At 34.7% G+C, this 142,142-nt stretch overlaps 11 protein-coding genes and 2 non-coding genes across 19 annotated transcripts; 6 read left to right on the top strand and 7 right to left on the bottom strand.

The window, feature by feature from the left end:
- Positions 1-1,231: 1,231 nt before the first annotated feature.
- Positions 1,232-11,100, bottom strand: LOC113730908 (B3 domain-containing protein Os07g0563300). Of its 3 annotated transcripts, none has more exons than XM_027255893.2 (13): positions 10,523-11,100; positions 8,779-8,860; positions 8,493-8,591; positions 7,403-7,742; positions 6,982-7,306; positions 6,647-6,743; positions 6,094-6,268; positions 5,119-5,195; positions 4,296-4,718; positions 3,628-3,680; positions 3,408-3,521; positions 2,485-2,555; positions 1,232-2,339 (listed from the first exon to the last, which is right to left on the bottom strand). In XM_027255893.2, exons 1-13 carry the CDS (start codon positions 10,660-10,662, stop codon positions 1,723-1,725), a joined length of 2,613 nt encoding a protein of 870 aa, XP_027111694.1. In that variant the 5' UTR covers positions 10,663-11,100; the 3' UTR covers positions 1,232-1,722. The 3 variants fall into 3 exon arrangements, with proteins under 3 accessions (XP_027111694.1, XP_027111695.1, XP_071934996.1); XM_027255894.2 differs by having other exon boundaries at positions 3,628-3,677; XM_072078895.1 differs by lacking the exon at positions 8,493-8,591.
- Positions 11,101-14,324: 3,224 nt separating this feature from the next.
- Positions 14,325-19,475, bottom strand: LOC113730907 (sphingosine kinase 1). 2 transcript variants are annotated; one of them, XM_027255891.2, is made up of 10 exons: positions 19,025-19,475; positions 18,174-18,296; positions 17,958-18,058; positions 17,429-17,501; positions 17,139-17,225; positions 16,941-17,018; positions 16,762-16,832; positions 15,566-15,865; positions 15,075-15,197; positions 14,325-14,690 (listed from the first exon to the last, which is right to left on the bottom strand). In XM_027255891.2, exons 1-10 carry the CDS (start codon positions 19,338-19,340, stop codon positions 14,499-14,501), a joined length of 1,464 nt encoding a protein of 487 aa, XP_027111692.1. In that variant the 5' UTR covers positions 19,341-19,475; the 3' UTR covers positions 14,325-14,498. The 2 variants fall into 2 exon arrangements, with proteins under 2 accessions (XP_027111692.1, XP_027111693.1); XM_027255892.2 differs by lacking the exon at positions 19,025-19,475 and having other exon boundaries at positions 17,429-17,504; positions 18,174-18,204.
- Positions 19,476-32,776: 13,301 nt separating this feature from the next.
- On the top strand, positions 32,777-36,617 carry LOC113730906 (uncharacterized). Its single transcript, XM_027255890.2, has 4 exons — positions 32,777-33,036; positions 33,153-33,258; positions 35,303-35,426; positions 36,186-36,617. Exons 1-4 carry the CDS (start codon positions 32,918-32,920, stop codon positions 36,440-36,442), a joined length of 606 nt encoding a protein of 201 aa, XP_027111691.1. The 5' UTR covers positions 32,777-32,917; the 3' UTR covers positions 36,443-36,617.
- Positions 36,618-43,385: 6,768 nt separating this feature from the next.
- On the top strand, positions 43,386-49,550 carry LOC140036648 (calmodulin-binding protein 60 C-like). 2 transcript variants are annotated; one of them, XM_072078893.1, is made up of 8 exons: positions 43,386-43,959; positions 44,955-45,030; positions 46,041-46,099; positions 46,541-47,034; positions 47,199-47,359; positions 47,463-47,666; positions 47,990-48,227; positions 48,618-49,550. In XM_072078893.1, exons 1-8 carry the CDS (start codon positions 43,844-43,846, stop codon positions 49,172-49,174), a joined length of 1,905 nt encoding a protein of 634 aa, XP_071934994.1. In that variant the 5' UTR covers positions 43,386-43,843; the 3' UTR covers positions 49,175-49,550. The 2 variants fall into 2 exon arrangements, with proteins under 2 accessions (XP_071934994.1, XP_071934995.1); XM_072078894.1 differs by having other exon boundaries at positions 43,389-43,959; positions 47,990-48,224.
- Positions 49,551-50,198: 648 nt separating this feature from the next.
- LOC140036647 (anaphase-promoting complex subunit 4-like) lies at positions 50,199-67,070 on the bottom strand. 2 transcript variants are annotated; one of them, XM_072078892.1, is made up of 19 exons: positions 66,837-67,070; positions 66,607-66,718; positions 65,893-65,984; positions 63,824-63,907; positions 61,884-62,123; positions 61,638-61,718; positions 60,350-60,477; positions 57,981-58,141; positions 57,804-57,904; positions 57,654-57,728; positions 57,011-57,190; positions 56,775-56,857; positions 56,583-56,681; positions 54,947-55,051; positions 53,634-53,772; positions 52,338-52,565; positions 52,091-52,243; positions 51,652-51,733; positions 50,199-50,603 (listed from the first exon to the last, which is right to left on the bottom strand). In XM_072078892.1, the coding sequence occupies exons 1-19, from the start codon at positions 67,053-67,055 to the stop codon at positions 50,509-50,511; spliced, it is 2,457 nt and encodes an 818-aa protein (XP_071934993.1). In that variant the 5' UTR covers positions 67,056-67,070; the 3' UTR covers positions 50,199-50,508. The 2 variants fall into 2 exon arrangements, with proteins under 2 accessions (XP_071934993.1, XP_071934992.1); XM_072078891.1 differs by having other exon boundaries at positions 56,583-56,694; positions 56,779-56,857.
- A 3,444-nt stretch (positions 67,071-70,514) lies between these two features.
- On the bottom strand, positions 70,515-75,782 carry LOC113730905 (uncharacterized). The gene is made up of 7 exons (XM_027255888.2): positions 75,548-75,782; positions 75,054-75,107; positions 74,290-74,414; positions 72,806-72,951; positions 71,154-71,301; positions 70,899-71,061; positions 70,515-70,810 (listed from the first exon to the last, which is right to left on the bottom strand). Exons 2-7 carry the CDS (start codon positions 75,061-75,063, stop codon positions 70,719-70,721), a joined length of 684 nt encoding a protein of 227 aa, XP_027111689.1. The 5' UTR covers positions 75,064-75,107; positions 75,548-75,782; the 3' UTR covers positions 70,515-70,718.
- A 4,842-nt stretch (positions 75,783-80,624) lies between these two features.
- On the top strand, positions 80,625-84,700 carry LOC113725921 (myosin-2). Its single transcript, XM_072078890.1, has 6 exons — positions 80,625-81,539; positions 82,406-82,488; positions 82,758-82,895; positions 82,974-83,074; positions 83,266-83,466; positions 84,057-84,700. The coding sequence occupies exons 2-6, from the start codon at positions 82,467-82,469 to the stop codon at positions 84,441-84,443; spliced, it is 849 nt and encodes a 282-aa protein (XP_071934991.1). The 5' UTR covers positions 80,625-81,539; positions 82,406-82,466; the 3' UTR covers positions 84,444-84,700.
- A 644-nt stretch (positions 84,701-85,344) lies between these two features.
- On the bottom strand, positions 85,345-85,416 carry TRNAD-GUC (transfer RNA aspartic acid (anticodon GUC)). The gene has a single exon. It is a non-coding gene; the product is annotated as a tRNA-Asp (tRNA).
- Positions 85,417-86,018: 602 nt separating this feature from the next.
- Positions 86,019-86,090, bottom strand: TRNAD-GUC (transfer RNA aspartic acid (anticodon GUC)). The gene has a single exon. It is a non-coding gene; the product is annotated as a tRNA-Asp (tRNA).
- A 2,420-nt stretch (positions 86,091-88,510) lies between these two features.
- On the bottom strand, positions 88,511-91,476 carry LOC140037186 (putative F-box protein At1g49610). The gene is made up of 3 exons (XM_072081375.1): positions 90,075-91,476; positions 89,221-89,400; positions 88,511-88,958 (listed from the first exon to the last, which is right to left on the bottom strand). Exons 1-3 carry the CDS (start codon positions 91,341-91,343, stop codon positions 88,677-88,679), a joined length of 1,731 nt encoding a protein of 576 aa, XP_071937476.1. The 5' UTR covers positions 91,344-91,476; the 3' UTR covers positions 88,511-88,676.
- Positions 91,477-95,263: 3,787 nt separating this feature from the next.
- Positions 95,264-103,151, top strand: LOC113730903 (bifunctional riboflavin kinase/FMN phosphatase-like). 2 transcript variants are annotated; one of them, XM_027255886.2, is made up of 11 exons: positions 95,264-95,762; positions 97,773-97,910; positions 98,326-98,512; positions 99,289-99,419; positions 99,581-99,650; positions 99,762-99,827; positions 101,539-101,693; positions 101,770-101,865; positions 102,210-102,361; positions 102,450-102,533; positions 102,642-103,151. In XM_027255886.2, exons 2-11 carry the CDS (start codon positions 97,835-97,837, stop codon positions 102,780-102,782), a joined length of 1,158 nt encoding a protein of 385 aa, XP_027111687.2. In that variant the 5' UTR covers positions 95,264-95,762; positions 97,773-97,834; the 3' UTR covers positions 102,783-103,151. The 2 variants fall into 2 exon arrangements, with proteins under 2 accessions (XP_027111687.2, XP_071934989.1); XM_072078888.1 differs by having other exon boundaries at positions 95,273-95,762; positions 102,450-102,489.
- A 1,444-nt stretch (positions 103,152-104,595) lies between these two features.
- Positions 104,596-113,925, top strand: LOC140036646 (uncharacterized). The gene is made up of 14 exons (XM_072078887.1): positions 104,596-104,974; positions 105,096-105,158; positions 106,109-106,164; positions 106,381-106,461; positions 106,568-106,641; positions 106,801-106,883; positions 107,848-107,954; positions 109,666-109,808; positions 109,895-109,942; positions 111,163-111,215; positions 112,602-112,686; positions 112,775-112,841; positions 112,983-113,093; positions 113,433-113,925. Exons 1-14 carry the CDS (start codon positions 104,733-104,735, stop codon positions 113,549-113,551), a joined length of 1,332 nt encoding a protein of 443 aa, XP_071934988.1. The 5' UTR covers positions 104,596-104,732; the 3' UTR covers positions 113,552-113,925.
- Positions 113,926-114,585: 660 nt separating this feature from the next.
- LOC140036102 (putative FBD-associated F-box protein At1g61330) lies at positions 114,586-116,811 on the top strand. Its single transcript, XM_072077372.1, has 3 exons — positions 114,586-115,482; positions 115,583-115,765; positions 116,482-116,811. The coding sequence occupies exons 1-3, from the start codon at positions 114,586-114,588 to the stop codon at positions 116,809-116,811; spliced, it is 1,410 nt and encodes a 469-aa protein (XP_071933473.1).
- Positions 116,812-142,142: the final 25,331 nt, after the last annotated feature.

Here is a 142,142-nt window from a genome sequence, read left to right as displayed (position 1 = left end):
TTCCTGTCCATCCTTGGCCCTAACTACAGAGGCATGGTTGTCCCACGCTGTCCATCCTTGGCATGGTTGTAAAATTTGATGTCATTTCTATGACCCTCTCTGAGGTTTCCTTGGTGGCAGTTGCTCCCTCCAGATTTGCTACCCTTTGGGCCTCCCAACCATGTACTGTTAGGTTAGGTGTGTCAACTGCTTTGCCTTCCAGCACACATGTTTTGCCAGTTACCATTGAGGTATCGGAGAATCTTAAAACTAGAGGAGCACGAAGATTAATGTCTACGTTGAAATAGCTGTTGCAGTGTGACTTGCATGCTTTGATTCTTATATATCTTTCTTTTTCATGTTAACGGAATTCTTGACCTGCAAAGACCTCCCAATTGGAAATTCTTGAGATGTGATAAAAATATAACCGGGGAATCTTGAGTTTTCGGCTGGCACAACTTGCCGAAGAATGTGGCATTGACCTCAGTAGAATAGTTGCACTTGAGTGTTCGATATATCACCGGAATGGTGGACTAGCACTGTAGCACCTTGCCGTCCAAAACACTTGATAAATTAGCACCATGATCAAGCATTTGATCTTGAGATAGTATAAGAATTTCATGGTGTTGTCCTGCAAGTGCGAGAGTAGCATCTTTGCTACATTAAGCGATGGGCATAAATACTAGTCACACAGATATTTTATCTGTCAAATTATGGTCAACAGAACTAGAAAGTATAGTTCCAAATTCCGTTTGCTGACAAGTCAAACAACCAAAAATTCCAGCCAAACGGAGCAATCTCATTCAGATAACTGATGCGAACACGAGTTATTTGTAAAAACACTCCCCCAAAAAAAACACAAAAATAAGCAACTTATAGTCTCAAAAGTTTGTCAGCGATAACCACCAGAGCTAAATTCATCCGAACTTTTTTCTACCTAAAAAAAATAAAAAGTCAGATAATTGATCCGCTATCTACTACCTTGTGAAATAATTTATCCGTTTTTGGGATAATGCCTGCGTCTGCGATTTAAGAGACGCAAGATTGCCCACGAATCCTGCAAGACAACCTCTCTGCTCTTGTTGCAACTTGCAAGAGATACCATGCGTGCTTCAGAAAAGCACCTTAAGAAGCCGGTCCAGTATAATGGACATGGCCTACCCCATGTATCAAGCAATCTATCTGGCAGACCGTCTGTATCCTCCTTGTAAGAAATTCTAGAATATAACTTACTTACAAGTGCAAATAGGACTAAACAACGCAATTGCTCTGTACTCAATTAAAAAAAAAAAAATCATGCTTTAATTACACTGGCAGTATGTTCTCACATTAAGGGCGGTAAAGCAAGCTCCTAACCACATAAGGAGCAGCTTCAACCACAGCCTCTCCAAGTGCATCTAAACACTACCGAGCAAAGACGAGCAAAGGAAGGCCACGATATCCAGATAGTTACCTGAAAAATGTACTACTTGTTTTTGCAGCGAAAGAACTACATCCTACCAGTTTATATACAAATATGTAATTCCAAAAGCAGATGAATGTACACTAAGTTAGACCTGCCTCTTCCACCAAAAAAGTAGTTCAGGTACTCCCCTATATGACAGCAGGAAAGACACTTCATCAGGCTGGTGACAACGATGCCACTGTCTCTTTCAATGAAGACCAACGCAGGTCACACTCAGTTCTCTTGTAACTGCTATGAAGAGCAATATTACTGAAATTTGTCCGTCCAGCTGCATCCTGCTATGTCTGATTGCCAACTAAACTTCCTCTACCACTAGAAGCTGATAACCTCTGCTGCCTGTTATGCCGCTCCCGAGTCTCCAGCATCGATCTTGGGATGTTACCAGAACAAAAACTAGGCGACAACTCTTCCTCCTTTTCTGGCTGTATATTGAGGTCTATTTGACCTTTAAATGGCAATGCAGAACACATCTCATCAGGGTTGTCAATACAACCCTCATCACTTACCACTTCCTCCTTTGGACTTTTGTTCACAAGGCCATTAGGCACTTGTTCAGGCAACTCTTGCATGTTAAGCATTTGGTCACTCGTTTCTGGAATTTTCTCTGTTAAATTTTTCTCCTTTTTCAACATCATGGTTTTATGACGACGCTTCAAGGATTTGCAGACAATGCAGTCACATGGTTGCTTATGTTTGGGTCCTTTTCCACTTGGCGGTTGAATGCAAACAATGCACGAACAACCAGCCTTATGGCGCGGGTGCTTTGTTGTTGCCTGGGATGCCTGAAAGGACCCTGATTTTTCCTGTATGGCTAGATTGGCAAGTGCATCAAGCCCTTCCAAAGCCTCAACTGAGTCAGGATCCTGCTTAGGAGCCCTTATCTTCTTAGAAGCAGCTGCAAAGGAGTAATATTATTTATTTGGAAATTAACAAATCATGACAACACTAGCACTCGTCTAGCAGACTAAGGCTCCTCAAGGGTGAAACAGACCTGGGGTTTTTGATGCAATGAGAAGAAGGAAACAAGAAAAAGTTCATACTTTTGCTAATAGCAGGTAATAGGTCCTGAAGCTTCTCCATGGATAATTCTTGAACCGTTGAACAGAGAGATCTGCAACAAAGTTGAAAGAATCAGTAAGATTCCAGGATAAGCACACACACTGTACCATGGAGCTCTAGGCTAGTGTGCCAAATAAAGTGAGATACATTGCAACCTTTTCACATCAAACAGAGCAATGTCCTGCACCAGTTATAAGACAAAATATTCTAGCCTGAACTTAATAATCTATCAGGTCCAAAATCACAAATGGGTCATATACTTTTTAAAAAGCAAAAGATCTGATTTAAGAGGCAAGAATATTGAACTTGAAAGATGCAAGGACTGGGAAGGAGAATATTCTACAAGCCAGAGAAACCAATATTAGCAACAACTATCACCAGCTCACATCAAACTTGTCAAGAAACTAGCCTGTATAAATTCTGAGATTCTCTTGGTGATATAGACATGGTATTAATCCATATCCAAAGGACTAAATAAACACAATAAAGTTCTATTAGGTCTATCACTCAATTAAGACAGGTTAATCTCAGCTGCCACATGCCTCCTTACTGAACTTGAGACCAATATTTTACCATGGATAAAGAGCATACTCAACTCCATTTCAGTTTTACAAGAGAGCTTCTGCAGTCACCGCAATAGTAAAAACACTTGGTTTTAAAACATAACTAGGTGTTATCAGAGTTATCCCAGAATCACTATTCTCTAAGAACCGCAAAAGAACAAGCAAATAGACACGTAACTACATATGATGGTGGGAGATCACAATGACAATCATTAATTAAGCAAAGCATCATATCATAGGCTGGAATGCATGTAATACAACAGGAGAAACAGCCACAAGCTGCTGCATCCAAACAGCCAATCCCTCAAAGCAGAAAGCATAGTTTTGGTTGTCCACCATACCTCTCAGGGTCCCACAAGTTCTGAGAACATGTCCACTTTGATGGAAGAAGAGCATCAGCTGGTATTTTGCGCCACTTAGAACATTCTTCACACTGAGCCCACTGAATCTTTTTGCTGCAAAATGAAATTTAAAAAAATGGGCATGTTACCCTGTATAAAATCATAGCAACAGAAGTCAAAAAAAAATTCCAGTTTTCCAAGAAGCACATAGAGAACCTACCCTTGATGATCAGTACCAGGAATAGTAGGTCTTCCAATAACTGGTGCGTCCTGCTGTAGAGAATGAAGTCAGAATGCAGAATTTCAAAATCCTTAAAAAGCTTGAGCCATTGTTAAGTTAACTTAGCAACTATCAGGAAGCATTGACAGATGACCAAAGAAGCAGAATCAATTTAGAGAACTTCTAGAAATTTGAGTATAATTTTCTTTAAAAATTTCATGCAGGACAATGATATCAGCAATTACAAAATATTCTGTTAAGAAATGTCAGCAACAACAATCAGTTCAATGAACTCATTCACGAATAAAGCAGCATTAACTAAAGCTACTAAATGCTCAAAAACCATGACATTAGACTCAAAAGTGCATCCTCAATGTACTACCCATTAATCTCTTTTTCCAGCCTACCATCTTCTTGGTATGCTTCTAGCACGTATGAGCTATATGGCGCAAAAAAGGGTGTGCTTTTTCATGAACTTACAGCATGACAAAATTCTACAATGTGCTTCCTCAAAAGAAACAGCTATATCAACATACACACACAAAATAAGGCAGGTAACAGATGAAAATGGTTGCCTATCTAAAACTTTCAAAATAGAAAAGCAAATCAAGTAAAGCCAGCTTCAATGCTTAAGTACAAGAAAAATCTAAACAGACCAACTTGAATACCTCATACTCTTCAATTTCACAACCTTCTATAACAAAGACGCTAGGAGCCTTATTAGGAGGTGGGCGGAGCAATCCTTGAACTTGTTCCCAGGTGACTTTCAGCTCTAACATGTCCTCATTTTCAATCCTAAGGCGTTTACTTTTTAAACCCAAAGTGCTATTTTTTCGCTTACTACGGACTGCAGGCTTGGCTTCAACTACTTTGGCTACATGCACTCGTTTATCAAGTTCTGGCCAAGTACTTCCCGACTTTGCTGCAGCACGATTTAGTGATGGACAACTGGATGATGCTGAGTAGCCTTTCATACGAGAATTAGTTGATACTAGTTCACCAGGTTTTGTTATTTCACCAGCTTTGTTACTCTTAGGCGCAACATCCCCGTTTGAAGAATATCCTTGCCCAGCATTAGAAGCTTCATTTCCCTGTATATTGTAAAAAGGTCATAATATGTGACACTGTATTCTTAATGAAAGATCAATCTAGCGAAAAACAGAACCATAATAGTTAACAACTAAGACAAGTTCTGGTGTGAAATATTGCAGTCATGTGGAAAGTTCTACAATTTTAATATATTGCAAATCACAGTCTCTATCCTCCCTGTCCACAACAATTATGTGATAAAAGGAATCCAATGCACCAGTTGTATGCTAATAGAATAATTAAGAAAGCTTTAATCTTATAGGCCAGGTTACTTATATGTGCCAACAAGAAACAGAAAACAAGCCAAGCCAGCACTGTGCATCTATCCTCAAAATAATGAATTAAGGATATCATAAACATGGAAAAGAGCACTATTTTGCATTTTGTAGTAAATTGACCAACCTGATCTGATGGAGCACATGAAGCCTTTCTGCAACCCATGACCAACTTTCCTTCTGGCTCTATTCTGCTGAATGTTACTGAATCATTTGATCACATATCATTAGCGTCTGGATATTTTAGCATACAAATACAAAAAAATGCAAATATCCTAATTCTGCACTCATGTTTTCTTTTTCTCCTCTTTCATTCCTCTCTTGGGTGGGTGGTGAGAGGTTTTGCGTTCTTTTTTCTTGTGAGTACAAGGGAGAAGGGTGGATTTGGTGGCAAAATGCAACAGTGGAAGAAAGAATCGCATTAAGTACATGCTTCGCTATACACAAAGATATAGTTCTCCAAATACTACATCCTATGAATTAATGCAAGAAAATGACAAAATATGCTCTCAGCACTTGATTCAACACTAATGAGAGAGGCACACCCTACATCTGTGCAATTAATAAAATAATCATGGGGAAAAAGTAAAGGTAGGAAAAAAGTTGAAAGAAAAAAGGATGGGAGAAGCTATTAGCATCAAATAGTTAATTATTATGAAAATACTATTGAAGTACAAAAATTTGTCGTCCATGTTCATGCTTTATGATAGTTGAAATAGAGGTAGTACGATACATTACTAGAAGCAGAATTATTAACCTTTCTCAGTCCCCCACCGTTCAAAAGCACCCATGCAACACCACTTAATATCCTTTCCAAATTGATACCAGTTGTAAGAGAATTGATACTTAATTAGAAGAAACTAAAATGACGGTTCTGACCAAACAATGCACGGCTACCGGAATATGATTCTAGAATCAGACAACAATAGATGTTTACCATGTGGTTGACCATTCCCATTCCCATTCCAGCCCACATGGAAAAAAAATGAAAAACCTTATTTAGCTCTCAGGTTCCATGATTAATCATAAGCAAAGAACTAAAAATCCACGTGGTATTAGGGAAATATTCAAGGATTTCAAAGTGCTGAACAATAATAATTACCTACATCACCAGCTTGCAATTGCATAGACTGTATACAAGGAGTTATCCCTTCTAGAACATACATTCTGCTATTGTTATTTGGCCAAAACCGAAACTGGAAAACCCATTCCTTCCCTTTCAAATCTTGTACTTTCAGTGGCAATCCCTCTGGCTGAGAAATTGGTGGAAAATAGGCCTACATCATAGTACATATGTTTCTCAGAAATGAATACAAGAAGGTAATATTTATACAGAAAATTCTAAGTAAGCCCCCATCTAACAAGTAATAAAGAACAGTAAGTAACACTTCCAGGCAGTAAAAAGTTTAAGTCATATACTTTCAAAACTTGGTGACATTGTTAGCTGACAGCAGTCAATGTTCAGTGTAGCACATCAGAAAATGAAGATTCAGCTAACAGCATTTACATACAACCCAAACATAGGCTACAGTGTACAGATGCCAATCTAGAAAACAATTAATTTACAATCAAAATGCCAAGAACATCCAATCTAGAAAACCAAAAGATCAGAAACACTTAAAAATTCGAAAGCTGAGCACCTAATAAGTACTTACCTCTGCACATTTTTTGGGAAGCACTAAGCGCCCTATCCGGCCAGCATCACTTGCACTTAGCATCTTCTCAAACAAAGGTGTAATTACCGAGTTTGAACTAGATGTAGTTAAGTCAAAACAAGATGCTTAACTGCCGTAGTCAGCTTGTCAACTCAAGCATCTAAAAATTATATGTGCATTAACAATTTCTGATAACTAAATGCTTCTTTGAGAAAGCTTATGCCATGTCTGCATAAAAGTAAAAGTTTCGACCCAACCATAAACCAAAAGCCAAAACTAAAGCAATGTCAAAGGTGTCACAAAAACTTATCAAGATTTTTCTATCATAAGGATACTCTCCAGATATCTGCTGCAACTCCTGGTCAGTTATTCGGGGCCAATAACGAGGAAGCAATTGACTCCGTGCTCGTACCTCTGGTCTGGCCCGTCCATTGCGTGGTTGACCCTCAGACGAATCTGCTGGGTTGTGACCACAAGGTCGTTTCTCAGATGGTGTTGGCTGGGTTGTCTGTTGAATAAGAGTGCCAGATGCCTTAGTATGATTGTTGCTTCCATTTTCCAATGCAGGAGCTGTAGCTACACTGAAATCTGAAGTTGATGGGTACCCAGTTTGAGGGGAAGCATTCGAAAAGGGAAAAGATTGCTCCTTACCCATGGCTCCTGCAACAAAGAATTACATTGGTGGACATAATGTTAATTCCTTATATCTATGTACTATGTAATTCAAGTACATCTCTGAGCAGTGAAATCAATTACCAGAAGTGCCACTCCCAAATTCTGAAGAACAAATCCTCAGGCTCCCATTCATGAACCTTTCAAAAGATTCCTCCTTTTTTTTCTTCTCCAAAGAGGAAGATAATCTTTCATTAAGCTGGAGCCTATCAACCCCACCTGATACATCAAATTCAATTGGTGTGGGAACCCTTGGCTGCAACTCAGATTGGATAGCAGAACCATTGAACAAACTAGGAGCTTGACGCCAAGGCACTGGACCTGAACCGGCTATCGGACTCCAATTTTTGACAGATATATCTTTAATTCTTTCAGGCTGTAAAGGAAGGAACAATGAAGGCGGAGGCCAAGCTGGATTTGGCGTCTACAAGACAGATGACAAGAAAAAAAATGAGAACCGCAAAACAATATCTTAGAGAAAGGATACGAAAGAAATACTGATTATGGTTTAAACATTCAAGTCATGGATAGTACAGCATTACTGAATTTTCAAAATTATTAATTTAAACAAGTTTCTGAACTACATAATTAGAGGAAAATCAGACAAAACACAATCAGATGAAGAGGCTACTCTTTCCTATGCTTAAACTTATGCAAGCTTAGAGATTCTAAGGTGTCAAAAGATATAGCAGAAACAGATACTAAAAAATAAATTATTGGCCAAAATATCATGCCAATTCAACTATTTTACTAGTTAACAATCACAAGTGCTTATTTCCGTGGATGAATTTTTATACAGGGGAGCTGTTTATGCTACTAACCTCATTACACCTGTCTAAAGATAGCAATGTTCAAGTTTTGACTTGGTAAACTGGTAGTACATAGACACTCAATAAGCATAATACAAGTGTCTAAATCATAGTTATGTTCAAGTCATAAATTGGTAAAAGGATGGTGAAATAATTAGCTCATTAAATCTCTCTAAAACATAGACAATAAATCCTAGTTTTAGGATTTCCATCATTAAATCTAAGCTGTCTATGCCCTTATCAAACGGTTGCCACCAAGACTTCCTAATGCTTAAAAGAGTGCAAAGGAAGCTATGGGAAGCAATAGATGATAGACAAGCAAATGTGAAATTCAGAAACCATCAAATGGAACAAATGACTCTTACCAAGATGAAACTTTTCCGCGCACAGGTTATACACTCAATTCCACCAGCATCCAGTAGGACAAACATATGGAAAGAGACAATACATCCACAATGTATTTGCTGCATTTGATAATTTAAAGGTTTAGAACCCCATTGAAGAAAAAGGATGGAGCTTTCAAATTTGAAAACCAACAAAGTCATCATTAGTGCAGCACAGATCAACAAAAGTTACTTAGCCACAGGGTCCTGTGGTTGTTTCCCTGAACCTAAATTCAAATCCTGGAAAACCAATGAATATCTGGCTTACCTTCCCACAAGATTCACAACATCTCCAACCAGAAGCATCAAGATGAAAAGATTCACAGAATTTTCCATCCTCATAAGCAGAACTACAATCAAATATAACTCTTGTCAGGTTCAGGGTATCTATAGAGACAACTTTAAAGAAATATGAAGGGATTATTGAGAGAAATAACTGAAGCACAGAAAGTATTCAAGAATAGTTTCTGAGATGCACGATTGAAGAATATAAAGTCCCTTATACATTCAGAGTGACATTGGTTTTAAATTTTCGCTTATACATTCAGAGTGACATTGGTTTTAAATTTTCTTCATAGGTGGGAAGTCCATGAATTCAGATATGTGCCGCCATGTATACGTCTTAAGAGCATCTGCACTCGTGCATGCAACCACCATAACGCAGACCAAGCCGACATATAGCGCCATTACCCATACAAATGTTATTTGTGCACCCAAAGAAGCTTCTTGCACACCTTACTATGTATTTGGCCTACTGTACATGTTTGTCAAAGAATCAGCAAAATACCCTTCAAAAAGCTGTACCCATTAATTAAGAAATGTGTCCAACAAAAGCTCCAGAATCAGTAGACCTGAGGTATGATTCTTTACGCCCACATATAGAAAAATGTAATGTATCATGCAACCATTTTAGCACCTCATATTTTAGAAAGGAAATGTTAATTTCCTTCCCTTCCAGAGCCCAACCCTTATTTTTCCTCAACGTTTACTCTATAAAAAAAAAAAGACAGGCATACTCCGATATCTGTTTGCCCCCCTTTTCCAGACATATACATTTAAATTAACCAACAACTAAACAAGAGGACAGCAAGTCTCATAATGACAAGAACACATGACCATGGAATAATAATAAGTAGCTTGTACTGTCAACACAGTTTTCACCCCCAAAGAAACAAGTAAAAAACCATAAAACCATGTCTACTAGAATTGAATGAAGGTAGAGATAGTTTTCACCCACACATACAAGTCCCATAGTAGCAAGAATACACGAAACCTGACCTAGTCCCTTGGGGTTAAATGACGGAAGGCATCCTAACTGCCTTATTCCCTCATTTTGGAATTTTTCTTCACTAGATTTTTAAGTAATTTATCTTCAGGACTCCTAAAGAATCAGATACCAACAGAGGCGAGAAAAGGAAAAGAGCAAGATAGAAACTTTATACTAACAAGAAATTTCAGAAAAACAATTCAAAACCAAAAAGGGGCAACCAACATAGTTAAATTCGTTTACTTAGAAGCACACTAACTTTTAATTTTTTTCCCCATTTCTGGAATTCAGGTAATAACAGCGTTTTAACAATGACCTCTTGCCTCGATAGTAACATAAACTGTACAACGGTTTTTTACCGAACAAATATATCACAACCTGAACTCTCATAGAACATGCTACTAAGAGGCATATTCTATAAAAAATCTGATCTTTCCAAACACAACAGTCATGCCCAATAAGTCAAAGCTCAAGTAAGCACCAGAAACACCACTCACTATTTTCCAGGAAAAAATTAAAAATAAGGAAATGTAACAGAGAAATGAAATTCAACAGCAGCATTTGTCAGACTCTAGTTCTGCTTAGCATTCCCAAAGATACGATTTTGACAGCAAAAAAACTACTAAAATAAACCCAAAACACAAGACATGAAATCAAAACTTAGTACACAAGTAAAATGGGGGTCATAAAATAACGCAAAACTTCTAAATCCACAACGGTAATTAAAAGAAATAAATTGGCTTACGCGCAACGATCACAAAGGTCAGCAAACTCGCCGGTCCGGCGACGCCAACCTTTCCTCGGCCTCTCTAGAGTTTCCTTGCAGTTGGAATTGAAGCAAACTTTCGCCAGCGACGCCGTCGAAGCCGCCGCCGACGCGGCCATAGTTTCCTAATAAACCTTTAACAAACCCCGCCTCCGCCGCCGCATAAAAACCCTAACAATAAATTACCAAAACCTAAACGACAAAGAAAAAGAGGAAAAAAAAAAGATTTATCGAGGAAAACGTGTTCCGTCGATTGAGTCGTGCAAGTCGAAACATGAAACTTTCGTGGTAGATAAGGTGAAGCGTGAAAAACGTAAAAAAGCGTAAAAATCCTATGTGAACTTAAAAACTCTATAGAAAGAGAGAGAAAGTGAAGGAGGTGAAGGGCGACGATTTGATTTGATTACGGGTTGGGTTTTCCTCAGCAGAGGGTTTTAGGATTGAGAGAGAGAGAGAGAGAGAGAAGAGTGTTGTTTTGTTACGCAGTGGGGAAAGGAGTGTGTGTGTGTGTGTGTGGGAGTGGGTGTGGGCGCGTGAGCATGAGATCAGATACGTGTTACATGTAGTAGTATGGCTTAAAGAGCACGTTGATGAATAGGGAAGAAGGGGTTAATTTTAGTCTTGGAGCTGACGGCGTCGTTTTTTGGCGATGACTTGAGTTTGAGTTTTGGTCGACCTCGGCGTCGCTGTCATTGGGCGAATTCTCCAACCTTATCTGAATGCGATTTCTTTTCTGTGTACACTGAATCTCGCGCACTCTTGTGTGTGTCGAGATTATTTGATACAATTATTTAAAATAATTATTATCATTTTTTTATAATGTATATGAGATAAAAAATAATAAAAATTTTATTTAGGATGCAAAAAAATATTTTATAAATAACTAGACTATGCAATTTATTACTAGACCCATTGGAGTGAAATGTGAAATTTTGTCTTAGGTGCTGGTACAACTCTTTTTTTTCAAACCCCTTTTGGAATCAACCACCGCACACCTACGTAACGTACCTATTAATACAAGAAGGTATGGAAGTTAACGGTAGCATTCCTATCTTTTGAAACGTGACATAACTCTCATTTGAGAAAGTTATAATTTTCTTCCATTTTCTATTTCTCCATTTATGGTTTAACACAAAAGATCTACTATAGGGGTTAAGACGAGATTTTCATTGGAAGTCATTTTGTTTAATCACATAAACTTTTATTGTTTTTATATGTTATGTATGACCAAGTTTTACAAATTAATGAAAAACTTTTAATCTTTGGATATTGATTAATTATGTTTGATTAGTAGCGAACCAGCTCTTAGATTTAAATGCTCTTTTATGTAATCGATAAACTCTCTCAGAGTTGCACAGGAAAATTAGAGGGGGGGAGGCTGAGGTGGCAGGAGAGAGAGGGAGGGAGGAAGAAGGAAGGAAAGGGGGAGAGAAGAGAAGGGACAGGGAAGAAGGAGAGAAAGAGAGAGAAAAGCAAAAAAAAAAAAAGAGTTTTGCTGATGCCAGTTGCCGCGGAGGTGCTGATGTCATCGGTCGGCTGTAGGAGGGAGTAAAGAGGAAAATCAATGGTAGGGTGGGAGAGGAGGGGAGAAAAGGAAACTAAAAAAGAAAAAAAAAAGAATTTTTCTATAAATTCTACTTTAAAATTCAGACAAACACTCAAGAAACCTAATAGCAAAATAGGGTTCAAATTTTACATTAGTGTTATTGTAAATTTGTATTTGAAATACTAGTTTTTCTAAAAATGAAATACATAGGTTAGATTCCAAACAAGATTAGACATAACCGACAACAATAATCAGCTGCAGAAGAAACTTATAGCCACCTGCAAACGACAATAGCTTGGAGAAATAAACGACCATGATCTATTCTTTAATTATACTCAGGTGAGAATCACTTTTGCCCGGCTGGATTGTAAAAGACAATGGAGGACAAGAATCAATTAATTAATAAGTTCTTCTCATTAGTAATTTACTTTTCCAAAGGATTGACAAACATAAGATTGGAGAATTTATGTACACAAATATCCGTACACTGTGTACCATAAGAAAAATCAAATAATCCAATATATCGAAGCATAATAAGTCTTACTAATTTACTCTAACAATATACAGTGATCCATCAATGAGGGGATGTTTAGGTCAACAACGCTGAAGCTTAATTCTAACACTAATTAAGGAGTCAATCATGTGAACATAAAAGCTTAACTAGCGCTCGTAAAGCTTTAGCAACAAAAATGAAGAAAGAACTTTTCTATGCAGACTAGGGGTGTGCATCGAATTCGATTTCGGCAAATTGAAACTTTGAATTCAGAATTTTCAGAAATTTGGATAATTGAAGTTTCGACTGATTTTAATTTCGAATTCACAAATTTTGATTTCAATTTCGTTTCGATTTCATTTCAGAATTCGGTAAACTACCGTATTCACCAAATTCGACTGGCTAAATTAGATGCTAATTTTTGTTTCCGTACAAAAAACTTAATTAGACTCACTATTATAGTACTATAATTCACAAATTATGTATTAATATCAATATATATATGCATATTTATTTATATATACAAATTTGAATTCAAAATAGGAATCAAATTTACCGTTTTTGAATTATGAATTCGAAATCGAAATCGAAATTTGGTAAAACATGATCCCAATTTTGAATCTAATTCGTACCATTCGAAAACGAAAATTCCAATTTCCATTTTTATCTACTTCGAAGTTCTGAATTAATATTGAAATGGATCAGTAAATCGATTTTTTCCGAAATTGCACATTCCTAATGTAGACAAAAATGGAGAAGGCGGCCAAGCAAGAAAGAGTCACTTGTAGTGTACCATTAAATCATGCTTTTGATTGCCGCTTGGTCCGGCTTAGCCGTCGTCCAAGCAAGACTAGTGACAAAAATGGCTTCAATCATCAAGTTGATTATTTTGTTTCGTACATTTCGAACTGGTTTGGAGTCTCTTGCACTCTCTAGATCATAGGCGACATTCGTAGAGTTCTTTCTTTCAAAATTTCCTATCTTTTTTTGGTATAAATTACAAGTATTCGTATCCATTTTACGGTTTGCGACTAATTCTATTTGAGTCGGGTTAGAATCTTTGTGAGGGAAACTCTTCCAACGTTATCCTTTTCATTCTCATAAATTTCAAATCAGGAATCTCGTAATTAAGGGATGCAGATCCCTTTCACTTACACCAATATCCATTGGTGAATTTTCCTATCTGTGATACATCCATATTTTGCCTATCTTCTCTTTCTAACTTTCATAGTTTTCTGTCCTAGTTATTTACAATGGGACACAGACAAAATGTTTTCTTTATTGTTATCTAGTTCCTTTACTTCATGGTTATTCCCTTACGTGACGTAGGACCTTAAATTAGGGGGTGCAATTTGCTGCTATTATGATGTTTCTTATATGTATCATTAAACTTAATTATGTGAATTTAATTTAGCAATATGATCATTCTACATATTTGAGTTAGGACATTAAAAAATTTAAGAAAAAATTTAATATATATATATATATTTCTTATCAGTCTTAAACACACATTCTCCTAATTTTTTTTTCAATTCACATACTTCACATTAAAAAAATTGCTACATTAAAGAAAATTTTTAAAATAATTTTCAATCTAAATGGATCGATCTTTTTATAACTTGAAATAGAACAGAAAATAATCGCTATTTCACGATGATATCTTAATAGTTAAGGGAGCAATGAAACTATCAAAGGTAATTTCACAAAATTTAAGGGGGGACAAATATAATGTGATTGAAAACTTCTCAAAACTTCTAAGGCTATTTTGTGATTTTACCAAAGTTGAGGGGGCACAACTGCCCACCCACAACTATACGTGGCTCCGCCACCGGTTGTATACATGGGGTCGAGTGAGAAACACAGCTATCTTGTGCAATATATGTAATGTAAAGCCTGCATGAAAGAAAAATTGACTTCTAAATAGGACAAAACAATGTAGCCAATCCTTGCTCCACATTGATGTGGAGTTTTTCATAAGCCAACAGGGTCTTCTGGTCACATCTGTACGTTCCTTTTCCGCTGGCCAGAAGCTCTCCATCTACGTCTATGATCCCTTCCTTGGATGGATCATCATTTCGCGGACCAGGCTCCAAAATGAAAGCCTTCACCTGCAGATATGGAATAAGTAAAGCAATCTGGATAGCCACAGGAGTCCAAACTTAAAGCCTACTCTAAAGTACAAACTACATTTTTTCTTCCTCCTCAGCTCCCCCTTCATTCTTAGGGTGGGTCATTGTATGGTTGAAATGGTCTTCAAAAAATTTCTCTGAGATCCTCATAAATATCACTAAAAAATTTGAAAGAGAAACAACTCCACCCATCAAAAGCACCACATGCTTTTCTATGTAAGATAAACAATAATGAAATAGAAACAGAGAAAAATTTCCCCCTTCAATGATGGTATTGCATTGAATACTTCAGAAACAGTCAAGACTTGATTAAATTAAAGGACCAGAATACAGAAGGATTTAGGTTTAAAACGGGGAACTCACCTTAAGGTACTGGACGTGTGGCGATTTAACATGACCACCATTATTCAGTTCAGTCATCAATCTTAGCAACCCCAACCGGGTGCAGTCTTTTACCATAATCAAGTCCAGATAACCATCTGAAAACTGTAATCAAGCAGAGGAAGAAAGAACCAAGAAGTTAAACATTTGCAAATCACTCAGCAAAAATACTTGAAACAGAAGTCTGACTGCAGCCCCAAATCTTTCATGGAAGAGAGAGAGAAAGAGGTGGATTTGGAAAAGATAAGGTTTCCAATAATTGGAAAACAAAGCAAAGACTGCACTTGAAAAGAAAAGAAGGAAAAAGCAAAAAAATTACGAAGAAGAAAAAGAGTACAAAAACAATTTCAGCAATAAGGAAAATATTCTGACACAGGATGCCCACAACAATCACATATTTTATACTTCTTAGCGTTGGAAAACACATGATTCAGTGAAATCACCAGTAGATTAAGAACTAAGTTGAACCTGACCTTAGCATCAGGAGCGGCCATGGTGTCTTCCCCTCCCCAAGGTACATTATGAAGCCAGATTGAAACAAAAGGTCCGTCAACCTTCCGCCAGTTTAGGTTCTTCATGTCAATATCAGCACCTTGATAGCCATTTTGCTGACCATTGATGAGCAACTTATCAGTTCCATCTTCACTGGGAATGACTTCACCAGTAGATTCACATTCTATGCTGGTAACTTCTCCACAAGCCTCATATCCTGGTGCAGGGACAAACTTTATGCAACCGTTGTACTTCCTCAGACAAAATATTCGCTGAATGGCCTGAAAATGAGACACAAAGATCAGGGAAACAGCCTCTTTTTCTTGCTTCTTCCTATCCTATCAGGGTAAAGCAAAGGAGTGCAACTGATACTATATTTACAGAAAAGATATTTATTAACTCCCAATATCATCCATGACCCCAGAGCAAAAGAAAAATGAAACCCCTTACTGGCGATAGTTGGATAAAGTGAGCATTGCGAAAAAGGGACATGCTATATGTAACAACGCCTACATTTCTAAAGGATTGATGGTCATGATAATGATTCTCTTGTGTTTCAACTTTCATAAGTCATTTTTCTAATTAATACAATCTTCTTCAGCAAAATAATCAGATTGAAACCAAACTGATAGGCGCATTCAAGTGTAGAACACTATCGATGATTTTGTTAATTATTTTTCAACTGAAGAGTATAATCTGAACTTAAACAAATTAGCCAAATTTTTTAAAGGCAAAATCCTGCAAAACCATAAGCTGCGGGGATAACAGGCAAAAAAGGAGTTATATTAGCAATGAAAAGTACAAAGACTGCTTAGACTTGCAACAATATTTTAGATATTCAATCAGTTTCATCTTGTGCACCATCACATTCAGAAAACATCTGATAAAGATCTGAGACTAGTTAATACAGGGAACATATCCACACGGAATAAAGAACTTGGGCAGCTGTAAAGGCGAATTGACAAGCAATAAGGGAGAAACTCGTTGTAGTATTGTATCATTTATGTAATTTATTATGATGAAAATATAGACTCATGCAATACATCTATTACCAGATGTGGTTTCAAGATCCAAATGTATCAGGAGCTCAAGAGGGTAGGCACATACTTCACATATTTCAATAGAACTTTAAAAATGAAACACATAAAAAATAGAAAAAAGAGGTTCAAAGACTCACATAAAAGTCAATGCGGGCACTACCCATCCATCTGTATTTCTCAGATTCAATGTCAATATCACCCACCAGACCTTAGAAAAGTGATTGTGAAACATGAACAAGTACGTACAATTTAGTCATTAATCTATCTAAGAAATTATTTCAAAATAATGAAAGTGTAACAGAAATTATTGCTGCACCCCAAGCGAGCATCAGCACACTGAAAAATTTGGTCTGCCCCTGGGAAATGGTAGCCACATCGAGTGAACGCCTATGCCCTGACAGATATTGAGCATAGAGAAGACTTCTTAAGTGAAAATTTTGAGACTTGAGAGGAGTTACAGGACAAAAATGTTAATATTATCTTTAACATGTATAACTGAAGATTTTGGAGCAACCTTGAATTATAGAAAGAACAGCATTAGCTGGTGTGCAAGGTTCACTGGCTGAATCCAGTAACGACTTTGCCATTCCATTTCCAGTTCCTGCATCCAAAAACCATGTAAGTTCCCAACATATAACCTGTAGATGAAATTTCTGGCATCATTTTCTGTGCAATCAATTGCTACTTTCATTGACATTTTCTTTTCAGCGGTAGGAGATAGAAACGGTTTGTAAAAGTAGAAATATATTCTGTTTCTTTTATCAAATTGTTATTGAAATGAAAAGAAACAAATAAACGACAAACCTGCAGGCACTACCCCAAGAGGCATGGTTATTGCAGTTTTCCAATCCCCCCTTTCAAGCAGTCCATTTATTACCTACTAAGGTAGCAATATAAGAATTAAAAGCTCAAAAATTCCCCCATTATGTGAACAGTTTGCAAAAACTTAAAACAACTTAAGCTACATTATAAACTTGAGCATCTGAACGGTAAGCACCAGAGAAAATATATCAGCATGTTCAAGATACTTCCTTTCTTCAGGATATGGCAATTTAGTGAATGCATGAGTTATGTAAGGGATATCTCAGGAGCTGGTTGTGTTTCTGAAAGGAACCAAATGTTGATATTGTGCAATGGTTCATTATGCAGCATTGGTACTGTTATAGAACAGAATGCTCAAATTATAACAGGAGAAAAGCCTTTACCAAAATTACAATAAACCACCCTTTATCCATCTGAACTCTTTAAGCACAGACCAAACTGACCCTCAAAATCCTTCTGCTGAGGGAAATTCTGTAACAAATCATTATGCAGTCCAAGGTGACAAACTTACCTCAACTAAAATTCCATCCCCACTCACACAGACAATTCCGTCATACTTTGGTAGCTCCAACGAGAGAGCAATTTCCTTGGCATGTAGCCGGTACTGAGTTTCTGTCATATCAGGAGATAATTAGCAGGCAATCACCAATCCTATAACAGTATTCTGCACACAAAAGATTAATTACTAACAGATTAGACACATGGAGAAACATATAAAATCATTCACCTTGCACTGTGATTTCGATATTGGCATCCTCCAGAAGTGGCTTTACAAAATCAAGAAAAATTTTTGAAGCAGATCTCTTCCCTCCATATGGATTTACAAGCACAAATAGCCTCTTAGGCCGACCTAATCATCCAGACGAAAATAACATTTGCTTAGTTATTCGGGGAACAAAGACAAAAGTCAACTAAGGTAGGGCTCAAATGAAAAACATGCTACTTGATACACAAATAGCTCGTCTTCATAAAATCTAATTGTGAGATTATTTTGTCAAGTAATAAAACCAAGGCCGATCAGTAATTAGTGCTCATTAACTTTCAAAGCTAGCATATAACTCACATATAGGCAACTAAAGCTGTACTTGAATCGACCTCTGACCCATAAGAACTTCTCAAGTTCAGCTCCAAAAAAATAAACAAGCCAATCTCAAACAGAATTTTAAGATTGTTAAATATGTAATCTCAACCTCCACAAAATAAGGTGGCGGCAATAAGGCCTTCTTTACACGGCAACACTAAACACTAAGGCACTCACACGTCCATACAACTAGCAAAAGCATCTATATCCTTGCAGATTAACATAGTTTAATATCTTCATTTGATCACAAAGCTACTACAATTCAAAATTGGGTGCTAAGATTAAGACAAAGAAATGATCAAATTGCACTAGAATCAATTTCATACTACAGATCACAATCGAAATGACAAAACCTATATTTCAAACTTCAACTCGTAAATTAAAGTAATCACACATCAAAGCTTTCCAAAAGAATAAAAGAAAAACGAAAGGGTGCTGTTCCATAACTCAAGCAACGTATAAATACCCGTTAAGAAAATAACTAAAGGTCCTTTTACCGAGAGAATCAATGTAGTTTTGGAGATTGTCACACCAAAGCCGAAGGAGATCATCGGATAACGGCTCAAAAGTGAAATTTTTCCTCACAAGAGCGCCTTTGTTGCCTCCACAGCAGATTCCAGCTCCCGTTTCAACAATTGTCCTAATTTTAATTTTTGAGCCATTCACTACAAATCCGAGAATCTCTTTCTCCACAACCAGGCAACGATCTGACCACCGGAGTTGACCGTTGACGGTGAGAGTCATCAGCGTCACAACGCCGTTGATTTTTACCCGGTCAGAGAACAGAGCCTCAGGGGCTCTACTCTGCTCCATCTCTCCTGAGTGGTCTTCACTCCGTCTTCCATCTCCACTCGTTTATTTTTATGGAAGCTGTATCAAATCGGTTCGGCCGGTTCAGATTAGACCGGATTTCAGAACGAAAGTTCAACGATATTTTGAGTTTCGGAGTTTACAAGGTTAGTTGGTCGAGCAAAGATACTATGCTCCTGGTAGCTTTAATCTATAGCCTTAGAGCCGTTAAATAATCAGATATCTTGATAATTGGGACCAAAATCTGAATCCAACGGTGAGCGATTTAAGTCGTATGAGATGCTTGCTAGTACCGGTACAAAGAAGCACATGAATTTGGATTCAAATTTAAAAACATGCTCGGATAAGGTTATCTAATTGTCAGCACTAATTTTTTGAGTTTCAAAGATTAATCTATCCTGCACAAATCAAAACAAGTTTTTCATTCCCGATCGAAAAAGGAAATTTATGGATAATTTTTTTTTAATACATCGTATCCTCCTTCTTATCTTTTTTTTTTTTAGAAAATTATGATAAGGGTTTGATTCTATTTCACCACTGTATAAAAACACATTCTTCAATTTTTTTTTTGAAAAAAGGTTCATAATGGCAATGTCATTTATGCAGTTTGGTGTAACTACTGGATAATAAATTTTTAAGTTTACAAATTTGAAAAATAACAAATACAACAGCAAATTTAGCTTTCATGGCGTCCCCTCTTCAAGCACCCCATTACTCTTCGTTCATGTGTGTCTTTGTAAGTCTCAAACCAATTTTCTAGAAGCCTATATAAGTTTTAAATACATCTATATGACGTCGATAAAAATGATAATGTTCAATAGATCATATTTGAGAAATAGGATTTTCTACAAGTCAAGTTCTTATAAAAATTAAAACTTAATTTACTATCCCTAAACAAAAAAATCCAAAAATTTAAGGGTTCAGAAACTAAATGAAAATAACACTTTAAAAACTAATTAGCAAAGAATGCACCATTTCATCCTTGTAAGCAAATGTACTATAGAAAAGTTTGTGCATAACATAAAAAATCATTAGAGTAAGTTAGAATAGGTATTGCCTTTTGTTTTAAAAAATATTATTTATAAAATATATCATAAATGCCTTTTTAAAAAAATAATGTTTGGATTAGCTAGTTTTTCAAATGTAATGCTATATTAACACATTTCAAAAATACCTTAAAAAATATCTAATTTATACAATCTTCGACTCTGTTTGGATTAACCTATTTTTTAAAAACTAATTTTTAAATACAATATTATAATAATACACAAATAAAAATAATTCAAAAAATCTATCATCTATACAATGTATCAAAACAACTCACAAATATATACAAAAAAATTTTAAAAATTAATTTTATAACATTTTCCACCTATTATCACCACCTGCCGCCACAGCCACCACCGCCACAGATTAGACCAGATTACAGAACGAAAGTTCAACGATATTTTGAGTTTCGGAGTTTACGAAGGTTAGTTGGTTGGTTGAACAATAATCCTATGCTTCTGGGTAGCTTTGATCTATAGCCTTAGAGCCGTTAAATAATCAGATCTCTTGATAATCGGGACCAAAATCTGAATCCAGCGGTGAGAGATTTAAATCATTTGAGATGTTTGCTAGTACCGGTACAAAGAAGCACATGGATTTGGATTCAAATTTAAAGGCGTGCTCGGATAAGGTTATCTAATTGTTAGTACGAGAGTTTAAAAGTCAGAATTGGTTTTTTGAATTTTAAAGATTAATCTATCATACACAAATCAAAACAACCTTTTCATCTCTGATCGAAAAAAGAGATTTATGGATAATTTTTTTAATACACCATATCATCTTTCTTATCTTTTATTTTTTTTGGAAAATTATGATAAGGGTTTGATTATATTTCACCACAGTATAAAAGCACATCCTTCAAATTTTTTTTTGAAAAAAGGTTCATAATGGCAATGTCATATATGTAGTTTGGTGTAACTACTAGATGATAAATTTTTGAGTTTAAAAAATTGAAAATTAACTAATACAACAGAAAATTTAGCCTTCATGCCGTCCTCTCTTCAAGCACCCCATTACTCTTCGTTCATGTGTATCTTTGTAAGTGTCAAACCAATTTTCTAGAAGCATATATAAGTTTTAGATACATCTATATGATGTCGATAAAAATTATAATGTTCAATAGATCATATTTGAGAAATAGGATTTTCTACGAGTCATGTTCTTATGAAAATTAAAACTTAATTTACTATCCCTAAACAAAAAATCCAAAAATTTAAGGGTTCAGAAACAAAATGAAAAGAATACACTTTAAAAACTAATTAGCAAAGAGTGCACCATTTCATCCTTGTAAGCAAATGTACCATAGAAAAGTTTGTGCATAACATAAAAAATCATTAGAGTAAGTTATAATAGGTATTGTCTTTTGTATCAGAAAATATTATTTGTAAAATATATCATAAATGCCTTTTTAAAAAAATAATGTTTGGATTAGCAAGTTTTTCAAATGTAATACTATAGTAACACTAGGGTTGGCAATGAGGGCACCCGCCCCGGGGGGTAGAAATGGGGTGAGGGATGGGGCGGGGGCAAAATATTTCCCCCCGCCTTAAAATGGGGCGGGGGATGGGGCAACATACACCCGCCCCACGCAAAAAAAAAATTAATATATATATATATATATATATATATAGACACACATACACATAAAACAACCCTAAATTTCCTAAAGCTGCTCCTTTACATCATCTGCCGACTGTCGCACGGTCTGGACCTTCCACCCTCTTTGTTCTGCATTCTTCTTCACGCTTTGCTTTCATCCGCTCTTGAATCCTTTATAGGTTTGCTCCCTTATCATTCTTATCTTGATAGATTAATGAAGAACGCATGGTGAATAAATGATTGCATCTGTGTCAATCCCTTTGCCGTGGTGCTTAAAGCTTAAGATTCCATTTTTGTCAATTTTTGTCAATTTCTTTAGATGTCTCTTTCCTTTGCCGTAGGCTGTGGCACTTAAAACTTACTTTTGTTTTTCTAATACTTCACGTTTAGGTTGTTGGAGATTAAGAACTACCAATTGTAGTTTTGCTATTTGATTTTTCAACTGATTTCCATCGTCTCACAAAATCATCCCGTTGTTTCTGGTCTTTTCCTTTGACTTGGGTTGGTTCATTTTGGGCATTTTTTTTATGGGTAGATTGAGAACTCTAGTTGATGGAGTTTGATTTATTGTGCCATTTGCTTTTTTTGTGATCAGTCCATTTATTGTGCTATTTGCTTTTTTGTATTTGTAGATTTCTTATCACAATGAACCAGTCCGAAAATGTAATTGCATCTGAATAGGGGGATAATTCATCAACTCCACAATCAATGAATGTTGAATCAATTTACTTGACAGATGCAGTAGAAAAAAATGAATATGAAATTGAAGGAGGAAAAAGAAAATTAAAATCGAAAGTTTGGGCACATTTTGATAGAGAGAAAGGTGAAGATGGCATTTTTTATGGTGTGTGCAAGTATGAGACAGGTAGCACTCATGGATATAATTTAACTTCTACTTTTAAATTTATATAATTTTTTTTTGCATTTCTTTATTTAGTAAATCAGTGGTTTTTTTTTTGTTTTTGTGCAGCTACTTGCTCTACCTCGGAAGGGATGTCATACATTGTTGGATGAAGAAGATGATGTTGATTGTGTTACTGAATAGGTATTAAAGAAATTTGATTCATCTAAATTATTTTTCTCCAATTTTTTGTTATACACTATAGTATGGTGACAAGATTCTTCTTTTATTTTAACATCAAATGTCAAAGTTACTTTATCAAGTGAGTTATCACATCTCGAGATTGATGAAGAGCAAATGTTCTGAAGTTGTTGAGTTGTATTAATGAAGAGAAAAGTTGGATTTATTGTTAAGTGTTTTTAGTTTGTTGAATTCTGAGTTGTTAAATCCTTTTAGATAGCCATGGATATAACTTATTATGGACGGGTCATCTTTAACTAATTAGTTCAGGAGACCTGTGAATGCTATTACTTAATGGGAAAAGCTCTACGTTGCTGTAAAGCTATGCTGAGGTTTTGGATATGAATCTCTGGCATCTTATGTACTAATACTCATTTTACGACAATTAAATGGTTTAAGATTTTAGTATTATATAAAAAAAAGAGTTAATTTGACATGGAAACGGAGGACCGTCGGGGAAACGGGGCGGGGGACGGGGGGAGTTATTTGACAACGGGGCGGGGGATGGGGGAAGGATCCTCCACCTCACCCCCGCCCCATTGCCATCCCTAGTAACATATTTTGAAAATACCTTAAAAAATATCTAATTTATACAATTTTCGACACTGTTTGAATTGACGTATTTTTTAAAAACTAGTTTTTAAATACAATATTACAATAATACACAAATAAAAATAATCTAAAAAATATCTCATCTATACAATGCATCAAAAACAACTCACAAATATAGACAAAAAATTTTTAAAAAAAATTATAACATTTTCCACCTATTATCACCACCTGTCGCCACAGTCGCCACCGCCGTAGATTAGACCGGATTTCGGAATGAAAGTTCAACGATATTTTGAGTTTTGGAGTTTACGAAGGTTAGTTGGTTGGTCGAGCAATGATCCTACGCTTCTGGATAGCTTTGATCTTTAGACTTTGAGCCGTTAAATAATCAGATCTCTTGATAATTGGGACTAAAATCTAAGTCCAATGGTGAGGGATTTAAGTCGTATGAGATATTTGCTAGTACCGCTACAAAGAAGCACATGGATTTGGATTCAAATTTTAAGACGTGCTTGGATAATGTTATCTAATTGTTAGTATAAGAGTTTAAAAGTTAGTACTGATTTTTTGAGTTTCAAAGAGTAATCTATGATGCACAAATCAAAACAAGCTTTTCATCTCCGACCAAAAAAGGAGATTTATGGATAATTTTTTTTAATACACCATATCATCTTTCTTATCTTTTTTTTTTTTTGAAAAATTATGATAAGGGTTTGATTCTATCTCACCACTGTATAAAAATGCATACTTCAATTTTTTTTTTGAAAAAAGGTTCATAAAGGCAATGTCATATATGTAGTTTCGTGTAACTACTGGCTGATAAATTTTTAAGTTAAAAAAATTGAAAATTAAAAAATATAACAGGAAATTTAGCCATCATGACGTCTCCTCTTCAAGCACCCCATTACTCTTCGTTCATGTGTATCTTTGTAAATTTCAAACCAATTTTCCAGAAGCATATATAAGTTTTAGATACATCTATATAACGTCAATAAAAGTGATAAAGTTTAGATCATATTTGAGAAATAGGATTTTCTACGAGTCACGTTCTTATTAAAATTAAAACTTAATTTACTATTCCTACACAAAAAACCCAAAAATTTAAGGGTTCAAAAACTGAATGAAAAGAATACACTTTAAAAACTAATTAGCAAAGAGTGCACCATTTCATCCTTGTAAGCAAATGTACCATAGAAAAGTTTGTACATAACATAAAAAATCATGAGACTAAGTTAGAATGGGTATTGTTTTTTGTTTAAAAAAATATTATTTATACAATATATCATAAATGCCTTTTTAAAAAAAAGAATGTTTGGATTAGCTAGTTTTTCAAATGTAATGCTATAGTAACACATTTCGAAAATACCTTTAAAATATCTAATTTATACAATCTTCGACTCTGTTTGGATTGACCTATTTTTTAAAAATCATTTTTTAAATACAATGTTACAATAATACATAAATAAAAATAATTTAAAAAATATCTCATCTATACAATGTATCAAAAACAACTCACAAATATAGACAAAAAATTTTAAAAAATAAATTTCATAACATTTTTCACCAATTATCACCACCTGTCGCCACAGCCACCACTGCCGCAGATTAGACCGGATTTCGGAACGAAAGTTCAACGATATTTTGAGTTTCGGAGTTTACGAAAGTTAGTTGGTTGGTCGAGCAATTATCCTATGCTTCTAGATAGCTTTGATCTATAGCCTTAGAGCCGTTAAATAATTAGATCTCTTGATAAGTAGGACCAAAATCTGAATCCAACGGTGAGGGATTTAAGTCGTATGAGATGTTTGCTAGTGCTGCGACAAAGAAGCACATGGATTTTTATTAAAATTTAAAGACGTGCTCGGATAAGGTTATCTAATTGTTGGTACGAAAGTTTAAAAGTCAGTACAGCTTTTTTGAGTTTTAAAGATTAATCTATCATGCACAAATCAAAACAAGCTTTTCATCTCCGACCGAAAAGGGAGATTTATGGATAATTTTTTTTAATACACCATATCATCTTTCTTATCTTTTTTTTTTTGGAAAATTATGATAAGGGTTTGATTCTATCTCACCACCGTATAAAAATGCATCCTTCAATTTTTTTTTGAAAAAAGGTTCATAATGGCAATGTCATATATGCAGTTTGGTGTAACTACTGGATGATAAATTTTTAAGTTTAAAAATTTGAAAAATAACAAATACAACAGCAAATTTAGCTTTCATGGTGTCCCCTCTTCAAGCACCCCATTACTCTTCGTTCATGTGTGTCTTTGTAAGTCTCAAACCAATTTTCTAGAAGCATATATAAGTTTTAGATACATCTATACGACGTCAATAAAAATGATAATGTTCAATAGATCATATTTGAGAGATAAGATTTTCTACGAGTCACGTTCTTATGAAAATTAAAACTTAATTTACTATCCCTAAACAAAAAATCCAAAAATTGAAGGGTTTAGAAACTAAATTGAAAAGAACACATTTTAAAAACTAATTAGCAAAGAGTGCACCATTTCATCCTTGTAAGCAAATGTACCATAGAAAAGATTGTGCATAACATAAAAAATTATTAGACTAACTTAGAATAGGTATTGTCTTTTGTTTAAAAAAATATTATTTATAAAATATATCATAAATGCCTTTTTAAAAAAATAAAGTTTGGATTAGCAAGTTTTTCAAATGTAATGCTATAGTAACACATTTCAAAAATATCTAATTTATACAATCTTCGACTTTGTTTGGATTGATCTATTTTTAAAAAAACTAATTTTTTAAATATATATTACAACAATACACAAATAAAAATAATTCAAAAAATATCTCATCTATAAAATGTATCAAAAACAACTCACAAGTATAGACAAAAAAATAAATTTGATAACACTTTCTACCTTTATCACCACCTGCCGCAGATTAGACTGGATTTCAGAACGAAAGTTCAATGATATTTTGAGTTTCGGAGTTTACGAAAGTTAGTTGCTTGGTCGAGCAATGATCCTATGCTTCTGGGTAGCTTTGATCTATAGCCTTAGAGCCGTTAAATAATCAGATCTCTTGATAAGTGGGACCAAAATCTGAATCCAACGGTGAGGGATTTAAGTCGTATGAGATGTTTGCTAGTGCTGCGACAAAGAAGCACATGGATTTTTATTAAAATTTAAAGACGTGCTCGGATAAGGTTATCTAATTGTTGGTACGAAAGTTTAAAAGTCAGTACAGCTTTTTTGAGTTTTAAAGATTAATCTATCATGCACAAATCAAAACAAGCTTTTCATCTCCGACCGAAAAGGGAGATTTATGGATAATTTTTTTTAATACACCATATCATCTTTCTTATCTTTTTTTTTTTGGAAAATTATGATAAGGGTTTGATTCTATCTCACCACCGTATAAAAATGCATCCTTCAATTTTTTTTTGAAAAAAGGTTCATAATGGCAATGTCATATATGCAGTTTGGTGTAACTACTGGATGATAAATTTTTAAGTTTAAAAAATTGATAATTAACAAATACAATAGAAAATTTAGCCTTCATGACGCCCCCTCTTCAAGCACCCCATTACTCTTCGTTCAGGTGTATCTTTGTAAGTCTCAAACCAATTTTCTAGAAGCATATATAAGTTTTAGATGCATCCATATGACGTCGATAAAAATGATAATGTTCAATAGATCGTATTTGAGAAATAGGATTTTCTACGAGTCACGTTCTTATGAAAATTAAAACTTAATTTACTATCCCTAAACAAAAAATCCAAAAATGTAAGGGTTCAGAAACTAAATGAAAAGAACACATTTTAAAAACTAATTGGCAAAGAGTGCACCATTTCATCCTTGTAAGCAAATGTACCATAGAAAAGATTGTGCATAACATAAAAAATTATTAGGCTAACTTAGAATAGGTATTGTCTTTTGTTTAAAAAATATTATTTATAAAATATATCATAAATGCCTTTTTAAAAAAATAAAGTTTGGATTAGCAAGTTTTTCAAATGTAATGCTATAGTAACACATTTCAAAAATATCTAATTTATACAATCTTCGACTTTGTTTGGATTGATCTATTTTTTAAAAAACTAATTTTTAAAATATAATGTTACAACAATACACAAATAAAAATAATTCAAAAAATATCTCATCTATAAAATGTATCAAAAACAACTCACAAGTATAGACAAAAAAATAAATTTGATAACACTTTCTACCTTTATCACCACCTGCCGCAGATTAGACTGGATTTCAGAACGAAAGTTCAACGATATTTTGAGTTTCGGAGTTTACGAAAGTTAGTTGCTTGGTCGAGCAATGATCCTATGCTTCTGGGTAGCTTTGATCTATAGCCTTAGAGCCGTTAAATAATCAGATCTCTTGATAAGTGGGACCAAAATCTGAATCCAACGGTGAGGGATTTAAGTCGTATGAGATGTTTGCTAGTGCTGCGACAAAGAAGCACATGGATTTTTATTAAAATTTAAAGACGTGCTCGGATAAGGTTATCTAATTGTTGGTACGAAAGTTTAAAAGTCAGTACAGCTTTTTTGAGTTTTAAAGATTAATCTATCATGCACAAATCAAAACAAGCTTTTCATCTCCGACCGAAAAGGGAGATTTATGGATAATTTTTTTTAATACACCATATCATCTTTCTTATCTTTTTTTTTTTGGAAAATTATGATAAGGGTTTGATTCTATCTCACCACCGTATAAAAATGCATCCTTCAATTTTTTTTTGAAAAAAGGTTCATAATGGCAATGTCATATATGCAGTTTGGTGTAACTACTGGATGATAAATTTTTAAGTTTAAAAAATTGATAATTAACAAATACAATAGAAAATTTAGCCTTCATGACGCCCCCTCTTCAAGCACCCCATTACTCTTCGTTCAGGTGTATCTTTGTAAGTCTCAAACCAATTTTCTAGAAGCATATATAAGTTTTAGATGCATCCATATGACGTCGATAAAAATGATAATGTTCAATAGATCGTATTTGAGAAATAGGATTTTCTACGAGTCACGTTCTTATGAAAATTAAAACTTAATTTACTATCCCTAAACAAAAAATCCAAAAATGTAAGGGTTCAGAAACTAAATGAAAAGAACACATTTTAAAAACTAATTGGCAAAGAGTGCACCATTTCATCCTTGTAAGCAAATGTACCATAGAAAAGTTTGTGCATAACATAAAAATCATTAGACTAACTTAGAATAGGTATAGTCTTTTGTTTAAAAAAATATTATTTATAAAATATATCATAAATGCCTTTTTAAAAAAATAAAGTTTAGATTAGCAAGTTTTTCAAATGTAATTTTGTAGTAACACATTTCAAAAATATCTTAAAAAAATCTAATTTATACAATTTTTAACTCTGTTTGGATTGACCTATTTTTTAAAAAACTAATTTTTAAAATATAATGTTACAATAATACACAAATAAAAATAATCCAAAAAATATCTCATCTATACAATGCATCAAAAACAACTCTCAAATAGAGACAAAAAATTTTAAAAAAAATTTATAACATTTTCCACCTATTATCACCACCTGTCGCCACCACCATAGATTAGACCAGATTTCAGAATGAAAGTTCAACAATATTTTGAGTTTTGGAGTTTACGAAGGTTAGTTGGTTGGTCGAGCAATGATCCTACGCTTCTGGATAGCTTTGATCTATAGACTTTGAGCCGTTAAATAATCAGATCTCTTGATAATTGGGACCAAAATCTAAGTCCAATGGTGAGGGATTTAAGTCGTATGAGATGTTTGCTAGTACCGTTACAAAGAAGCACATGGATTTGGATTCAAATTTTAAGACGTTGGATAAGGTTATCTAATTGTTATACAAGAGTTTAAAAGTTAGTACTGGTTTTTTGAGTTTCAAAGATTAATCTATCATGCACAAATCAAAACAAGCTTTTCATCTCCGACCGAAAAAGGAGATTTATGGATAATTTTTTTTAATACACCATATCATCTTTCTTATCTTTTTTTTTTTTGGAAAATTATGATAAGGGTTTGATTCTATCTCACCACTGTATAAAAATGCATACTTCAATTTTTTTTTGAAAAAAAGGTTCATAATGGCAATGTCATATATGCAGTTTGGTGTAACTACTGGATGATAAATTTTTCAGTTTAAAAAATTGAAAATTAACAAATACAACAGGAAATTTAGCCTTCATGACGTCCCCTCTTGACGCACCCCATTACTCTTCGTTCATGTGTATCTTTGTAAGTTTCAAACCAATTTTCTAGAAGCATATATAAGTTTTAGATGCATTTATATGACGTCGATAAAAATGATAATGTTCAATAGATCATATTTGAGAAATAGGATTTTCTACGAGTCACGTTCTTATGAAAATTAAAACTTAATTTACTATCCCTAAACAAAAAATCCAAAAATTTAAGGGTTTAGAAACTAAATGAAAAGAACATATTTTAAAAACTAATTAGCAAAGAATGCACCATTTCATCCTTGTAAGCAAATGTACCATAGAAAAGTTTGTGCATAACATAAAAAATCATTAGAGTAAGTTAGAATAGGTGTTGTCTTTTGTTTAAAAAAATTATTATTTATAAAATATATCATAAATGCCTTTTTAAAAAAAATAATGTTTGGATTAGCAAGTTTTTCAAATGTAATGCTATAGTAACACATTTCAAAAATATCTTAAAAAATATCTAATTTATACAATCTTCAATCCTATTTAGATTGACCTATTTTTTAAAAACTAGTTTTTTAAATACAATGTTACAATAATACACAAATAAAAACAATTCAAAAAATATCTCATCTATACAATGTATCAAAAACAACTCATAAATATGTACAAAAAAATTTTAAAAAAAAATTGATAACATTTTCCACCTATTATCACCACCTGCTGTTGCAGCCACCACCCTTTCCCTCTTTCTTCTCCTCTTTTCCCCTTCTCTTGTCCTTCTCCCTTTCCCTTCCTTCCCATCCCCTAGACCTCCCCTTTCCCCTCGATCCAATCGAGACGAAATCAAGGCCTCTAGTTATGGCCAGAAGATCGCAATTTTTTTTGTCGCGATCTGGCTGCGACCAGTTTGAGGAGTAGAGGGGAGGACCGGATGAAGAGGGAAGGAGAAGAGGGGATGAGGAAGAAGGAGGAGAGAGGGAGTAGCGGTGGCGGTGGTTGTGAGTGGTACTATAAATTTTTAAAAAGTACTCTAAAAATATTTTAATTTTAAAAGGTACCTCAAAATATATTTCAAAAAAATCACAAAAAACATTTACAATAAAAGTTTTTCATATATACTAATATAGTAAAATATTTCAAAAATATTCCCAAAAATAGTTAATTCAAATGGAGTTCTGACAAAAATTAAAAAAAAGATGAACAAAAATATACCAAATCCTATTGCCCAATTTTTTTTCTACCCCCACCCAAACCCTCACCTCCTTCTTCCTCTATTTTTCTCCCCATCATTTCTTCTTCTCCCTCTCGCTTTTCCTCCTTTTCTCTTCTTCTTCCTCTTTCCTCTTGCCCTCCTTCCCCTCCCTTCTAACAATAAAGAAGTGTTACAAATGTTTTCAACTGATGTGAACAGCCATGCAACTGTGCCAAACTGATCACATGGAAGAAATGAGGATGTAGGGGAGGGAGAAGGAGAAAAGAAAGGGAAAAGAGAAAGAGGGAGAGAGAGGAGAAGGAGGGAAAGGGTTGGTGGCAGTGGAAGAGAGAGGACGGAAGGGACGGTGATAGTGATAGGTGGTACTGTGTGGTGGGAAATTTTTAAAAATTTTTAATTATTCTAATAAAATTTTAAGTTTTAAAAACACCCTAAACATATAATTATTGTAAAAGTTTTTGATATGCAATTTTACAGTGTAATATTTAAAAAAACACTAATAAAAATAGAAACACCTAATCCATACTACCAGAGTTATTCCTATAAAATAAGTTGCTCATTACCTAACCTTGCTCCAAAAAGTAGGCAAACGATACTGCTAGAGCTAATACCTTCTTGATAGAGCAAGATTTATGCAAATACCAGCATTACCCTCACTAGTTAACTCCATATATTCTCACTGATTTTGTTAGACCTATTATCCACCAATTACTCATTTTTTTCCTCTTTCTCATTAACATTACAATGTTTTGTCTGCTTTCTCACTTCCTCTCCAATCCTGCATTCTAATCTCTCATCATCTTTCCTATTTTATAATTTCTTTTCATTTTCTTGAAACTTTTGCAACATATGGTTCAAGATCTTTGCATAATACTCTTCTCTGCTCCACTCTTGCTATTTTTCTATCACCATCAGTATATTTTTATTGGCCTTTTGGAGTGACCATAAATTTTGATTAAATTTGCAATGCAATTTTGTTGCAATTTTTTGGAGGGTATATTATGTTTTTTATTCTTTTTTTTTTTTTAATTAAAGATGATGGGAAAATTGTCTGACTGTTATTATGATGTCATTCGAACTAATCTTGTGAAATATGCAACATATTTTATTTCTTTGAATTTTGTTTGTTTATTGTACTAGTGTGCAGTTGATATTATTATAAACTTCACTATCCTTTCCACTTTTCTAATTATATACATCTTGACTTCAACATGTGTCCATATTTTCTAATAACTAGATTAAAGTTAGTTTAAATTGCATTACATTTTATATCCCATGAATATTGAAGGAAAAGTATGTCTATGTTTTTTTGGATTATTTTCATTTTAGATTGTTAGTTGTTCAAGTTAAATCATATTGTATTTGCAAAAAAAAAAAAATTTAAATACAACTTCGAAAATAAAAAAATAAACTAAAAGAATTACAATATAAGAAAAAATATGATAAAAACTCAAAATCAAATCAATGAGCTATGAAAATAATAGATAAATAAATTAAAGAGGGTAAAGAAGTAGGCAAGCTATTCAATTAATTAGAAAGAAAAGAAAATGAGTAATTAGTGGTTAATGAATCTTTTTTTTTTTTTTTTTGAAAAAAGTGGATCTGACAATGGGTTAACTAGTAAGAATAATGTTGATATTTGAATAAATATTCCTCTGACAAAAAAATTTGAGCTCAGGCAGCATCGCCAGCCCAAAACGGAAGACAAAAAAAAAGAAGGAAAAAAGTCACCCAGCCACTAGCTCTTTCTACAAAATTTTCCCAGTTTATTGAACCAAAGTACCAAACTATAAAATGGGAGACCAAGGTACAACATCATAAGAAGAAAGTACGACTCGTCAAAAGCGTATACCCTAGTCAACAATAAGTTCGTTACTGATTACTCCAAGAAAGCCCGAGTACCAACCAGTTGTGCTCCGCCATGGAAGAAGCCGAAGCGGTGCCTTCACAAGCTGACGCGCGAAGAGGAGCCCGCCATATCAAGAAAAGAGCCCTCAAGAACAAAGCCCTTTCAGTCTCCTTCAATGAAAAGGACCTCAAGTACTCTTTCTTCTTCTGTTTTCAAAATTTTCACTGCTTCGAGTTTAAAGTTCTACGCCATTTTTTTTTTTTTTTTCAAATTTTGAGCTTTTCGATTTTTTTTAAATCAATTGTAGGGATTTTGTAACTGGGTTTCACAAGAGGAAGAAGAAGAGAAGAAGAGAAGCACAGCAAAAATTACAGGAAGCTGAGCGCCGAAAGCGGATTGAAGCCCGCAAAAAGGTTCAATTTTTATCCTGTTCGAGTTATTCTTTTTATTTTGTTTGTTTTTCTTTCTGGAATAGGTATAGGTGATTAGTTTTTAAAATGCTTTATTTGTATGGTGGTACTTGAATTCTAAACTTGCGTACTTTCATGGGCCTATTTAAGTGGCTTAAAAGTAATGCAATTATTTGCTTCAATTCAGTGAATGGTGCTTTAGGAATTAGGACTTCATTTTTGAGGTTGCGTATTGATTGTATTTGGTTGTGAATACCTTAGATATACTGAAAAATGGAGTGTTTTTATAGTTGTCATTTGCTAATGGAGGGCAGTTTAGATGATTTAATTATAGTTTTCTAAAGTCGGGTTAAGTATGTAAATATCAAAACTGAAGGCCTTAAGTCTGTGTCTTGGCATGTGAATTACTTGAGATTCTTTGAAGGGTAAAAAATTTGAGGGAGCTTATATGTTATAAACCAAGTTTCTAGGTAGAGAAATTACTCGGTTTTACAAGGCTAGCACACCATGTCTCCTTGTATATGTTTCTTGAGGAGCTATCTAATTTGGATATGAGATCATGGTGTACCAAATTCTTTGTCTCTTTTATCTTCATTTTGCAATTATAAACCCCCGCCCCCTCTTTCCCTGTTTTTCATTTTGCAATTATAAAATTTGAGGGAGCTTATATGTTATAAACCAAGTTTCTAGGTAGAGAAATTACTCGGTTTTACAAGGCTAGCACACCATGTCTCCTTGTATATGTTTCTTGAGGAGCTATCTAATTTGGATATGAGATCATGGTGTACCAAATTCTTTGTCTCTTTTATCTTCATTTTGCAATTATAAACCCCCGCCCCCCTCTTTCCCTGTTTTTCATTTTTTTTTAAGAAATTTGGAGTAAATTCATATTATTATGCCAAGAGGAAAGGGGAACAACAGTGATGTAATAGCAGCTGTCAGAGTTGAAACTACTAGGTTGCCTAGGGGAATGGTCAATTTACCACTTCTTCTGACCCTTGAAAAGCTCCATTTAGCCCCCATTTTACAGCAGTTTCAGTACATGTCTATCTCTTCTTCATGATATACACCTGAAGCATGCTCCATGAAATGGTAATCATCCAAAATTTTTGAAAGCTGTTCCTGGAAATTGAGATGCCACTCCACTTCTTTGTAATATAAGCTCTTAATGGTTCCTTTCCATGGTTCCAATTCTGCCTTGAGTCCACCATCTCTGAGATACTACCTTCTTTCCAATATTATTGGAATAGTTGACTTCTCTTAGTCAAGTGGATCTTTTCTTGTTTTTTCCAGATGCAACTTTCTTTCCTTGACTGTTGAAAATTATATTTCAGATTGTATAGGAGTAACTTTGGTTTGCATTTTTGTAGATTGAATAAGTATTTTAATAATGTAAAGTGGTGTCTGATTCTGCTTGGTAATAATGAAGACATTTGGATCTGAGGAGAGTGGAATTCTTTTATCACTCTCTTTGAGATGTAAACAATACCTTTTGTAAAGAAAATCCTATCAGTATATTTTGGCCATGAAATGAGTTTTTTAGCTGAGATCTGTAAACTAGGTTCAGTTGTTGCTTAGTTGACAGTTTGGGATATTATCTGGTCCATTGTACTTGGTTCTCATTTTTCAATATCATGTTTCTGGTCACTTTCTTGAAACCTTCAATCACACAAATAATGGGATTGGGTGGGAAGGCTTCTCGGAGAAAATATTTAATAAAACAAGTGAAAAAAGAAAAAGCCATTGGATTGGAGGCATCCATCTCTCTTGCAGTTTTATTAAAGATTTAGACTTTCATGGAACTAAAATCTGCTCCTTGCATCGAAACAAATTAGAACTTCCGATTTTATTGTTTACTGTTGAAAATAGCATAAAAAAACTACTCAAAACAATTTGTCACTTAATGTTTGAAAACTTGAGTGGTCTTAATTAAGCTTGAAACAGTGTGTTGGTGCCTGTAATTCACCAAAGATGCTCTAGCGAGCAGGCTTGTTGAGTGAAATCTTAACATGAGGTTCTTTGACTTTCCTTCTGATTTATTTGACAGAGAAAACTGGAAAGAGAATTTGTCATATATGGTGGAGCTCAACCTGATTCAAGTTCTGAACCTAAGGAATTAGATGACGACGGAGAGGACAATGGAGAAGAGGAGCCAACCACATCAGTCTCTGGTATCTCTATACATCATTCTTTTTTTTTTTTTTGATAACCTCCATACATCATTCTTGTATCTTAGAACATGCTTATTATTAATATTAGAGGCCATAGGATATGCAAATTAGCTAATAGCTCGTCTTCCAATACAAATCCCCTGCGTCCTGCTGCCCTTGTACTTCTTTGGTACCAGTCAATATGCTGATGCTCTCTCTCTCTCTCCCCACCAACCAACCAACCAACCCCACCCCCCCCCCCACCAAACAAAAAAAAGTGTCTGATGACAAGCTCCAATCGGATCATAAATTACAAAAAAAGGGGTTCTTTCTCATAATCATAGTGTTATTATTGTCACTTTTTTAATTTTGATAATTTCTGCGGTTCCATGGATGTGTATCCACGACAGCAAAATAATGGGGAACTGAGGCAGCCAGATTTTTCTGAATTCTCTGACTAGCATCCAAAGAAGTTCTCTTTAGATACTTTTGTGCAAAGATAAATACAGGACTTCATTTGAGGGCACTTCTCTGTATTGCTGGTATGTTGATATGCATGTATATAGTCACCTATAAGTGTTAAACTCTGGCATTTGTCGTGTGATACAGGATTATTGCACAATTATATACATGATAATAATTAATTTATTGAAATCTAAAACAGATAAAATTTGTTAATTGTAATTCCATTATCCTTTAATTTTTGGTGCGTGAATAGAAAAATTTTGCATTAAACTTGACTGTCATCCTCTTAAATTATAATTTTTCTTTGTGAAACAGGGACAATGATGTATGATAATGGTGATATGAAAGTCACAGTGACCACAAGGGAGATCTCTAGGGAGGATGAGTATCCCAGTCAAAGGCCATTGCCAGAAGCACCTCAGTTGGATGAAGGCCCTGAAAAGAAGAAAAAACACGTAGTATCTGTTAGCAAGAAGAAACAATTCAAGAAGGCAGCAAGGATGAGATCTCATCCAAAGCCACAAAGTAAAAGGGATAAGAGGAACGGGAAAAGGATAAATAAAAGGCATTAGCTGTGAATCTTTTGTTGTCCTTTCTTTTCTTTTGGCACCTTCCATTTTGTCTGACCATATTTTGGAGATTACGTTGTCATACAATTGGTACATCTTACTCTGCAAAAGTTGCTCAAAAAAAAAAAAAAAAAAAAGATCTATTCCCTGAGTAAAGGCTTGACATGGATTTGGGTTTCTTGGTGCTTGCTTGATTGTATTATTTTTTTTCACTATGGAAGTGTCTAGTTTGCGATGTCAAAGCCCTAAGGTGCACGGCCTACCAACTTGTTTGGGAGAAATGTACTTGCGGCTTGTCAGGCCCACGAGCCCCTCAACCCTCATGCGAAAGGCTGCTCTTCCAGACGGCTTCATTCTCGTTTAGTCTATTGAAGTTACTTGTTTGCTCAGTGCCACATCCCTCTTCTTTGTCAAGCGAAATATTTGATTTCTCCCTCTACTGGTTTTTTGGGAAATAGGTTGTGTTCCTGTCTCCAAATTTGTATTGCTTTCACTCTTTGAATTGGCACAAGACGCGCAAAAGTTGGTGAAGATATTGGCCTTGTTCTTGGTTGCTTTAGGATTTGCAAAATTTGATTATAAAAATTGATTATAGAAAACAATCAGGTCCAGCAAAAGCTACTCTTAGATGAATATAGTTTGGATTGAGAAATTTGATGAAAGATTTTAAATCCATTCAAAATAGCTCTAGTTGTTTTTATTACTTGATAGGCATTTGGCTTTGTAATATATCAATTTTTAAAATATATTTTAAATATTAGAATAATTGAAAATTTACAAATCTAAATACTTTCCAGATAACGTGGAAAATTAGAAGAATTTATGGTTGCGTTTAGATTGAGGGATTTGACAAAAGATTTGAAACTCTCTTAGATCTCTCTGTTTGTTTAGATTACTTACAAGGTATTTGGATTGATAAATTATCAATTATTCTAGTGTTTAAAATGTATTTATACAATAAATAAATTATGCACCCAAATGCCTCTTAAGATATCTAAACAATGAGAGTGATTTGAGTGGATTTCAAATCCTTAATCAAAAATTTCAATCCAAATGAAGTCTATGAGAAATTCAAATCTTTTGTCAAAATTTTCAATCTAACCGCAGCCCAAGTTCCTTTGACATGGTTTTGTTCTGCAACATTAAAGAGAGAGAAGTAAATTCGCAATTAACGTAGCATGGCCGTTGCTATTCTCGACAGGACGCAAACTAGACATTGGAGGTCACAGAAATATATTACAGATATAATAATGAATATTGAATAGAAGCATGTTCATATATATACATATATATATATATCTATTTTTTTTTTCCTTGAAGCGGTCCACGCGTAGCGTGCGACGGTGCGAGTGGGTGGTTTGACTTGATAGTGATATATGAAGTTGAAATTGGGAAAAAAAAATTAAAAGCTTTCTGTAAGGTGTAATTTTCTCAGTAAACAAATGATTACAATCTCCTCAGTAAAAAAAACCCATTAATTTGGAGCATGACAAACATCATTCATATAAACCAACCAATCAGTCAAGCTGAATACGTGGGTTTGACAATGTGGAAGCAGTCTTAGAATTGTACTATTAGATACATAACACTGTAACACTTGTTGTATAGTATGAGACAAAAAATATATAACAGGAATAAATCTTTTAAAATAATTTGATTTTATAAATACTAAGTGTTATCCAAGCTCTTTCTTAACTTTTTCCTGCTCTTACACTAGCCTGATTAACACTCGAGATTTAATGATGTCCTACTAGTATTATGTTTTGCAGAATTTTCATATCAATTAATTCGTGGATATAGTAGTGTTTTTTTATTTTAGCGTAAAGGGAGGTCTCGAATATGACCTTTCACTCGACCTATCCTTCCTCCTAAATTCGTGAATATAGCTGAGAACCAGTGTGTTGGGATAAAGAAGAAAACATGCAATTCTTCTCCCTCCTTTATTTTTGTTTTTATTTATACAGGAGCATTATTGGTCCTTTTCCCCGACGGTCTCTACAAGATGATGCTAATATGATATCTTTGTCCAACAAATATTTGACTTCCCACCTCTTTTTTTTTTTATAAAAAATTAAATTTTATTAACGAATTGCTAGAAATCATCCGGTACAATTTGATTTTAAACATTAAAAAAAGAAGAGAATGTCAACGACATTGAATTAAGTGCATTAATCTTAGTATTTTGATACGTGCTATATTGCCTCTAGAAACTTGGGTTCTTAACTGAATAGAAGAAATCATAAGGGCATTCTAATTAGAGTTATGCTTCGGTCTCGAGGTTTTTTTTTAAAAAAAATCTCTAACACCAAAAAGTGTCGTTTTAAGCTCTTTGTTTATTTATTTTATAAGTTGGGAAGTCTTGAACCCAAGGTCATTCCTTGCACTTTACAATTTAGCCTAACCTTCCCTTGTTGTTATAAGCTCTCCTATAGAATAAAATTCATTTGAGGGAAAGGGTTCTCTTTCCCTATTTTTGTACACTTGAATGTGCAAATGCATGCTTGTTTTCTTCTGGTTGACTTCCAATAAATTTGTCCAAACAAACGTTTATTTATCCAATTCTATGATGAACACCCCCTCCAAGTATAGCATAGTACTGAAGAACTTGAAATCCTTTGCTTCGATTTGTTATTTGACATTGTGGAAAATGCAATTGTAGAATTAAATCCTTGAGTAAAATTCTAGGTGGCAAACTTGGATTTCTAGATAAAACGCCATTGCCATGCATTAACTAGAAGTGCCTCAGCAACTTGTTGGAGGGTCAGAAAAGAAGAAAAGGTAAATCGTTCAAAACATTTTTCACATTTTGTAAAATGATTTTTTTCATCTCTTCACTTTTAAAAATGTAATTTTACGTTCCTTACAAATCCAAAATTTTTTGAATTTATAATGACCAATGTGAATTTGTAAGGGACATAAAAGTACACTTTTAAAATTGATGGACGAAAAAAGTCATTTTACAAAATGTGGGAGACGTTTTGAACGATTTTCTCGAGAAGAAAACCATTTATCTATTTGCAAGAAGAAAATACTTCAAGAACTGAAAAAGGAAGAGACTCATCAAAAGCCATAAAGAAAAATTAGAGGAAGGAGAAAAGGCAAAAATAAAAAGCATTAGCCGTAAACCTTTCCCCTTTTTCTTTTGGCATCTCCCCTTTAGTTCTAGCATGTTCTGGAGGAACATCAAATGATGGAGTTGGCGTATCTAGCTCTAAGAAGGTTGTGGCATTTTGCTACCAAAAAGCTTGATTCTTTGAGTCAGGAATTAACATGGATTTAGACTTATTGATTTTAATCTCTTTAATTTCCAATATTAAACCCAACATTTGGCTGTTTGAAGATAACTTGTCTCCCTTTTACTATTTAGAAGTGTATCGTTTTTCTTTTTCTTTTTTGGGGAAAGGATATGAAGACTTCATTATCAAACAAAAACATATTTACAATACTGTCATCCATGGGCAAAAACATTGGACTAAAAATAGTTTCACGTCTTTTTCTAAGAAACGGGAAAATATAAACTAGGGGAATAACAAAATGCATACATCCATGGGCAAAAGGTTTACAACGTGCAAACTTAGACAAAGTGTATCACTCCTTTTCATCCATGGACATTATTGATTATACTCTTACGTTCACGTGGCTGTCTTACTTGGGCTTTAACATTGAGCAACTTCTTGTCTATCCATATCAAGTCAACTAATTGGCAAATTGGCCGACAACACACTTAAAGTAGAAGATTAGCTACAAGATAACCATTCATGTTTCATTCGTCCCATCAGAAGCGTCAAAAATTTTTTTTTTATTTTGAGATGTTTTAAAATGCCTGTCATCTTATTAAATCAAAATTAATTATGGTATCTTCTTTTAATATTATTGTCACTTTTATCTATATTTCATATTAAATTCAAAATTAAAATTTATATTTTCGATGACAACTTAAAAAATAAATTCGCTAGCATTATCATCAAATCACTCAGTTTGTTTGGACAAAGAGAATTTGGAAAAAAAATTTTTGCCTCACAAATCCCAATCACCTTTTTATCTTCCCAACCACCTTTTTATCTCACATATATCACATCAAAAAAATTGCTACAGTAAATATCTCAAATAAATCATCCAAATAAACTCTTATCCAAACTATTTTTAAAAAATTTATATCCCAAAATGTGATAAATAATTTGGAACGGGGGAGGGGGCACGCGAAAGCCCAATCTCAATGCTTACTTAATCTAGAAAAAAGGAATATTTTGGGGGGGGGGGGGGTGGGTTGGCAATGGAATATGTGTACATTAATAATTTATATTAGTAATTATTAAATTCTACTGTATATAAAAACCAGCGAAATCCAACGTCAGCTATGAGACGTAAGCAGAATTCCGGAAGTACTGCACGTGCCTAATCCTTAAAGTCAGAGAAATGTCAGCGACGGAACCAAAAGCACATCAAAACATTAACGATTAGCCCCGAAGCCGTCCAGCCGACGCTCCATGGTCTCTACACCAACCTGGTTGGTGCTTGACAATATTGACCTTTGGATTTAGCATTTTAAAGCATTTCTCCTACTTGTTTCTTAAGTTATCCATTTTCATGAACACACGAGAACGAGGAGTAGTAGTTTTTTTTTTTTTTTTTTTTTGGGGAATGCTATTAGAATTTTCAACTACATTTATTTAATCCCCATTACTTTATTCTATTTAGGTATATGTTACATTGTACTTACATCATAAAAACTGCATAGAAGGTCATTTTTGCATTTAATTTTAAGGGTCAATGGCAATTTGCCATATGAACTATTTAGTAAAGAGAACGTGTTTCCTTTCATAAACATAAAACAAATTATATTTTTTGAACTTTTTTTTTAATTTATAAATGTATAGGTTCTCCTACTTATAATCCCTTCCTTCTTATCATCTAACCCAACTTTCCTCCACATAAAAAAAAATTATTTTGTGATGCAAGTACGTGTTAAACTCATCATTTATATGTATCATGCAGAAGTTAAACATTTTTTTGTTTTTAAATACAATGAGTTATATCATCATTTAATGCAATTCTATTATAAGATAAGTTAGTTGATGACTCACCAATCATCAAAAGTAATATAGTATTTAATTTTATAATCCTTAATTGGAAATCATTTGTGCTCATAGGTCTTATTTCTGTGCAAATCAATCTAATAATATCTGGCAATCAAACCAGCAGTACCCATGAATTATACTACCATAACACAAGAGACATACATTTATGATAGGATAAGTTATAGGGCAGCTTTGACACGTACAATACTTGATAGTCAAACTATGTGGTTTAAAACCGTGTCAAAGAGCTCCAACCAATTCTTATGTAAAATAGGGCATGTTAGAAACTTACCTTGTTTAGAAAGGGATTTTTCATCAAAAAATTTATATGTTTTTTATAAATATATTTTTTAATTATTTTTTATCTCATATATATCAAATCGTTACAGTATATTTTTTACAAAAACTCTAAAAAATTACAATCTAAATAGAGAAAACGCTACATTCCCTTTTTGGTATAGTACACATCTTGCTATATCATTTGGTAATTTAAATTCTTAAAATATAAATATAAGAGTTAATAACTCTTCTTCTATATTTAATTGTAAATTTAAACTCCACCTCATCCATATTGTACCTGAAGGACTGTAGAACTCCCTCATGGTAAACATAGACGGTAGTAGCGTGTTTCTAATGGGCGTAACTTCCGAGTGTTTTTAATCTAAGTGTGTGTGAGTTAAATCCGTTTTGGAAATGGGCGTAACTTCCGAGTGTTTTTAATCTAAGTGTGTGTGAGTTAAATCCGTTTTGGAAAAAAGTAGTAGCGTGGTACTGGCAATGTTTTGAAAACCGGACCGGACCGGCTGGTTCGACCGGTTGAACCGCGAACCGGCCATGGCACCGGTCCGGTTCAATGACATTGCTGACTTTGCTAGAAAACCGGTCAAAGACCGGTTGAACCGTGAAAACCACCGAACCGGATTGAATCGGCGGTTTTTCGGTTTTCAGCTTTCCCTCTCTTTTTTTTTTTTTTTTTTTTTTAAAGTTTTGCAAAATACAACTATCAAGATTCGAACCCAAGACCTTTGTAATAAAAGACCAATGTATTAACCGTTGCACCATCACATCTTATTAGTTATTTTTGATAACTTATTAATATAAAGCAAACACTCATATTTCTTTTTTCCATTTTTCTTACAAAATCTCATCCCCTCATGGCTCTTTCTTTTTAATTTTCAACTCCCTCTCTCTCTCTATCCTCTTTTCTTTTGTCACTCCCTTTTTAATCAAACCTTTTTATTTTTAATTTATTGATGTTTTCTTCCATCTTTTAATTTTGTTTTTGTCCATTAAATTGAAAAAAGTTAAAAAAGAATTGTTTTTAACCCAAATTATTTAACGCCACAACCACTCACTTTTATTTTATTTTTTGTTTCTTATCAAGTTTACATTTCTATTTTCGATTTTCTTGACTTCCTTCGAACTCCAAATTTTCTTTTTTAAATTGCAATATCTAAATCCCAAAACGTAAATTAAAATTTAAGTTCATAATATCTAAATTCTCAGAGACATGAATTTTGTATAATTTCAAAATATTGTGATATTTTGGGGTTGGATTTAGATATAATTGAAATTGAGATGAAATTTATTTGTTTTAACTTATAATTTAAAAAATTTATTTTTAAAAATCCAAGTTATTAAAAAATAGTAAACTTTTCATCATATAAAATATTAAATTAGTCCATTACATGTCTTATTTTGTACATATATATATTTATATAAATTATTTTTTAAAAAATTCATTGAACCGAGGTTGAACCGGTCCGACCAGTTTAATCTCGACCCTTTCACTTCACCGGTTTAATTAACGGTCCGATTTTTAAAACATTGGGTACCGGTAAAGTTGTAGGATTGGATAAAGCCAAAGTCTTGTGCCCTTCCTACCGTACTTTTTTAGCAGAGTGCTGAGAGGGCCCATCAGCTCCAAATCAAAGAAAATTCCCTGATCTTTCCTTGAAGTTTCATTGACGCCTCTGTAACATTTCTCAGAACTTTCAATTTTCCCGCTTTCCATCTTGTTTCCTAATTCTCTCTTTTCCCCTTCCTTTTTTTTTTATAAGATTCTCCAACTCACAGCTTTTCCCGTTGAGAATGTAGACTTTAACCGAAGCTGATATCCAAAATACTTCTACCAGTTGAAGCTTGGAGTGGCTAGTTTAAATAACTACCACCATCCATTAATTAATTACTAATTCAAGTACTCCTCTGCTGGTATTTGACATTAATTATTTCAGATCAGATCTCGAGTCTCCGAGCTTTGCAGATAGAGAAAGAAAAGATTGAGTTGTTGATTTTCTTGGGCATCTGAAGTAACCAAAGGTTCAAAATGCAAGCTCGGATTTTTCAGAAATCAAATAGCATGGCAAGAGAAAAACGCAGTTTGGATCAATCCACAAGTAGTGATGATGGTCAGCCTGAAAGAAAAAGGCCCGCTCTTGCCAGGTAAATTCCCCCAGAGTTTCTTTTCTCTTTGGTCGCTTCTATTTTTTCTTCTGCATTCTAGGTCAATTAGTTATCTTTGGATTAAGTTTGTAGCCTTTTTTTGTTCTTTTTTTCCTGTCTGGGGTAAAGGAGCTGCTGGTTTTGGTTGGAAAAGGGCTGTTTGATCTTGCCAAGTGTTATGCCATCCAGATATACACCAACTATATGTTCTTCCAAGATATTCTCGAGTTTTCATATGAATCCGGTCTTCACCATTTTTTAAATTTACGATTAATTTCTTAAAAAGGTCGAGGCTTGTAGGATGAAGGGAATGATTTTTTCGTGCTTGGTAGGCAATAATTCATAAATATTGTGCTCTTTCATTGTGTTGGTTTTTTTTTTTTTGGGGGGGGGGGGGGTTGTTGTTGGAGTTGGAAGGTTTGTGGATTTGGGTTTCGGTATAAGGGACAAATATCGATGGGGTTTTGGTTTCTCCCAGATAGTTTGACAATAATGGACTTGTTTTTCTTCTTTTTCTGTGACCACCTTCCCTCCCACGCCAATAGTCTATTTATCTGCTTTCATGACCTTCATCACTTATTTCACATCTCATTGCATCTTTGAGCTTCATGTTGGTCGTCAGTTTGTCATTGATATGATCATTTGCCATCACGGTGGTTCTTTCAAAAGAAATTTATAAGTAACTTCCCATCATATATTTTAGAGTAGGCCAGACTGCTCCAATACTTCCAAGGTTGACAAACTCTAGTATGCTGCCTGCCATATTCCTTTTTGTACACTTTTGCCTGCTCTTGTAAATTAACCCTCTTTCAAGTATGAATTGACACACTGGGAAAGAAATCCTGCAGTATACTTATCTGTCTTTATCACTGAATAAATGTCAAGAGAAGTTGAGAATTTTAACTGCCGAAAGTTTAAGCCTTTATCTCAACCTTGCAAAGCATTCCTGGTTTATAAACTGCTTTATGAGGGAAAACTACAAATGGTTTATGCAGTGTTATTGTTGAAGCTCTAAAGGTGGACAGTCTGCAGAAACTTTGCTCATCGCTAGAGCCCATTCTTCGAAGAGTTGTAAGATAATTATGCCTTTTTTTCCTTGTATACTCCAATTCAGAAAAGATTTGATTATTGACATACCAGCTTTATTTCCCATATAAACGGCTGAAGCAAATCCTAGAAATTAATTTGTTGAATTGATCAGGGTCTCACGTTTTCCACGTGTAGTTTGCTTTGCAAAATTTTTTTTTTGCCTGTGTCTAGTAATAGTTTGTCCATCACAAAATTGAAGAATTATGATTGATAGTTCTCGAGAGATGAGAGAAAATAATTAATGAAGACTTATTTTGCATGCATCTGTCTTTGTTTTTGACTTGATGTCCTTTTATCTGACTAAGGACAACCTATAGGACAGTGCCTCTGGATGCTCCACTTAAGAAGTCATTGACACAAAGAGGATGTCTCATAATTTAGTTTTTCCCTATTGACATAATGCAATACTTTCTTTTGCTAAAAAAGTTCTGTATGTGAACTCCTTTCTTTCTTCCTAGTTCTATATACCTTCCTCTCTGTATATCAGTATGTAAAACAGTCTATAATTCCTGAAACCATTGAGATCCTAGTTTTCATGCATCATGGAGAATATTGTCTCTGATGAGATATGGTTTGCTTGTGCTTAGAGAATTTCAGATGAATGTCATGCATTTATTCCAACATGATCTTTAACAGCCTACTTTAGTATTCTCTTCAATCCTTGAATGGTTTGGTTTCCGAACAGTTATTGTACTGGGCCTTTTCCAATTTCTTGACTTTTCACTTCTTGCTGTTAATACCGGGAAGTAAGAGGTTATATTTGTGAAATAGGCAATATCTCTGAATAGCATTACTGTTGTCATTATGTGCTTAAAATTGTGTTTCTTCAGTTAATGTCTTCCATTATGTAAGAAAATGTCTCCTGCCTTTGCTAATTCTTGGAATGAGTGACACAACTAAAGCATGCATAATGAATTTGTGGATTTCTCTTTATAAGTATATCTGGCATTATCATGTCTAATGTGTCTATGAATATTTCTTCAACTGACCAGGTTAGTGAAGAAGTGGAGCGAGCTTTGGCGAAGTTGGGCCCCGCTAAAATTAATGGAAGGTATGAACTTAAATGTTAATTACTTGGAATAATTGTTTTTCAAGCCGTCTCATTCCTTTTGGTGGTATCCTATGGACCCTGCAGATTTCTTTAAAAAGAGCAAAGTTACTTCTGAAATGTACAGGGCTTGAATACCTCTTGGATAGATTATATGTTTGTACCCTGATACTGAATTTTGTATTTGGTTTATTTTTATTTATTTATCTCTTTAAAAAGAAACTTTTTTTATTTAATCAAATGCATGCTAATTGAAATGAACATCACTTTCTTGTTATGTTCGTTGTGTTCAATTTAGAAGCCTCACTCAAGAATTTTGTTCTGTAACTTCCTACTATCATGTTGCTGGATGATCATTTATACTTGAGTTTATGCTGCTTGAAGGGGAGTGCAACCTTGGTCATATTATATCCTCTGTGGCATTAAACTCTCATAAATTTTCAGGACATCTCCAAAAAGAATAGAAGGGCCTGACGGAAGAAACCTACAGCTGCAGTTCAGAACAAAGTTGTCCCTACCTCTATTTACAGGAGGGAAAGTAGAAGGGGAGCAAGGCGCTGCAATTCACATAGTATTGGTTGATGCTGTTAGTGGCCATGTTGTAACTTCTGGTCCAGAGTCCTCAGCAAAATTGGACATTGTTGTTCTTGAGGGTGATTTCAACAATGAAGATGATGATGGATGGACTCAAGAAGAATTTGATTCCCACGTAGTGAAAGAGCGTGAAGGAAAGAGGCCACTTCTAACTGGGGACTTGCAAGTGACTTTGAAGGATGGTGTAGGGACACTAGGGGACTTGACATTCACAGACAACTCTAGCTGGATTAGGAGCAGAAAATTTAGATTAGGTTTGAAGGTTGCTTCGGGTTGCTGTGAGGCCATTCGTGTCCGTGAAGCCAAAACAGATGCATTCACCGTCAAGGATCATAGAGGAGAATGTAAGTTTACATCATTTCAAGCTTTTGTGCTGCTACTTTGTTTATGACTGTCAGCATGTGTACAAGATAAAAATATAGAAGTAAAATATTTTCAGCATGTGTATCTGTAAGCTGCTGTTTTGTATTGGTATTTGTACCAAATATGTGACCACTTTGGTTTGCAGTGTACAAGAAACATTATCCACCCGCATTGCACGATGAAGTTTGGAGATTAGAGAAGATTGGAAAAGATGGATCATTCCACAAGAGGCTAAATAAAGCTGCAATATACACGGTAGAAGACTTCCTACGACTTGTAGTAAGAGATTCGCAGAGGCTTCGAAATGTAAGAATCACAGAAAACTGTTTTTTTTTTTTTTTTTTTTTTCGGGTTCTTTTTCTCTACTTGAAGTGGTATACTCACATAGCATTCACTTTGATTGTCTCAGATACTGGGAAGTGGAATGTCAAATAAAATGTGGGACATTCTGGTGGAGCATGCGAAGACTTGTGTTCTGAGTGGGAATCACTATATTTACTATCCAGATGATCTCAGACATGTTGGAGTGGTGTTTAACAATATCTATGAATTGACTGGTTTGATTGCTGGTGACCAATACCATCCAGCTGACACTCTCTCTGACAGTCAGAAGGTTTGTGTTTTTGCAGTCCTTTTGCCTAGCAAGATTCTGTACCATGCATATTCTGGTATTGTCACTGTTCATTACCTGTCAAGGTCAGATGTGTTGTTTAATGCTAATGGCGTTACATGCAACATTATTGGTCTGGACATGTATCTATGTCTCTTGCTAATAAATCTTGTAGGCGACCAGTCTTGGTAAATGGTTGAACATCATCACACTTGCATGCCACTGCTGACCCTCTTCTTGTTCAATGCCTGCTGATATACATAGATGTTAGAACTTTTTTGGAAGAATCAGACCATTTTGAACCCCAATTTTTCCAATTTTTGCAGCTTTATGTTGATACCTTGGTGAAGAAGGCGTATGAAAACTGGATGCATGTTATTGAGTATGATGGCAAAGCTCTCCTTAGCTTCGCTGAAAATAAAAGTTCAAGTGCTCCTCAGAGTGATATTGCTACTGGATCACAAAACGATTCAAATTCTTTTGATTATCAAGTCAATCTACCAAGTCTTCCACCCTCGATTCCTTCAGAGCAGCCTTCAATCAGTCCAGTACAGACCATAGGTGGTATATAATGTTGTTTTCTTTATCTTGTTATGATTTTGGTTTCTGTTTGTGGATCACAAAATAAATGTGTTTAAATTTTCAAACATACATAAAATTGGGTAAAGAGTGGACATTTCAATAGAGGATAAGTTCATTTTGAACATGGCATGCTAACAAGCACAAAATGAGATGGGCAATTAAATTACTAACACAAAAGGCAAGCCACTAAGAATCAGGTATCTGGAAATGTGATGTATCAAATTCCTTTATTTTATTTATGCTTGTTAGATCAGTTACTGTGATGTATTGTTCACCCTCCTTTTGGATATCTTTAGTTTCATTGGAACCATTTTAAATTGTGTTGCTTTAATTTACCTGTCACTGATGCTTGATTGCTGACTCTTTCATTAGGGTATGATGAGAATGGCGGCAGTAGATTTCAAATGCAATCTCAGAGCATGAACCTCAATCCAACTATTCATATCCATGGCACTTCATTACCTCTGCATAACCAGATGATTACTACATCATCACAAGTTCACTCTCCAATAAATACAAATTTGCTGGCCCTTGGACCACTACAGTCTTCCATGTCAAGCTTCCATGCACCTGGCCCATCCAATCTTTCCAATTACAGGGGATTTGATGATGTTTTCAGTGAGGAAGACATCCGCTCAAGGAGTCATGAGATGCTTGAAAATGAAGACATGCAGAATCTACTTCGCATCTTCAACATGGGAGGTTATGGTCACACTCCTGTAAATGGGACAGAAAATAACTACCAATACCCACTGGGATACATGGCTGGTACATCTTCAGGCTATGCTTTTGATGAGGATCGAACACGTCCATCAGGTAAAGCTGTTGTTGGATGGCTAAAACTCAAAGCAGCCCTGAGATGGGGCATTTTCATCAGGAAGAAAGCTGCTGAGAGAAGAGCACAAATTGTTGAATTGGAAGAGTCATAGGGTCTCCTTTCCAAATGAAACCGGTTGATTTTGGCACTGAGGCTTCTTTATCATGAGTTGGGCAGCTGCCTTACATTTGAGTCTGGTTAACGGTTCTATAGCAGCTGCACTTCTTCTGGATTCAGGGAAGCCCATCTAAATGTACAGTTGCTGCCTGTAGAGCACCATGGTGCATTGTCCTGAGCTGAAGCTATTCCAAATTTTACTGGCACGTTAACCTCTTTGGAAGGATGCGAGTTTTCTCCTCCTTGGCCTAACACTGTAGAAGCAGGCAAAGTTTCCCTATTTTTAAATGCTAGTGTTGTGTGTTTTTTTTAAACATTTTTCAGCTATCCTTTTATCTCTGATATATATCACATTAGAAAGTGTTATAGTATTTTTTTTTTTCAAAAAATTATTCCAAATAATTTACCATCCACACACACGCACATTATTTTTTGTAACTTTATGAATGGAAGTACTAAATATCGCTTGCGCATCAAGTGGCTCTCTTTAGAATTGAAATTAAGTTGATTCCAACTTTCTTCATGGCATCACGAATCTCAAGTTCTGCAACAGTAAGAAATCTGACTTTTGTTCCAATTCAGACTTCAAATCATGGAAATATCATAAATTGTTAAGATTAAGCGCCCGTGAAAATAGAGAGAAACCATACTTAAGCCAACAAAGCAGAGTAATCCAAACGGCAATAATTTTGAGGGCCCTTTTTTCCCCTCTCTAGGGGATGGTTTATAGAGTTAGTCTTCAAGAAGATTTACAGGTGTAACCGAAATTCACAGCCTTGTAGTCTGGGTTGTAATCATGCGCACATCATCATATGAAATCATGCAGAGGCCTAGAAGATAGAATAGATTCTTTGGGCATGGGAGGGGGGAAAAGCAGCAATACTCTTTACCAACTTGGCACAAGATTCGTATACTTCAGCTCTCTACCAGAGGTGACTGGCTAGCTGGATTTCTTAGGATAATAGTTCATGAAGAATCATTACCATAAGAAATGTCCTCGCATGGAAAAACTTGGTATCTGTGCATATGGAAATATCGTGCATTCTACTCCAGATTAAGATGCATCATGTAAACTCATGTACAGACAAACGCACATTGTATGACACTATTAAACCACCTCACCCTTGAATTCTTCAATGGATACATGTAAACTGCAGTTCTACGAATGTTGCTCAAGAAATAAAACCACCGCATATCTCCATTAAATGCCTCTTACAGACTTGAAAGATACTCTGATTCCTGGAAAGAACCCACTGGCAACAAAACAGGAGAGTAAAATTCAAATGTACAGATTGAAGAAATTTAAGATGGATGGTAGAATAAAGTTGCTCATTCTGAATCTGACACTTCATCTTCATCTTCCTCTAGAATGTAAACCAGTGCACGCTTTCTTGCAGCAAAGACACAAGCAACACCTCTTGAAGCTGAATAATCAAGATATAAATATGTCAAATCCAGAGTGTTTCTCAACAGCACAATAATCTATCCTGCTACTAACTGCAATAGACGAGTTAGTTTCACGTAGACAGCTCGTGGCTTTATAAATGTACTATTGTTTATTCACAAATCTAAATAGTGACGATAAGACTCCCTTAATCAACGTTTCAGTGAACTTTTTTTTTTTGGGTCAAATAATCTAAGAAACAATTAACTATTATATGAGCTAAACGACAGCATTTTGTTTTGATTGATATCCAAAACGCAAGAAGTCCAGTTAAACAATGCACAAGATAATCATTCAGCTCACTATTGAATGTGGTTGACCCATTAATGGAAACAAACACAAGAAACCAATAATGCAAAATAATATTACAGAATGAAACAAAAACAAATTTGGTATCCTTTTTCGTACTGTGTGCTATAATGTTTTATCCAATAGTTAGAAATGATTTGTGACATATATTAAATACAACGTAATACAAAATTTACTGATATAGCTTGTAAAATTTTGCTAATAATTATGTCAATAATTCTAGACATGCCCTTGAATATTGTTTTTCTTTTCATGCACATGTAATAGCATATAAAATAAACCCAGAGAAAAAGCTGCTGAATAACTGTCTAATTACTGCAAACTCATAAATGCACTTGGTTGTCTATTTCTACAACATTTTATGTATCCCAGTACGATAACATATATACTGCTTCCACGCTTGTATGACATCGCTGATACCCATTCCTGCCCCTCATACCCATTTACCAAACACCCCTAAGTATTGTCTTCAATGACCAACTAACCATACGCGCCTTCAAAATTTGCACTCTGAAGCAGGAGGCAAAGGCAAGGGCAAGCATACGAATGCAGTTAAAAAATAATGAGATCTAAAACCTCGCTTCATTTAAAATTAATTGACCTAGCTGGTCTATTGAAGATGCATTAGGTGATTCTGTGGATCTACAATCACTTCATAACAGGATACAAAGTACACAGAAAAACCAACAACCATACCAGATACAAATGAGAAGACTCACCACTAACTGCCAGTGGAGCAATCACACAGTGAGGAATATCTCGAACCCTTTCATTATCCAACTGTAAGTTCACAATAGAATCCTAGAAGAAAAGCTACAAATCAAACACACTGCATGTGATCAAGAGAAAGGGGACGGTGGTCTTGAGAACACCACCACTCTGAGGTTCTAAATTTACATTTAATTGGCGAAAGATTGGGTTTTAAAATTCTACAGGTGAAAAGGTAGTAGAGAGTGATGAATCAATACACTTGTCAAAAGTCCATATTATCAAATTGTTGCTGTATTTTGTGCTGCTCCTAGCAATAGAATGCTACTCAAAAACAGAGAACCCATTTGGAAAGAACTAAATGACTCTAATCAGGCTACGACCTTGAAGAGTCTCAACTAATCTATGCCAAATGCTTAACTTATGCACGAAAGATAGCCAGATATGTACCGTAAGTTGATCAAGTCTCCAAGAGTTCAAACTTGTGGATCTTGAAAGAGGCACAAATGGAAGGTCACATGCTTGAATGATCATCAGGTAAGCATTCCCAGAGCTCTCGCAAGTTGTAACTGTTTCATTTAGCAAAAGAACAAGCTGACCTTCCTGCTCAGATTAAAAATATCACATAAGAGAAGCTCGATGGAATAGTAGGACCGGTAAAATGAAACCATGAATATTTTGAACTTCAGATACTTACTTTATATAGAGAAAGATCTACACAGGTATAGCCATTAGGAACAGAAACAAGTGCAGCTTCTAATGGGAGTTGACCCTTTGTTGAATTGCCAAAATCATGAATAAGCCCCCTTGCTATGCCAATGCAGTTTGAAATATCTGAAAAAGATTCATCAGGTATCTTGAACAACATGTAACCAGTCATCCTCTGACCACAAGTATCATGATTAGAGCCAGCATCTGAAGCACCCTAGAAAGTGGAAGAAAAAGAATCAACTTCGGCATGAGACATAGAAAGAAATCAAGAAGAATCAGCAAATGTTCCCTTACATTTACTGGTAGCAATATATATGTCGACACATAGATACAGATTTATATGTTACTTGATCAACATACGTGAAACTTTTCTGTCGTTGAGATTTTTCACATTATTTTGATCAGATTTCCTATCAATCACAAGCACCAATTACACCTATTCTGTCCAAGTGTACTGCATCCTTAACCAATATCTGCTTCCATCAATCAGGATTAGAATTTGCAAAATTTTATGTCCTTTTCTCTCTCTCTTTTGCCCCCTGAATAAACCAAAGTTCCTCTTTACGTCACATTGATTTAAAAATTTCTATTCAAGCTTCTGAATATTGTGTACATATAACCTTTTAACTTCTCCATGTCATAAAGTCAAGCGCATTGCCAGGTGAAGTGAATCAAGTTTGTGATTGATTAGCATACTTTATCAAATTATTTGTCCTCAAATAAAATGCTTCAAAGGTTTAATCTTGAATTCAATATATCAAAATAGACTATATGCTCACTTTAACTAACTGTACAAGCCAGTGGAATAAGTTTCAAGGATCTGACTACTATTTGCATAAGTACCAATTCAACCTCTTGGAATTTGTAAAAGTAAAAAGCAGCCACTTTGTATCGGGACAATGTTGAATTTTTTACTCCAAATTAGATAGTATGCTCATTTTAACTAACTGCCCAAGCCAATTTAATAACTTTCAAAGATCTGATTATTCGCAAAAGTAACTACTCAACCTATGCTTGGTTCGCACAAGTAAACAACAGCCAGTTTGAATTGCGATAATTTTCCAAATCCGGGTCTAGCATATTATGTTCATTGACTGAGTAAACATTTTTACAGCACAAAAGGAGGCCACGTAGTTCTTTTCATTAGGCATACCTTCCTCAAGTACTTATTATTTCTGATCCATCCTTTTGTACTGTTTTTTTGTGAGTGGGATGAAACAGTATTTCATAGGACCTTTTCCCAAGGTTGGGAACAAAGCAGCACACACTTAATGATGAATACCTGGTAATATGATACCGATGCAGCAATATTAGAGGAGACCTCCTTTGGAAAAGACTCCAAAGGAAAAAGTGGAAACAAATCCTTACATAGGATCTTTTTGGACATTGTAGCAAAAGGCACATCAAATGCTTCATTGAAACTGCAATTGTGAAGCCACATAATTAAGTTAATTGCAAATAAAACAAAATTCTTTAGATCCTATGTAAGAAAAGTGCACTTAAATGGGCAACTACATTGCTCTAAATAGATGGAGCACATGACAACATTGTGCCTGCGATATGGTATCAACAAATTCTTGTTTAAAAAAATAAGGCATAACCCTGGAATATAAATGGAAATGGTAGTGAATTACTCTAGCAAAAAAAAAAAAAAAAAATCCCTGTGAACTGTGAAGTGGCCAATATGAATGTCTTGTGCTGGCTCTGGGCTAGTTATGTAATCTCATTAATCAGGAGATGTGCTGCAATCAAGAGGATGAAATATTCCCAAGAAAAATATATTTAAAGTCAAATCAAATATACTTGTTAATCAACAGATTATTTTGTCGAGGAAATAGAGATGATTATCAGACCATAATTGAAAAATAATAAATAAACAAAGAATGATAGCCAACAATGACCTAGAGCCTGAAATAAAAGAAGATTCTATAAACGAGTCCATTTATCAAACTTGCTATTTGTTAAATACAGATTGAAATCCCAAAAGTTCAACTACGATGATAAGAATAAATAGAAGAGATCTTTAATTTATTTATTTTGGCGGGACAGGGGAGGGCATTTTGAAGTAGGTAAGTCCAAACAAATAGGGATTATGCAGTCCTTGCCAAAGTGTATTCAATATGGCAGTAGACATTTCATGTGAACATGGTCATTGTTATCTGTTTTACACAGAAAACTTCCCTGCTGAATGCATTACAATACATGAAACACCATTTCAGAAATTGAACATACAACAATGTTTTGTGTTTTTCCTCTTTTTGGCCCCCTACCATTGAAGACGAGATTAGGATGGTACGCTAGCTCCAAGAAAACCCACTTGGTATGTGTATTGACCATTCTACTGTACTAATGACACCTTTAATAAGAGGAATTCTGATTACCTCTTCCATACATAAATACAGATGAGTTCAACCAAGCCTAGTTATTGTATATGTCATCCTCATGGATGCCTGATGAGGGGAACAAGTAAACTTTCAAACAAGGAAATAAAAAATCTACACATTTTTATCAGTTATTGCAACAGGACATGCCAAGATTCTAATACAATATCAATAGTAGTACAAAAGAATGACAAAGCAAGGAAAAAATATCTACCAGCACACCATCTGTCGAAATTCTTCTGCTAATGTTCTTTTCAAGTATTCAGAATCTGAAAATCCTCCAAAATGTGCCAATTCTTTGATTCTTTGCATTGTTTCCCTGTAGAACCAAAATGATGAACTTAGCTGATATATAATAAGATGACAGCATATAAAGTAAACAAGATGCACTTATCAAAGAATTAACAAGTACACTCAAAAGAGGGGGAGAGGGAGTACCACCAATCAATTAATCTAGGATAAAAAAGAACAAAAATTCAGGACTATCAACAAAGTTGCAGCTTTATATAGACAAAATTTATGGAGTAAAGAAACTGGAAGTGTTTTCTTCCCTCACAAATTAATGGGGAACCAGAAGCTTGGTCAGTTTCAACAATCTTCCTAAGACACTTCCATATATTCCCAAATATTTAGCATTTCAAAGAAAAATGGCAAAGTTCTTATATGAAGTGTGAGGAAGGGGTGTAGGGATATTACCCCGGAAACATCATGTCAATGGTGTAATTTTTATATGGACACTAAATTTAAAACTTAACTGATTATCGAGGTTGAGGGGCCGTGTCCTCCTTTTTCTCCTAGTTCAGAGATCCCTACACATTACTGACATATATATATATATATATATCAGCATGCAACTAAAGCAGATCTCCACTTGTACCAAAATGATTGTCTTAATGGGAAGTGTACAGGTTCTAAGGAATCCATGTAGTAAATTAAAGAGAAAATTGGAAATAGGTAAGACCTACTGAATCAATTAATTCAAATCTAAGGGTTAGGACGGAACACGTGGTGCAACTGCCTTATTGTGTTTAAAGTATAAAAAGGGAAGAAACAATATATGCTTCAAAGCTCCTACTTCAGAAGAGGTGACATTACATTTGAGCAGACTTAAAGGCATGACATTCAATTGGGATGGAGGGAGTATAACCTGTCTGCCAAACAGGTGCACAATGCTATATATAATTGAGAACAAAAGAAAATTTTAGTTTGGGTCTGGTTTGCAGCAATCATTTAACAGGGCAAATTACTGGTCACCCTACCTCATTCCTATGTCCTACTCAGGGGAAGAAGCAGAGGTGTGAGTCTCTTCTTCTCTATGATTAATAGGTAAAGGTAGAATTACAGAATTCCAACTTCATCAGCAAACTGAGGTGGATCACTAACTATATATCAATTAATACTGACCAGAAAAATTGGGGACAGTTTCTGCAAAGGAAATCCCCAAACTTTTGTCTATTACTCCTAAGGCTCCGATTGAAATGACTTATCAGCAGATGAATGACCCAACTGATTCATTAACCATGTTAATGAACCAAGTAAATACTGCAGAACATGATACCCAAACCTGGGTATACCATAACTACCAATCTCTTCTAATACTTTCATATTAACCACCAATGTTCTGTATCATGTTACAGCTTGGACACATAAGAGTTCGGATTTCTACTCAACCTTCAAAACACCAGAAAAAATGGAGAAAAACAACAATAACTACATTTATTGAAGTGTGGATTTCATGTGAGGAAGTCATAGAAAAGAACATAAACTAAAAAACCAAAGCACCTGACTCTAGAAATTGGAAGTCACATATTATAACATACAAGAATATCATGTCCTGAAAGTACACTTACAAGTCAACTTCAATAGGGTTTTCAACATCAGATAACTCCAGTAGTTGCCTTATGGGATCTTGATCGTATAAAAATTTCAAGAATATGATGATGAGTTCACTGTCAAAAGCAACTAAATATAAGAAGAAGAAAAACTTCAAACCAATGTAGAATGGAAGATCAGTCAATTTGTAGATCATATAAAACCCAAACCTACTGAAGGGTAGAAGCTGATCACTGGGTTCTGACATAAGAATCTTAAATGATTTCAGCAGCCAGCTGAAGAAATTAGAAAACTGAAAGAAAAAGTTAGCTGCAACGAGTGCATGGTTGAGAAGGCAGAAAAGTGGCATCAACAAGTACATTTTTAAAGGGTAGAACGCTTATTGCACATGACAAAGTTAAGATCTATAGTGAGAAGACGGAAACAGCAATTAACCGCAACATACCTGCTGCACCACAGAAGATAGGATTTTCATAAATCGTTCAACTTGTACGAGGAACATGCCAGCTTTTTCTGCAGCATTCTCAATCAATTTCTCTTCTAAACCAATACTTTGATACCGTGCACGCCATCTTGAAAGGCCTCTAAGCTCTCCCATTCTAAAGCCTATAATTTCTGCAGCCGGCTGGAGAATATGGCCATAGACCTTTAATTTATTTTTAAAACCTTTTGCAAAAATACAATAATCTATGGAGCACACTTTAAACCAAAACAAGGCTAAATAAATATCAAGGGAAGTTATATATCTACAATGATAAAGACTAACAAACTATTTGCCAAATGTGGATTTTTGCTTTCCCACTTTATGCAAGTTAGCTTCAGCAGTCAAATGAGTAACTTTAAAAAAGTCAAAAGAAAAAAAAAGAAACATGTAGATATTGCTGCATCAATAAGTCAAAAAAACTATTCTTTAGGTGTTGGCCTCATGGTTACATGCATTTCGAGGAAGAACTATTCTTAGAAACTTTAGAAGAATAATCAGAATAAAGCGCTTAAAAAATAAAAACTCCACAACCAATTATTGGTAGCCAACTCAAAATTAAGTTGATAGTTTCTACTTAGGCAAACATAAAATGCATGAAGTGCACCTGTAGATGATCAAGAACAATCAGCTGAAGATCCTTTCCAGCACCACAAACCACTTTCACCATCCGCTTGAGACCCTGCAAACTAAAAAACACTTAGCAATAACTTTGAATCACAAGCCTTGTGTTAACATTTTCTCAAACGAGACATACCACTTCTCCAAGAGCATTGACTAAAAATTGATGAAGGGGTGGACTTGTCCTAGCACCACCTAAAAGGCTTAGAAACTCCTCTTGAGGGGTCGAGTCCAGTCCTATATTCGAATAGTTGCATTACAGTAAGTGTCTAAGAATGAGAACTGAAAACCATTGAGTTCATTAAATAGTTACCGTGATCGGCAATCAGGGAAGATATAGAGTTAAATTTCTCATGGAATGTATGCATGGCATCATTCCACTGCTTCAACATGACTGATAGTGATGTGCGGATGACTTGCGTTAGATCCTCAATGTTGGAAGCTTGTTGAGCCACCTGATGGAGTTCATATTTCCTAATTTACATGGCAAGTGAAATGAAACTAAAATGAGAGTCAACCTAAAGTTGTTCAACTAGCAAGTAGTCAAAAGAACAAGAGATCTTTGACTTCCAAATTCAACAGCTGCAATTGATGACAGGAGGGCTGCCCACAAACTTGAAAGAAGATGATACACTGGTGGTGGAAATATTGTAGGTTCTTGGTTGTGAACAAAACAGCCATTTCACAATAAAATAAGTATCTAACTGCGCAAAGTATGGCACATGAATTATGTATTTGGAGTATGCAAAAGTTCTGCAAATTTTAATCTTTCTGCATTTGTCACTCTATGCAAGTTGACAACATTCTAGGCCTAGAAGTGGCAATTTGGATCCATATCCAATTATCCATCCAATTAATCCTAGCTTTGATGGATTTGGATGAGTAAGAAATTTTTGATGGTTTTAAATGGATAACCATTTAAATCCACCTAAGCTTGTGGATTTAAATGGATTATCCATGTCATCCATGTAAAACCAATAATCCAAAAAACAAACCCAATATGAGCACAAAAGTCTTGCTATACAGCCATGCTGGCACACACATTCACACTCAAATGATAACTAACCCACACACACTACACACACAATCACACACTCAAACATGTAATAACCACAAAATATAGTGCTTAAATTTTAGCCATTCAACCCATTTGGAAACCCGAATCTTTGAAATTCTAATTCCACCTATGGGAGAGTCTCCGCTGCTGCTCTTTTGGCCACTAAAACCGTGTACATGACTTTGCTAAGCTTTTTTATCTGAATTTTGCGTTTGTGATGGTTTTGAAGTCCAATTGAGGAATTAATCAGGGCAAGTTTTTAAGTCAACTTGGATACGATATTAGCGTTGTTGAGGATGATAAGTGTGGAGTTGAGGCTATTCGAAGCTTGTAAGTTGCAAAACTTGAGTGTAATCACTTGGGGAAATGCAAAGTTAACTTGAATTGAGTCGGGTTTATGACCCACTTGAAAAAGTGTTTGGATTCAGTCAGGTCCATATGCCGCAATACAAGTACAAGAAGATCTCTCAAAGGGGTGAATCAGAAATTAAATCATAGCCAAACATGCAAAACAGAAAGAAGAGAGAGGCATAATGGTGACAACCTGCAAGTGGCAAGAGAAAGTGGTGAGTTGAGTTGAGTTTGACTCGGTGAAAGAGGAAGCAAAGAGCTAAATAAACAAAATAGAGGCTCAAGTTTGTAGGTGACTTGGTTCACAAATGGGGAGAGGATCACACTCAGCCACGTTTGAGTAACTGGATCCTAACTTGACTCGGGACTTAAACAGAAGCTGCATGTGGAAATGACATGGAGCACATGACTGAGAAAAACTAAAGATATCTAAATGGGTATGGCTGGAGAAAAATGAATAATTTAGTTGTAGGAGAATTAAATGCAGAATTGGATGGATGATGGTTTTATTTTATCCATTTGGATCCATTTTCTAATTGGTTGTAATTGGATTGGATTAATTTCATCCATAATTCAAGTAAAACCATTAACTAACCAATTGTCCATTTTGCCAGCTCTACCTAGACCCAAATCAGGAAGAAACAATACCAGCAATACTGCAGAGAAGGGCACAGGCCCCATATATATAATGGCTTCAACAAATGAAGCAGTGATTAAAACTTATTAGATCAAGCAGAATATCACAAACTGTGTTTCCTTCAGAGTAGAATTGTATAATTTAAGTTTGAAAATTAATCATCATGATCAATTAAATAAGGGTACCAATTCTAAGAACAAAGCCAGAACTTGATTATCCTAATTCAGAGAAGAATAAAAAGTAAGATTTCACTTTTGTGCCGTTTCCTTGTCAGCAAGAGATTTCTAATTTTCCAGGCTATGATCCAAATGTGGTAGACTGTTTTGGCAGATTTCTAAAAAACCGCCAAACTAGTAAAGATGGATCGGAGAGAGAGAGAGAGAGAGAGAGAGATGTAGGAGGTGAATGGTGTAATCCAAATCCTGTTATAAAAGATCATGTTTTGGACGTTATGCAAGAAAAATAACAAAAGCGAAGGCATTTTCATTCCCTTCTTATTAATGCTAGGGTGTCTCTGAGATTAATAGTTATCACTTGGTGGGTGTCCATACCAAGGCAAAAGCAAATTGAGCAGGAAAGGAAAATGAAAGACATGGGAGCCCCTAAATATTCCAGGATTGCATTTAGATAGAGTTACCTTTTCCAAAATATTGAAGTATCAAGAACTAAGCAGTGAAAACCAAGTTGACTTGATTCAACCCCAACTTCAACAAGTTCCCCAGAGCACATGACTATCAAATCACAAAGATCTTTCGAGAACCCCACCTAACAACAGTCCCATAAACAATGTCAGAATGCTCCAGCAGAGCAGTTTAGTAGGAAAAGCTACAATGTCAATTTATAAAAGAGAAAAGCATTCAAAGTTTTTATAACATGAGCTCAGTGATTTTTCCCAAGTGAATGGAAAACTAAAAACTTCTCAATTTTGATCAATTAACATACCCATCAGATTCCCACTAATTACTATTATTCACTAAATGACACCTAATGAAACAAAAGTAAAGAATCTAGCAGAATCCAGAAGTCGCCAATCTTTTCAACATTATACGACCTAATGAAGTGCAGTGATTCACCAACTTCACTTTGTTATTTCTTTATAACTCTGTGCATTCCATGGCAAACACTCAGGGAGCTGCATAGATTCCCAATCATATATTCTTGCAGCTGGCCATTAATCTAATGTATTAGTTTCACAAGAAAATGTGGAATTGCTTCCCTTGCAAATGAGATTTACTTTTTCTCTAGATATAAGGAGGGCAACCACTGTACGGAATAGACCAGAGATAAGGCTCCATTTCCTTGTCTTACAACAAGGATGCAATTGTCACAACAGCCCTTCTATTTCTCCCTTTACCTTTTTGTTCTTTCACTTGTGAAAGATTCCATAAAAGCACCTACTGTTATTTAGGATATGAATTCCTTTATGAAATACTTTCAAAGAATGTATAAAGCTATGAAAAAATTACAAGATCTATATTCCTAAGAAGCAATTGTCACCCATGTTAATCTTGAGACACCAGAAAAGGGAGGTGATAAATAAAAGAACTAGTCTTTCACATATTGGACTAGACAACTGTGGTTTGTTAATCATGTTCTAACATCTTTCATGCAATATGCACCAAATGAATAAAGTCCCAATATAGGAAAGGAAAGAAGACATCATGGGACACTTCGCGCACTTTTGCTACCACAAAAATCTTGTTAGTTCCTGAGTTGTATATGCACTATTTCAAGAGCCCTCTTAAAGTTCTGCTTTTGGACGACTGTACAAGAATTTCAAACTTGAATTGGCAAAATATGGATGAATAATTCAGGTAAATCAAATACCATGCTTTGATGCACATAACTATATCAAGAACCACTATGAAATGCATACATCTATAAGAATGCAACAAAGAAGATGCTAAATGACAAAGTAATCCTACCTTATGAATAGAAGCATTCTGCAGACAACAATTAACTTGGCTGTGCTGAATTTGACTGCAAAGACTGAAGCAATGGATGTTCTTGGGTGTAATATCGAGTAAAAACATATAAAAAACAAAAAAAATGTAAGTTTCTTAAAAATAACTTGCCCTAATAAATAAATAGATGAAACATTTCTAGTGTATTCACTACATATATATATATATATATATATATAATATCAGTCATAGGATGAATAAACTCACAATCTTTCCTATTGGGAATATGCCAAAAATACTAAAACAAAGGTTTCCATCTTTGTCCCCACTGCATAAGATGTTAAAACGTCGGCACGACATGTTTGATAGATCCTGGAATGAATCCTCACTATCATCCGTGAAGCCACTGTCTCCAGGAACTACTCCAGGCATCCTAGGAGCTCTTGGGGGAGGAGGAAAGAAACGGGAAGTGCGGTCCTCATAAGTTGAAATGGTATTGCTACCATCCTAATACCAGTTATTAAGAGAATAACAAAGTTGTAGAAGAATGAGAACAAAATTAGTCCCTTAAAGAAAGAAGGAATAAAAAAAGGTACAGAAGTGGACTCATGTAGAGCCAAGACAGTATGAATGACAAATATATTTGTGAATAAAATAGGCCAGACGAGAACGAAAACAAAGGGAATAAATTATAAAGCATTTAAACACAGTACGTAGGAATTTATTCTTAAAAAGCCAACTGATACAATAACATGAAAATCTAAATGAGATACATACAAGACTTCAAAGAAAGGAAAGCTCAACCTAGCAATTTTCAGAAAATATAGATTGACAATGCATGTCTACATAACTTGAGATGCAAAGATAGCTTGTTAAATACTGTCACAGCATTGAGTTAACAAACCCATATTTTATACATGAACATCACTATTGTCACGTACCACTTGTAAAACACAACATCAAGTGTTTTCATCAAGTCCAGAATTAAAGTATATTCCATATCATTGAGTCAGTAAGCTTCATCGAAGTTATACCACTTTTTTTCATTGAACTACCATAGTTCAAGTGCAGGTGAATCAGATAAAAATGGTGAACCCATAGAAGATAAGCTTGCTCTTCAATAGATTGACAATGATATAATACAAGCTTTAGTAAATTGCATTAGTCGTCAATAATTTGCAGAAAAATGAAGAAATATGAAATCAACATCCAGAGTGAAGTAGCTACACATTAAATTGAATAATGCTAACACGTATCATTGATTTGATGCCGCATATCCTTAGTCCACGACCAGTCTTAACATGGAAAACAGGCAACAGAATGTCTGCCAATTGGCAACAACAAAGGATGAATCACAACATATCACTCTTTGGAGAAATTAATCTCGTTAAAAAGTACCATGTGACAAAGATTCTCACTGTTCCTAGCAATTCATTTAGGAGCCCGGCAGCAGAAGAATGTTTTGCTCAAGAAAAGCTAAGACTCAAATTTTTTAAGCTTTTATTGGAAGATACATCTTATAATGCTTTCCTGTTGTTTTTGCTCAAAAATTATTTTTTGGTGCTAATAACATTAAAGAAGGATTATTTCTTTTATAAGACAGTAAGCTATCCATTCATAACCTAATGTATATATATCAGCAATTCAATTTTTTTCCAACAATATGCAACTTAGGAGAGTCAACAGGATCATTGTCATACAGATGCTCAAGGAAAGGGGTAAACTTCTCTTTCTGCACCTACATGTGCGGCATCGATAGCCCTCCGTACTCAGCAGTCATACAGGATTTGACTTGTGGTCTAAAGGTATTGTTATTACATGAGAAGTTATAGCTCCCCAAAAAAAAAAAAAAAATCATCTGATTCAGTATGTCAGTATGTGTTAACCACTGATGATGCTGTAATGTTTCTGGAAAAACATGCAAATAAAAGAAATCTTAAGTAGGCCAGACCTCGTTGCACAATAAAGAAACAAGTTTCCTTAAAGAAGTTTTTCTTTAACACACAGGTGAAGTTTAATTAGTTTAGAACATGTCAATAACAACAATGAATAACACAATCGTTTTGGAATGGAATGCCAAGTGATCAGCATTAAAAGTGGCTATTATATGAATAGACCTGGGGTTAATTGCGTTCAGTATACAATGAAAGTATGCCATTAACTTGACAAGAAAACAGAAAGAGAAAAGGTCAAAAAAGAAACCATACTGCAATAGTTTGTCCATCCTCCTCCCAGTTGAGGCACACGACAGCGACTGTATGTGGTTTTATGCTCCGCAACAACTTTCCATTCTGGTTCCAGTAACATGCATCCCAAGCAAAATGACATGCATAAAGAACAGAACATGATAAAGTTAAAGATAGAGCATACACCATGATATGTAGAACAGGTAGAGAAGACTAAATTCAAAACAATTCTAAGAACAGGGTAGAGATGACTAGATTCGACCCTATTCCAAATAACAAATCAATTGAGTGAAACAAGGTAATAGTGTTAACATAATCTGATAACTAACTGCTGTATCATTATAGGACAGATGTATATGAAAAAGGCTCATGTGTAAACATAAATCACCAAAATATCAAATTCAATTCGGTATTAGTGTAGAAATACAAAATGGATAACTTAAGTACATGATATCCACAGAAAAGAAGAATAATATGCTTTACACAGCAAGCAAGAAGCAAGAGATGTCCATGAGAAAGATAGTTACAACAGATTACATTAGACTTGCAAAGCGTATGTGCATGCTAAAATGTCAGAGAGAGCAGTAAAGGCAATAAATTTTCATCACAAGGATAATTATTCTATAAACTAAGCCTTTGACAGCTATGGTCTGATGATTCCAGACCATTTACACTATAATCAAATTTCGCTTCCATAGGCTTTTGCCAGGACCCATTTTCTCCATATTCAAACGCAACCATAATGTTTCAACAACTCCGTGCTTTTTCTTTTCAACATGAAATGGTGTTAATAATTCCTCAAACTTGAGAGGGGGGAAAAAAAAGAAAAAACTGAATTGTCTTTCAGAAGGTAAACAACACATAACATAAAATGGTCCTAACTTATGCTAGAGCCATGTATAGGGTGTAACCAGTGGGAAGAACCATCTGTAAGAAGGCATCCACTTGATTGTTCTAGAAAATCTACATATAATTCTATTCATGAATAAGACTAGGTGAACTTGATTATCCTGGCATTTGAAATCATGCAACTACACATACTGAAATTCCTATTCATTTGCAAATAAGTATTTAATATTGAATATGCATTACCTAATTCACCATATTTCCTAGAAATGAAGGTTCTGCATATTTCAGGGGGGTTGTTTTAGAATAAATTTAAATAGAGAAATATATGTCCCATTTTGGAACAAATAAGTCAATGTCAAAATCTACCAACTCACTAGCTATCTTAGGACAAATAATGCTCAGGCATGGCATTATTTTACCCCAATAACAGGGAACAAAATCTTTGAGTATAATTATTGGTTCCATGTTCAAGAACAAAGCAAATATCGAGTAACAGGATTTGTAATCCAATATGGACTAATCTCATGAACCCTAACAAGAATTAAGTTCTCTCACTTCCGGTCACAAGAGCCCGAATTCCTTCTCTTACCTCTAACACAGAAGAGAGATATCTGCTAATTGTAGCTTAGAGTACTATACTAAACTAATTGAAACATCCACGACTCCCCAAAAGTAAATTCTTGCAATGCTTCTTAAAGAGATGTTAAAAAACCTAATAACCCCTTTTTGGAAAGCCACAAATTTGGTTCAGCCCAGGTCTGATATATTTTAAAATGCTTGACTTATATCTACAAAAATATGTACCTACAAAGTTTCAAGTGTAGAAGATGATTGTGTTTTCATAACCAGGTAAAATTACAAACAACTTATTGATGTAATAAATTTGTGGTCTATTATGGAACCTTCACTTTTAGCCTCAGGGTAATTTCTGAATCCACAGTAAAAGAATGATGTTTACAATTCTTCTATTCATGATAGTTGATAGACTTAGTTATCTGAAGGAGGGGATTCTACCTCAATCAAACCAAGTCCTGCTTGTTTCATACTTTTGGGACAAATTAAACCATAGAAAATTAATATCTCGTCTGATCCAGGATTTCAAAACTATATGAAGTTCAGTCAAGTAGGTATAAATCCTAGTAGATAAGGTTTTACATCGGGAAGCAATCTAATCACAATTGATATCTTCAACTGGTTGATCTTTCCCAAAAAAAAAAATGTCAAAATTCAAACTAACTCACCTCCACATCATGCAATGACACTGTTCCGTCTTCAAAGCCAATTGCAACTGCTTTACCATCGGGACGCCAACACAAGGATGTGATGCACCTCTCTACATAAGATGAAGAAAGTTCTTATTCCACTACAAGCTTTGAAATAATAATCAGTATATTTAACTCAAAATTCCAAATTATTTGTCCCATCTAATGTTGGGGTTCCTCAAAAACAAAAACAGCTCCTTTTCATATAAGCTTCAGAAAGAAAAATGTTAGATTCCTTACCACATTATACCTAACAATTACACTATTAGATACGACATAATTTCTTGAACATCTCAAGCAAAAAGGGACAAGTAAAAGCAGGCTACTACCAGACATTCTATCGAACACTTATCATTCATTTCCAAGAAATGAACATTAAATCAGTCTAACGGCCCAAAGTAATGTAGTTCGTCATACAATTAGTCAACTGATCCACCTTGAAAAGCCTAAAGTTCGAAAATTTAAACTGACGCTAACTCGCTTAATTTTAAGTTTATAACTTGAACTAACAGTGCATTTAAAAAATCCATAACTGGGAAATTCCAACAACAACTTTGGCGAAATTTATTCGCGCATAATCTTTTAGGCCCCAACTTAGTACATAAAAGGAGAGTGAAAGTGGATAGATGAAAATGTTAAAAGCAAAAGATATAAATAAATCAATAGATAAAAAGTGGGGATTTAAATGTATACCGGGGGAAATGGTCCAAAGTCTCTGCCAATTAAAACGATGGAGGAGGAGTTTTGAGTCCTCTGTGACCATGGCTAGCAAATCTTTTTCTGGGTTCCATTCAGCAATTTTAATCTATACAAAAGCTCGATAAAAATACAATCTTTTCTCAGAACAATAAGTAGGGGAAAAAATGGAATAAACTTGCAAGTGTCCGTGGGTTTATAGTGAAGTGTAGTGAAAGAAAGTGGACCTGAGAAGCAATGGGTTTGTCGAATTGTAGCTGGAAGGGTACTGTAATTCCCTGAGCTTCATCTGTTTCCATTGGGTTGTGTTGTCCAAAATGCCAAGGCTTTTGGTCTTTTGGGGTCCCAAGACTCCCCAACTTCAACCCGAGAGAAGGCTGAAAATGGAGGTGGCGGGCTTTTGAGAATTGTGAATTCTCTGTGTGGTAGTCTTTCACTTCTGGCATATCACATCCTGGTCCCCAAAGCCTCTGATATTCTATTTTGTGCCCTCAATTTGAGGGCTAATTGATTAGAATATAGGTGGAAAAAAAAATATTCAGACACTTACGGGTCTGACAGGGTTCTGTATATATCTATGGGTGCCGGGCTGTGTCACCTGACACAAAAAAAAAATTTTTTTTTTTATAAAAGACACATGAGTGCCGGGCTGACACCTGACAAAGACTGCAAAAGCTGGCTGCCGGGCACTCTCTGCCCGGCAGCCAGTCAAATTGTTAAAAAAAAAAATCAGCAGGCTTCAATGCAATTCAGACAAAGTAGCTCTCGTGAATTTTTCACACTTTTTTGCTTCAGATTTGGCCCTTTTGGCAGGCTTGTGGACAAAACAAAAAATGTCTGGCAACTCCCGTGAAGCAAAAAAGCTGAACCAAAAGAAAAATTTACGTACGATTGGACAAAAAAACTATGCTCCATTAGACTTTAGCAGGTCGTGAAACAATAACTGCTTACATATTATTCAATCGACTTAACGTTATATAGTTACTTATAATATAATAGAATATTTAATTAATTATTTTAATATACCAAATAAAGTATTGAACATTAAATAATGAATAAATTTTTAAAAGGACTTTTATTATAATTTTAATATATATAATATTTTTCATCCATGCATAATTCGTTTTTTCGAGTGTCCAATATACTTCTTTATGCATCTCCACATTTGCATTGCTTCTGCTTATTGTGCGCAGAAAAGTGAACTTTCCACCATAGAAATGTAACCAATGTTTAATTCTTACCTCCACTTTAATTCCGTGGATGGAAGAATATTGTCAGAAATGCATTCTTCTGTGGCTAATTGATTAGAATATAGGTGTAAAAAAAAAAAAAATCAGACAGGTTTAAAAACAACAGATATGTTCCTTTTTTTAAAAAAAGATATCAGCCTGGCACCTGACAGATTCCCTATTTTTAAAAAAGATATCAGGTGCCTTTTTTTTAAAAAAAAAAAGATGTCAGGTGCCGGACTGGGTCAGCCCAGCACCTTAATTAAATACATTTAATCAAATCTCTTTAAATTAATTCATTCAATTAATTAAACTAATTAATCCACTAAAATAATTAAAATAATTGTATACTAAAAAACGTAAACTAATTATCAACTATCTTAACAAATAAAGTGAATCGCATTAAACTAATATCACTAGTTTCGAAATTAAGCTATGCGAATTACATTAATTTTATGTATTTATTTTATTAGCATGGATATTATTTCAAATACTTAAATTGCCCCGACTAAATGGCTATCTTAATCAAAACTCAATTGCACAAATTCGTTCAATTAATCCATTCAATTAATTAACCTCGCCAAATACATCTAAATTCATTTAATCAGACCTCTTAAAATTAATTCATTCAATTAATTAAACTAATTAATCCACTAAACTAATTAAAATAATTGTATACTACATAACGTAAACTAATTATCAACTATCTTAACAAAAAAATGAATTGCATTAAACTAATATCACTAGTTTCGAAATTAAGCTATGCTAATTACATTAATTTTATATATTTATTTTATTAGCATAGGTATTATTTCAAATATTTAAATTACCCGGACTAAATGGCTAACAGTTATCGTACGTAAATTTTTCTTTTGGTTCAGCTTTTTTGCTTCACAGGAGCTGCCTTCTTTTCACTTAACAAATTGCTGAGCTTCTTTTCACTTAACAGGAGCTTTCTTTCCTCTGCAATTTAGCTTCCATTCCCAACTCCCTACCGCCTCTACGTATATCCAACAGTGCCCCTGTAACCCCTCCTCTTTCTTCCCCAACAAAAAGAAGGCTCTATAGTTTAGTACCTTGTTTCGCATTTTTTTTTTCTAAACAATTTCACTGGCAGCCAGCTTTTTTTTTCAGCCTGCCGAATTTTTTTTTTTAACAATTTGACTGGCTGCCGGGCAGAGAGTGCCCCGGCAGCCAGCTTTTGCAGACTTTGTCAGGTGTCGGGCTGACACAGCCCGGCACCCATGTGTCAACTATAAAAAAAAAAAAAAATTTTTTGGTGTCAGGTGCCGGGCTGACACGGCCCGGCACCCATAGATTTATACAACGTCCCTGTCAGACCCGCAAGTGTCTGACTTTTCTTTTATACACCAATATTCTAATCAATTAGCCCAATTTGAGTTACCTCCTTTAATTTGGAAAGGTCCTATTCCTATATACTACATAGAAAGTGTAACCATTATGGCGCCAACATCTGGTGAATTGGTCTACTCGTAGAATACTAATATGTTTGGGAGTGGATCTTTTGTGTGGTTATGTTTTTCTTTAGTAAAATACTCGGTTGTTTGGGTTGTAAATTATTTGAGATAATTTTGTGAAAAAGTACTGTAGCACTGTTTTCGATATGATGTATGTGAAATAAAAAGGTGATTAAAAAATATATTGATAATGCAAGCAAATCAGTATATGTAAATAAGATGTAAATAAGGTGAAATAATCTTCAATCCAAACACAACTCCAAACGGAAGTGGGCCCAACAGAGCAATTACCTTTTGGTCTTTTTTGTTATTGGGCCCAACGTTCCGCATTGTTCTCATTCACGAAATGCTTACGTTAAGCTGCTTCTTAACCTTATCAACAAACCTCACCCAGGGGACTTAGTAGCCGTAACAAGTCTACCAGGCCCTTTTAAGTTTGAACTCTTCTCCTCATATACACTAGATGACTTTTCTCGTCATTTTAGACAAACTACAAAATTTACAAAAAGTCAGCAAAAAGTCATCTCATTATGCTCGGAAATTTACAAAAAGTTCAAGATTTTACAAAAGTCAGCAATGGCTGAGAGGAGACTACAGATACGAGGCATCCGTCGTAGTTGTAGCTGGGGTGCGTAGTTGTAGCTGCACATAAGTCCTATAAGCTAAAAACCATCCATTTGGATTAGCTGTTTTTGAGAATATTTTTAAAAAATTTTACTGTAACAGAATTTTTAAATTATATTTTGAGATATTTAAAATTAAAAGAATTTCTAGAATATATTTTGAGATATTTTAAAAATTTTTAAAAAATTTAAACTAATTGTTAGATTATCTTTTAAAGTACTTTAAAAAAAAAATTTATTATATTTAAAAAACTAATTTTTCAAAAACACCCCCATGCAAATTCATCATAGTTCATACGAAAAACTACAAACACATTAACACCCAGTACTTGCTTAAACATTGATAACGTTTGCACCCATTGAAGTCAAACATTTTGTATGTAGCTCAAGGCTAATGCAAAATACAGATCCAGTGAGGAAAAGACGTAAATCATAGGTAAAGCAACAACTGCAGAAACATATGCTTAACAGTTGACTTCACAATTATATTTACTACTGTAACAACATATAAATACTTCCTCGAGCTTCCGCAAACAATCCTTCGATCCAGTAAGCAAGCAGTAGGACAAAGAAGATAAACTGATCAAAATTATTTAAAAACTTTTTATTCAAAAGACAACAATATGGCACTCAATCAGTCTCCTCAATTCGGAGAGAAAACAGGCCGCAGGATCATCCTCCTCCACTTTGTATATGCAAGATCCTAAAATTCTATGTGTGAAACACTCAAAAAGTTGACAACAATCGGCCTATCTAAACATGGTCCGCCAAAAGTTTGCTCACATGAAATCATAATCATCAAAGCCATCATATGCATCAACAACCGCGACATCTTCATCTTTATCAACATGCAACTGTTTCTTCTTTGCACCTGCGGATGAGAAAAAGTCTCTCACAACCCACCACTAGTTTAAAACCAATTTACTTTACAACAAACCAGAAGATAATGACCAACATACCTCCTGTCTTCTTCTTCCCAGCATTTGCTTCTTTTTCGGCTTTTATCTTTTCATTTGCAATTGCAGTGACTGAAGAGGCTACATCCTTGGCATCCGCCCCTTTCAGTGAAGTCATTGATAATCTCATTACAGCTTTGAGCAAACCAATATAATGGTAGCTTTTCTGCAATCAACCCAATTTGGTTGCAACACAGAATCAGGAGTCAGCAAATCGTACAATAAGGTGAAATCATAACCAGAGCAAATTCAACAGACCTCATAAGGACGCAGCTTGTGGGAAATGAGTTCTGCATATTCTGCAAAGTCACCTTCTGATTTGGGAATGAAATTGTCCAGGGTCTTCTCATCACCTCTCTTACCAAATAACTCAGTCGTGGACTTATAATCAGCTTCTTCTACTAGCCTGCAATAGAAATACTTAAACCCAATGAACAGACACTGAAAACATAATACTCAGTGGCCAGTGATCAAGTAAGCACAAGAGACGGAATGATGCTTCATTAGGTTACTGTGAGCATGTGCAAGTCACAATATTCACAAATTATGTTCCATACATGTGTACTGCTCCATGATGGCTTCTTTATGAGATATTGAGATTCCATCCTGATGGGATAATTCTTTTGGTTTCATCAGGCTCCATTTGCAAAGAAGGAAATGCATATCCTTTCTCAAGAAAAGAGTGGCACAGGAAAAGGATGCTTTAGGGTATAGGGCAACATACACAAAATTACTGCTCAAAAGTTCATCTCTAAAGCAGAATTTTTCTCCACTGCTAAAATCCAGGGGAAGCAAGATTCAGCTAGCATAACAAAAGCAAGCATGCTGACACCATATAATGTATAATTTTACATACATTTTATTCTAACTTCTTTGAATGCTACAATCTTAATTTTAGAAGTCCTTCATGTCCATTGAAAGATGTTTGGGTTCTAGTAAATCCATCTGCATCGCCTACAGTAGAAGAGGCTCATTAAAGGATTATATTTGTCCCTCACTAAGTATACTAATTGATGCCCCACAGTGAGAAAACCTATCGTATAACCCATAACTTAAACAAAGTTAGCTCTTTCTTCATTGTTGTTTCTTCTTCAACATATGCATCTTGAATATTTCCAAAAAAATACACACACACACAAATGTTATTTACCCTGACAAAAATTTAAATGAGTCAATAGATTAAGAAAATTTCATATACCTTGACTTGATGTCCAATGTTATTACTATTAATTTCATTTTCATCAATCATCACATGGAGGAGAAAAAGAGAAACCAACCAGTGAATTTCAAGACAGTAGAATAACTAATAAGAGAGGATGCACAAAACTGTGAATTTCAAAAAACAAACAATTCGGTATACAAGACCTTAGAAATGACAAAACATAATTAGCTTATAAGCTCAAGACAAATTTGTTTTTCAATGGTCTCAAGAAAATAAATAAAAACTATCTCCCATTGCAATGATATAATATATTTTTCAGATTGAAGTACATGTATCACTAAATCTACTGTGCATTTAGTAAGAAATTAGAAGTAATCAAGCAGACAGTAAGACTCCAGTTGACCGACCACAGCCAGACTAAATACCTCCTGCTGTATGGTTCAGACAAAAGATCCATTTAAACATAAAAAGCAAATTTTTCCACTTAAAGACTCCATGTGGCAGTCAAACCTGCACTTACATTACCACTCCACTAGAGCTAAAATAGGATCAAGTATGATTGAACTCGCCCAAAAAATACACTTCATCATGTTTACTCCTTCAACAATGGAGACCATTGTCAACCCAACTAATTCTGTATCTCTGAAGCCCCATTTTCTATTTCCTTAAAAGCTTATTCTTGAAATACATCTCTCTCTTTATTTATGAAATTATGAAAACAATAAAAGTAAGATTTTAGAAACATTACCTTTGCTGGCGAAGTTTTTCTTCTACAGGATCTAGTGGCTCCTCCTTTGCAACTTCAGCAGCTTTCCCTTTCTTTTCTTTCTGCTCACCTGATTTTGCTGTTGGCTTCTTTGGGACCTTTGCAGCAGGTGGTTCTACTATGGGTGCCTGATACATCAAGATAAAGCACATAAACAATTCGAAAGCAACTGTTGTAAACATCATGCATCCCAAGTGACATAACATCCTAAACCACATGCTGTACAAACACGCGTATAGACTAGTCCACACATTGATTAACTTAAGCTCTAGGAACGATGTACTGGAAAGTTTTAACTCCATTTACAGTCAAAATTCTGAATTCTTGATGCACACAACCATTCCAATCTAAGATATCCCATCTTAAGCAATTTTCAGGACAACTTATTAGTTTTACATACACCTATAACTGCTTTTGGTGCAACTCATGCTTCAACTTTCCAAGTAACAAAATGTCATCTACTTCTTCTTAGCGACAATCAGTTAGTTTGGCAAGCCAAATGAATGAAAAAATTGGAAGGTGATCTGTAGCCATCATGCAGCATTTGTACCAAAGCGGTCACCTAAAACTGCTTTTGGTGCAACTCATGCTTTGGCTTTCTAAGCAACAAGCATCATCTATTCATTCTAATCAACGATCAAGTTGGATATGAAAAGGTGATCTCTACTCATCATGCAGCATTTGGACCTACATGGCCGCATGTCACCTATTCTTACAACATCAAGAAACTTGCTGATGGAAGAGGGTAACAAAAGCAGAAGATCCTACGATATGTTTCCATCGATATCTACTGGTAAAAGTACTACGATAGCACCAAAAGTTTTACTCTTCGAGTTGGGAGAAAAGGTTATAGGTTAAACTTGTCCACTGGAAACATTCCTTCCTAGTAAGTCAACTTCAATAATGCATAAAGCAGAGACCACTCGAGACCACTCCCTGAAGATGGGTATAAGACAGAAGTGCAGAGGCGAATACATAAATCAGTCGAATCTAACCCGAAGCTGTACAGTTCTTATTCTGGTGTGAAGTTTGGATCTTTCTTCAAAGATACAATTTTGTTCAAAACGTGTGTAAATCCAATAAAGCTCAATCAGTGATTAGCTTGAACATAAAAAACAATAAATTGCATTTTGCAGCACAAGGGTGAACTAAATCGGTTTTTAAAGATAACTAAGCACTCAAGTGGAAAACATATCAATAAACGCAAAAGATAGTATCATAACTCAAGCAACTTAATACAGATCCCACTGGAAGCAGGTTAGAAGAATCTTCAATGATAGAAGACAAAAGTACATAACTAAGAAAAATCAAGAATGCAGTTAAAACTCATGCTAAGTAATGGAACAAACAATTATCTGGAATTTTGTGCATATGGTTTAGCTAAGGTGGCATTCCCTCATTCTAATTCAACACCTGAATATATCTTACATCTGATTGAACAGAACAGAGAAAGAAAACAAAAATACCGCAGCAGGCTCATCTTCATCTTCCCAAGACTCTTTCACGTCATTGTCATCTACGTCTTCATCATCCCACAAACTTTTAGTTTTAGGTTGTTCCTTTATCAAAATATCCGGAATAGGTTCATCCTCTGAAACACAACATATGACCAACAGCTTAATAAAGAAAGAGCAGATATTGGTGGTCACAGAGTATATTAAAAATGACATGAATTTTCTCAGTGCAATTTAACAAAAAAATGCAAAAAAAAAGGTAATGGACAATGAACATTTTACAGCCAATCCTAGATAAGCATAAGTTGCAACTCTAACCAAATTCCAAAGTCAGCAAGATGAAATAACTGTTTGGCAACAACACAAACAAGTACACCACATCACGTGAAATATGAAGAAAATACCATAAGTTGGTCTAAAGGAATAGATGGCCAATTCATGAATTAACATATAAAGATGAAGCAAAACTACATCTTATAACCCCCTCGAAAAAAGGTATATCACAACCATTAAGCAAAGAATAACACTTCGGTCAACCATACTCATGCTGACTCCAATCTACGACGAAAAGATCTAAAAAATAGCCACTCGTCAAACTGAATTGAAAATTTACAGCGAATCAATATTGCGCAAATCAAATCTGAAATACAGAACGAACACGATATTTATTAAAGCAAAGACATGAACACTCAACAGAATCCTAAAGAGTACCAAATCGCAATTAGTTCAAGGACTAGCATAATTCTAAAGAGGAAAGAAGAAGGCAGTAACATTACCCCAATCCATCTTCTGTTGATTCTGATTTTGAATAGATTTGCAACTTCAAATGCCTGCGTTAGTTTCATATATCAATCCAAATGGGCAAAAGGAGAAGAAAAAAAAGGTGTTCCATAATTATGACTGAAATAGCTAGCAATCAGTTAACATCAAAACCCACAAAAGAAAATTTATTAAAAAAATCACTTCTTATTTGACCGTCAAATTAGACAGAAAACTGCCTCCAACAAAACAAAATATATCGATTAATTGAAAAAGCCAGACACAAGAAAACTAGTTCAAGTATTCTAGTAATAAAAACTAGAAGCCCACTAGCCGAAATTTAGAATTAAAAAAAGGGCCAAGATTCCAATCCAATCAGCAACAAATAGCCAAAAATACTCGGGAATTGATATCTCAAAATGTTATGGATTCAATAATACATGAAAAAACTGGCAGGCAAGTATAGAAAACATTAAAAAAAAATAGCAAAAAAAAAAACCGATGATATTACCGTCTGATGAGTACGGAGAGTTGAGCGGCCCAGTAAGTTTCAAGGTTAAAGTGGCCGGCGAGAAATTCCCAGTCGATATCTTGGAACCTAGCTGCTCGATTAGGGTTCTGTTAGGGTAACGGAAAGAAATGCAAGCGGAAATTTTCCAGAAAAGGGACAAAGGATAGAGGAAGAAACCAGAGAAAATGGAGTTTAGGGTTAAGTCTGTCTTTTTCTGCAGCATATGTGGTAGCACTATTTATTACTATTCCCTGGAAGACGATTCCAATTTCGATTTTTGTTAAGGACCACGCTTTCTAAAAAAACCGGTTGATCTACCCCTTGCCTTGCTTTGCTTCCTAACTTTTTGTTTGGTTGGTTGCAAAAGCCCGCCCAAATTATTGGGAGTTTAGGACAATACTTCGATTTATTCGGTATAAGTTTTTTGTTCCTTTTTTGAGGAATTCGGTATAAATTTCTTGTAGTTTATTAAACATTACCCGATAATCAATGTATGGCCTCATTTCTGAATCATGTCATATATTCAAGAGTCATGTGATTATGAAAGTATAGATAATATGCAAGAAAAAGTGATGTCGAGTTCATATACTAGTCTATTAAAATTTTTTTCTAAACTAATACTTGAATAAGAAAAAGTATTTTCTAAACTATTTATAAAGTCATGATTTATCTGTTTTAAATATCAATTGCATATTTTAAGATCTCAAATTATTGATTTATAATAGCCTACCCAATTGTACTTAAAAACAAGTAAATTCTTTGTCTCCCATTTTCTTATAACATATGTTTCAAATGACACGAATAATAATGTGACACAATTATTAATTTAGTTTGTTATGGTGACATGTAATATAGGTTGAAAGCGTATGGGAGGACACGCTAGGCAACAAATCCTGCAAGATAAATCCGCTAATCCATGAAATTTGATTAATATGCAACAAATTTGATAATTTAAGGTAGAATCGATCAACCGTTGAAGTTTAGGGTGCCAATGGCTAATCAATAATGCTTAAAAGGGCATTAAGAAAATATATCTATTGTTTGAAAGAACAGTCTGCCCGTATCTAGGTTCAATTAATGGCGATTATTGATCCGTTGTTTTTTTTTGTTATTAATTTTATTTTAGCTATTTACTTAATTGGCACTTAGCAGTACTATCATATATAGGTTGTCCCCAAAAAAGAAAAAAGAAAAAAAAAATCATAGCCGTAACAGTGACCAAGAGGAACAAACCTAATATTTATTATTTTGCGATTATCAAGTGCCAAATTTCTGTTGAACCACTAAAGTCCAAATAAGATCCATTCACTTGCTGATGATTACGATTCCCAATTGATCAAATTCGAAGTGGTCATGTTTGGATAGTAATTTTTTTTAAAAAAATATTTTTATCACATTACAAATTTATTATCTTTTTTTATCTCACATCGATTGCATCGCAAAAAATGTCACAGTACTATTCTAAAAATTTGATTGGGCTAAACCTAAAATGGTCCATATCTATCTTGTTATAGAGAAAGCTACAAACCTTTTCTTATTCTTTTTTTTTCTGGTGGTTTTTAAACAAAGATGACAACCTACTTCTACTGTATAAACATTTAGGAGGACTCAAACTGTATATTGGAGAATGAAATCAGACGGAGTGAAAATGGGAAATCCTGCCTGGATAGCAAACTAGTGCTAATTTTGCAATTTCTTGTTTAGCTTGAAGAGTTTATCAAATAAACAGATAAATAAGTGAATAAATTGACGAGATGGGAACCGAACTTCCAAATTTTGACCATGATAGTAGTATCATTTTTGCATTTTCTAGATTAAGGTGCCGTTTGATAACCTAATTCAATGTTTAAATTTAATGAACTCAGATTCTAACACGTTTAGATGCATTTGATAACCAAAACTAGAATATTTGAATTAATTAAATGCTACTAAATTTTATAGGCAAAATTTGTTTCAAAAAATAAGTGATAAGCTATTCATTTAGCACTTAATGTAATATATATTCAAATGTATGAAATTTAATACTTAACAATTCACTAATTTAATGCATACAAATTTTAGATTTTAGACTTCAAAATTCAATTTTAAAATTTCAATTTTATGTAACGCACCCTAAATCTATTGGAAGGGGAATATGAACACTCAAACCTATGAGTGGCCAAACTTAAGCACTTGGTTGAAGCTTTCCTATGTTAACTTGTGCATATCACCGAACTTGTAAATTTTATTTGACTTGTTGAAAACATTTTAGACCGGTGAATATATTTCTATTTTCAGAAGGAAATTGAAAAGTTAGTATTTGTGAGATATCTTTAATTGGTAAGAACAGACTAATTTATTTCACTGTCAATACGGGGGTTGTATTGGTGAATGATATGTAAGAACTTTCGTAAGTGAATTAAATTTTGGGGGTATATTTTGATATGTGATAGAAGATGAATCTACCCAAATTTTTTCCTTATAAAAAAAAAAATTACAGCACAAACATTTATCGATGCCGCCTCGTTATTAACGAGTGCGTCCTGCAGATTGAGTAGCTTTGAGGCCCAATACCGTGTTAGGCAGAACCCTTTTGGGCTGCCACAAAAAGGTAACGAAGTGTATCAGATCCACTTCCACGAAGGGTTGGTCAAAGCCTACTTGTTGGAGTTCCACTGCATGGGCTTTAGGAGAGGAGCAGCGTAGGTCTGATTTGTTTCCGCAGTTAGTACGGTGCCTGTCAGATCAAAATATTCTCTTTTGTTTAAAATTCAACGCAAAAGCCTGTTTTATAGCTAGTTTGTGAGTTGAGGATAGAAAAGAAAGGAAGAGAAAGGTTAAGTTATGAGAGAAAAGAAAAGATAAGAAAAGAAGGGAAGAGGTTTTAATGTTGTTTGGGAGTTTATGAAAGAAAAGAAGTGATTTTGGACACATAAGTAAATAAATATTTCATTCAACAGCTTTTTAGGGGTAGAATGGGCAATTTAAAAAACTTTTTGCTGCCTTTCCGTGCTTTCCTTTGCTTTCTGCCCGATTTGGGCCGGAAATTTTTTTTAAACGGTAGCTACTTTTTCCTCCTTCCAATTCCGTCGGTTTCTTTTCCTTTCCTTTCACTTAAAACTCTCAAATGTGGGAGATCCAGTCTTTCTCTTCTATTCCTTTCTTTTCTGTTCAAATCTCATCTCCCAAACTAGCTAGTGTTTAGGGTTTTGGGCAAGACCACTGTACTAAAGTGAAAAGTCAAACCTTGATTATTGGTATGTGGTCATTATTTGCTACCATCATGACCATTGACCGGCTTAAAAGTTAAAAACACGTATATTTTCAAATTTTCAAATGTATAAAGACAAATAAATTGGCTCTTGAAAAAAGGATTGAATTGAATTGAATAGTAAAATAAGAGAAATTGTAATAATTGAGTTGAGTGATAAAGTGGAAGAAATTATAAGTATGGGATTCTGATTTAAAACATCGCACTTATCTATAAAAAAAAACCTGCCACTCCATTCACCTCTTACATTGATTTACATTAAAAGAAAATGTTTTCTGAACTACATGAGTTCAGATTCTACTGCCTATAAGAGAGAGAGAGAGAGAGAGAGAGAGAGAGAGAGAGAGAGAGAGAGAGAGAGAGAGAGAGAGAGAGAGAGAGAGAGAGAGAGAGAGAAGGTTGCATCTGCCTTTTAAATCTTAATATGGTGAAACCTTTTTTTATTAATTAACCGTTCTTCACAGATAAGGTGACCCAAATACACAGACAAATAAGGGGAAGAAAAGCCCAAAAGTTTTCTAATAAGGTGATTGATTCTGCAATTAGATACTTGTGTTTACTGTCCCCCTTAATCCGCAACCATTAGACGCGTGTTAGGGAAAGGCAACAAACTATATGTTGCAAAATATACTGCTGTTTTTGGGAAAAAAAAAGGAAAAAGAAAAAAACACAAAAGAATGTTGGTGGTTTGAAGTCTTGGACTAATTAACTGTTAATAAATAGTACTATTCTATATTTGCCCTGTAGTTGAAATGGCCGAGAAGCAATTAGTGGGACAGAATTGTATCTTTTTTTTTCAGATTTTGAGACTCCTAATTCCCCTATTTGGAGACCATATATCAGCCCCACCTTTGACTGGCTGCCACTATAAGCTTTGCTTTATTTCTATTGTTTTTGGATGGTGTCTCATACTGCATGCTGCATGTCTTGATATCCGACTTGAGAATGTGCTCCGAAGGTTAATATAATCACCAATGGGCATTGGTTATGGAATTATCACTACTTATTGGTTATGGAATTAAATTTGTGGTTCTGGTAGAGATGGGTTGATAAAGCATCATTGGGTATAGAAAATCAATAATATTTGCCCCATGTGACAAGTCTTTTGATGGTGGCATCCTTTTCACAAGACATCATTCCTTTTTGCAGCTATGGAGCCACCACACACGAGACAGCTTTTCATATGAAATGCTCGGACACTTATTTTCTCATTATTTTACCCTTCAATGAAGACAAAGCACACAGGAGTTTTCCAAATCCCCACTCCATCTGAGAAGAACAAGAAGTTGAGGGGTCAAGATGGAGATAATTTATTATGAAGAATGGAAAACTGAATGACAATAATGTAAACTGTTTGTTTTCTACAATAGTGGTGCTTCCAAAGCGAATAACCATGATAATGCTGTCATGCAAAGCAATCCTCTTGGTCCTCTTCATCATTATCCCCACCTTCTAGGATATAGATTATATGGCCTAAGGCTACGAGTCGCTTCTACCATCATGCTGTGTATTGTGCGGTTACCGTTAGATGTATGATATATAATTTAAATTTAAATTTAACATTTACATATATATCATGTATTCAATCAACATTATATATACAGTATTAGGATATACAGGATTAACTCATTTGTATATTATTATATTTATGTTTACGTTTATTATGTTACCATGTATGTTGTACCATGCAATTGTGATTGATGATTGCAAAAACCCCAAAGACCTCCCCCAAATCCCTATATCTCTTTAACATACTCAAATTTAAGAGATTAGTGCAACTGTTCTGATAGGATGAACATGACCTACATGTAGATATAATTAATTGGGGTCATCAATGATCAACACAAATTGATCGTTCATAATTTAAGTTCCCTCTTTTTGATCAAAATAAAAAGGTGGGATTAGATAATTAGGTTTTGCTATCTTGCTAATCATTTAATCACTCCCTACTTGTTAAACACTCGTGCTGCAAGAAGCTTTATATATACTGATTTACATTAGCTAATTCGGAAAACTGTTCATCATCTTTTTCATTTGATTTAGCATAGGGTTTATGGTCCTAACTCAGCAGAACTTCAACTATTCTTGCATCAACAAAGCTGCAGGACCAGGGCCCCACCTTAAATTTGAGATTCAGATAAAGCAAAAGCAGAACAAAGCAAGATTTCTTGCAGGTGACAGATGCAGGAGTACTCTGAGTCTTGTACTGTTATTCCACCAATAAAAGTAGTTAAATGACTGTGCTAGCTTTCTGTATCTACAAGTAAAGCCAAGAATATGTCAGCAAACCTTGTCTTCATGTGTAAGAATTTGGTTACTTTGTCTGGAAATATACACTTGTGATGGCCAAGGTCTGAAATTTTTATGAACCAGTCGTAATCAACTATGCCTGCAACAAACACAATGGTGACTCCTAGCTCCCTCGAGCTTATGCTGAAACAACTCCAGCAAATGGAGGATCAGCCAGCGGATGAGCCTCCTGCTTTACCAACTCGTCCAGTGATCAGGGCTCGGCTGCCTCGGTCAAGAAGGCAACTATCACTTAGCTCCCAGAAAAGTGATCTAGATATCACTTTAAGTTGTGAAGAGAGGATGATTGGGAGAAGAAGAGCAATGAGCGGTGATTCTTTTGAGTCTGCAGAAAGGGCTGATGTGGGAGCACCAGCATTTGTAGTTGAGTCTGCGAATGGCTCACTTGCGGGATGTGGCCACAGAAACCATGAAAATGGTAATGCAGATAAGGTATAGTGCGCTAATACACTGATAATTTTGGCTGCTTACGTTCCAATTAGCTTGCTTTCTGCATACATCAGTTTAATTTTTTAAGTTGGCCGTCTGAGTTTTCTTTTGGTGTGTATATAGTTTAGTTCCAATTAGCTTGCTTTCTGCATACATCAGTTTAATTTTTTAAGTTGGCCGTCTGAGTTTTCTTTTGGTGTGTATATAGTTTAATGTGAACGATTAGACTATATTTCTTTCTCGATTACTTGTTTAGGCTGTGATAAAAGAACATGCGTTCATTCCTAATTACTATCGACAGTAGCAGAAATTTTAAAATTGTGATCTTCATGCCTGATGCCCTTAGCGTTGGTCGTCAGACAGATTATCCAAGTAAAAACGGCATAATGACTGTGATTCTAAGTTTTTGTTGTTGCTGGGAACGGACAAGGCAATCCCACAAGAAGTATGTTTATCTATGTATTTAAAGGATCCTTATCGGATCTAACTTATACTTCGGTAAATTCATGTCTTATAACTTGTTGAATTATCTTTATGTTACATGGATATAACTTGTTTCTCGTTCTAGCTATTCAATTTAATCATCAAAAGATCACCTTTTGTTCTCATCCATCATTTACTGCAAACTTTAACAACATGAGATATTTACAAACACTAAACTGTCTCTGCTGCTGGGCAAAGAACTGCAAACGTGACTAAGAACATGGAAATCATCTTTTCCAATCCTAATATTTTTCTTGAGATTTTGTTGCGAGAAACAAAACTCTGATGCATGACTTGTTTTAGCTTTTATGTTTTTTGTACTTTCTATGAATCAGTTACTTCTACAAACATTTTCTGTTTTCTGATACAAAATAAGTAACTTTTAGGTTGGTAACTTTGACGAGGCAAAGGAAATAGCACTGCAGTGGATGCTGGGGAAACACCTGCATGGTCGTCAAACCTGCTGCCAGTATGATGAGCTTAAAATAGGAGTAATTACACTGCAATCATGCAAGTGTTGTCATCTTTTCTTCTACTCAGAATGCCTGAATGTTTTTCTTCAGAATAGTTTTTTCATGTTTATCTCTTCTAAGATGCTAGTCCCGAACGTCCTTTAGAGCTATTGTGGAAAAACTCAGGAATTTCATATTACGTGCAAAAATGCCGATGCTGAGAACTTTTTGAAGTCAAGAAAACGTCACTTTGGGATCCCTAACTCAATTTTGTGTTGCATTGCAGTTGTTCGTGGTGAAAATGCAAGAATATGTTTAATGAAAAAAATGAAAGCCATTCGAGCCATACAGAAATGTGTAAAAAGTCAGCTCAGAAGTACCATGTTAGACGAAAAGGATCAGGCAGCAATATTCTTGCAAGCAAGTAAGAAAATGTGAATTTTGGATGAGAATTCATTTGTGTTGTTAGGCAATATGCCTTGATGGCTAATTTGCATTTCAGGCATCCGTGGTTGGTTGGCATGGAGGCACTACAATTCCATAGACAAAAGAGAAAGACAGTTCAATGAGGAAGCAAGGAATGTGAAAAACCTAGAAAATAAGGTATTTTTGTTCTTACTATCATAGCCACTGTCCTCAATCCTGTTTTGGTGATCTGCATTTTGATATAGCGTATCTCATAATCCAAAATGTTATCTAATAAAGCTATCCTGCCATTTCATATTACTAGTTCAATGGTAGATTGTGATTTCCATGGGAAGCGTGATAGACGCATTCGGTCTTTTTGTTGTCAGGATCAAATTATGGTTCCATACTCGGTTTTAGTTGATCTACAAAGACGAGTTCTGAAAACAGAGGCCTTATTAGACAAGAAGAAAGAGGAAAATGCCACTTTAAAGCTACAAATAAAGCAACTCGAGAGAAAGAGGCAGCAATTTGAGACAAAAATGAAATTGATGGAGAAGACATGGCAAGATCAGTTAACATCTATGCAAGTGAGTTTCAGACACACACACACACTCTCTCTCTCTCTCTCTCTCTATATATATATATATATATATATATCTGAGTGCGTGTGTGGGAATCACCCTTTTCAAATTACATATGGTTGCCCGTGACAAATAGAACCTGATGCCTTATAACATTAGCATCTCATAGCTATTTAGGCAATACAAAGTTCACTATGGATGACCTGAGTGTCGTATCACTTGGCAGAAAATACAAATATGCAAGAGACCTTTGGAATCTTCTTTTCTCTTCTGAGTAAATCATTCTCCTAATCCCAATAAAACCTATTAGCTTGCTAAATTAGTATCTGATTCTGATTTTGTCATCAGAATGTCATATGATATCTGACTTGGATGACTTCAATATGTACAGGTTGGTATTTTATTTATTTCAAGAGTAGCTAAGTAAGGAACTGGAATACGCAATAAACTTTTACTTCACTTAGACAACTCCCTCCCTTAGGCTGCCTATGATTCTGAGAAAATGATGCCCTATGAAAATTTTATGCATCAAGAAACTGAGGGAAAGTAGGCAAATGTTTCTGACGACAAGCATCTTGGTTTGTATGTTATTGCAGATGAGTCTAGCAGCTAAAAAGAGCTCTTCTAAACATGCTGTGGGCAAACTCGGCCTACTTTTGGCTTTACCTGAAATTCAGGACGAAGAAGCACCTGATCCATCACCTACATCTAGGTTTCAATTAAATGGCAGATCAAATTCTGATCAGCTCATTGATCATGAGAAAGGGATTTTGGATGAAGATACTGGCATCTTTATTCACATTGAACCTGGAAGGATGGCTTCTAGCACCAATCCAGAAGAGGAGCTCGAGAGACTGAAGTTCAAGTTTAAAACTTGGAAGAAAGACTTCAAGAATAAGTTGATGGTAGCAAAAACCACAATCAAGAAGCTTGGCAACTCTGAAACAGGGAAAAATAGTCATAAGAAATGGTGGGGAAGATAAACAAAAGGGGACAATGGAGTGGCGTCTGCATGCTTTTATTGAAAAAAAATAAAAGATTCTGTTGGAAAAAGATCAGGATTTTATTACTTGATCTTTATCTACTTAGCCCTATATCCTTCCAAGAGCAACCATTGAGATCATTCATTCCGGCAGTTCTCTTGCTTAATTGTAGATTTCCATGTCAACATATTCTTCTAGTGTCCTTACATATACATTAAAAATCCTCTCTCAGAGCATAGTATTTCTCTGGAACTTAACTAATGCATACTCGACCTGTTATATGTGCTAGTGCTGCTGCTTACTTTCAGATTTCCGTGTCAATATTCTTTGCTATTGACTAGGTGAGAATGATATCGATAAGGAGATTTTCCAATTTTTTTCTAACAAATTGGAGCACACATCAAAAAAGCAAAACTGAAATAAAACAAACCCTGGACGAAGAAGGAAAATAGGAACTTATATTGGTGCGTAATTTCTCTTCCCTTTCAGCAAACCTTAAGAATAAATCTTCATGATAAAAAAATGTTTCTGGCTTATGCTTGGTGTTAAAAAACCTTCACACAATAAAGGGCCATTGTCGTCTCCAGCTTTAATTTCAATGGGATATGCAGTGGAGTGTCTTATGTCTGCAAGCCATGTTCCCAGATTTATGTCATAAACTAGATTTTTTTGGAATAAGATCAGGATAGCCTAGATGAGATTAATCACTTGATCTGATGTTACATTAGTTTATGCTGTTATCTACTCAGTTCCAGATCAATGTATCAGCAAAAAAATCCTGTGACTGACAAGGAAAAACCACTACATGTGTAACAATCTCTTTCACCCAAGGAAAAAAAATGTTGAGGGCTAGAACACCAGCATAATATGAAAAGACAGCACATGGGGTGCAAAAGCAAATCGCCGTTGCCGGGGATCGAACCCGGGTCACCCGCGTGACAGGCGGGAATACTCACCACTATACTACAACGACCCCTGTTGCTAGAAGTTCAAAATTTAACACTCACAAAACTGTTTGACTTAGGTTTTATGGCCAAAGGGCAAACAACCGTAGTTCCCAAGGCATAACCTAACCAGGAGTTTAGACCCAACACCAGAATGCAGATAACCAGCAGAAAAGACAGTTTTTGTTTGGGGGTGTATAGGAAAAAAAAGTAGTATATAGTCACTAACTTACAATAATCTGGACTAAGGCCTTATTTGATAACTTAATTTAATATTTAAATTTAATGGATTCGAATCTTAATATGTTTAGACGTATTTGATAAAGAAAAATTGAATATCTAAATTAATTAAGTGACACTAAATTTTGTAGGCAAAACTTGCTCCAAAAAATAAGTGATAAACTATTCACTTATCATTTAATGTGATATATACTCAAATGTATCGATTTACAACTTAATAATGTAATAACTTAATGGATTCATATTTCAAATTTCAGACTTCAGTTTTATCACTTTAATTTTAAATTTCAATTTTCTCAAACACACTCTCAATTCCTACAAAAGAAAAATTTTATCAAACTCACTCTCAAATCCTACAAAAGAAAAATGCATGATGGATGTAAAAGTAAATCGCCGTTGCCGGGGATCGAACCCGGGTCACCCGCGTGACAGGCGGGAATACTCACCACTATACTACAACGACCCATCTTGTTAAGAGTTGAAAATTTAACACTCACAAATTTGTGTGACTTAGGTTTTGGACTCTCCAAAGTAAATGGCCAAAGGGCAAACAACCGTAGTTCCCAAGGCATAGCCTAAATACAACTTGGAGCTCTAATGAAAACCAGAGAGACACCGTGGCCGCCCGGCGGTGGGAGTGCTACGGCTGCAAAAGAAGCGAGAAGTTCAAAGGAGAAAAGCCAGGAAAGTAACTTTTGGAAAAATGTGTTGATCGCTGTGTTGAATTTGTTTCCGAAAACAATGTTGAGAACTTTTCTTTAAATTTAAACAGCAGCCATGCATACAGGGCTGATGATTATGTGTTGCCAAGCCATCTATTCCTTGCTTCAAGTTCGAAATCGTTGAGATTGAAAAGGTGGGAAATACGATCTACTTCTAGCATGATCAAATGGAAATCTCTCAGGAGATTATCAGTAAAACATGTACGGTTGCAGGGGGGGGGGGGTTCGATTGAGAAGATATTATCTACTTGTGCCGCGTTGGAATCCCTGGAGATGGCTCATGCTAACACAAATCGAGCTTGAAAGTTTGATTATAAACTCAACTAGCCTAATCAATTTAATTATTGGGCAGTTTTGCTCCGCAATTGTGGTGGAAATTTAATGCTCTTGCAATTTAATGAACGCGAATTACACACGAGCTTGCAAATCTTGTTTCTTGCACAATGTGCTGAACAGATGCCTATTTTCCATGTCGTAGAGTCCAGTAGTTTATAGAGCGAGTATCCTCTAATTTTTTATTTTTTTTTGGTAAAAAACCTGGCTTAATTATTGTTGTCGTCTACTCGTCTTCAAGGTGTTGTTTCTCATCCAGGCAAAGTGCCCAAAATTAAAGTTTAAGCGAAGTGAAGGAATTTTATATTTTAAAGGGTAAGGTATCTAAAAATGAAATTTAAGAACTAAAGTGAGAATGCATTTATAGTTTACGGGTTCTAAGTGGAGTTTGATTTTAACTGTAGGAGTTATCATGGTTGGAAATTGATTAGCTGCTTAATTTGGAACCATAAATATCACCCTCTTAATCAAGAAGCTGGAAAATGAACTTTCTTTTTAACTCCCTGTAGAGGATTAGCTTGCCAACTGTTTGTGGTCCATGAATTCTTGCACTTCCTTCAGATCCGTTGTATTTCTTCTCTCTTCAACATTAATTTGATGGTGAATGGAGTACTTCATAATCAATCATATTTCTTAAGAAGGTTCCTTGTTTTATCCTCTGAAGCTGTTAAATCTGTGGACATCGATTGGGAGAGATTCCGGACGTCTCAAAGATGGATGTCCAACAACTTTGAGAAAAAGACTCGTACGCAAAAGAGAACAAGAACAGCTGGTATTCTCTCTTGGGCTAATAAAATGCAAATATTTTGGAAAAATTAGTTATTGAAAGTGATGGATTGATGAGAAGATGCTCTGCACTTGGTGATTTGCCGAGGTAGCTCAAACCTTGATAAATTATCCTAGATCGTCCCGACAAGCAATACTTTTCTTCGGGCCCTGAGTCTTGTGATTAGATTAAATTAATTTACTTGTATATGCCGTGTAGTTTGTCTCTTGAACTTTAGTTGTCAAGATCTGATATGAGTTATAATAAACCCATTTTGCATTGTGTTTGAATTTAATTACCCACCTTAATATTTTTGTCAACAATTTGTCCATTTTGATATATCCCTGACATGTGACCTAATTTTAGCAATTTAAAGAGACGTTCAAGTCAATATTTCCCGTCCACTTTTTTATTTTCCTTTTCTTTAATTGTTCCTTTTTAACACAAAATCACATCCGTTTATATTAAAACAAACCACCAGCCGCAGTGGCTGCCTTTAAATTGGCTGCGAAGGATAGAATTTGAAATAAACCTTGCACACGTACGAACGGTTGGTTTTTAGTGATTTTTGTGGCTATATTTTGAACCTTTCTTACTCCCTTTTTTTTTTTTTGGTGGCTATCTTTTGAACCTTTCTTACTCACACACAAAAAGAGTTTACTAGTGATGTAATTCATTTAACAATTTACAGAGAATAGTATTGAGTATTGAATCTAAAATTCATGAGAAGCTGATCACCCTACATTTTTCCATGTAATTGGATATCCAAGATATCATTCAATACAATGAACCTCAAGAGCAAATGGCATGTCTAATCTTAGCTTGAAATGCAGCAGAATCCATACGATGATCATTATGCTGTTTTTACCATGTATTGAGAGCTTCATTTGGGGTTCCCTTTAATGTAATGTTAACATATTTTACCTCTCGTATGGGTTCTAGCAGGAGTTATTTTGTATTGGTAAGTAGCCGTGGTCTAGAATCAGTATGGACTAGCTAACACGTACACTATCTTAACATGAAAGGATAATTTTCAAACAAAAAAAAACAAAAGATGAAAGATTAATTAACTTTCGAGGATTCAGAAGACGTTTCATTTCTCTGATGTTGCATAAACATAACATTTATTATAACAATCAGAACTTTATATTATACCTCCGACTTCCACCATGTCAAAAGCAGGGGTTTAACTTGAAAAAAAAAAAAAAAAGAAGAAGACTTTTGAATTTCAGGGACCTTCAGAAAACAAGATCATCGCACGAGTAGAGGCTCTTGGGAAGCTCAATAGCTTTTTGGTTAGCTGGAAACTTTCTAGCATCTGAACACTGTTGGAAACTTCAATGGTCATCTTCTCAAGTTTCTCTGCATTCTCAAGCAGATACTCTAGAAATTCAGTTTCATGTGCCTTTTGAACGAAGTTAATTACCCTTACTGTCTTGAGATGTTGTTGCAAGCAATTCAATGAGCCATTTAGCTTGGGGAAATTGTCGCGGATTGATTGATTTAAGAACTGCAAGCACAAGCATGATAAAGTATGTAAAACAAAAATCAGTTTCACAGCTATCCGTGAAAAGAAGTAATTGGAATCAATAGAGGCCTAGTGAACTCCTATATCTCCATTTTTCTTAAATGAAATATTTTCTGCATAATGGTTGTTTGAAACTATACTAATCGTCAATTATAGTTCTATTTGAAGAAAATACAAGAAAAGCAGAATTCTAATGCCCCCAAAACAATAAGTTACTAGTAGACCAAACTATTCAGAAACATACCTTTGGCCTGTCGGCAGAACTCATAACTAAGGTCAGAACTTCCAGGTTTGGTAAACTCTCAAGGATGCAAACAATCCCATACAAATCCTCTCTCTCAATGCTTCTGCTCACATTTAGTGTCAAGCTTTTGCAGGGTGATGATGGACAAAGCAAATTGCCTTTCTCCATTGTTGATAGTACCTGAGAAACACAGTTCGTTTAGTAATTTACGAGAGCAAAAAACATGTCTTGCCAAATAAAAGGAGTGCTACTGCCGTTGGAAAGATGCTAAAATTTACTCAGGTATGTAGGTGGAACAGGAAGGCTAAATTAATTACAAGCTAAAGACATCAAATCAAAGGGATTATATCTTGAAAAATATTTGAGAATTGGAGCTAAAGTCGTGGTACCAAATATGGCTTATTCTGTTACTTCCAATCTATTAAGATTCTAAAAGTGTTGATTCGATGCTGGTCATACAGTAAATGAGGGAAAGAGGAATTGAGCTATATTTTCTCAAATAAGAGTAAATTGGCTATCATACAACAGGAGGTAATAATCTGATTCAACAAGCTTGTATGTTTGTACCTGCTATGGTTAGTTGGGATATATCAATAAACAGCAACCATTCGTTATGTACTCTTGGTGGTGGAGTAAAGAATGTGAGATTTAGAGGATCAAGAAATTCAGATAAAGAGGTGATAACCGTAAGAGAATACACATGGCTTTAGTAAATTCTCTGCGCAGTAATGTTGCTTCTAGTTTACCACATTATGAACAGTCAATTCCAGTTTGCAACTCATCCCCTACTATAAGTGAATCACGTACTGACTGAAAATCTTAAAAAGAGAGGAACGGGTAGAAAGTCTAATTACCTGGAGAAACCAACTTCCGATTGATAGTTTTTCTACACTACCAAGGCTTTCAAGCAGACTTTGGACCATTTTTTGGCAATTTTCATAGGTAACAGAACCTATTTCGCGTAGGTTGAAATCAAGATTGGCCTCAACCTGGAATGTCGTGTCTGTCAGCTGCAATATTGTTTCAAGACATCCTAACACCTCTAGCGAACAAACATTAGGACACGAAACCTTCAGCGCAGGATTATGAAAATCACCATAATATTCATTAACATGATAATCTCTCAGCACCAATTTTTTTACACTCTGACTCGTAATATTTATTGTCTCGAGTCCAGTAAAGTGCTTCAATTCTAAATATTCCAATCTGGGGCTCCCTAATTGTATCGTCTGGAGTATACTTTCTTGCAATTTTACACATCCTAACGACAAACTTTTCAGAGACTTCCAAGAAATTAAGGAATTTGGTGCAAATGTACACAACGACAACTCTAGCTTGGTCAAGACCGAATTTGTACATAATTTCCTGCGTAAGGTATAAAGTCGGTAAAACATCGCACGTGTATAACGAGAACCCTCCAGTACGGAAATCAAAGAAAGTTCTTCCGCCCTATTTTTTAGTGCAAATCCAACCCAGGTATCAAAATAATCGATGTAACGGTCCCTGTAAAAGAACTTGACCATGAAATTCTTAATCCGGGTGCAAGTGTGAAATTGTAGGGTTTCTCCAATGAATTTTAAAAACCCTTCCGGGTAGTATTCATTCTTTTTCTCGTCCATTTTGATATAAACCAAGTTAGGAATCTCGGTCCAAAGGTACTCCCACCTTTTGGATAAAATACCTGTGGCAACAGCTTCATCCATTGTCAAGAATGAAAGGATGTGCACCAGGATCTTGTTCGGCAATGCACTAATCCTATCATTCCCGGAGGTTTCCGTACATTTATCCGATTTTGAGACACGAACCCTTTTCGAGTTCCTACCATCGCCATGGGTTCCCGGAGATTTTTCCCGTCCTGAGACTCGAGCCCTTTCCGAGTTGCTACCATTGCCGTGGGAACTGGGTGAACGGCTGCATGAAACTGAGTTTCCACCTTCACTATGGGATGCCCTTGAACGGCTGTATGAAGAGTAACGACGACCAGAAACCCTTTCCAAGTCGCTAGCACTGCCATAGAATGAGCGTGAAGGGCTATATGAAACCGACTTTCTACCATCGCCATGGGATGCGCGTAAAGGGCTAGATGGAGAGCGACGACCACTAGAACCACTACGTTTTACCATGATGATTTCGGCAGATAAAGCTTTGAATCGGCGGCTATAGATTAAAACCCTAGTGCATGCAATATATACATATATATATATATATACACACACACAGAGGAGTGGTGCAAAAGAAGGGGAAAAAAGGGTTTAGTTCTTATTTGTCAAAATAAGACCGAATAAAAAGGGGAAAAATAGATATCATTACAAGGGAATTCCATGTCCTTGAAATTAAAAATAAAACTACACCACCGCCACTTCTATTGGCCATTTCTCGTTCTATTGACCGAATTTTGTTTTGACACAGCAATTAATCTCTTTTTTGTGCACATCAATATATCTTCAATATCGATAACGGCCCCTTTTTCAATATCGAAATTCTGGTTTATCTTATTTCTCTTTTTTATAGTTTTACTGATAATGCATGCTATAATCTTCGATGCTGGTTTGGTGTCTGTCTTTCTAAATTTTCGTGTTGAGTTCTGCTTTGGTGCAGACACAATGACTGCTTATGATTTCGACGCGAAGTACTACTTGGCATCAGCATTTCGCCATATACTTCCTTCGAAACTCATCAGAATCTTTGGATTCTGGAAAGAAAACAACTGAGAACATTACGCAGCTAAGTGCATATATCAATAGATTTTCTAAAATGCAGCAGAATCCACAAAATGATTGAGAAGTCGAATACGAAGCTCCATTTAACGGAATGTTAACTAGTGCTACCTTTCACATGAGTTCTAGCAGGAGTAAACTTTGCATTCCTAAGTAGCCATATGGTCCAACATCAGTGTGGGCTAGCTATGACGTTTGTCACATTTTAGCACCATTGCATTTTTAAGGAGAAATTGTACCAAGGCTATAAATTAGCATTAGGAGAACGCAATCATGAATATTATGTGAAAATAAGAGATTTTATTTGTGAAAGTGTCAGCAGTTTTGTTTTTGCTCATGATTTTTTTTTTGTTAAAAAAAAGAAAGCCAAAAAATGACTACAATCAACATATATGAAATCTAAGATTAGGTTGCATTTTTTAAATATTTTTATGGAAACTCATTGCAGAAAAGTCCACCATACTACCAAGCTAAAAAGCCCAAAAAAGAAAAAAAAGGAAAAAGAAAATTAGGTAAACAGGTTATTGAGGTTAGGTTTCGATAACCCTCAAAATTAGCGAGTCGTATTCGAGTTAAAGAAATTGATTCATTCAATTTTTTAGGTCCTATTTGGATTGACGCGTTATCAAATATACTTAACTCTTAACTCGACCCACTAACCCGCAATCCTACTGAATTGCCACCCCTTCGTGCCGGACCTACTACATTTCCAAATTATCTAAGTTACAATCTCCATCATTTAAGGTTTCGACCATCAATCGCTTCATCAGTCATCCCTTCAATCTTAAACCTAACCTATTTGGAAATGTAGTATGTGAATCTATATGTACCATGTGATTTCCTTCGGTCACTAAAAGAATATGCCTGAATAAAACTATGGCTTTCCAGGGACCCCTTTTCCTTGAATGTTAAAATCTTATTAGGCCTAAATTATCCTATGTGACATGCCATTGTGATGCTGGTATAGGCTATTGAAGGTTTTCTCCTCATATCCTTGGTTCTCAAATTTTGGCCGGCTCGAAGGTGACAAAGGGGATCACCAAGACGAGTTGGTTCCTCTTCCTCACATTAAGCTGTTTGGTGTGAGTGATATCCACTGGACATGCAATAGAGGTCCACTCGATTATATTATAGTTTGTCTTTTATATTATTGCACAGTTGAAGAAACAAAAAGGAGTGGTAGCCTTAGTTTCTAGTCAAAAGTTTGCTTAGTGCTAGCTAGAAGTACAGCTTCGATCCTGGTTGATCTTAATTTTCTTTGTTAAATTTCTACTGATAATGCTATAATCTTTAATATCGCTCTGGTGTGTGTGTGTGTGTAACGAATCTGCAGTTCCGCTTTGATGCAAAATTTCTGGGTGCTTACGATTTTGACGTGAAGAACTACTTGGCATCAGCATTTCGCCATATTCTTCCCTTGAAACTCATCAAAATCTGTGGATTCTGGGATGGAAACACTGAGAATGTTATTCAGTTTGCAGGGGCTATGCTAAAGAATGCTTTGATGCTGCAAAAATTGGTCATTGATGCTTCAATATAGCACCCAGCCTTTACTACTATTGTAGATTCCTTGTACTTGTTTTCTTTCAATGTAATTAAATACTTGAGAGTTTTGTTTCAAATGTGCTCTTTTGGTGTTTTATCTAAAAATGATAATCATGTTAGTACTACAGTTGGGGAGTATGCCTTAGGCATCTTACATGATGAGGAATGGATCAATCCTCTGTGCTATTGAGCACTTTTGTATAGAATTAGGGGCCTTTGCTTCAAGTGTAAAGTTTAGTTGAAATTTAATATATGACTAATATCGTTTCGGAAAAAAAATTAAATACTTGAGAATGTCTAAAATTGAAGGAATTGTACTTTGTAAAACTACCTTTTTTTTTTAATGGAAAAAGACATTGAATCACCTGCGTTCTGCTAATGCTATATATTGGGTTAAAAACAAAAAAGCCCCCTGTGGTAAGCCTAATACACAGAAAAGCCCCCCATGGTTTCAAAATATACAACACGCCCCCTCATGTTTTGAACTAAATTGTAAAGGTGACGGAATCCGTTAAACTTAACGGAAATGGTCAAAATGACCAAAATATTCTTATATAATTAAGCAAAAGACAGCTTAAAAAAATCATTTATTTTATTTTCTAAATAGAGAAAATTGAGGGTTAAGGGGTGGAATAGGTATATTTGATAAAAATTAGGTATAAAAAATTTTTTTTGGGTTCCAATAAGTCATTTCCGTTAAGTTTAACGGATTCCGTCACATTTACAATTTAGTTCAAAGCATGAGGGGCCGTGTTGTATATTTTGAAACTATGGGGGGCTTTTCTGTGTATTAGACTTACCACAGGGTGTTTTTTTGTTTTTAACCCCTATATATTCAATCTGCAAGATCCCTTTTCAATTCTCAACTATATCAAACTCAATAAATTGTGGTAATTACGAATTTGCTCGACATATGTTGCAGATTTTTCTAATAAGGTATTGAAGTTCATACTAAATTAGACACAAATTCTGCAGTTCCTTAAAATTCATCAAGATATATGTATGTGCTAGTGGTCTTGCAAAATTGTATGCACAACTTTTTCCATCTTTTTCTAGCGCTGTCCGCATAATTGTTGCCAACTAAAAGTGCGATTATTAAAAACTTGCACGGCTAAATTGTCGCATGAGTTAGCACATTCGAGAGCCACGTTTGAGACTTCAATTGAATTGGTTAGAAAATTGCCCACATATTTATTTTTTGTGACCATTATTCTTATTTCATTCACTAAATATATACCACAAAGGACTTACAATAAATAGTACAAATGATAATACAAAGTAGTAAAGTAACAATTGATATGCTGGAATTCATTCTTTTTGGTCGAACAAGACAGATATTAATAACAAATAAAAAGGTTCAGCTTATGACTTTGAGTCCTAGCCGAATCTTCAACTACAGAAAAGAAACAAAAGAAAGCAGAAAAGGAAAAAAAAAAGAAGAAAAGAAAGTGAAGTATCATCTGAAGCATATTCAGCATTAACAATCACAGAAGAGAATTAAAAACAGAATTATTATTATTATTATTATTAAAATAAAGAGAATTTTAGGATCCTTGTTGCACATTTACTACTCAATTTTTCAAAAAAATTATAAACATGCCCAAGGTGGTTAGGAATTGTAGAGCTAAAAATGCTAGTCATATTTAAAATTGAATACAAATGAAAACATATATAAGTATAAAACAGCACAAGAAAAGCTAAAAAAAATTAGAGAAAATCAAAAGTAGCTACCTCTTTTTCATTTCGATCCATTAGTAAAGCTATCTCGCCATATAAGTCTAAGTGACAGCATAGGTGACATAAGTCTAGGTGACGCTGTGACAACATAGGCGACTCACTACTCTTTGGGGATTTGTGAAGACGAAAATTTTCTTTAATTTTGAGTTTCGTTGTATTTTATTTGTTTAATTCTTTGTTTATCTATTAGATTAATTTCTGATATTCGAAAATTCATCAGATTAGGATATGGTGGGGATATTTTTCACGTGGATAAGTTTTGTAGGGGTCTAAAGTAAAATATAACCCAAACAAACCGGAGATGGCAATTCGCATCGACGTCTCAGGTCCCCGGTACATATATAAACGACGCAGCGGCAGGAAGCTTTTGAATAACGCAGCAGCACCAAGCTCAAGTGCCAAACTTCACTGCTAAACTCCTGCTCCTGCTCCGCTAGCCTCGTACTTTCTTTGCCCTCCTCCACACGAAAAAAACTTTCTGGGTCGGATTATTCGTAAATTTCTCTTGTCCTCCTGAACACTGAGCCCTTGAGGCAAATTGAAGTAATTCTTCTATTTTCTCACTGTAACTTAGAGAATTCTTTTGGGTTAATTTCTCTGATTTCTCATATTTGCTTGTAAAAATTGATTGATCTTAATTTATTTTCTTTCTAATTCGAAATTCATGAGAAGGTAGATTTTAATCCGAATCTTCAATCCTTAGCTTAAATGGTGGTATTAAAAGCAGATTATTACTTATGATTTGGGATTTCCGTTGGCTATTTTTGATGATTAATTTAGATTGCTACTGAGGACATGAACAGTTGGCCGGTATCCTATCTTGTTATATTCTTTCTTTCTAATTTGGTTTAGTTTTATCCTATTTCTCTTTCCTGAATTTTTATGCTATAAATGTTTTCTTGATTACCTTCAGGTAATTAGTAGTAATATAATTTGGTAAATATTCATTCTAGCTTAAAAGTAAATAAAAAAAATACTGTGTTAACGTTTTATTTTAGAATGATTTAGTTTCTTTTCTAATGTTCATCATGTTAAAATATAGGTTTTAAGACGCGGTTTAACTTCATTAGCAATGGTGATATTGTTATTACCTAATGACATGCGGAGTCGAGAGTTAAATGTTGCGAGTGTTTGCTTTATTGCAAGATTCATACACGAGGTTCTGTTTGGGCTTAAATGACTCAATCTTTTTGCCCTTCTTTAATTCTTTTTTTTTTTCCCCTGAATGTACGGGAGTTAAGGTTTATGGATGACTTTTTCTGCATTACTTTGTCTTTCTTTAAGTTTCTTTCTTGCTGAAACTAAAACCTTAGTTTTCGCAAATTGCATGTGTGCTTTAGCCGTTGAGTTTTTGAATTTGGGAACTGGTGAATTAGTTTTACTTGCTGATTTCGGTAGTTACATCTTCCCACCTGTGATGTGATTTTTAGAACATTTTCCATTGGTTTTGAATTGTTATTTAATTGCTTTCTGATATTGTACTGTCTGGTTTCTTGACAGTTACTTTCTCTTTTTTAAATGTTCTTCTTGTTTTGGGTTTTAGTAGGGACAAGTTTTTCTTTGGAAAAAAATGTTTATATCTATCATATGTGAAATTAACGGAGAATTTCACATAGGAGTATTCCATTGTTGAAGCAAGTAATGGAGCATCTCATTGTTTAAATTGATGAAATTCAGTTAATTTGGATTTCACATCCTCAATTCATATAATCCTGGGTTGGATAGCATAGTGTTTGAGGACAACAAAGTTAAACCTCTGATGGATTCTGGGACTTAAAAGCCAGCTTATATCAATTTCACTTGTCTAGTCTGTTATTTGAAATTTCTCCACAAAGTGGCGGGCCCCTGAGCTCTCTTGATTGCAATTTCAGTCATGTCTCTTCTTTTCCTCCTTCCTTTCCTCACCCTCTCCATCTCCTCCTAAGCCTGGATTCCCCACCTTTTTCCGTAGCACAAAGTAGTGCTATCTCTCTGCTCTTAAAGACTAGGCGGAAGTCAGCATTGTTGTTGTGTGATTTGGTGCTGGCCTTGGAATCCAAGAGTCATGTTACTGATGATTTTCAATAATCTGCCTATGAAGTGTTTGTTTATTTTCCTGAACAATTAGTGTTTTGGAATTTGAAATCATCTTTTAATATTCAAATTTTTTTCCCAAACATTGCACTCCAATCAATGTGTATTTCAAGTGACCAGATTCGAAATCCTCTGTCAAATCTAATGCCATCAATCCAAATAGAACAAATGGGCTCGGAGGCAATTTTTAATGCATAATGAGTTTTCCCAGTGATTCAAAAGTTGAGAGAGAATTTGATAGAAATCATGCAAATAAGATATTTCATCCAGATGATTTAAATTTTTGTTTAGATGGTTATTAGGTTCAGTGACATGCCCATTCATCTCAGACTCATCTGTTTAACCGTGTGTGAATTTATTTATGTCTGCTAATATATTCATTCGTTCGTCTGGTTGTCCTCAGTGAAATATTTCTATTGTTGGTTTAGGATGCACACAATTTGATGAGTCATTTTGCTTTTTGCCCAACCGGAATTTCAGGTTTGCTGTTGACAAGACGATTAGGAGAAATAATTATTTGACGTTGGTACATACCTGTTCCTATGTCAATGGCAAGAACTCTAAGGAAGCTAGTATTAGGTGTCATTCTGGATTTGGACGGTACACTTCTAAACACAGGTGGGCTTTTGCTCTTTATTGTATTACTGTTGCACTTTTTATGCTATTCTTTAACACCTTAATTTAGAATTAGTGGCGTACATCTGATTAATCATGGTTTAATGAGACAAGAATTATTTTGACCTCCTGTTTCTGCTTAATTATGTAAGTGCTTTGTAGCCATAGAAGTTCAATACTCTTCGCTATCTCAAGTATAGAAGATGTCGGTCACTTGTAATGCCTGAATTTTGTCTTTGTTGTCCTTTTTTTGGGTTTTGCGCATTGTTGTCTGCTTTTATGGTAAAAGAATTATTTCACATTTTTGTAACAATCAACATCTTTGGGAGTTTAGAAAGTTTTGCTTCAGATATTGTCTTATGAACATTTTTTTTTTAATTTCACTCCTTTTGTAATTTGAGTTTGATTTTGTGAACAGATGGAATTGTAAATGATATCTTAAAAGTTCACCTGGTTAAGTACGGGAAGCAATGGGATGCGAGAAATGCTCATAGGATAGCAGGAAAGACACCTCTGGAGGCTGCTGCTGCAGTTGTAGAAGATTATGAGCTTCCAATGTCACCTGATGTATTTCTTGCTGAAATTACTCCAACATTCTCTGAGCAGTAATGGCACTGTATACCCAGTCTTTTATGCATTATGTTCGCCAATGTTTTTGGCTTTGGAAAAAGAAAAACAAAATGTCACTATTTCAAGTGTGTTTGACTTTATTTTTTGACTTTGATCTGACATATTAGATAGAAAGAAACATAGCCTTGAATTTACTATGTTGACTAGTAATTTTTCATCTGGCTTAAGAGGGAGCAACTTCCTTTTGTTTGTAAACAGTAGCATTCCATGTTCTTCAGCCAAATAATTTGAGTAAAACATGATGCACATTGTATCTGTAAGTAAATTCTTATCAGTTGGTCATTGAGTGTTCTAGAGCCCCCGCCTCTCTGGAAGACCATCCTGGATTGAATGTTCAAAAACAGAAGAATAACCTGGAGATAGTCTCCGGTTACATTACATTTTTGACATTTACTATTGTGAAGTTTTATTGACTAAGCAACTAAGTTCGAGTAGGTGATGATTAAATTTTCTTAGTATGAATTTCTTTTTTCTGATATGTTGCACTTTATTCAACAAATACTTTTCTCCAATATTGCTGTCAGGTTGGTTTTGGAAGTTGTACTTACTCTGACAATTTGCTTCTATCATAGGGCTCATAATATACTTGTTATTGTTAAATGATACGATGCGCAGGCTCTTAAAAAGTTATCATGTTAATTTTTGTTTTTGGAAGATTTTTCTGTGTCGTTTGTATATTCTTCTCTAGTTTTTAGGTGTCCCTAAGTTTTTATTCAAGCTCTGAAATACATGTCACCTCTTATCATTGCAGGTGGTGCAATATTAAAGCTCAACCCGGTGCAAACCGGTTAATCAATCATTTAAGGGGTCATGGTGTGCCAATGGCATTGGCCTCAAATTCACCACTGGAAAATGTAGAAACTAAAATTTTTTATCATCAAGGTAAATTTGGTGCATAAAGCTCCCATCAAAGAAGTCGCGAATTTGAGAAAAAGATCTGTTTTCTCAGTGAAATATCTTTCTGATTCCAGTAGTAAATGCATGAAACCTTTTCCCTTTTTTCTTTCCAATTTTCCTGAGTATATCTGCAATTTCACTTCTAGGCTGGAAGGAATCCTTCTCTGCCATTATAGGAGGTGATGAAGTTACAAATGGAAAGCCATCTCCTGATATGTAAGATGAATAACTAGATTTAGATCATGCCACTTTCATGGGAAATTAAGAAACTCATACAACAATGATATTGATTTCATTATGTTCTTTTTGTGGGTTCTGTTGGTCAAGATTTCTTGAAGCAGCTAGGAGGCTCAACATAGATCCATCCAGCTGCCTCGTTATTGAAGATTCTCTGTAAGTATCCCAAGTTTTTTCTGAAACCAAGGCACGAGTAAAATATATGCAAATGTACTCCATATAGTTTGTGAAGAATAATACACGCAATTCCTTTTAGTCATAAGATAATACTTCAAGCCAAGCATGGTGGCACATGCTGGCTTTATTTCCATGTTGTTTAGAAAAATTAAAAAAAAAAAAAGGTACAAAATGTTGAAAAGTGTCGTGTACACAGGAAGTCCTCTTAGCAGATAGGGTCTATTGCTACTGCACCAATCAAACTTTGTTGTTTCTTTTGTGTATGGATACGCTTTTGGTGTTTGACATATTTTTTAAGCTTCAGGAAATGAAACTAAAAGGCTGTTATATTTTTGCTTTTGGTTGAATGTGAAAGTTTGTTAGCTTAGGATGCATTCTGAGGTATGAGTTGTTTGAAATCAGTTGATCTTCTTATTATGAGCAGTTCGTTGGAGTGTTAACCACGTTGATCGACTCTATCTTCAATGCATTAAAATGTTCCATATTGGATATATTCGTAAACTAGGGTTAAGCTTTCTGGACAAATTTTGGGCTCCAACAAGCTGACATGCTAGTATGCATCTGGCTGTTATTTCAACCAGTCAAGTTTTTTCTGTATCTTTTGAATTTTCCCAGAGAGAAATTCTCAAGCATACAACAGCTGTAGACATATAGCAATTCTATTCTGTTTGTTAAGGTAATCATGTCATGTAAATTTGATATCTTCATATTATATTTATCTATTTGGTTTATATCGAAATGAAGTTTCCAAAGCATCTTAGATCCAAACAGGCTCTCACAAGTGATGAAGACACTTGAATATTTTGTGGTATGTGTTTCACAAGAGAGTTTCATGTTGCCGATTTAAATGCTATAATTTCCACAAGTGTGGGAACTAACTAGAAGTTAGAAGCTAGTTGATAACTTAGCCGAAATAACTCTTGCCAAAGATTTTTGTCTGTTTAAGCTAAAGCTGCTGTTAGTAATTTAAGGCTTTTCCTTGTGCAATATGTTATTGGGTCTGATGGTGTTTAAATGTTGAATCTCAGGTCATGCAAATAAATTGAGTGACAGCATGTGATGTCATTTCGTTTATGCTCATGTAAGATTGCTTGTAAACTTGTCTTTCAAGAGTTGCACTGAATGTTGTAATCTAAATAACATGTTGCCTTTCCTGTCCCAAATTTTCTCACGATCTATTAGTTTTTTGTTCATTCTACAACTTTTACTTGAATTTCCTGCTGGGTGAAAGTTGGACATAGCCAAAATCTAAGACCCAAGCTTACTTTTGTTCATGTCTGCTGCATAAATTGGGTCCATTGATCTAGGAGGAAAGTATATGAAGTAACATGGAGACGTCAAGTTCACTGAGAGTCCTTGCCTGTATGAATTATTCTTTTTCCAATGCAGTGCACAAAATTCTGGGAACTAATATTTATTAGAGTTGTATGTAGAGTCTGTCAGATGATTTACTTATTGTTAATTTTGAATTTTCTTTTGCTGCTTTTATTGATATACTTTATTGGTTCCCTATATTCATCTGACTATAAGTTCATTCATCTTTAGCTTTTTAATATTGTTTTGTGAAACTTCTTGTTTGTGCATTTTTATGATCTGTTCTCCAATTAATTTGTGGCATTAAGCTTTATTCACCTTGTTAGTCATATATTTGATGTCTGATAAGCTTTGAGACTACCATTTGATGTCACAGACCAGGCATTACAGCTGGTAAGGCTGCTGGAATGAATGTGGTTGCTGTACCATCAATCCCAAAACACTCCCATCTCTACACTTCGGCAGATGAGGTGATTAATTCTCTTTTAGATCTGCAGCTGGAAAAGTGGAGCCTACCTGCATTCCAAGATTGTGAGCCCCTGTGACTGTTTCATTCTAGTCAGTGATACTTTGTCTTTTGTTTTTCCAACCTGAAAACATATTGCAGGGGTAGAAGGGACTTTACCAATTAACCCTTGGCATATTGGAGGCCCTGTCATTAAGGGATTTGGGCGTGGATCAAAGGTGTTGGGAATTCCTACAGGTATTGACATCTTTGTGTGCATTACCATGAGATTTGTCACAGCTTTGACGCATGCTATGGTCATAACTGTAGAAGCACCGATCTCAAACTCTATAAGTTGGCATCAATCTCATTAAGATTGTATAATATGTGAACAGTTGCATTTTATCTCTCGTGTGTTTATAATTATTAGTATCATTTCTTTCTGAAATCTGGGTAGTTTGGCTGGCCTTCAGGTTGTATCAGAAGAAAAAAACTTGCTATTTGTTAATAAATATGTCTGTACGATTATTGTACTCTTTATCTGTGGAAAAATGTAAAAGATTAGAAAGTTCAACACTGACAATATCGCCTTTATGTTTCAGCAAATATATCCACAGAGGGCTATCTGGATCTCCTTTCGGAACATCCCTCTGGTGTATACCATGGGTGGGCGGGATTACCAACTCGAGGTGTTTTCAAGATGGTCATGAGCATTGGTTGGAATCCATATTTTAACAATGCTGAGAAAACTATAGTGGGTGTAGCATGACTTGGCATTTTCATATTTGCACTGCTGTTTTATATCCCATTGTCGCTTTACAGGATTTTTGATAAATTTTCAGGAACCATGGTTGCTGCATGACTTCACTGAGGATTTCTATGGTGAGGAATTGCATTTAGTAATTGTTGGATATATTCGGCCTGAGGTATTGTTACATCATACCGTTTACAACGGCATAAATACAGCCTTCAACCTGCGGATCTCTCTGCTTTCACTCATCCTGCTTCTGATAATTGTGTTTGGTATGTGGCAGGCCAATTTTCCATCTCTTGAGAGCTTGGTGGCAAAAATTTACGAGGACAGAGAAATTGCGGAGAGAGCTCTTGATCTTCCGCAGTATTCAAAGTACAAGGATGATCCTTACTTGACGAGCCTTTCTCCTAGCAACAACTAATGATTCAATTACTTGTGCCGATAATTATACAATAGCATTATGATTTCATATGACAACATTGGCTGGGCAGGTCACTCTTGGGGGATGACTGCATTTTTTGACTCACTCAATGTTGCAACATGGGCATGTATATTCGAGGAGGATTTCTGTTTTAGGGATTATATCTCTTGAGAAACAAGCAAAACAATTTCTCCTCCATTGCTTCATTTATGTTTGCATTCTAGGGAGAGTTATTCGTTAATGAGCTCTCCCATTAGAATAATGGAACTGAAAAGCCGGAAAGGATTTTATACGTTACTCTAAAACGTTGGCCAAGGCTGTTTTTGAATCAGTCTGTTGCTTAAATCAGTAAAGATGATTATTATGGAATATGGATGTATTATTATCTGTGATCATGGAAAACATATTAGTTCAAGAAATTACTGCTTGCATATCGAAGTTAAATACCTGTACAAACATTATTGTAGACCAGATGTTCTTGTGGATTGTAGCACCAACATTATATGCAGTAGTAATTCTTTGCAAGTTACAGCCTGAATAGCTATTCCGTTGTCTTAAGGTGAGATTCAAACTAAATTATTATTACAAAGTGAAAAAATCCTTGGAAATTTACGTGGGATTTGTGAAAAAAAAAAAATCAAATATGATGCATTTTCACAGACATTTAACAAAAAATATGCTTTTGCATCTTGATTACTTTTGTCTCTTTTTTATTATTTCGTATAACTTTGAAAACCGAGGTAATGCGTCACTAATGCCTAGAAAGCTTGTGGGATGATCATAAGGATGTTGGTCGCCCACTTATCCTCCATCCTTTTTATTTTGATCAGAGTAATAAACACAAGGATATTAAAATTTAGACTTTTTTTATGTTTACTTTTACACTTTCATCCCAACTCACACCTTTCCAATCCCAATTGCTAGACAAGTTAAATTTTTTTTTTTAAGTTAATCTCATCAAACGACACATAATATATGTTATTCAAATTATATGACAGGATTGGCAAGAAATTAAAAAAAAAAAGTGTGTGAAATTACCCAAATAACTATTGGGATAATCTCAAAAATCTCCCCTAACATTTCTCTTAATATCCCTAAAATTTTAAAAATTTCACTTACCTCCCTAACTTTTGTTATTTGTGTAACAAAATTTTTAAAAATCCTAAACTCCCTTTTGCTCATTTTACTAAATAAAATACTCCTAAACCACTTTGTATACTTGAAAAAAAATCACAACATAAAAAATAATTTTTAGTAGTACCACCATATTACAAAGTTATAGTCCATAAAAATATACTTTAGAAAATAAAAATCATATTTGTAAACAAATGCATTAATACTAATTCAACTTTATATGTTCAAAACCAATTTCTTATGAACTTTATTTTTTTCCCTAACATCTTCTCAACTCATGGCATAAACCTTTAAGTTGTACTAAATCATTATAAAAATTTATTCAAAATAAACAAAGAAGTCATACCCTACTTTATTGTAATCGTAAAAAGAAAAAGATAAACAAAATTTAATATACTATATCTACAAATAAAAAATTGCATATTCCTCCAAAAAATGAGTAAGAGAAAATATTGGAAAAATGGAAAAGAGAAAAAGGTGAATTTTGTTTCTTTTTCTTTAATTTTTTGAATCCATTATTTGATATGTGAGTTGTGTATCCAATGTGGGTTAATATAGTCATTCTGCAATTATGGGAGGAGGTAAGTGATTTTTTAAAACTTCAGAAGTAGGCGCTAAGTGATATTAGGAGAAACTTTATAGGAGGTTTCTGATATTATCCCATCCCATAACCATTACGGTGAAAGCATTCTTTTTTTTCCTTTTTTCTTTTTTCTTTTTTTCGGTTTCAATTCTATAAATGCCTTGAACCCCTAGGAATTCGGGCAGGGGGTTTTTGGCGGTAACACAAGCCAAAAACGGTCGACGCCGGACTCCATGGGAGAAGAAGCATCAGCAGCTGAAGCTGTAGCTAATCAGCGACTGACGACGTCCGACCCAGAAAGCGGTGAAATTACTGAAAAGCCAGTGGAAGAGCAAGAGCAAGAGCAAGAGCAATCATCCTCCTACTCATGGCCAATAATCAATTTCCAAGTACCTCCCTACAGGACTTACCATTTCTTCAATCAGTTCAGGACCAATTCTTCCATCCCTAACAATTTTCTCAAGGCCGTCAAATGGTAAGCTCCTTCAATTTTGTTCTTTTATTTTCGAGAATGTCCTTTATATGGTGTGAAAAATTCGTTTTTTGCTGTTGATTGATTTTTCAATTCATTGATTTTTATGTGTCATTGAACTTAGGTCGCCGGATGGTTCTTGCTTTCTCAGCTGCTGTGACGATAACACCCTTCGAGTATTCCCATTGTAAGGTTCATCTCTCTCTCTCTCTCACACAGACACACATACACACACTCGTGCATTTTCGGAAAAAGCTTTTATTTTTCTTGCACTCGAAAGTTTTATTAACCAAGAATAATAGAATGACAATGAGAAGGTGATTAGCTTTTAAAAGATACTTCGGAATAAGAGAAAATGCAATTCTTAGACTGATTGTTTTCACCCAGAAAGTCAACTAAGTGATTGAATTACTTATAGCAGTTTAATGTTCGTATAATAATGCAATTAATTATTCCTAAAAAAAGGGGGAAAGACTATAAACTTACGAAAAGTAGCATTATGGTATTGGGAAAATATTCTATTTACTGGACATGTGAAATAAAGCATGGATAGCATTTAGTTGAGTAGTTCATATAACAGAATTGCATTCTTAGCACTTATGTTATTTGTCTACCAAGTTATACTTTTTATTTTTATTCATTTTGTTTTATCTGCCGTAGCTATAGGTTGACACGCTTGAAAGAGCAGCTATATGAGATTAATATGACAGTGTAAAAGAATTACTGCTTATAGCTTTTTCTTCTTTCCTCTCACCTATGAGTAGGATAACTGTAAAAAAAAATGATTGTTCTTTTCTATTTACTGATTCTGAAGAGTTTATAGGTAAAAATTGACTATTACCTGAAACTCATGTACCCAAAACAAAGAACAGGCTATACGAATTACATAGTGTCTATCAGATTTTGTCTTAATTGTTGGTGTTGGTAAATGGGAAGACTTTTAAAGTATTATCATTGAGACAATCAAGCATTTGGTTATCAAGCTTAAATAAAAGAAAACAGCTTAGCTTGTTGTTATTGGTGGATCAAGACGGTTGTGAATATGGTTTGTTGGACTCTGTTGATATTATCTGTTTTGGTTTTCTGGAAGATGGTGCTATTAGTTGTTCTGATGAATTTTGTTCTTTGTTGTACCAGGCAATACTATGAAAGTGGCAGCAATCTGGACTCTTGTTCTTCTGCTTCGGATGCTGGTAACTTGATTTGAGTTTCTTATATCTGTTCTTGCTTTGCAACCAAATGTTTCCTTGCACTTGCTCCAATGTCCACAGGCTTTCATATGCAAGCCGTTCTTTCCTATGTACTTTCTCATCCTAATTGTACCATTTCTGTATCTTTCACTGGTCTATGCTCTTCCATTTAGATTCTCCTGCTACATTTGCATTTACCCTATCACTGATTAATTACAGATTCATACCCTGCAAACCTTGTCATTGGGGAGGGAGAATCGGTATACGACTATTGCTGGTATCCCTACATGTCTGCTTCAAGTATGTTAGTTTCTTGATGTGATTTGATCTGTTTTAATCCTGCTTTGATCTGTTTCTTTATGTGATTTTGATCTGTTTTACTGGATTTGTCTGGTTTGTGTTTCAGCTCCAGACACCTGTGTATTTGCAAGTACTACACGCGACCATCCTATTCATCTCTGGGATGCTACATCAGGACAGGTGCAAATCATGTTTTAATGTATACAATCACTTATAGTTAGTTTTTCTCCATTATACTTGTTGGAATCCTGTGATTGTGGATGCCTTTTGTGCTGTTGCATCAGCTGTATCTACTTTTCAATATTAATTACAGTCTGATTGTTTTAACTGAAATTGCAGCTTCGTTGTACATACCGTGCATATGATGCTATGGATGAGATTGCTGCTGCCTTCTCAGTTGCCTTTAACCCTGCTGGAACTAAGTAAGAATTTTTTTAAAACCGACAGTTAAAGATGCCATTCATTTCTGTTTTTGACCATCTCCCTTTTTTGCAAGTATTCACATTGCTCAATGAATGTCTGTGGTCAGAGCTGGGTAGATTATGTCACATTTCTGAATGTTCTGGAAAAACTCTTTATTTAGATAAATGGTTATCCTGCTATTTGTTGCTCTTGGGTCCTATTTTTTACTTGTTGGTGCATTGCCCGTCTTTACTGCCTTTTCAGTTGCCTTTAACCTTGCTGGAACTAAGTAAGAATTTTTTTTAAACCGACAGTTAAAGATGCCATTCATTCCTGTTTTTGACCATCTGCCTTTTTTGCGAGTATTCACATTACTCAATGAATGTCTGCAGTCCGAGCTAGGTAGATTATGTCACATTTTTGAATGTTCTGGAAAAAATACTCTTTATTCAGAAAAATGGTTATCCTGCTATTTATTGCTCTTGGATCCCATTTTTTTACTGGTTGGTGCATTGTCCTGCATTACTCGTCTTTAAAGGGAATGAGATTAGTTGCACACATCGAACACCAAGAAAAAATTTACCAATTTGCAGTAGCTAAATTGTTTAAAGTTGTCATGCTTGTCTAACAGTTTCTCTTGAATAAGCAGTATATAGAGAAGACTGGTTGATTGAATATCTGATAGTTCCACCTATCAAAACTGAACAGAGTAAAAAAAAAGGTGCTATCTATTCAGCAGTCAAAATGTCATTTTATCTGAACAATTTACAAAGTTATAAATGGTTTCCAGCAAACACATCAAGAGACATGTCTAAATAGTAGTGACTATATGTGGCAATTCTTTTCCTTGTATTGGACCACCATCCTTCACTTTCCTCAAAAGTATCTGATTAGCATTTATCCTCTTCAGCATGATGCAATGTCCAGGAGTCAGTCATATGATGTAATATTTTTGATAAAATTAATTGAGGTTTTTTATCTCAGGATATTTGCTGGATATAACAAGTTTATTAGAATATTTGATGTTCATCGCCCTGGAAGAGATTTTAAACAGCTTTCAACTCTTCAAGGAAATAAAGAAGGACAGTCAGGTAATGTTTATTAGTGTATACAATTGATGAATGACAACACACTAAAGTGAAGCATATCTCTTTCTTAATTTTTTTTCCTCTTGGGCAAGCCCGTAGATTAACATAAAGTTTATGTCCACAAAGGATCCAGAAACCTAGTCTTTTTTTTTTGGGTAAAAAATAAAAAAGCCCCCTGTGGTAAACCTAATACACAGAAAAGCCCCCCGTGGTTTCAAAATATATAACACGACTCCTCATACTTTGAACTAAATTGTAAAGGTGACGGAATCCGTTAAATTTAACGGAAATGGTCAAAATGACCAAAATACCCTGATATAATTAAGCAAAAGACAGCTCAAAAAAATCATTTGTTTTATTTTCTAAATAGAGAGAATTGAGGGTTAAGGGGTAGAATTGGTATATTTGATAAAAAATAGGTATAAAAAATTTTTTTTAGGTTCCAATAAGTCATTTCCGTTAAGTTTAACGGATTCCGTCACTTTTACAATTTAGTTCAAAGCATGAGATGTCGTATTGTATATTTTGAAACTATAGGGGGCTTTTCTGTTTATTAGGCTTACCACAGGGGGCTTTTTTGTTTTTAACCCTTTTTTTTTTGTCAAAAGTCATTCTTTTATATAACCCATAATCTTTGATACATACAAAGTTATATACAAACTAACTGGCAGCTGCCAGATAATCACTTTGTGCAGCTTTCAAAGTCCACACAGGGAAACTATCCTTCCACCTAGTTTCATTAATGAGGTTAGTGGTAAATTTTGCCAAACCATGACTACACATGTTGACTTCTCGCTTAACAAAGAAGAAAATACAACACCAAAATGATCTACTCAAGGCCCTGATATCCTTTTAAAATAATATTGATGTCAGACAGGTCCTCACTACCATGATTCAGTTTGTGAACCAGAACTTTGCAGTCAGAAAGTATCAAGATGGACGTCTAGTTTTCCTCTAGTGCTTTAAGCAAGGCAATTCCAATAGCATGAGCTTCCAATATTGCAGCATCTCCTTTTAATGGGGTTGGAATTGACCACGGAGTGATTAATCTACCCCCATTGTCTTTGACCGCTATACCCAATACCATATTTGTCCCTCTAAGAGTCCGAAGCTGCATCTGTGTGGATGATGGATGAGTGTGGACAGTGGAGCTATGCAATCTTGCCATGTCTATTGAGCTTATCATTTTTCACCTCTCCTTCGTAGATACTTAGGAAGTTTGCCTCTTTAAACTCAAACCAATCCTCCATAGCATGTTGGGAGATCCGATGGCCCTCCTGCTTGAGCAGGTTAAAGTTCCAATTATTCCTGGCCTCCCAAATATGCCAAAGTAGGTTGGCCGTCATTTCAATGTGAACTTTGCCATCTACTCTCTCTAGCCCGTTGTAAGCTCGCCCACCACGAGCAAAAGTTCCCTCTCAGTTGCTCTAGTCCATTTCATTTGATAGGAAAGTTTTCCAAATCTGCTCACTGGCCTTGCAATAGAAGAAAACATGTTCCACTGTTTTTGCACTTTACGAGACTGGCTGCTGAGGAATGATTTAAGAAATATGCTAGGAAATGTGCATTTAATCAGTCAAATTTGGTGCATAAGTTTTTGAAAACTAAAATCTCAAATGAGCTTTTCCATTTTTCTGGAACTTTCAATCAATACGCTGTATTCATTAAGATTCCTGGAAAGTTGACATGAGCTAATTCCTTTTTTTTTTTCCAGGTATAATATCCTCAATTGCTTTTTGTTCAAGTAATTCAGGAATGCTAGCTACAGGGTCATATGATCAAACTACTGCAATATATAGAGAAGATAATATGGAGTTGCTATATGTCCTGCATGGCCAAGAAGGTGGTGTCACACATGTAAGTTGGAATATCTAGTTATTCTCTGTTGAACTTTCTGCAGTGTTTGCTGTATGACTCTTCATTTTTTTTTTTTACCTTGTCAGGTGCAGTTTTCAAAAGATGGAAACTACTTGTATACCGGAGGGCGAAGGGTATGTTTCTACATTTGTTGTTTTTTCTTTTAGTATATACTTGAATTGTGTACAGTTTGATTAAGAAAATTAATGCATATTCATGTTTTAGCTTTTTTTTCAGGAGAAATAATTGGTGTTCTTTAACTACTCTTTTACTAGTGGAGTAATGTGGATGAGCGAGTTTTGCAATTGATTATGAGAAATCTCTAACATTGTAAAATTGATTATGAGAAATCTCTAACATTGCAAGAAGAAATGAGCAAAAAAAAACTAAAGAAAAACGATAAAGTAGAGAAGTAGTGAAATAAAAGGAATTTGTCTATCAGAGTAGTGTGCATACTGTTGTGATTTAGGCTGACTTCATTGAGTGAAAAGTAAAAGAGCTTTTTCTTTGAACAATGATTTCCTGTCTTGGTGTCCAATGCTACAGGCATCAGCACTGTCATTAATGTCAAATAAAGGAATCTTGTCTATATCAGAGTAGTGTGCATACTTTGTTGACATTCAATGCTAACTTTATTGTATTCACAAGAAAAGGGAAACGAGCCTTATCTCTGAAGAACTATTTCTTTCCTCGATATTCCCATGATACAGGTTGTAGCACTTTCATTAATACAACTACATTTGCAAAAGCAACTATCTTCGACATATTTTGATGCATGATGATTAAGGACATCTCATGCTCTTATACTAAACATCCTTTCACGAAGAATAGGAGCGGAGAACTTATTTTTCTCCATGAGAAAAGAGTAAGCTACAGCTTAAGATAGGAGGAAAATGCCTTTTCTTGTGTAAAAGACATATTCTTGAGTTTCCAATGTGTTTATGGACCTTTTAAAATCTTGGTTGGAGGATGATGATCTTTATGGGAAACACCAGTCATAAAATTAGTACAAGTGCGGTCCCCTGCAAACTCAAAATTTTCTTTTGTTGCAATAAAGACATAACTTTGAAAGTATCTGCTTAAAAATGTATCTCCACTGCATCATGTTCAGTTGTGAACTTTGAGTAAGCCCTTCGGTGAAAATTATGTTGTGGAATCGTTAGGTTTGTTTTGGGTAAAAATACTCGTTTTCTGCTATTATATAGAGGTTTCTTACAGTTTAATTCCACTGCTTTATGTGGTAATTTCTGTGGTCTCTTGTACCTGTTGTGTTTCTCTATATATAAGAGTTTAAGGATGCATTATAATGGTAAGTTAAAAAGTATCTGCTAAAAAGTTCTTATATGTATTGTAGGATCCTTATGTACTGTGCTGGGATATCCGCAAGGCTGTTGAAATTGTTTACAAGTAAGTGATATGTTCTTAGTGATAAACAAGCCTAAGAGTTCCTATTATGATATTGGTGGGATTCATTACCTATGTCATGCTGAAAAGTGGTGCTAAGAGAAAAGAACGAGTTTCTATTTAGTAATCAGTACTTCTAAAGATACTAGCTGGTTTATATTGGCTCATCTTTCCATCCATGAAATTCGAAATTCAAAAACTATAAAATGCTGGCATGTCTTGCAATTCTATCAGTGAAGGTAGGAAGTTTCTGCTCTTTACTGGAGGTACTAACTGAGGTGTGTATGCTTATGTTGTACATTCCACAGATGATACTGGCTGTTCTATTGATTGAAAGTTTTTTTTTTCTGCTTATCTCTTCTTATTATTGGTGTATCTTAACTATAATGCAATTTTTGGATTTACCACTGCCTTAACTGTCATATTACAAATTTTTATCTTGATATGGGATTTGAGTCCTTATGTCTGATTTGCTCTTCTCTTTTCTTTTTCATTATTAGTGGCATATGAGATTGCCAAATGGCTTTTTATACAACCTATAACTTCTTGTAAGAAAATTACATGAGATCCATATCCCTGTAATATGCTTTTTTGTTCTCTTTTTGTTGAGACAATTTTAGATACCTGGTGTTTAGTTTCATTACATCATCTGTCGATATTGAACCTTATGAGTCTAGTACTCTGATTTGCTATGCCTTTTTTATTTTCTTCAAGGGTGGTTTTGGAATTGATTTGTTTGCATGAGTTTTAATGATCATATCCTTCTCACCTTCTTATTGGTTGCATTTATTTCTGACCATGATAGTTTACATGATTCCTTTCTTTCCCACCTTCTGAACCAGTAGAATGCTGTATGGTAAACTTCGTGGATCATACTAGTATTGTCCACAAATTAACACAACCAGTTGAGGTTTTCTGCTAATATTTGATGTTTAGCTGTTAGGTGTCAGATGAGGCATTCATGAGACAATCCAAGTGCATATGCATGCAAATTTTGATTTGCATGCCCAACATTGACAGTCAATTTTCATGCTTTCATTACACGAGTTCTAGAATATTCGGTAGTGAATCCTTCAGAAATTAATTCCTTTTCTTTATGAATCATTATTGATCAAAATTATATGGTCATTCTCACTGATAAAACCATTTTGGTAGCAGATTATGGAATTTACTTATAAGGAAATATATTCACATTGAAGTTCCATCTGGTTTTTGCATTCATGCCTCATTTCCACGTGCTGCTTTACCATTTTATTGCTTTGGAACGTTGTGCATGTGTTTCTTCCTGCACATAACTGTTTAGCACTTTGGCAGTAAATTTCTAGGAATTTTGTTAAATTTGAAGGAGATTAAGGTGTTAAACTTTATCCTCTTTGTCTCTGTGAGTAGGCTGTATAGATCAACTGAAACTACCAATCAGCGGATACATTTTGATATTGAGCCTATGGGCCAACATCTTGCAACTGGTGGTCAGGTATCATTCTATTTTAATTCTACATATCTACAGCAAGTGACCATTCAGTACAATGCGGAATAATTTAATATTCTGATCACTATCCTAGGATGGCTTGGTTCATGTGTATAATCTACAAAATGGCCAGTGGGTATCAAGTTTTCAAGCAGCATTAGGTATTAAAATTTCTTGATTTTTCATTAGCAGCTTAACTTTGATATGTAGTTCCTTTATTCTTTCACTGTCATCAATATTATTGGTCTTATTATTTTTATTTCTACTATAACTGTTACTAATATTGTTATTTGGTGTTGCAGATACTGTAAATGGTTTCGCTTTCCATCCATTTTTGCCAATGGCTGCTTCATCTTCTGGGCACCGGAGATACAGATGTTTTGATGATTCTTCCGAGGATGTGATCCTTAGTAGTAAGTTTTCTGACTCCGACAAAGTTCATTTTACTGTTGGCAAATATTTTCTTTGGTTTGATCCTTGGATAATTTTTTGACTCTAAAATTCCTGTATTATGTTGTAGTACATCAGTTTGGAAGTTTACAATTTGTTATAATCACACAATTTCTTACAAATAAATAAATCAAAGGATGTTTGGTAATATAGTGGAGGGAATGGCATTCTGGTTTTAACATTCTACCTACCTGCCTGATTTGTATTTCGACCCCAGTTTGTTGGTACTAAAGCCTAAAGGTTGCACGGTTAGTGTTATGCGCTGATCCTACTAATGTAGTTGCTAATTTTTCCCTGTTTAGGTGATGAAAATTGTGTCTCCATATGGAGCTTTTCTTTCACCAACAGTGATGATGTTTCAGCTGCAAGTTTTGGGGAACTGAATGACCAAATTGACAGTAACAACCTCAACGGCTCTTGATTGTATGCAGTGTCTTTTACGTAGCAATGGCAACCGCAAATTTTAGCCGTCAGATACCTCATACGCCACTCTCGAAATGACAATGTACAGCAGTATAGTATTAGGTCACTTTAGTACCGACACAACTGATCATAGCTCTAGTTTTTTGATTTGGGGATACTATGAATGGTTGACATGACTGCAACAGGTATTAGTGAGAAGCAGATTTTTCCCACACAGTTCAATTTTCGTGAAAACTAATAATCTGCATAGCATCTGGTGGGCTGTTTTTTCCCCTTTAATAATTATTTTTTGTTTCTGCTGTTGCATTGCAAAAATTATTTCGGCCACTGTGGGACATTTTGTAATATTTTATCATATGTTTCCCTTCTTTCTGTTTTTTTCTTTTTCCCCGGATGAGTGTTAAGAATTTAAGGAGTTACTAATTCTTTCAACTTTAAAAATATGGTAAACTGATAAAAAAGGTTTTAACAAAACAAACATGAACTTCTAATGTGAACAACCATAGATTATTCCCAACAGGGACGGTATCCAAATATCCAAGTTGATCCTTTCAAAGGCCACGTTAAAACAGAATCATTTGTGCATGCTGAGTGCAACAACACAAATCTCTAGTCAGGTGCCGTTTTTCATTACCTTTTCTGCCGCTAATGATTTGCATCTTATCCTCTACATTCAAAACCCCAACCCGAGAATGGCGAGTGACAAAAACCTATCAAATAAGTAATAGACATTAGGAGCCATTTGCACCTTGAACAATCAATTGACCCTGCACCCTGTCTATAACATTGATTTGCAGAGTTTGGAACAATGCAACGGTTACATGCATTGTTGCATATTCATGCAATGATTGTTATTATGAATTAAATCTTACAAGATGGGTAAGTAATTACTCTTAAAATGCCCTTAATCATACAGATTCTTCACCAACCACCCTTGGAGTCTGTATAAAAGTGTGCCATCTACTTGGTATTTCTTCACTCATCCTTTAGCCCACCAAAGAGAAAGTGAGTTAACTGATTTCATCCCTTCTCATGGCTTCTCCCAGGGAGAGCAAGAAAGCCAAGATTACAAGAGATGGAAAAACTTATCCCTCAACTCTTAAAAACTTCCCTGATGAACTGATCGAAAAGATCATATCGCACTTCCAACTCAAAGAATGCACAAGGGCTGCACTTCTTTCGAAGAGGTTTATCAACTCCTGGAAGCTTAATCGTAACCTGTGTTTCGTGGTAAACAAACAGAGATTTCCTAGAGATGCATATGCTAGTCTCGTCGACCGTGTTTTGGACCAACATTGGGGGCCAAAGGTAGAGAGATTGGTCCTGACTTTTGATCCAACCGGTCAGGAGAATCGAGTGAAAGGTTGGATTCAGACAGCGGTCGCGAAGGGGGTTGAAGAGCTCCGTTTGGACTTCAGAGGTGGGCATCAACCTTATCCCTTTAGCTCTGACCTTATAGATGCTACACCTATAAGAGCATTGGAGCTGAATAACTGTCTTGTTGGGTTTGCCACGGAGCTCAATGGCTTGCGATTTCTGAAAGCTCTTGTTCTTAAAAATGTTCGTCTCGGGAACAAGTTCACGGAGACAATTTTCAACAGCTGTTTGCTACTTGAGAATCTGGAGTTTGTGAACTGCAACAATGATCCTCGACTCAGAATTTCCGCTGGATATTTGAACCATTTTAAATCACTGAAAGTGGAAGGGTTTAGGAATATTCTCTCCATTTTTATCAATGCTCCAACTCTGAAGTCATTGCATTACAATGGAGACATTTGCAAGTTCACTTTCAGCTGCTCTTTCCCTTCGCTGGATGTGGCTACTTTCGACTTCAGACCAAATAGGATGCGTCAACTTGATGAAGTTGAGCAAATCATCATGTCTGTCAGCTTTTGCACGGACCTCACCATATGCAGTTCCATCCTTGAGGTAATAATCGTCCAGTTCTATTCTTACTATCATTTGTCTATTTGAGGTATCGCAACAAATTAAAATGCTAAAGTTATTGAGATTTTTTAATCTCATTCAGGGGCTATCTCCCAGGTTGAAAGATTTCAAGTACAGAGAATTCCAGTTCTGCCTAATGAGGCTGAGGAAACTTACCTTGTTCCTTGGAGGATCGAGATATCGTAGGCGGACAACTTTTGTTAACCCTTGCGACATCGTTGTTTTCCTCATGAAATGTCCACTGATCGAGAAGATACATATTGATGTAAGTCTGTTCAACATTATTCTGCTAATCTTGTTGGATTTGAAACCGGGCCAATTACATGTGGTCATATGGATTAAATATTAACAATGATACACAACAGATTAAAACTGTGGCATATATTTTCGGTACAGAATCATACATAATATTTTATTGCACACGTAAATTGCATAGTTGAAAGTACAAAAATTCACCTAAGCCGAACCGAGTTAGGATGCCATGAGTACTGCTGTATCGGAATAACCTACACAGAGATAAATACGGGACTAACTCCGACGCTCACAAGTCAATGAGGAGTTTTCTGAGAATAATGTAGTAAAATTTATATAATATATAATTGTCGTACCTTTTGTATGAACAAACATAAGGTTTATATTTATAAGTGTTATAAGATAAGTTGAAGAGGTAGGAATTATCTTTCTGTTAATGATAATATTCTACCAGATAATTACAAGGTTTATATGGCAGTTACGGGTTATATGCAGAAGGGATTATGTTCATCTCTAAGGTTTATCCCCACAAATTCGAAGTTATCCCTTCTGATCCCAATGCTTTGTTCAGTATCTTTACCGAACAGGCTTATTCGGCACAACACATGTCGCAGCTAGATTTGCTGCTGCCTCCACAATAGTCACCACTCGAATTCCTACTACATGAATTTTTCTCCATTTGCTTTAGTTTTGATTCTGTATAATGACTTTTCCCCCCCTCCAATGCAGCTTGGTGATTATCCTTTCGAAGAAGGGCTCTTCTGGAAGTTAATCGTAAAGGATAGCTTTGAACATTGCTGCCCATCATTCCAATTATTGAAGGAACTGAGGATAGGGAACTTCAAATTTCGTGAGTTAGAATTTCGGCTCCTCAAGATTATAGTAGACAATGCATCTTCTCTGGCGGTTGTGATCTTAAACACTTGCGGAAATATAATGCGAACTACCGAAGAAAAAACACTTTTGGAGTGGATGTCAAAACAAAATTGCCGCTTTGAGGTCTCCGAGAACAATAATAAGAGACGTTTGGGCATATTTAGACAGAAGAAGGGCAACTAAACTGCATTAACGGAGAACTATTTGTTATTGAATGAAAATTTTAACAAGTTCATTGTTGTATTATTTGGCGATATTGGAATCTTGCTCAAGACATTTTAACTCTCCGCAATTTTTTAACCTTTTGTTTGCTTTATTATCTGTAGGGCTTTGACATTGGGATTCTGTCTTTTAGATGACTTGTGATCTATTGTGGGGTTTATTCCCTTAGAATAAATAAAATGTGGGTCTAAATAAGGGTTGGGTGTGCCTTAAATTTGATCTCTAAATTTAGCAATTATGTCTTTAAACTCATGCACGTAGATAAAGCTTTTTCTTTTCCATAAACATGAAAGAAATGAAAGAGAAACATCTCATCACTCTAATATCAGTATATATCTGCTAAATTTTAAATCAAGAAGAATATAATTTACTCGTAGAAGGTTGGATGCCAAGAACAAAAGAGAAAGGCTGTAAAATAAGTTTGCTGCTAATTTTATTTGTATTAAGATAAGTATATATCAGATTAGTTTCTCTTAAATGATAGAATTTTTTAAAAGTATTAGCGAAAATATTTTGTCGTCTATATATACTGGGAACCAGATGTCAAACTGATATATAATTGAAAATGATTTCTTTCAGCGTTCTAATAATAGGATTTACTCTCTATTTAATTAAGTAATGGAGCGATGTACAAGTTAGATTTTTCCTGTTTGTATACAAAAGCATACAAATCAAGACTACTTTGGTGAAGCTTAGAAATTATTAGAACGTGTATGTGATCCATATCAGAAAAAATAAAACACATATTTTTCAAGTAATAAAAATAATATAGGCCAAAATTATTAAAACTATCAATTTGATAACTAGGTGATGATAAATTGAGTGTGGTCATTCTGAATCACGCACAATGCACGAGTAATCATGATCACAAGTAATGCAAATTATAAAGCTGGTAAATGATATAAAACATAATTTCAATTTTCAACTTACACCAAATGGTGGTATCCTTTCCTTTCCCTTGCTTTCATTCAATCCAAACGGTGCCTAAAGGTTTTTTGTCCCCTCAATGTCAATGTAGCTTGTTGGTTATCCCTTTGAAGAAGGGCTGGCTCTTTCGGAATTTTAATTGCAAAGGGGATAGTTTCCAACACTGCTGTGCTGCCCATCACTCCAATTCTTGAAGGATCTAGAGCCAAAAACTTTAAAGTACTCATTGATTCAGAATTTCACTTCCTGAATATTATAGTATATTATCTTGACCACACATAGAATTATAATGCAAATTCCTCGAGGAAAATGATTTTTAGAGTGGATAATGAAACAAAACTGCAGCTTTGGAACTGCGAAAACGAAAAGAAGAGGCATTCAGGCACTTGCTCTTCGCATGTTTTTTTTTTTTTTTTTGAGATAAGAAGTAGACCTGTCAATTGAGTTGGGCTAACCCAAGCTCGACCCGATCAACCTCAAATGTAGTAGGTTGTGCCTTATCCTTATGCAATGCGGGCTGAGTTGAGTATGGACTAAACTATTTTGCCCGATTTAAATGAGTTTCATTTGTACTGAATTTAATCCACTTAATTCTGAGTCCGAATAAATTGGGGGATTAAGAAGATTTATTTCTCTAAATCTAGACAAATATTTGAAATTTAGATGCCTAATTTTATGATAAATTGTTCTTTTTCAATTTCTAGTTGATAGATTTGTGGATTTTATGGTAAACTATATTATTTTTTGTTATAAAATTTAAACTTTTAGAACATCTATGGATTAGTTGGCTGTTTGGTTTAATTAGATTTTGTGAACATGAAAAGTACATGACAAGAGTTTGGACCTATCCGAATTAGGCCAAGTGCCCTACTTTTATTTCGAGTCGAGTATGAGTTACAAAAATGTGATTTTAGTTGAGTAAAACTTATATAATTTTAGTTCAAATTCCTATATAATTTCTTGTTCAAGTGATACCAATAAGACAGTTCAAATTTCTGGATTGTGAATCACGTACTTTGCACGAAAATTCTGGATGACAATGTTTCATGCACATTTTAAGAGTAATTAAACATGGTTTCAAGAAAGATTAAAGTACAAAATGCATAGCACTTCCGGTCTTCAACACTAATGATCTAGCTCATTCAGTCCGACACAGCATCTCAAGATCTTGGAATCAAGAATGTGTTCTTTTGATTCTGTAGTTTTCTGAATAGAAAAGTAAACAAATCAGGAAATATCTTCAAAAGTTGTTGTACCTAAGAAATCAACCGCGGTAAATCTTCTCATCTTGGACAGCAATAAGAGAAAAAAGATCATGAATGATTGTCGTATTAGTGGTGATATGGAAGATATAAATAAAAGTAGTTGTGATCTTTCAAAATTGACAGTGGATAGTGGACGAGGAAATTCTTATGGAAACCAAATGGGTAGGTTTGGAGCAGAGAAAGTCATTATTTCTGATAACCAACCTAGAAGTTTAAGGGAATTATCAGAGTCAGAGATATGCTGATGGGAAAGGCTAGGATTGAAATCCACAAGAAGTTACAGGAATGGAATATGGCTTCGGTACAGAAGTCTTCAGGTAAAGAAGCAAGGGAGAAGCCAACTTCAGTACTGCTCCGACAGAATCAGTTGGAAGTCAATTTCTTCTATAACAACTTTCTTAGACAAAACTGCCACCATTAGTACCCCTGAGCCAGGTGCACTAGGGAGCTTGCCTTCTGCTTCAACCAATGGCTCAAACATAGAAGCTATTGATATATTCATGACGATGGATGTGGCTGAGCAGGAGTTTGACAAAGACAGGGTGGTGGAAGAATCATTTGCTGAAAACCAGGTTTGGGCTGCATATGACAGTGAGGTGGTGTGCCTCGCTTTTATGCTATTATTCATGAAGTGTTGTCCAGAAAGCCCTTTAAAGTTTGGGATTAGCTGGTTGAACTCCAAAAGCAACAGCGAACTTGGTCCATTAAATTGGTGTGAGTTGTGGTTTTGCTAAACTTGCTATACCAATTGCCACAATGGTTGGTTGTGATTTTACAAAATTGAGAATTTTGATACCAATTGCGATATAGGGAAGTTTTTTTTAAAAAAAAAAAATTGAAGATGAAGTCGATGATAGAAATTGAATTATCCAATTAAGTATGGAATTTGTAAGGAGGCTAAAAAAACAAGGATAAAGTCAGCCATAGAAATTGAACAAATATTTGGTAGATTGTATAGAAATTTTAATACAGTTGATTGTTAGCGAATCACGCACTACGCACGACTCTTCATGATCTCAAGTACTATGGAATTTTAAAATTTTTTTTTTGGAAAAGTGAATTTCCTTAGTTCAATATTGGAGACGTATCTCTGCAAATTGCAGAATTTATATCAGGTTTTAATGCAAATTATACAAAGATTCAAAACATGGATGGATGGCTTCGACTTAATTTCAAAATAGACCAAACTACATAACAAAACTTTGTCAAATTCTAATTCAGTTTGGAGTCTGGACCAGATGAATTTGCAACTAAAAAGTGAGACAGAGAGCTTTCAGTTATCCAAGGAAGCCGACTTGAAATTTACATATCATTATTGTTTGATCATACGGGCGTGAAATGTTCATAAATTGTGAGAGCAAAAAGAAACTGATTCTTTTGAGTTGGTGTTCGGTTTTGCTGAATTTAGAAGGAATGCATGAGCTATCACCCTACCAACTGCATACGTAGTTTCTTAAAACTCAATACTCCTCTCATTGATTTTCCATTTTTTATTTGAACCAATTCAAATCCACTTTTTCTTTCTTTATTTTTATCCCATAGAAGAAGGGTTCCTCCGGAATTTAATTGCAAAGGCGCGATTTTAACACTGCTACCCATCATTCGAATTCTTGAAGCATCTGAGAAAACCCCTCAAGAAAAAAATATTTTCGGAGTGGATGATGAAACAAAGTTGCAGCTTTAAGGTCTATGGGTACTATAGTAATAGACTTTTCGGTCGAGGAATGAAAACCTTTTGCAAAAACCTGTTGTTGAATGATTGAGCAACATAATGTAGCCATTATGTCTTTAATTTCATGGCAATCTATGTTGAATTTTTGTACCAAAGTTTTTTCGTGTGGCAATAACCTAAATAAAAATAAGGGTAAGTAACCTTTTACCCACTGTACTAGGTGCTTAATCATATCACTCTTCTCCCTTTCCTCCGCCCTTCCGCCACACTTATGGTTTAAAAATTTATACATAACTTCCTCATAATTTAGGTTAAACCGTCACCACTAATTTTCTATTAAAACTAGCGGTCAATATTAAAAAATCAAAATCAAACCAATAAATTAATAAATTCACCATTTCACAATTTCTTAATTTTTTCCAAGTACAAAAGAGAAGAAAGAAAATTAAAGAAAAAGACACATAAGAATTAGAAAATACAAAATCTTTAACAATTGCAAATATTTTAAACCAAATATTTAATGATTGCAAATCTTTGATGGCATTTTGTATTTCTCATTTACATATTTTTATTTTCCTTTCTTTTTTTGTATTTAGAAAAAAATAAGATTTAGTAGCCCAAAGTACAATTTTTTCTAAATCATCTCTTCTCTTTCCAAAGGAAAAAAGGAAAAAGAGAAAAAAAAGGGGAAAAAGAAAAAAAAAGTTAGTGAAAAGCTAAATTTGTCAATGCATTAGTTTTGGCTTTGACTTTTTAATATTATATGTTAGTTTTAACCAAAAAAAAAAACTAATTACACTTTAATCCAAATTATAGAGGATTTATACGGAAAAACACCAAACTATATGAGGGTAAAAGATAATTTACCCTTAAAATAACTTCTTTCAATTGGTTCAATCCTTATACTATATAAGATTGAGTTTTAGTCAAAGAATAGGTTGAATTTCAACCGCATAGGTGGGGGCTTTCTGGAAATGTGAAATGTTGTGTATTAGTTTCAAAGCTTTAAGTACAAGTTAAGGAAACATGTATTTGGGTATGTTTACTGAAATGACCATATTTTAATACATTTAAAATTGTCATTGATGAGCCATCTGGGTATTGATGGAATGTGCAATTAATGTGCAACCGTTTTTGCATTTTGTACAACTCATATATGCTTGTATGTTGGTGTAATTACTGGAATATCCTTTAGCTATCAATAATTTCCCTTTTCAACCGTAGATAACCGTTTGAGATGTTGCTTTGTCTGAAACGTTTGAATGGCAATCGGATTTAGGAAATGAGCCAATGATTTCTCTATCAATAATAGGAACCCATTTCTCTATCATTTATAATCCGCATTTATGAGCCACAAACATTGGTCAGTTTATCTCCTTTCAGATTCAGGAGTTAAGTTTTCCCTTTTTGCCTTTGTCTACAACGATTTGCCTCGTCGTTTTCTCTTCCGAGCTCAATTCTGAAATTAACTATTATTTCGTCATTAATTATACCCAATTCAATTGCCAAACCGTTGGTATGTTAATGCCTAAACGGTTGATTATCAGTTTCTCCCTGTTTGCATTCTAGAATTGGGATAATTCTACCTGACTTCATACTAATCAGTTCAGAATGCTCTTCAGTCCCAGCTACTCCTGGTGGTTCACCGTGAGGTTAGATTTCACCCCTCCCCCCAATTTTTCAGTTCCTCCCTTAATTTTGTTGGTGTGTTTTTAGTACCTATAATTAGCAACTCTTATTGCGTTGCCTAGCTGCAAGATAGTATTTTTCGTGTTGCCTAACCCCAATTGATCTGGGTTGGTTATAATCTTATAGGTTTGGAGCAACAGCAAGAAAGAGCTCTTGGTGGGGATTCTGGAATAAGGTTAGCTTTCTGTGTTGCTTTGCCTTTCTGCATTATCAACGACCTTCAATTTGACACAGTTTTACTGTAACGCTGTGTGAATTGATTGATTATAGCGTTTATCTTTTCATACTAAGTTTTATTTTTTCACACAATGTACTATTGTTTGTTCAACAAAAAAAATCTCCTTCCCTACAGGCACTAAACACCCGCGCAATGCGCGGGCACTCCCCCTAGTAATTTACTATACGAAACAGTGGTGGAGCCACGTTGAGTCGAAGAGGGTGCAATTGCACCAGCTCAATTTTTAGAAACTGTAAAATAGCCTATAAAATTATAGTATTGCCCCACTTTTGGTCTCCTGAATTTTGGTGGTATTCCCTTTAACCTCATAATTGCCCCCCAAAATTGTACAAATATTGTACAATTGTCTTCCCCATTTCCACAATGGTAAACCTTGAACTATAATATATTAAGTGATACTATTTTTTCCCTTTCTATTAAATGTAATTTTTTTGTAAGAAAATGTTATTTATTTAATATTTAGCTATTCTATAATACAAGCCAATCAAATATTCATTTGACAGTTCGATTGTGTATAAATTATTTGCCAATTATACATCTTAATTAGAATACATATCTTGTATTATTATGCATAATTTTATACCAATAGATGAGTTGAAAAATAATGAATCTCAAGTTGCATGTTTGCTATAATAAATATTAAGTTGTTTCAAAAATCTACAAACCAACACGTTATAAGTCTAAATTATTATTATTACACCCCATGAATAAAAGTTTTGGCTCCACCACTACTACGAAGCCATGTAGCCAAACACAAGTTAGATTATCTCTATTAGTATATAGAAACATGTAAATAAATACTATTTTGGTGAAACTTGGAAATCATTAGAATTGTGAATAACGCACATTAGAAAGTAAACACATCCAATCTTTCAAGTAATACGAATAAAATAGTTCATGGATACGTTAAAAAAAGGTAAGGCTATTAGAAGAGATTGTGAGGTTGTTTTGTGATTCCATTTGGTAAGTTTAGGTCCAGGAAAACTAGAGACTTGACTGTGTTGGACGCATATAGTATTTGTTACAAAGCCAGTAAAATTTTCAGGCCCTTTTTAATTTTGGAAGTATTGTATATAAAGAACTTTATATAAAGTGGGAATGGACCTTGGGTTCTTGCTGGTCTTTCGTCTTCCAACTCTTGTGCAAATCACGTGGCTTGTATCCCATTCCTCTTTTAAAGTTGGTTGCTGCCTTTTTAGTCTTCCGTCATCATGCACCATCTATCTATCTTCTATTTTTTTCCCCCTCAATTCAGATTGGTCACTAGCCATTATTTGCTTCTTTTTATTACCCCTGCTGGTTTTTCTCCCCTCCTTCTTTGTTTTTTTATATTATATTATTATTATATTCTTATTATTATATTTTTCAAAAAAAATGTTGTTTCTCCCCTATTTAATATTACTTACTCTATTGTTATTACTACCTGACTATCTTTTTTCCCTTTTGCTATATACATTTCGTTTTATTCTCGGTTTAACATTTTTCATTTATTAATTTATATTTTTATATTACATATTTTTTACCTATCTTCTATTTAGTCTATTTTTTTTTTACTTCTAAATTCTTTTCCGTATATTATTTCGCTATCCAGTGTTTCCTTCTTTTTTATATATATACTACCCATGCTTTTTTCCTTTTTCTCTCATCCTTTCAAATAAATATTTAGTACAGTTTTTATTTTATTTTTTTTATTATGCTGCTAATACAAATGCTGGCTTAGTATACCAAATAGACAGGCCATTAATAATCGCGCCATTAAAAGCAGACGCCTTCCTCGTCTCTACCATTGGTCGGCGGATTCCCCTCTCAGCATACGCAGCCAACAATCCATTACTTTTGATCGTCTCCATGCAAAGAAATGCACGTCTTCGGGCATGCTTTCCCGGGTTCTGGTGCATGCAAGAGAAGCCAAGTAATCATTTCAGTTTCTTTCCCTTGCATTTCAGCTTCCTTTTCTTCTTCCTTTACTTCCTTTTGTGCCTTGCTTCCGCTTGCTTCTTACTCGAGCTTTTCTTCTCCTCTGTTTCCTCCTGCGCCTTTCTTCAATCAGTGTTCCTGCTGTTTTTCTGCTGCTCGCTGTTACATCTGCAGTAAGTGCTGCTCCAACTTCACTGTCCCTAATCCTGTACTAATCTTTATGTTTTTCCCTTTTGTCTTACTTTTTCCCCCCAATTCCTTCTGCTTATCCTGCTTACTGCTTTATTCTACCTGTCCATGCTATTATTATTCATCTTGCATTTTTTTACTGCTGCACACTTCTGTTTGTTCTATCGTTTTCACTTTCATTGCATTTTTTCCTCTTATTTTTTTGTTCCCAGCTTTACTTTATCTTCTACCCACCTTTCCTCCCCCTCTGTTCCTTTTTTTTTTAGTTCGGCTTCGTGCTCATACATTGTGTCTACACTCTATGCGTCGTGTGCTTTTTGGTCATGTTCGCTTTTCCTTATTTGTTATTGCTTCTGCACTTTGTACTTTTGTGATGCTTATTGCTTTTTCCCATGTCCCTCTTAAACCCCCCCAGATTTTGCCGGCTACAAGCTGCTACTGCTTTTCCTTGTTTCAGCAAAAAAAGGTACTTACCATTCTTCCTGTAGTCCAGTCGTTATCCTTGCTAATCCATTCATCTTTGTGTTCTCCTTTAATCGAACAATTATTTGCTACTTTTCCCTCCTTTTTTTTCATATGCCGTGTTATCTTCTTTTGCTCTTACTTCCTATCTAATATGCCTACGCTGCGGTTGGAAATGCCTTTTAACCATTTATGTAGTTCTCTCGCACGTCTTGTATCGTATCGCATCATGGATAGAATGCGAAACGCCGAAAACGTTATGCAGAAATGCCCCCAGAAAGGAAAGAAGAACTTTTACGCTGTCAACGGGCAGCTAGCGCACGTCATTACGCACAAATGCCGCAAGAAAAAAAGGATGATCTTTTACGCCGTCGCAGGGAGGCTAATGCCTCAAAGAAAAAAAAAACATGGCCCCTTCTGCCTCTGCTTCTGTGCCAAACTCTGGCACTTCTAACAGAAAGCGTCCAACTTCCGCTCCTCAAACTCCGTTTCCTCCTGCAGGACCAGCCCTTAGCATTCCTGTTGCTTCTCTGCACTCTGCTTCTAATCAGAGTACTGCTCTAATGAGCAGTGCTGCGTTAGCAGGTAGAGCTTCATCTTCTTTAGGAGTTCAGTCAGAAAACGTGTTAGCGAGTGTTGAACTGCCGCACCTTCTCGGCTCTACTGTTGCTCCATTGGAAAGTGACCAGCATGCTTCCTCTTCTGTTATCGCAAGTTCCATTCCTTCTGGTTTTCAGCAAGGTAGCCCTTAACTTTAGTTTTCAGCTTTGTAGCCTTAGTGCCCTTTTCTCATTACTTATTCCTATTTCTCTCTGCCATTTGTTGTTTCGAATTGAACCGTTAAGCTTCTTCTTTTTCCCTCCTGCTTTGTCTTTTTAAAATGCCTCCTGATTGTCTATCTGCCTATTTTCCCTTCGTCATCTGCATTCGTTTTGCTCATCCCTTATAATTGTCATTGTCTTGCTAGCTTCGCATTACTCCCTTCGTCATCCTAATTGTCTTGCTTTCTCCCTTAGCTACAGCCTGTCCCTGTCTTCTTACACTGTTGGAATGCGTCGGAGACAATTTGCAACAAATTGGAACACATTTACTTTTGAGCATCAGCTACAATTTGGCGACGCTTTAGTAGTTATCCCTGAAACAAAGTCCTTCTATACTGTCCTCATCTTCGACAAGCGTGGAGTCAAAAAGTTGTTCCCTTGGTACAATAAGTTCTGCATCTTCTCTGATGCACCAACCAGTACAACTTTGCCAACTTCTTTTACGTTTATTCCAGGAGAAACCTTGTCCTTCTTATATGTTCACTAAGCATATGAATGCCAGCTTCTATTGTCCTTTTTTTTTTCATACCAAATTTACCTTAGCAATCCGCAGATTTATTCCAACCATTCAGGAAATTGCAGCCAAATTAATGTTCTTTAATTCTATCAATTACAGGAAATTATTTTGCCTGCATGGAGTTATCTCTTCACTTTAATTGGCTACAATTTTTTAAAAATCTGTTGCACTGACAGTGGAACAAATAATTAAGTTTATTATATTCTACTTTAATTATCCCCTTTTTAATTAATGCCAAGTTCTCCATATCCTTAATTTATAATTGCATTCCGCTGCTCACCAAATTCCACGTAAGATGGCAACAAATAAATTTCTACTAACCTTTGGATTCTTGATTTAAATGGCTATGTCATTTGAATTAATTGTTAGTGTATCCTTTTTTTCATCTTTATAATTATCGCCCCTGTACCATCTAATTTTTACACAACATACTGCAAATACAAATCGTAGTACTTTATTGAATTCATACTCTGTAATGCTCCTCCTACTGGGCATTACATTAATTCTTCACCGTGCGCAAGCACGGTATATTTCTGCTAGTCGACAGTAAATTGGGCGTCGTCATTGTAAATCACGTTTTTCGCACGATTCATACCTACGGTTTTTCACAAGTTTCAGGTTTTGGAGACTTTTAGATTTCATTTTTTTTTTCTTGTTTTTTAAGGAAAAATTGTTGAACTTTTATTAATAAGTATGTCAATAATCTTTTGTTAGGTCTGCTCCCGTTCTCAAGAAATTGATCAACAAGAATAATAGAACTCTTCACAATCCAATAAAGACAATAACAAACACATAAATCAAACAGAGAGACACCAAAATTTATATAATTTAATCAAATGACTTACATTCACATATGAAGGGATTGCAAATTTATTATAATAGAAAGGGTACAAAACCCTAGAAAAGAGTTTCTATACCTAAAAGCACCCAATGTCGAATACACAAGAAGAGAATCCAAAATCACACAAAAAGTTTAACAGTCTATAGGCCCAAATAGCTCACTAACTAGCTCTCTTATTTTGGCATTTAACTTAGAAACCTCTCTTAAATTAGGCATCACAACGGCCACCATTTGTACCCTTGAGCCAGCTCGTGCACCGGGGAGCTTGCCTATTTGTCTTCTGCTTCAACCAATGGTTCAAACATAGAAGCTACTGATATTATGACAGTGGATGTGCCTGATCCAGAGTTTGACAGAGACAAAGAGGGAGAATCATTTGCCGAAAACCAGGTTTGGGCTGCTCATGACCAATGAGGATGGCATGCCTGGCTTTCATGCTATTATTCATGAAATCTTGTCCAGAAAGCCATTCAAAGTTGGGATTAGCTGGTCGAACTCCAAAAGCAACAGCGAATTTGGTCCACTAAATTGGGTGGGTTGTGGTTTTGCTAAAAAAAATTTCTTTTAGGACTCTTGGTGATGAAATGGGTGTTTGCTTGCAGAAGAAACTTTCAATATTGTCTTTCATAAAATGGCAGTGAATCACGTACTATGCACGAGTCTTCGTGATCACAACTTTTAATGCAATTATTTATTTTAATGGAAAAATGAATTTCCTTAATTCAACGGAGACATTCTGTGCAAATTGCAAAATTTATACTCCCTCCGTCTCATTAAAAGTGTCATACTTTCCTTTTTTGTTTGTCCCAAAATATATGTCATATACCCAAAATGGAAAACAAAATTTCTCTTGTTTCAATTTTTACCCTTCAAGATTTCCTCGTTCTTTACTTTTATTAGTGGGTCCCTTGATTTTCATTTGCTGTTAACAAAAGTTGCAAGACATTCGTGAGATACACACAAGGCTTGAAGTGATGCATGAATATCACTCTCGTTGACAGATTGGACTTCTTGTAGGTAACTTTGGGCCCACACGTCATTCATGTCTCCTTGACCACTAATAACCACACATTCTTGTTTCTAACCGTGATTTTGAAGTGGCAAAATCGGAAAACAAAGCTGAAACTTGGCACTGTACATAAAAAATTCAACTCCCAAAGCACGACAAAGTTTTTTGGACGGAGGGAGTACAAGTTTTAATGCAAATTCTACGATCCCTTTTATATATCATTGATACTGATGATTATAATTCAATAAACTCTTATCACATTATTCAATAATTTAAACTTTTAAAACTATCTAAGGGTTGATATATATTTTTATACATCCAACAATAAATTGATACGTAATGATACGATATCCAAAAGTTACAGTAGAACTCTCCTAAGAAAGTAAGGTTATTAGAAAGGATCATGAGGCTGTTACAATAGAATATTGGTCTTAGTAACTGTAAATCACGTCTTTCGCACGATTCGTACCAGTGGATTTTCACAAGTTCCAGGATTTGGAGACATTTCGATGTCTTTTTTTTTTTTTAAAGGAAATCTTGTTGAACTTGTTTCAACAAGTATGTGAACAATCTTTTACTCTCCAAGGTAACACCAGAATCCAGAATCTACCACCTTCTGCATGGCATCTAACTGACTAAAACCAAACAAAAAAACAGAACTGCTGACTGCTAAACTATTCTTTTAGTCTATCACAGAACACCAACTAAAGAAAGATACATGGATCAAAACATAAACCAAAACAAAGTTCCTATTCTCTCTACTTGAAAAATAAATCAAAAGATTTCTTGGTTTTCATGTAATCTCCTCAAGCAAGGATAAATTTTTTGTGTTTTCTTCAAATGTGTGTTCCAGTAATTCTTAATCTCGTTGTCCGTCCTCTTTGGCAGGGATGGACACGGATGGAAACAGGGTGCAGGCAAGGGCAGTTAGGCCACCAAAAACTTTCCGAATAGTTATTTAAAGGACGAGGCTTTCTACCAAAAATTGGTTAATTTCATTTTGCACCTCTCCAAAAAAGTGGTATAATATAGCAAAATAAGGAAATTATACAAAAGGAAACAAAAGATAAACTAAAGCAAATTTAACTTCTACTACAATTTGTATATATTGAGTTGACTTCAATTAACACTCGTATGTTAGTCAAGAACAATTACCGAAAGACAGGAGTTCTTCCAAAATTCGTACTTTTAACAATTAACCCTCCTCAGATAACATTCTTGTGTTTTCAAGCATCCATTTTTTCACAAACTCCATTATTACAAGGCAAGTTTTTGTTTTTTCCTACAAACTCCATTGTTGCAATGCAAATTTTTTTTCCTCGAAAATTTCTCCCATCATAAGTTACCGTCCATATTAAAAGTTGAATGTGTATTTTCTGCCATGCAAATTATGAAGAGTCAACAGGCCATAATTTCTTGATGACATACATTGAGAGAGAACTACTTCTATTTATTCATTTATTTATTTTTACACTTAATCAAATAAATGAGTGTTGAGTCAATTTTGCATTAATAGGAAATAGAATGATATGTTGTATTTTACTCTAAATTTGGCATTCTGAGACACTACTGCTACCATTAGTACCCCTGAACCAGATCATGCACTAGCGAGCTTGACAAAGACAGAGTGGAAGAATCATTTGCTGAAAGCCAGGTTTGGGCTGCATATGACAATAAGGATGGTATGCCTTGTTTTTATGCTTTCATTCATGAAGTCCTCTCTAGGAAGCCCCTTTAAAGTTAGGATTAGTTGGTTGAACTCCAAAAGCAACAGCGAATTTGGTCCATTAAATTGGTGTGGGTCGTGGATTTGCTAAAACTTGCTAAACCAATTGCCATAATAGTTGGTTGTGATTTTAAAAAATTGAGAATTTTGACACCAATTGTGATATAGGGAAGTTTTAAAAAACTTGAAGATAAAGTCTATCATAGAAATTGAATTGTTGAATTAAGTATGGAATTTGTAAGGAGGCTAAAATATTAAAGATAAAGTCAGCTATAGAAATTGAACAAATATTTTGAAGATGCTATAGAGATTTTAATAAAGTTGATTGTTAGTGAGTCACGCACTACGCACGACTCTTCATGATCACAAGTTCTATGCAATTTTTCTTTTCTTTTTGGAAAACTGAATTTCCTTCATTCAATATTGGAGACATATCGATGCAAATTGCAGAATTTATACAAGTTTTACTGCAAATTATACAACTATTCAAAACATGGATGGTTTCGACTTAATCTCAAATAATTAATTTTTTATATACTGACGATATATACACCATCACCATTGAATGCATAACAATTCATCTGAATTTAAATTTAAAATTTAAAATTTACTCACATATCATGTATCCAACCGTGATAGTGTATACATTGTTAATATATATAAGATTTACTCATAAATCTTTGTCAAATTCTAATTCAGTTTGGAGTTTTGACCAGATGAATTTGTATATAAAAGGTGAGATAGAGAGTTTTTAGTTATCCAAGAAAACCGACTTGAAATTCATAAAGGGATAATTTAGAGACGTTCCCTGATAAAAAGTCAAAATCAAACTAATAAATTGGCAAATTCACTATTTCATTACTTAATTTTTCTTGAAAAGAGAAGAAGTAAAAATTAAAAAAAAAGATAAATGAGAAATACAAAATGTGAAGTCTTTAATAACTACAAATATCATTATAGGATTTTAAACCAAATATTTAATGGTATTCTCTATTTCTTGTTTATCTATTGTTATTTTCCTTTCCTTTTTTTGTACTTGGTAAAAATTAAGATTTAGTAGGCCAACATACAATTTTTTTTAAATCATCTATTCACTTCCCAAAGGAAAAAAGAAAAAGAGAAAGAAAAAAAAAGAGTAAAAGATAGTGAAAGGATAATTTGTTAATTTATTAGTTTGCTTTGACTTTTTAATATTGATCATTAGTTTCAATGATCATGAAACTTTAACCTAAACCATAAGAAGATTATGTATAGGATTTTAAACTATAGGGGTGTTACGTGGAAATTCTTATAGAAACCAAATGGGTAGGTTTGGAGCAGAGAAAGTCAGAAATTTAAGGGAATTTCTGATAACCAGTCTAGAAGTTTAAGGGAATTATCAGAGTCAGAAATTCGAGATATGCTGATGGGAAAGGCTAGGATTGAAATCCACAAGAAGTTGCAGGAATGGAATATGGCTGCTGTACAGAAGTCTTCAGGTAAAGAAGCAAGGGAAAAGCCAACTTCAATAATGCTCCGACAGAATCCGTTGGAAGTCAATTTCTTCGATGGCAACTTTGTTAGACAAAACTGCCACCATTAGTACCCCTGAGCCAGGTGCACTGGGGAGCTTGCCTTCTGCTTCAACCAATGGCTCAAACACAGAAGCTACTGATATTATCATGACAATGGATGTGGCTGATCCGGAGTTTGACAAACACAGAGTGGAAGAATCATTTGCTGAAAACCAAGTTTGGGATACATATGACAACGAGAATGGTATGCCTCGCTTTTATGCCATCATTCTTGAAGTCTTGTCTAAGAAGCCCTTTAAAGATAGGATTAGCTGGTTGAACTCCAAAAGCAACAGCGAATTTAGTCCATTAAATTGGGTGGGTTGTAGCTTTGCTAAACAAAATTTTCTTTTAGGCCTCTAGGTGATGAAATGGGTGTTTGCTTCGGGAAGAAACTTTCAATGATCTTCTCTTCATAAACTAGCAGTGAATCACGCACTACGCACGACTCTTCATGATCACAAGTTCTGTGCAATTTTTTTTTTTAAGAAAACTGAATTTCCTAAATCCAATTCAATGGAGTCATATCTCTGCAAATCGCAGAATTTATACAAGTTTTAATGCAAATTATACAACTATTAGTATTACCAATTTGTATACTTATTATAATATCGTAATTATCTTTTACTTATAATTTCATTCTTTTATTATTTATATACACTATTAGAAAATTCAAAATAGACTGTGTTGCATAAAAACCTAATATATGCTTGTCATAACTAAAAAAAAGCATATATTGCTAGCAATTTGACTATTTGAAAAAATATTAGCAAACTAGAACTTTAAATAACTTAATATTTAAAGCTATATCTCAAAAAATAAAATAACTAATTTTTTTATTTACTTTTTTATGTAAAGTTGATTAACCACTATGTTATTATGGTTTTTCAACTTGTTACTGTTGTTATTAAAAAGTAATTCAGTCTAAATTCTAGACTTATTAATTTAAATAATATATGACATAGTTTATGTACATAGATAACATATATTTTGTTGTAGCATAGATTTTATAATAATATTACTTCCAGTAAAAAAGATAGAAATAAATAAAGATGAAGTTTAAGAAAATTAAAATTAATAAATGGAAAATAATAGTAAAAAGAAGAAAGTAGTTGATCACATCAGAGAAGGGAGAAAAGTTTAAAAAATATATAAAGAAAATGGACAGGTAGAAAAAAGGCAAAAAAAAAAAAAGGAGAAAAAGAAAGTAAAATAATAATTTGTATAGAAGAGACACTTTGTGTCCTAAAGCATGAAATAGGGGGGCAAAGTGCCTATTTATTGAGTTGAGAGGGGTAAGGTGCAATTGAGAATAAAGTTCAGGGAATTTAATGCTTTTAACCCTAAAATAAAACATGGTTTCAACTTTCAACTTACACCAATATTTTGAATTTAATTGCCAAAATGAAACTTCTTGAATTTATTGCAAAGGAGGGTATTCAACAGTACTGCTGATCATGTCAAAATCAATCACATACAAACATTGCCAGGTTTTTGTAATCTTGCGTCTCATCCATGGAAGGATGATACAAACATAACAAAGAACCCTAATTCTGCCTGCTTTGATGCCTTGTCCCTTGGAGCATCAAGCTGTGATAGAGGGACAAAGTTTTGTTAGCCTTTGCGACATTGTTCATTTCCTCATCAAGTATCCACTAATAGAGAAGCTACACATTGACCTAAGCCCATCCGACTTTAATCTTTTAATTTTGTTAAATATGACTCTGTGCAAATTACATGTGTTCTATTACTTGTGATATACATATTCTTAAGAATCATAACTCTATTGCATATATTAAGTCGACAATATCATACAAAATCGACGTTTGTGTATGTTATGCTTGCCATTATACATCACATTACTGAACACATAAATTGCATTATTCCTAATTGAATTCTACTCATGCATTTCTGCAATTACTTTTTTTTTAAATCTTTGAAGTTTTTTTCACCCCCTCAATTTTACTTGTTAATTGTCCTTTAGAAGAAGGGCTTTTTCAGAATTTTAATCGCAAAGTATAGTTTTCACCACTGCTGCCCATCATTCCAACTCTTGAAGGATCTAGAGCAAAAAACTTTACACTTATTGATTCAGAATTTCACCTCCTGAAGACTAAGTACAAAATGCACCTTCTCTGGGGTGTTTTTTTATCTTAACCACAGGTAAAATTCGATCAAGAGTAAATTCCTCCAGGAAAAAGACTTTTGGAGTGGATTATGAAACAAAAATATCACTTTGTCTTCACATATCTTTTCTTTTTCTTTTTCTTTTTTGAGATAAGAAGGGGAACTAATTGAAATGGATTCAGAAAACGGAGGACTATTTGTGAGTAATCAATGGAAAATGTGTGAAAGTTTGTTGTTCTTTGATTAAGCAACATTGTACATTAAAACTTTAGCTTTAAATTTAGTCATTATGTCTTTAATGTAATGCATTCCACCAAAGTTCTTTCTTTTTCAATATAGTTGGGTAAACGTGAAATAAATTAAAGAGAAATATTTAATTACTTTTGAACCAACATATGTGTGTGTGTGTGTATATATATATATATATATATTAAATTTCGGACCCATCCTAAAGAACACAAATTTAAATGTAGTGATAGTTAAGATTCCAAGAACGTAGGTGAGAAAAAAATTTAGAAACAAATTTACTATAACTTCAATTGTATTTATAATGACTATACAAGATTAATTTCTATAAATTGACAGAAATTTTACATTAGCAACAATGAAAGATTTTGGTTTTTTGTTTCTCAGCTATTGGGAACCATGTCTCATTTGAAACTTGAGAATAATTTTTTCTAATGCTTTGACGATCATACTTTATTAATTAAGTAATGGAGGCAAATACGAGCTAGATTATTCCCATTAGCATAAAGAATATAAACATAAGCATACAAATAGTGACTATTTTGGTGAAACTTTGGAAATATTGCTATTTTTTGGATTGGATGTATCACAAATTACTGAATTTTTTTTTGTATTGATATGACTGTGAAAGTTATTTCGTTTTAATGATTGTTTTCACTGTTTTCTTGGAACTGTTAAATTTGTTGGATGATTTTCTTTTCTGGGGAGGTTTTGCTGACCTTGTAATTTCTTTGTTATTAAATTCCTATATAATTTCTTTTTTAATTGATGCCAATAAGACAGTTCAAAATTACTAAAAAGGTGAGGTTATTAGAAGAGATCTTGTGGTTATTTAGGCAAAGCACTACCCTCTCACCCTACCAACATAACAAGATTAAATAGAAAAAAAGAAAGAAGAAAACATTATCCATATCTTGTAAATCACGTATTTTGCACGATTCAACTGATTAAGGCAATTCCTTGCCTATGTATATGTCTTGTACAGTAACAGCAGTGAACTAGGATGCATGTTGCTAATATTCTGAAAAACAAAAGGCAATTGCTGCCTCCCGTGAGCTCTCCAGATGGTTTTAAGGGATGACAGTAACAATAAGTACATTGTAACATGTAGGGCCTGTTTGATGGGCTGAATAATCACTAAGTAGGAATAAAATTGTGCGACTGGATTGGCGCTATGTTGTCTCATGTTACTGTGTGAATATTGAACGGTACTAAGAGAAAAAAGATCATGAATAATTGCTGTTTCAATGGCGATATGAATACAAATAGTTGTTATTTTAGAAAATTGAGAATGGGCAGTGCACGCGACAATTCTTATAGAAGCCAAATGGGTAGGTATGGAGCAGAGCAAGCCATATTATTTTTGATAACCAGCCTAAAAAGTTTAAGGGAATCATCACAGTCAGAAATTTCAGATATGTTGATGGGAAATGCAAGGATAGAAATCCACAAGAAGTTATAAGAATGGAATATGGTTTCTATACAGAAGTCTTCACCGAAAGAATCTGTTGGAAGTGGCATGAAGAAGGCTAGGAACATGAACACTTTGATTTATGGTGCCAATACTTTGACTACACCCCAAAAAGTCATCAATTTCTTCTATAATAACTTTCTCAAAACACAACTACCACCATTAGTGCCCCTGAGCCAGATCATGCACTGGAGAGCTTGCCTTCTGCTTCAACAGATTGTTCAAAGTTCAAACACGGAAGCTATGATATTATTATGACAATCGATGTGCCTGATCCGGAGTTTGACAGAGACAAAGAGGAAGAATCATTTGCTGAAAACCAGGTTTGGACTGCTCATGACAATTATGCCTGGCTTTCATGCTGTCATTCTTGAAGTCTTGTCCAGAAAGCCCTTTTAAAGTTAGGATTACTGGTTGAACTCCGAAAGCAACAGCGAACTTGGCCCATTAAATTGGGTGGGTGGTGGTTTTTCTAAAACTTGCTATACCAATTTGTCACAATGGCTGGGCAGTGATTTTACAAAGATTGAGAATTTTGATACCAATTGAGATATAGGGAAGTTTAAAAAAAAAAAAAAATTTAAGACAAAGTCGATGATAATAATTGAATTGTATAATTGAGTATGAAATTTGTAAGAAGGCTAAAAAATTAAAGATAAAGTCAGCAATAGAAACTGAACAAATATTTGGAAGATGCTGGAGAAATTTTAATAGAGTTGATTGTTGGTGAATCACGCACGACGCACGACTCTTCATGATCACAAGTTCTATGCAATTTTATTTTTTTTTTTAGAAAACTGAATTTCCTTAATTCAATGGAGACATATCTCTGCAAATTGCAGAATTTATACAAGTTTTAATGCAAATTATACAACTATTCAAAACATGGATGGCTTGGACTTAATTTCTTTCAATTGGTTCAATAATTTACTCTACTAAGCGATGTAGCCAAATACAAGTTAGATTTTGTCTATTAGTGGATAAAAACTTGTAAATAAATACTATTTTGTTGATACTTGGGAATCATTAGAATTGTGAATAACATGCATTAAAAAAATAAATACATCCATTCTTTCAAGTAATACGAATAAAATAGTTCAAAGATACATTAAAAAATTGTTGCCAAAAAAATTAAACCAAACTATATAGAATTCTATTAGTATTGGAATAGGTGTTATGGTTTTATGTGTCTAGTTAAAGACTTGAGTTCAACTTTTGTTATTGAAAAAGTTGTGATATTTGAGTTGTAAAATTATTTCCTCTCCAACATAATACTTTGCCTTCCTCCATCCGTAAGGGTGATTAGACAATTGAGAGCATGAAACTTTGGGTTTGCCAGGCAAAAAGTATTATACAACTCGTCAAAGTTGTTCTGAAAAGGAGTTCAAGAGAGGATTATCTTTCTTTTTGTCTTGACTCCTGTCAAAACCTTCCACACAAGACTGTTGATTGCGAGGTGTGTGCCCTTCGTCAAGAACCACATGACCAGGCAGTTGAAGAAAGATTTCCCTAAGGTCGTTTTTGGATGGTGATTTTCTGGAGTTTTTTTGTAAAAAATGTACTTAAACGATTTGATATATGTGAAATAAAAAGGTAATTGAAAAATATATTCACGAAAAACATAAAAATTTTTTGATCAAAAATTCCTTTCCAAACAAAGCAGTGCTATCAAGTCTTTCATCACTTCCTTTTCCCTTCCGTCCACTAGCAATCTGCTCAAATATCTTGCAGCTGATTCCAAGAGCACTTTTATCCTTTGTCCAAGAGTACGGCTTTGTCATTCGACTTCCAACTCTCCGAAGAAATTCCACATCAGTTTTGAGTTCGTTTCCTGACAAGTCCTTGCTATTAAAGTTATGAAAAGGAATTCTATATCCCCATTTTCGGAACTCATTTTCCCAGGTAAGCAGCATGCTTGTAGGAGCTATAATCACCGGCCGGCACATTGGATATATCTATCCTTAACAATGACAGAATAAAAACAATTGTCAGGCAAGTCTTCCTGGTGCCAGGGGCATGTGATATTATGGCTCCTCTTCCATCATCAAACAGTTCAGTTTTCAGCTTCTCAATAACAGTTTCTCCTACTATGTTTTTCCACAAGAAGACAAACCCATCCAGTTGATGACTATACGTTGACATTCTAATATCATCGGGAATAAGATCCGATACAGAGCCTTCAGCATCAATGGAGGTGTAATAGTTTCCAGAGGCTAACTCACCAAAATGAAGCTCAAGAATACCAGAGCAATCACCTCTGCAAAGGTTATTGGAAGAGATCATGAGGTTTTTTTGTCATCCCATTTGATAAATTTGGTATAGGACAACTAGAGACTTAACTATGCAGGATGCACATATTGCCTTGTTACAAAGCTAGTAAAAATTTCAGGCCCTTTTCGACAGTAAATTGGGCATAGTGATTGTAAATCACGTCTTTTGCACGATTCGTACCAATGATTTTTTCACAAGTTTTGGAGACTTTGAACAGCAATAGGATGACGGACGGTGTGAGTTTCACACTCACGGACGCCAGTCAAGACAGTTTCACTAATTTAACAAATTTAGTTCCTTAATTATACTTAATTGTTCAAAAACCCAAAATATTTTCTCCTCCACTACATTCTACCTGTCAACCCCTTTTTGTTGCCTGACTCCCGATATCTTTTTCCTCCTTTTCCCTGATGTAACCCATCTGGTCGCTCGACGTTGGCAGTGAAAACCACTCTTTAGTTATTATTACAAGAAAAATATTCATATCCAATAAGCAATTGAATCAACTTACAAGAAAGCCAACCCAACTCCATTGACGATAAATTATAATAGATGACCAATGAGCTTTAGCAACCATTTTACTCATGTTCATGATTTAGCTTTATAAAAATCTAAATCTCAGGCCATCCACCACCAGCAAAGCATGATCAATTATCCCTTTAATCATCATCGTAATTGCTTAAACTTCTATATGCAGTACATGTCTAAATAATTGAATAGTATTTTCAGAAGACAGAAAAAATAAAAAATGGAGAGATACAAGTTAACCATTCAAGAGTGTAGCTCTGGTTATGAGGGACATAATCACTTAGAGACGACAATTAATTTGGGATTTGAGGGCAAATTAAGGATAGCTAGAAGAGGAGGAAAGGAAGGTGACGACCAATTGGTTGAGATTCTTGTACAATGTGTACTTGAAAGCAGCAGAGAAAGAGATTCCACATAGGATTGATAGGCTGAGTGTTCACCAAGATGGGAATATAATTGTGCAACTGGATTGGTCCTACTGTAGTCTAATGTTACTTTATTAATATTGGACGGTAATTAGAGGAAAAAAATCATGAATGATTGCTGTTTTAATGGTGATATGGAAGATATGAATAAAAATAGTTGTGATTTTACAAAATTCAGAATGGGTAGTTGATGCGGGAATTCTTGTGGAAACCAAATGGATAGATTTGAAGCAGAGAAAGTCATTATTTCTGATAACCAGCCTAAAAGTTTAAGGGAATTATCACGGTCAGAAATTCAAGATGTGTTTGATGGGAAAGGCAAGGATAGAAATCCGCAAGAAGTTCAAGGAATGGAATATGGCTGCTGTACAGAAGTCTTCAGTTAAAGAAGCAGGAGAAGCCAATGAAAGAAGCCAACTTCATTAATGCTACGAAAGAATCTGTTGGAAGTGGCATGAAGGAGGCTAGAAACATGAAAACACTATGATGAAGGGTGCCAATTCTGCAGTATACCCCAAAAAGTCGTCAATTTCTTCTATTGTAACTTTCTCAGACGCAACTGCCACCATTAGTACCCTGAGCTAGATCATGCACTAGGGAGCTTGCTAGTTGCCTTGTGCTTCAACCAATGGTTGAAACACAGAAGCTACTGGTATTATGACAATGGATGTGCCTGATCAGGAGTTTGACAAAGACAGGGTGGAAGAATCATTTGCTGAAAACCAGGTTTGGGCTGCATATGACAATGAGGATGGTATGCCTCGCTTTTATGCTATTATTCATGAAGTGCTGTCCAGAAAGCCCTTTAAGGTTAGGATTAGCTGGTTGAACTCCAAAAGCAGCAGCGAATTGAACTTGGTCCATTAAATTGGGTGGGTTATGGTTTTACATACCATTTGCCATAATGGTTGGTTGTGATTATACAATATTGAGAATTTTGATACCAACTGTGATATAGGGAACTTTTTTAAAAAAAAAAAAAAATTGAAGATAAAGTCGATGATAGAAATTGTACTATCCAATCAAGTATGGAATTTTTAAGGAGGCTAAAATATTACAGATCAAGTCAGCTATAGAAATTGAACAAATTTTTGGAAGATGGTATACAAATTTTAATACAGTTGATTGTTAACGAATCACGCACTACGCACGACTCTTCATGATCACAAGTACTACGCAATTTTTTTTTTTTTCTTGGAAACTGAATGTCCATAATTCAATGGATACATATATCTGCAAATTGCAGAATTTATACAGCTTTTAATGCTAATTATACAACGATTCAAAACATGGATGGATGGCTTCGACTTAATTTCAAATAACTACATAACAAAACTATGTCAAATTCTAATTCAGTTTGGAGTCTAGACCAGATGAATTTCCAACTAAAAAGTGAGATAGAGAGATTTTAGTTATCCAAGGAAACCGACTTGAAACTCGCAAGTCATAGTTGGATCAATTGCCAACGAGTGTGAAATGTTCAGAAATAGTGAGAGTTAAAAAGAAACTGATTGTTTGAGCTGGTGTTCACTTTTGCTGAATTTGGAAGGAATGCATGAGCTATCACCGTGTCAACTGCGTAGGTAGTTTTCTCAAACTCAATACTACTTATTTGATTTTTCTCCTCTCAATTATACATCAATTCTTACTTTGATTTTTAAATTATGAATTGGGACACTTTTGTTCTTATACTTTAGCAAATGTCTCACTTAAGGATAATTGTTAATGAATCCCCAAAATTAACAGAATACTAGTCAAGTGAGCAACAAAAAAAATTAAACAATAACCAAAAAAAATCCCAAATTAGAGAGAAAAAAAGGGAGTTTAGGAAACAATTTGAGAATCATAGTATAGTTTAGCAACTAAAATGACTCAATTTAAAGCTTAGAGACCAAAGTGGGAATCACTGTATAGTTTAGCGACTAACATATCCCAATTTAGAGTTTAGGAATCAAAGTGTAAGTCGAAATACAATTGAAGGGTCTAAAATAGAATTAACCCACCAAAAATAATACTACTTTGCTCCCCTCCCCCCAACCCTACATATTTATCTAAAGTTATTATTGTCTCTTTTAAAGTTTCTTGCAATAAACAAATTTCTAGTTTAGTTTCTTTCTTGTGTCTGTCTAATGAATACCCACTAGGCATTTTTTAGACAATATTTAATGGGCACTTGTTAAGGTGTTGATATTTTCAAAATTTTAAAAATATAAATGTAAAATAGGACAATAATTGTTAATATACATTCATCTCGTAATTTAAGTTAAATTTGATGTCATTTAGGTATTTTAACAAATGTCCATTGGCACATGTTTAAAAACCTTTCTTTTATACGCTTCCTAAAACAAACCACCGTCTAGTCAATCTCTTATAGTCACTTTCTTTTTTGACAAATTTTATGAAACAAACCAACTTCTTATCTCCATAAAATTAGTATAACATAGCAAAATAAGGAAATTATACACAAGGAAACAAAAGATAAACCAAAGGGAATCTAACTTCTAGTACATTTTGTTTGTATTAAATTGACTTCAATTAACACTCATATATTAGGCAAAAACAATTCCCAAGGTCATGACTTCTTCCAAAATCCGTACTTTTAACAATTAACCCTCCCCAAAATCTTGTGTCTTCAAGCATCCATTTTCCCGCAAACTCCATTATTGTAAGGAAAGTTTTTTGGTTTTTTTTTTTTTTTTTGTTCCACCGAACTCCATTGTTGCAAGGCAAGTTTATTACTCCTATTTTCTTTAAAAAATTTTCTGTTATGAAAATCATCAAGAGTCGATAGGCAATCAGATATGTGATGATTTTCATGCAGAGTCATTGATGACATACTTCGAGAAAGAACTAATTTTATTCAATTATTGATGCATTTAATCAAATGAATGAGTATCGATCACAATTTCGCATGCCTAGCATTACTAAGGAATAGAATGTTATTTTGTATTTTACTTTAGATTTGGCTATGACTATTTTAAACATTTGATTACTACTTATGGCTTTATTAATCTTCTTTATTAATTTATTAAGCTTTGTTTGTTGTTACAATTTTTCACCATTATATGTTAAGCCAGAATTCCGTCTATGTTGGCAGCTGAGTTGCTATAGCTGACCATCTGTATCATTATCAACAAAAAAAATAATTGTCGTAACATTTTCGTACAGATTTTGCACGAGATGTTTGATTTATCCTACACTGCAAACACTTTATTCATAGATGTACGCCTTGAATTCATGCGATGTAGTTATGAAAGCAATGTAAGATGATAAACCAATTATTATTATCGAGGGAATGCATTGGGATCCTACCATATACCTCAAGGATGATGACAATAAGTTGCCAATTCAGATGCCAACAAAAGATGAAGAGTCATAGCCCTTGAAGGAAGGTGGCA

This window comes from Coffea arabica, chromosome 2e (genome assembly GCF_036785885.1).
Source record: "Coffea arabica cultivar ET-39 chromosome 2e, Coffea Arabica ET-39 HiFi, whole genome shotgun sequence".
NCBI lineage: Eukaryota > Viridiplantae > Streptophyta > Magnoliopsida > Gentianales > Rubiaceae > Coffea > Coffea arabica.
This window is presented reverse-complemented; position numbering and strand designations above follow the sequence as displayed.

What these genes read in the sequence shown, in the direction of transcription:
- LOC113730903 (XM_027255886.2), top strand. Translation starts at nt 97,835, where the DNA reads ATGTCAATGGCAAGAACTCTAAGGAAGCTAGTATTAGGTGTCATTCTG. An exon ending in ACTCCAACATTCTCTGAGCA is followed by an intron (nt 98,513 to 99,288) that starts GTAATGGCACTG and finishes TTATCATTGCAG; the next exon opens with GTGGTGCAATATTAAAGCTC. An exon ending in GGAAAGCCATCTCCTGATAT is followed by an intron (nt 99,651 to 99,761) that starts GTAAGATGAATA and finishes CTGTTGGTCAAG; the next exon opens with ATTTCTTGAAGCAGCTAGGA.
- LOC140036102 (XM_072077372.1), top strand. Translation starts at nt 114,586, where the DNA reads ATGGCTTCTCCCAGGGAGAGCAAGAAAGCCAAGATTACAAGAGATGGA. An exon ending in TATGCAGTTCCATCCTTGAG is followed by an intron (nt 115,483 to 115,582) that starts GTAATAATCGTC and finishes AATCTCATTCAG; the next exon opens with GGGCTATCTCCCAGGTTGAA. An exon ending in TCGAGAAGATACATATTGAT is followed by an intron (nt 115,766 to 116,481) that starts GTAAGTCTGTTC and finishes CCTCCAATGCAG; the next exon opens with CTTGGTGATTATCCTTTCGA.
- LOC140036647 (XM_072078891.1), bottom strand. Translation starts at nt 67,055, where the DNA reads ATGCCAGAAGTGAAAGACTACCACACAGAGAATTCACAATTCTCAAAA. An exon ending in ACTTTGGACCATTTCCCCCG is followed by an intron (nt 65,985 to 66,606) that starts GTATACATTTAA and finishes CATCTTATGTAG; the next exon opens with AGAGGTGCATCACATCCTTG. An exon ending in TGATCAGCTTCTACCCTTCA is followed by an intron (nt 56,695 to 56,778) that starts GTAGGTTTGGGT and finishes TCTTATATTTAG; the next exon opens with TTGCTTTTGACAGTGAACTC.
- LOC140037186 (XM_072081375.1), bottom strand. Translation starts at nt 91,343, where the DNA reads ATGGTAAAACGTAGTGGTTCTAGTGGTCGTCGCTCTCCATCTAGCCCT. An exon ending in TCGGAAGTTGGTTTCTCCAG is followed by an intron (nt 89,401 to 90,074) that starts GTAATTAGACTT and finishes TGTGTTTCTCAG; the next exon opens with GTACTATCAACAATGGAGAA. An exon ending in GTTCTGCCGACAGGCCAAAG is followed by an intron (nt 88,959 to 89,220) that starts GTATGTTTCTGA and finishes TTGTGCTTGCAG; the next exon opens with TTCTTAAATCAATCAATCCG.
- LOC113725921 (XM_072078890.1), top strand. Translation starts at nt 82,467, where the DNA reads ATGGTCGTCAAACCTGCTGCCA. An exon ending in AGCAATATTCTTGCAAGCAA is followed by an intron (nt 82,896 to 82,973) that starts GTAAGAAAATGT and finishes TTTGCATTTCAG; the next exon opens with GCATCCGTGGTTGGTTGGCA. An exon ending in TGAAAAACCTAGAAAATAAG is followed by an intron (nt 83,075 to 83,265) that starts GTATTTTTGTTC and finishes TTTTGTTGTCAG; the next exon opens with GATCAAATTATGGTTCCATA.
- LOC140036648 (XM_072078893.1), top strand. Translation starts at nt 43,844, where the DNA reads ATGCAAGCTCGGATTTTTCAGAAATCAAATAGCATGGCAAGAGAAAAA. An exon ending in AAAAGGCCCGCTCTTGCCAG is followed by an intron (nt 43,960 to 44,954) that starts GTAAATTCCCCC and finishes TGGTTTATGCAG; the next exon opens with TGTTATTGTTGAAGCTCTAA. An exon ending in ATTCGCAGAGGCTTCGAAAT is followed by an intron (nt 47,360 to 47,462) that starts GTAAGAATCACA and finishes TGATTGTCTCAG; the next exon opens with ATACTGGGAAGTGGAATGTC.
- LOC113730906 (XM_027255890.2), top strand. Translation starts at nt 32,918, where the DNA reads ATGGAAGAAGCCGAAGCGGTGCCTTCACAAGCTGACGCGCGAAGAGGA. An exon ending in GGATTGAAGCCCGCAAAAAG is followed by an intron (nt 33,259 to 35,302) that starts GTTCAATTTTTA and finishes TTTATTTGACAG; the next exon opens with AGAAAACTGGAAAGAGAATT. An exon ending in GCCAACCACATCAGTCTCTG is followed by an intron (nt 35,427 to 36,185) that starts GTATCTCTATAC and finishes TTTGTGAAACAG; the next exon opens with GGACAATGATGTATGATAAT.
- LOC113730905 (XM_027255888.2), bottom strand. An exon ending in ACAAGCTGCGTCCTTATGAG is followed by an intron (nt 71,062 to 71,153) that starts GTCTGTTGAATT and finishes GGTTGATTGCAG; the next exon opens with AAAAGCTACCATTATATTGG. An exon ending in TGGGAAGAAGAAGACAGGAG is followed by an intron (nt 70,811 to 70,898) that starts GTATGTTGGTCA and finishes TCTCATCCGCAG; the next exon opens with GTGCAAAGAAGAAACAGTTG.
- LOC113730908 (XM_027255893.2), bottom strand. Translation starts at nt 10,662, where the DNA reads ATGGCCGCGTCGGCGGCGGCTTCGACGGCGTCGCTGGCGAAAGTTTGC. An exon ending in CATGTGCTCCATCAGATCAG is followed by an intron (nt 4,719 to 5,118) that starts GTTGGTCAATTT and finishes TACAATATACAG; the next exon opens with GGAAATGAAGCTTCTAATGC. An exon ending in GTGAAATTGAAGAGTATGAG is followed by an intron (nt 3,681 to 4,295) that starts GTATTCAAGTTG and finishes CATTCTCTACAG; the next exon opens with CAGGACGCACCAGTTATTGG.
- LOC140036646 (XM_072078887.1), top strand. Translation starts at nt 104,733, where the DNA reads ATGGGAGAAGAAGCATCAGCAGCTGAAGCTGTAGCTAATCAGCGACTG. An exon ending in ACCCTTCGAGTATTCCCATT is followed by an intron (nt 105,159 to 106,108) that starts GTAAGGTTCATC and finishes TTGTTGTACCAG; the next exon opens with GCAATACTATGAAAGTGGCA. An exon ending in AAGAAGGTGGTGTCACACAT is followed by an intron (nt 109,809 to 109,894) that starts GTAAGTTGGAAT and finishes TTACCTTGTCAG; the next exon opens with GTGCAGTTTTCAAAAGATGG.
- LOC113730907 (XM_027255891.2), bottom strand. Translation starts at nt 19,340, where the DNA reads ATGGAGCAGAGTAGAGCCCCTGAGGCTCTGTTCTCTGACCGGGTAAAA. An exon ending in TGTTCTTTCTATAATTCAAG is followed by an intron (nt 17,019 to 17,138) that starts GTTGCTCCAAAA and finishes AATATCTGTCAG; the next exon opens with GGCATAGGCGTTCACTCGAT. An exon ending in CACACGTCCAGTACCTTAAG is followed by an intron (nt 14,691 to 15,074) that starts GTGAGTTCCCCG and finishes CCATATCTGCAG; the next exon opens with GTGAAGGCTTTCATTTTGGA.